The sequence below is a fragment of the Manis javanica genome, chromosome 1 (assembly GCF_040802235.1).
Source record: "Manis javanica isolate MJ-LG chromosome 1, MJ_LKY, whole genome shotgun sequence".
NCBI classification, from domain to species: Eukaryota; Metazoa; Chordata; class Mammalia; order Pholidota; family Manidae; genus Manis; species Manis javanica.
In genome coordinates this window covers 156,485,747-156,629,925 of record NC_133156.1, presented here as the reverse complement: position 1 = coordinate 156,629,925, position 144,179 = coordinate 156,485,747, and the positions used below count along the sequence as shown (strand labels likewise).

The window sequence follows — 144,179 nt, the reverse complement described above, 5'->3', positions numbered from 1 at the left end:
TATTTAACTTCTGATAGGAAAAATAAACAGTGGGACAATATAAACTATAAATATGCCTCACTGCTAGGCACCTAAACCATCCCTCTAGTGAGTAATGGGGACAAAATGGGAAAGGAGTCAAAAGTTCTAATTAGGAATCCCTGTAACTTTAACTTGTCAGCTAGAATCCTGGGCAAGTCCCCAGCATGGGGGTCCCTGTGTAAAATATGGGAAAAGAAATACCATTGTATTATAATAACATCTTACATATGCGTAAATTTCACAGCTAAAAATACTGTCACAAAATTTAGGCCAATGGATTCATTAAAACCCTTGATCCTCTCAACTACAGATTAATATGTTAGAAAACATATGCTTTGCAGATTTTCATGTACATTAGACCCATCAAGGAGTTCTTCTAAAGTAAAAGGAATAATTTAAGAATAAGGTAATGTCTCGCATTTTTATAGCAAAGTTTTTAGACTGTACAAATAGAGAGGTGGATCTAGGCTTCAATGTGGACAAGGATATCACACTGTGGAGTGGCTCCTGAAGTCTTTAATCACAATGTTCAAGCTATTGTTCCTAAAAACTCCCACCCCATTTACATGCTGAATACATAATAGCACTTTACATGCCAGTGTACATTTCTTTCCCAATTTTAAGGCATTTTTACCTTTCCCAACATTAGTTTATGAAACATGACAACATTCGTAAAAAAGAGCAGTCATTTTTCTTCTTCATATTTTGCAGCCTGCAACCAGAAAAATGACGAGAGTTCCTTGAATTTTCAGAGCAAGTTATTGGCAAAGGCAAAAAGGGAAACAGAACAAAACAAAGATCCCTTTCCACCAGAACACATTGCTTCCAACCCTAATAACAACACTGAAATTCCGTTCTGAACTCAAGTTAACATAAAATTAACAATTCTATACTCATGGAGAGCTTTGAAAAGTCAAGACACATTTCTCATTAGATTAAAAAATTTCCTAAATGCAAGGAATTAATGTTAAAAAAAAGTATTTCAGCTCATTTTTCACTCAGTGAATAATAAAAGTACAAGGGTAACAAATTGACATAATCAAGCCATGGACTCAAAAATAAGATTTATCTTGCCTTTCAAGGTCAACAGACATCTTGCATGTGTTCCTTTAATAACCCATCAACATCTAGGTGAGCAAGGCTTAACACAAATAACCATCTTTCTTTCTGATGAAAATAATGTTTACTTGACATCTCAAGCTGTAACACAATATGTTGGTTATGTTTACAGCAATAATCATTCTAGAGATTTTGACTAAAATATTTTTTAGCATTGGAAATGTTTGCAAGAGCAGAGCTACATACTTACCCCTCATTTGCTTGAGGAAGGGCTATCACCTCAGTCAAAGGAAATGCATGCTTTCATTCAGCGATTCCTTCATTCAGATATTGTCTCCAAGTGTTCTTGGTACTAAAGCAGTGGGGGGAAACATCCTGTACATTTACAAGTCTCATGCCCCACATTCAGGCTCACATCCTAATTATCCAGACACAGAGACTGGGCTTTAAGGAGTTCTAAACAGTGAGAAAAAGACCATAGTGAATTCTGAACCAAATTCTTGGTTTCTGATAGCAAAGCCTGTGTGTTTTTCTTTGCACTTTGATACCTTACCAAAAAAAAGAAAAAAAACAGAAAATAGTCATCTGTGTTCATTACTTAGAAAAAGTTTTCTGGGAAAAAGGAGAACTGTACATCCAAAGAATTTAATGTTGCTTAAAGGAAAATGGATAAAGGTCTGTAGTGTTGAATGCATTTTGTTTCCTTCTGGAGAATGTAAGACACCCCTAGAAAAGCCCAAAAAACAGTGGTAGACAAAAGGAGATGTTCAAATACTTAATAACCTCAGCTGGTAAGACTGTAGGGATTTGAACAGTTCCCTTCCAAGATCACTGTGAAGTGTTACTACACTGTAGCCAAAAGAACAAAGTGGACCCTTGCTGTATCTTTTAACAATTTGCACAATTCTGTCATCTACCCAGAGAAACCAGCATGGATTATATTCAGCAGAGTATAGTACCAAAATATAGATAGAATGGGTCAAGTTTCCATCTTCATATTACACCACATTATATTGCTATTTCAGCAACAATGTCAGTGATTATATATTGGCTACATGCCTACATGCTGGTTCGCATCTATAATTTAAAAACACATCATACTAAATAGTGTCATTGTACAAAAGCCAAGAGGTATTCAGTGGTTAGTGTTTTCCCCCTTTCTGAGATACAAAGAAGCTTATTCTGTTTTCCAGTATGCAGGTGTAATGCTGGAAAATGCCTTGAAAATTCCACCCACACATTTGCCTGGGAAAATAACTGATTTTTTAAGTTATAAAAATACACTGGTTTTTCCCTCCAAGTGGGTGGATGGAAATGGGCAGAAATGTATTATTTCCAGCTGATGTGTTTATGTGATTGAAACCTTGAAAACATTTCAAAATAAATAGCCCTAAATAGTTAGGCTAATAAGCTGAAATATTTGTCATTATTTATTGTTTTGCATTGAACCTTCATGAAAATTAGATTAAGACAATTTCAGTACATTTTGGAACTTGTCTTTTCAGAATATCACTTGCTTGTGGATGCAAGGTCAGGATGAACCCAAATATCTTCTTGACTCAAGCACAGTGAATTTGTGGCAACAAAATAATTTCAGAAAAGCATGGATGGGAGATGGCAATCACTCTACATATGCTTCCTCTGTCCACACTGAATGTCAGAATGTATAAAGAAGTCTCAAAGCTCATCATTTAAAAACTCCTTTTAGAAAAAGAGGAAATACATGAGCAAACATCCCACTGAAGAGGAAATACAGAGGACAAATAAGCAAAGAGAAAGCAGTTCAATTTCATTAATCTGGGAAATGAAAATGAAAATCACAACAACATGCCATTACACACCTCTTCGAATGGCTAATATTGAAAAATAGCATTAACAGCAAATGCTGGTGAGTATGCAAAGAACCTGGGTTTCTCATACATTGCTGGTGAGATTGCAAAATGGTGTGGCTGCCCTGGAAAACAGTTCAGCAGTTCCTTATAAAACTACACCTACAGCTACCATACAACCAACAGGCCCACTCCTGAGCATTTATCCCAGAGAAATAAGAATTTACATCCATATAAAAACCTGTAGGCAAATGTCTGTAGTAGTTCTACTCATGAACAGCTGGACACTAGAAACAACCCAGATGACCTTCAGGGGTGGATGGTAAACAATCTGTGGACACCCCTCCACTGAAGGGTTCTTCTTAGCAAGAACAGCAACAAAAAACAAAAATGGACCCACTCAGCCACAAATCTCCAGGAAATTACGCTGATTTTTTAAAATCTCAAAATGTTACATATTGCATCATTCCATTGATTTAAATGTTACATATTGCATCATTCCATTAATTTAACATTCTTAAAATAACAAACTTACAGAAAGAATGCATTGGTGACTGCTAGAGGTTGGGTTGGTAACTAGGAGGGGGATTGGGCTGAGAAGAGATAGCCTGTGATTGTGGACGTGTTCTGCTGCGATGGATGCCTGAATGTACACAGGATCAACTGGATATTACTATACACACACACACACACACACACGCACACACACACACACACACACACACACACACACACACACACACACACACAGGTAGAAGCTGAATAAGCTCTGTGGACTGTCGATTTCCTGGTGTGACCTTGGACTGTAGTTATGCAAGATGTTACCACTGAGAGATACTGCAAGAAGGGTACATGGGGCCTCCAACCACATCTTTGTCAACTTTCTGTGAATGAATAATTATTTCAAAATAAAAAAATTTTAAAAAGAAAACAAAGAAAGGATAGACAGGCAGCACAGCTCACACAGGAAGAGCAAAGATGAGGGCTACTGCCTCCCAGACACACGTTTCTTCAGGATGGATCACGGAGCTGAGGCTGAGCAGGCCTGGGCTGCAGAAGCCTCCATCCGGGCCGTGCGGCTCCCATTCTTCAGTTACTCATAACTCCGTAAGTGATCTCAATGCAGAGGCACAATGCTAGGCTGGTGCCTGGACCAAGGCTGAGTTCTCATTCATCCTGGATCACATGTAGGTATCCTCCTAACAGATTCCTGTGTCAGCATTGGAAGGGCTTTCAGTGATGAGTGAGAACCTCAGGATCCCTAAAGGAAGAAAGAGGAAAGGCCGCGCAACTATCCTGCCGCCTTGTCAAGGCCGCACAGTAACATTAATTGACAGACGCTGAACACCCAGAATCAGGCTGTGCAATGAATTTCGATCTGAATTCTCGAATATATATGAGAATGAGAATCTAGCAAAATGAAAATGATCAATTTTGGGGTCTAAGGAAATCTGCACACCTTATTAATTAAACTGACTCTTGGATGGATTCTTTCTTATTCTAGAAGGAAGAGTGTGTATGTGTGTGTGTACATTTTTGTTGTTCATCAGGGGATACAGAGCATCATCTGAAAAATTTAGAAGGCAAATCTGTTTCAGAAAATGACTACAGAAATCAGAAGAAAGTTAAGTAACAATTCGGCATCCTGATTAAGGTGAAAAAAAATCACGTTCTCAATGACACAAGAAAAAGAAAGTCATAATAATAGGCTATATCAAGATAGGAAGAAAGCTGAGAGAGCCAAAAGTATTCAGGGGAACTGTACAGCCAGCAGCACATTTATAATTTCAAGTGCTTAAATGGTGAAGTAAAGGAGGAGATTGCCCTTCCCCTCCTGAAAAACCGCCCTCATGTATAAAAAGAAGTAAGTACATGAAAGAGTATTTAAAAAATAAGAAACAGAGCAAAACCTATTTGCAATGAAACCACAACCTATGAGGAAGGGCTGGTAAGAACAGGGAAGGTCAATCAGAAGGGTGGAGCTGAGAGAAGGGAGCTGAGAAGGGGTGCTGAGAAGGGGTGCCCCGATCACAGAACACAGGTTCTGAAGGTCTCAGCCTCAAGCTCAGCTGCCTCCTATGAGCTTTGTGCTGCTAGATTCTGCCAGTAAAGGGAGCTAGAGGGAGACCAGAAGGAAAGAAGAGGAAAATGTCCAGGGCTGCAGGTCACCCCAGCAGAGGCAGTTGGTTCCAGAAACAGGGGATTCCAGTTTCTGGTTTTTTCTTCAGTCCCAGGACATCAGCCTCATCCTATCTTCTCTGAAATATCAGCAACCACCTGGCTCTGAAGTCATGTCTCACACCCACCAAACTTCCAGGTTAACATCATTTCCTTTATTCCTTCAGGACTGGGGCAGGAGTCACCTCCTGCTGCGACTGTGTCTGTGGGAAGTCAGTGGTCCCTCTCCACATGTCCTACCTTCCATTTCTGTTTAATCCAGCTCTCCCATTAAATGCCCTCAATTCAGACTACTGGTGCCATTCTGTTTTTCCCAGCTAGACCCTAATAGACTTAGAATCACCATCCTCAGAAGAACACACCAAGGAGCAAAATGAATCACCCTGAGGGCTGGTGACAAAAAGTCCCTGGCCTTGGCATGAGGTGAAGCTTCCAGAAGCAGGAGGGTGATGCTGGATAAACCATCACATAGATCCCAACTGCAGGAGGAGGCATCTTGGTAAAGAAATCTCGGCCTTATGCACATCAAGGGGAAGGTCACAACCAAGAGCACACTCACACAGGGCCTGTCACAGGAATCCCTGCCAGCCTGGAGCATGACCATTCCTGCTCTCTGACAGGCACTCCCATAGACAGCTGGCTTGAGAAGAGCTTATCTCATTCAGAGGGGAGCAACAATACAAAAATGAACTTGAAATCAATTACATGCAGAAACAAACCATGTCCTGTATGAGAAAACAATACCATGAGAATAACCGGAGCTCTAAGAAAAATGTTAGCTCTAAAAAACTCTAAAAAAAATATTATGAGCAAGCAGTACATTTTAAAATGATACAGAATGACTAAATAGGATTTATTTTTGGATTGATACAATGCTTCAGCACTAAAAATTAAGACCTAATAATTAATTAATTAAAACAAAAACCAAATAACTGGTGGTGATTTGATTTTTTTAAGATACAAAATATTTAATAAAATTCTGTATCTGCTTAGAAAAGTATAATAAAATAAAAGAATTCCTCTTACATATTTTAAATTGTCTTTATCATAAATCAGTAGTTAGCAACTCTGAAAACTGAAAGGCATCCTGACTAACGTCAGGAAGAAGACAAGTATGTTGACTCTCTGTATTATTCAAACTAGTTTGGACAGTCTAGTTAACAGAATAAATCTAGAAAACAAAATGGGAAAAATTGAGGAAGAGGTAATATTTACATAAGATATAATTGTATATGTAGAAAAAAGCAAGAGATATAACTTTAAAAATGACCTGAAATTAATATAAAATGTCCATCATATCTCAACAAAAAAGTTGAGAAATAATAAACTTTTTAAAAAGTTAATATCTTATCTTCCAATTAGCCATAACTAGTTAGAAGTGAAATAAAAAATAAAGTCCCTTTCAGAAAAAGGACAACTAAAAACATTCAACAAGAAAAGAAAATAAACATGTAAAGGAAACTATGCAAATGTACTGGCAAACATTAAATGAATCTCCGTTTAATAGGAAAGCGTACCGTGCTCTATATAGGAAGATTCAAACAGTGTAAAGATGTCAGTTTTCCAAAAGTAATATATAAGCATGATGTTTTTCAATCAGAATATCAAAGGAGTTTTGAAGGAACTTAATATATTGATTCTAAATTTCATCTAGAACTACAATTATATAGCAATTGGCCAAGAAATGTTTGAAAAACAGAATAAAGAGGGGTGTCTTATCAGATAGTAAAATGCCCTTAAAAACTATTTCAATTAAAGTAGCATGTTACCATATCAGGATAGACAAATAGTGCATTACAACAGAATATATTCCAGATACAGATATGCATTTAATACATGGAAAATATAACATTTTAAATCAGTAAGTAAACCATGGATTAGTCAATATATGGATATGGAAAACCTGAGTATCCATATTGAGTTAATTAAAGTTAGAGTCCTGCCTTCTGAAATATGTATAAATATAAAGCAGTCATAGTTTATAAAACTATTAGGGAAAAATTTTAAGAAACTTTTAAAAAGACCTTTATTGGAGAATGACCTTCTATGTAAAGTCCAGAAGCCAAAGAAAATTGGACATAATTCCTAGATTTGATTACTAAACATTTTGACTTTTTCTTTGTTGGAAAACTACCATAGACAGAGTTAAAAGGTAGATGATAGGAGAGAATGTTTGCAAACCAGAGAACACAAAGGGGTCAGCAGGACACTGCAACCTGCTTTCAACTTGATGGTGTTTACTGAACCTGGTGAACCTCATCAACAGATTTCAGCAGCTCAGCAAAGTAGGAGGAGAAGAAAAGGCCCAAAGTGGGAGCTATGTAGGACCCTCTTCCCCACCCCCTGAACTGGGATCATCAAAGGGCTACACTCTCACTATAAAGGGAAACTATGAAATTATGCCCCTGCCACAGTGGACTGTAAAGACATTGTCAATCTCCCAACTAGTTGTTAAGTAGAATAATTATAACCCAATCTTCATGTGGCCACACAGCCCAAATTTATCTAACTAGGTGTTTCAAAAAACTCAAGCCAAAAATTTAATCTAGAATGGTGCTGGGCTGGTAGTGTGCCCAGAAATTTGGCAAAAGCAACCCACAAATCATTCCTTAAGACTGCTCTTTAATCCCAGGTCCCAAGCATTTCCCTTCCTCCTCCTAAAAGGAAAATAAAAATCCAAGGAAAATGAGCAGCTTTCAGTCAGAACAAAACAAAACAACAAAACACAAGCACCAGGAGTGACAGCACCAGTAATGGCTAGAAAAAGTGGACCTCTAAGCACTTTAGATCAATGTCCTCAAAATCTGGTCCTAAACAAGCAGCATTTAGCATCACTTGGGAAATTCACTGGAAATACAAATTCCTGGGCTGCACTCCAGACCTACTGAACCATAAATTCTAGGGGTGAGACACAGCCCCCTGTGTTTTAACAAGTTTTTGGGTAATTCCGATGAATACTCAAGTTTAGGAACCATCCTTTTAAGTACTAAATTTAAAAACCCAATATACAGTGTAAATATATTGATATGTTTCTCCAGAGAGAAACATGATAACATGACAGAAGAGCAAGCAATTTTAAATAAAACCAAGCAGAACTTTGGGAAGTGAAAAATCTAACTTGAATTTAAAATCCATGTAGCAACAGTCCAGACGGATGTAGCTGAAGAAAGAATGACTAACCTGAAAGAGAGAAGCAAAGAAATAGCACAGAATGAAGCATAGAGACTTCTTCTTCAGGTAGAGGGGAAGTATGAGAGAGAGGTCAAAAGACATGAAGCATAAAGTGAATATGTATTCTGTATTTCATAACGTAAAGAAAAAATTTTAAATGAGTGATACAACTAGTAAAGCTGAATTAATGTGTACACATTGAACTCAGCACCCCACATACAGTCCAGAGTCATAGGAGCCCTTTCCTGGGCACAGAGCTGGGGAGGTGGGGAGGCCCTGGGAGAACTCTCTCCTTCAGGCCATTGGCACCCAGGGAAGGATGGGAGTCAGAGTACAGGGCAAAGGTAAAGAAGTGGATAGGTGATCCCATGGCAGCATTCCTAAAGAGCAGCAAGGAAGAGCGGCCAGCTGGGAAGGCAGAAGGCTTTTCACCCACACCAGACAAATGGAGAGTCTGAATAGGCTGCTTAAAACATTGGGTTAGACCAAGGTTACTTGGGTGGGAATAATGTTTGATTTGCATTGCCTTTAAGAAATGAATGTGGGAACTATCAAATTTCAGTTAGGCTTAAAGGAAAAAGGCAGACTAAATACGAGTCTTGGCACTTTCCTACAAGAGAATTCAAGACATTGATTTACCAGTAAATTGAAGAGTGTGAATAAAAGCTACTTGTAGCAAGCAATCGGTACCCACAGTACTTACAAATAGCATTAAATGCAGGTTTCATATGTTTTAGAAAGTATATGATTTACAATTACCACCTAATTATAATGGAAAAATAAAAACTCTTAGAAAACCAAAAACAGAATGCTATCTCCTGGACATGATGAAGAATGTCTAACTTAAAACAATAGTCAAAATCATGCTTTTAGAAATTACCCAAGAAATTGTCATTAAAGAATAGGTCAAAGATGACTGTAATCTACAGATTATGGACTTCCATTTGACAGCAAAACAAAGAAAATACACTAAACAACTCTAACCATTGATGTATAGACTTTGAGAATTTAAAATGAGTACAGTAGAATCGGCATGCAAATTTTCTCCTTGTCTTTGAGGTTCTTCAGTTTTACTACCGTGTTCTTAAATATAGGATTTATTACCTATCCTGTGAACTCTTTCAACCTGAGATCATTCACCTTTCTTTCATTCTAGAGAATGGAATATTAAATTCCATTTAACAACAAACAGCTATTTTTAAAAAGTAACCGAGTGGAAATAATCATGGGAAATTACAATTGCTGAAATTAAGAACTGGGTGGATGGCATGAACGTCAGAATGGATTCCAGAAAAACAGAACTTCATCTGCAGAAGATTAAGCCAAGAAATCCTCCCAGAAAGCATGAAGGAGTCATAAAGGGTCAATGTGCTGATAGCAGCAATGCCAAAAGGAGAGGGGAAACCAGTAGAGGGGAGGAAGCATTTGAAAATATTTGTAATTACTGAAAATTCTTAAAACGTGCCGAGGGGAAAAACACATCACATATGTCAGCCATGTCAACAATATCATTGGCATATAGAAGACAGCGATGAGACTCTAAAGAGACCCAAAGAGGATAGCTAAGTGAGTCCATACAATATGGGAAGGAAGTGCTTTTTGCTTCTGAGAGGCAGGAAGAGAAGAGAAAAAATGTGGAGAGAGAAGGTAGTGGTGGAGAGTGACAGGCTCTGAGGCTGAAGATACGGGGAGAGGCAGCTGGAAGACACTGCTCAGTAGGTGGAGTAGCCGAAGAACATTTGAGGACAACAGTGTCCAAGATTCAATGTAAGGTGGTTTACATTGTTTTATGGAAACTACTATCCCATGCTTCCAATTGCTTCAGAAACTTACTCAGAAAAATCTCCTGAATGCTTTTCTGTGTGTGTATGTGTGTGTGTGTGTGTGTATGTGTGTGCACATAAAACTGATTCATAGCAGAGGATGAATGTAATATGTGGATTGATGTGTAATGGATAAGACAGTCTCACTAAAATGAGGAGCTTGGAGATGGAGGTGACTGAAAGGACATAGGCAGGAATTTATAGAAATCTTGGAAGGTGAGAGGGCAAGATTCCACAGTTTTGAGCCATCCCATCTGTAGAGCCAGGGCCTAGGAGACTTCATTCCAGCTGACATCTGGGTTGTGTGATTTCTCCACTTCCAGAACAGCACGGCTTGCTCCACGGAGGAGGCTTCCATGTCTTGGATTCTTTCTGAATGAATCCCCTGAAAAATGTTTTCCTGAATTCTCAGTTCTTAGCTGCCTTGCACTCAGACTTTCATCCTCATTTGCACACCTTTGTTCCCCTCCTTTTGTCGAAACCCCACATTTTCCAGGAGCTCCTCGAGTACATCTCTTCTCATGTTGCCTCAGAAACTGCTGCTCACATAGCTTCATGTTAGCTATACATGAAGTCCCCTGAACTCCATGACTGGGAACAACTGCAAATTCTTCCTGTGTTTGGAAAGAAGGGGTACTTTGTTGTAATAGTCACTTCATTTCAAACTTTTCAAACTTTTTCTGTAAAGTTCATTAACTATTTTGGATTTTACAGACCATATGGCCTTGATGGCAACTTTTCAATTCTGCCGTTTTGCGTGAAAGCAGCTATAGACAATATGTAAACAAATAGTTATGGCTGTGTTCCAGGAACATTTGACTTTCAAAAACAGGCAGTGAGAAGGATTTGGCCCACAGGCCTCAGTTTGCTCTAAATAAGCACTTGCCAAAATGAATACCAGTCCCCTAGGATACTCAATATAGGAAAGGCCTGAGGAAGGCTGGATGTGGATAACATTGGTGTGATCTTCCCATGGCCGTCCAATCCTTCCCCAGCATTTTTACAGATCTCAGGATCTCTCAAGGTGAATTCTAGCTCTAGACTTCTGCTTTTGCATTGGTTGCCTCTGTTCTGTATCTCGTGTGCCCCGACTTATGCATACAAGCCATTCACTGATTTATGTACAAACTAAATCATTCACACTATATTTTGGTGGATGTGTCAGTCTGCTAGGGCTGATGTAACAAAGTACCGCAGACTGGGGGGCTTAGGCAGTGAAACTTATTTTCTTAAAATTCTGGAGATTGGAAGCCCAACATCAAGGTGCTGGCAGGGTTGGCTTCTTCTCCTTCCTGTGTCATCATATGGCCTTCCTTCGGTATATGTCTGTATCCTCATCTCCTCTCCTTACAAGGACACCATTCATATTGGATTACAGCCCACCCTCATGACCCCATTGTAACTTAATTACCTTTTAAAGACTCCATCTACAAATGCAATCACATTCTGAGAAAATGGAAGGTTTGGATTTCAATGCCTACCCCCCATATGAATTTGGGAATAACACAATTCTGCCCTATTTATGAGAATACAAACTTTTGTAAAGTCTTGCAGTTATAGGAAGGAAGGGGTCACTACATGTATTACATAGCATAATTATTAAATTGCTTGTTAACCATTCCTATATTAGAAGTCATTTTTGACCACTCTGCCACTCCCAGTTTTAATCAGTCTCTATATTCCAAGTAGTGTTCCGATTTCCACCATCTAAACAGCATCCCTTTTGTCCACATCCCCCTCTCAAATCTTTACCTCCTTCCTTCTGGACTGTGGTCCCACAGTATCAGTTGACCTGAAGACTGAGATCAACCACATGGGCAATCAATCAATCATGCCTACATAAGGAAGACCTTATATAGACTCTAGATACTGAAGCTCAGGTAAGTGTTCTAAAATTTATTGGACATATAAAACCAAATGTTATTGAGAAAGAAGAACAAAAATGAAGGACTTATACTATCTGTTTTTCAATCTTTATAGCAAAGCCATAGTAGTCAAGAGAGTGTGGTAATGGTGTTAGACAAATAGCTCAATATAATAGAGATTCTAGAAATAGTTTTACACAAATACAGAAAATTTATTTTCAGCATTAGTGCCAAGGCAATTCATCAGGGAAAGGATAGTATTTTCACCAAATAGTTCTAGAATAATTGGATAGGCATATGCAAAAGAAAACCTAAACCTTTAGTTCACACCATATAAAAAATTAACTCCATGTGGATCGTGTATCTTCACATAAGAGCAAAAACTAAAAAGTATGCAGAATAAAAAAATAAGAGAAAACTTGATGACCTTGGAGACAACAATGAGTTCTTAAACATGATACTAAAGGTATGGACTATAAAAAGGAAAATTAAACAATTGGACTTCATCAAAATTGAAAACTTTCTATTCTTCAAAAGACAAAGTTAAGAAATGAAGAGGCAAGCCACATACTAGGAGAAATTATTTACAAAACATACATCCTACAAAAGACATATACATATAATATATAAAGAACTCTTACAACTCAAGAATAAGACAAACCAATTGTTTAAATGGGCAAAGATTTGATAGTTAGCCAAATAAGATATACAGATGGCAAATAAGCACATGAAAAGGGGGTCAGCATCATTAGCATTAGGGAATCGCAAATTAAAACCAGAAGACATACCTTCATACCCACTAGAATGGGTAAACATAAAACGACTGACTGTACTAAATGTTAGCAAGGACCCAAAGTCAGTCTGGCACACTGCTGGTAGAGCTGTCATATTCCACAATTACTGCAGAAGACAGTTTGACAGTTTCCTAAAAAGTAAAACATACATCTATCATATGACCCAGCTGTTTCAATCTTAGGAATTTACCTAATCAGGGGAGTTGAAAGCCCATGTTTGCAGAAGAATTTGCACATGTTCATAGTAGCCTTATTTATAACCCCAAACTGGGAACAGCCCAAGGGCCCATTAACTAGTGAATGGATAAACCCAGTCATCATTAATCTGTCCCAAGGAATATTATTCAGATATAAAAACAAATGAACTATTAATGTAAAAGTATATGGGAGAATTTTAAAATAATTGTCTGAGTTGAAACAACCAGAGCTCTGCCCCCCAAAAAGAGTACATACTGCATAATTCCATTTTTACAACACTCTGGAAAATTCAAACTCATCCATGGAGACAGAAAACAGCTCAGCAGTTGACTAAGGCCAGGGCTGGACAGAAGGATAATAAAGGGGCACAAGGAACCTTGGGGGCATGATGGGTCTATTATCATGATGGTGGTGATGGTTTCACAGATGTGTATCTGTGCCAAAATTTACCAAACTGCACAATTTAAAGAGGTCTAGTTTATGTATGTCAATTGCAATTCAGTGAAGCTGTAAAAAAATAAGAAAATTATAAGTCACTAATATCAGGTAAAAAAAGAACAGGCATCACACACAAAAATAAAAAAGACTATAGCTGATTATGGTTGATGATGATGAGACTACTTCTGCCTGTAAAAAGTCCCCACCCTCTGAGGACAGGGTCATGGTGAGAGAGCTCTTCATGGTCTACAGGGCGAGATGAAGCCAGAGTCAAATCAGTGTGTTAGAGAAGTTCAAAGAGGAGGAAGGGTCAAGGACAAGAATATACACCTAGCCCGGGAATGACAGAAGAGCCCACGAAAGATGCAACATCCATATAAATCCTGAAAATTTCAAATAGAACAGAAAAGAAGGGGTGATATATAGGGACTGAACTGTCTGAACAAACATCCAGATGAGCACATGCTTCAGGGTGGAGCTGAACAGCAGTGTCCCATCCTCTGGGTAGCTTAACTTTTGCTCTATGGATATTCAGTTTTGTAGTCATATTACTAAACAAATATAAGAGTACTTTAATGTGAGCCTATGTTGGAGTCCTCATGCTTTGCAGGACACTAGTCCTTTTATAGGTACCACAATGTTTACATTGCAAACACTGCATTCAGTTATCTATTCGTATACCCAGAGAACCTAGTCCCTGGGGACATTCTTTTTAAACTGAAGGTCTTTCAAGACAGTTAAGAAAGACTCTTGGTCTGCTTGGCTCTGAAAGTATATTTATAGCTTCCTTTAAGTACTCAAAGTATTTTACTATAAAGTTTATTTTTTCAATTACATAAGAATTACATCTTCAAAGAACATATTCACAAAATACAAGAGAAGGAACGATCTCCCTCAGTCATGCCAGACTAAACATCCACTATTAACATCCTGGTGCTCACTTCAGGGATTTTTTTTTTTTGGTATCATTAATGTACAATTACATGAGCAACATTATGAATACTAGACTCCCCCCATTATCAAGTTCCCACAACATACCCCATTACACTCACGGTTCATCCGCGTAGTAAGATGCTATAGAATCACTACTTGTCTTCTCTGTGCTATATGGCCTTCCCTGTACACCCCCTCCCCCACCACTACATTACATAAGCTAATCATAATGGCCCTTATTCCCCTTATCCCTCCCTTCCCACCCATCCTCCCCAGTCCCCTTCCCTTTGGTAACTGTTAATCCATTCTTGGGTTCTGCGAGTCTGCTGCTGTTTTGCTCCTTCAGTTTTTTCTTTGTTCTTATACTCCACAGATGAATGAAATCATTTGATACTTGTCTTTCTCTGCCTGGCTTATTTTACTGAGCATACTACCCTCTAGCTCCATCCATGTTGTTGCAAATGGTATGATTTGTTTTCTTCTTATGGCTGAATAATATTCCATTGTATATATGTACCACATCTTCTTTATCCATTCATCTACTGATGGACACTTAGGTTGCTTCCATTTCTTGGATATTGTGAATAGTGCTATGATAAACATAGGGGTGCATGTGTCTTTTTCAAACTGGGCTGCTGCATTCTTAGGGTAAATTCCTATAAGTGGAATTCCTGAGTCAAATGGTATTTCTATTTTTAGTTTTTTGAGGAACCTCCATACCGCTTTCCACAATGGTTGAACTAATTTACATTCCCACCAGCAGTCTAGGACGGTTCCCTTTCTCTGCATCCTCACCAGCATTTGTTGTTCCTAGTCTTTTTCATGTTGGTGATCCTAACTGGTGTGAGGTGATATCTCATTGTGGTTTTAATTTGCATTTCTCTGATGATTAGCAATGTGGAGCATCTTTTCATGTGCCTGTTGGCCATCTGGATTTCTTCTTTGGAAAAGTGTCTGTTCAGCTCCTTTGCCCATTTTTTAATTGGACTATTGCTTTTCATTTGTTGAGGTGTGTGAGCTCTTTGATGTCAACCCCTTATCAGACATGTCATTTATGAATATATTCTCCAAAACTGTAGGAAGCCTTTTTGTTCTATTGGTGGTGTCCTTTGCTGCACAGAAGCTTTTCACCTTGATATAGTTCCACTTGTTCATTTTTGCTTTTGTTTCCCTTGCCTGTGGAGATACGTTCATGAAGAAGTTGCTCATGTTTATGTTCAAGATATTTTTGTCTGTTTTTTTCTAAGACTTTTATGGTTTCATGACTTACATTCAGGTCTTTGATCCATTTCGAGTTTACTTTTGTGTATGGGGTTAGACAATAATCCAGTTTCATTCTCTTACATGTAGCTGTCCAGTTTTGCCAACACCAGCTGTTGAAGAGGCTGTCATTTCCCCATTGTATATACATGGCACCTTTATCGTATATTAATAGACCATATATGTTTGGGTTAATGTCTGGGGTCTCTATTCTGTTCCACTGGTCTGTGGGTCTCCGCCAATACCAAATTGTCTTGATTACTATGGCTTTGTAGTAGAGCTTGAAGTTAGGAAGTGAGATCCCCCCTGTTTTATTCTTCCTTCTCAGGATTGCTTTGGCTATTCAGTGTCTTTTGTGGTTCCATATGAATTGTAGAATTATTTTTTCTACTTTGCTGAAGAATGCTGTTGGTATTTTGACAGGGATTGCATTGAATGTGTAGATTCCTTTAAGATGGCCTTTTTGACAATATTAATTCTTCCTACCCAACAACATGGGATAAATTTCCATTTATTAGTGTCCTCTTTAATTTCTCTTAAGAGTGTCTTGTATTTTTCAAGGTATAGGTCTTTCACTTCCTTGGTTCGGTTTATTCCTAGGTATTTTATTCTATTTGATGCAATTGTGAATAGAATTGTTTTCCTGATTTATGCTAGGTCATCGTTAGTGTATAGGAATGCAACAGGTTTCTGTGTACTAATTTTGTATTCTGCAACTTTGCTGAATTCAGATAGTTCTAGTAGTTTTGGAGTGGATTCTTTAGGGTTTTTTATGTACAATTGTACAATATCATGTCATATCCAAACAGTGGCAGTTTGACTTCTTCATTACCAATCTGGATGTCTTTTTTTTCTTTGTTTTCTCTGATTGCCATGGCTAGGACTTCCAGTACTATGTTGAATAAAAGCGGGGAGAGTGGGCATCCCTGTCTTCTTCCCAATCTTAGGTGAAAACTTTGCTTGTCTGGGAATTGTTTAATCAATCCCTCCTTCATATTTAAATTATAATTTTTCTTTTAATTTTATTTTGGTATCATTAATCTACAATTACATGAAGGACATTATGTTCACTAGGCTCCCCCTCACAGCAAGTCCCCCCCACATACCCATTCACAGTCACTGTCCATCAACATAGTAAGATGCTGTAAAATCACTACTTGTCTTCTCTGTGTTGCACAGCCCTCCCCGTGCCCCCCACAATATACATGTTAATTGTAATGCCCCCTTTCTTTTTTCCTGCCTTTATCCCTCCCTTCCCACCTGTCCTCCCCAGTCCCCTTCCCTTTGGTAACTGTTAATCCATTCTTGGGTTCTGTGCTTCTGCTGCTGTTTTGTTCCTTCAGTTTTCTTTTGTTCTTATACTCCACATATGAGTGAAATCATTTGGTACTTGTCTTTCTCTGCCTGGCTTATTTCACTGAGCATAATACCCTCTAGCTCCATCCATGTTGTTGCAAATGGTAGGATCTGTTTTTTTCTTATAGCTGAGCAATATTCATTGTGTATATGTATCACATCTTTATCCATTCATCTACTGATGGACACTTAGGTTGCTCCCATACCTTGGCTATTGTAAATAGTGCAGTGATAAACATAGGGGTGCATCTGTCTTTTTCAAACTGGAGTGCTGCATTCTTAGGGTAAATTCCTAGAAATGGAATTCCTGGGTCAAATGGTATTTCTATTTTGAGCATTTTGAGGACACTCCATACTGCTTTCCACAATGGTTGAACTAATTTACCTTCCCACCAGCAGTGTAGGAGGGTTCCCCTTTCTCCACAACCTCACCAACATTTGTTGTTGTTTGTCGTTTGGATGGTAGCCATCCTTACTGGTGTGAGATGATATCTCATTGTGGTTTTAATTTGCATTTCTCTGATGACAAGCGATGTGGAGCATCTTTTCATGTGTCTGTTGGCCATCTGAATTTCTTCTTTAGAGAACTGTCTATTCAGCTCCTCTGCCCATTTTTTAACTGGATGATTTGTTTTTTGTTTGTTGAGGTGCCTGAGTTCGTTATATATTCTGGATGTCAACCCTTTGTCGGATCTGTCATTTATGAATATATTCTCCCATACTGTAGGATACCTTTTTGTTCTATTCATGGTGTCATTTGCCGTACAGAAGCTTTTCAGCTTGATATAGTTCCATTTGTTCATTTTTGCTTTTGTTTCCCTTGCCTGGGGAGATATGTTCAAGAAGAGGTCACTCATGTTTATGTCTAAGGGATTTTTGCCGATGTTTTTTTCTAAGAATTTTATGGTTTCATGACTTACATTCAAATCTTTGATCCATTTTGAATTTACTTTTGTGTATGGGGTTAGTTTCCAGTTTCATTCTCTTACATGTAGCTGTCCAGTTTTGCCAGCACCATCTGTTGAAGAGACTCTCATTTCCCCATTGTATGTCCATGGCCCCTTTATCAAATATTAGTTGACCGTATATGTTTGGGTTAATGTTTGGAGTCTCTATTCTGTTCCATTGGTCTGTGGCTCTGTTCTTGTGCCAGTACCAAATTATTCTTCCTTCTCAGGATTGCTTTAGCTATTCGGGGTCTTTCGTGTTTCCATATGAATTTTTGAACTATTTGTTCCAGTTCATTGAAGAATGCTGTTGTTAGTTTGATAGGGATTGCATCGAATCTGTATATTGCTTTGGGCAGGATGGCCATTTTGATTATATTAATTCTTCCTAGCTAGGAGCATGGGATGAGTTTCCATTTGTTAGTGACCTCTTTAATTTCTCTTAAGAGTATCTTGTAGTTTTCAGGGTATAGGTCTTTCACTTCCTTGGTTAGGTTTATTCCTAGGTATTTTATTCTTTTTGATGCTATTGTGAATGGAATTGTCTTCCTGGTTTCTCTTTCTATTAGTTTATTGTTAGTGTATAGGAAAGCTACAGATTTCTGTGTGTTAATTTTCTATCCTGCAACTTTGCTGAATTCCAATATTAGCTCTAGTAGTTTCGGAGTGGAGTCTTTTGGGTTTTTTATCTACGATATCATGTCATCTGCAAATAGTGACAGTTTAACTTCTTCTTTACCAATCTGGATGCCTTTTATTTCTTTGTTTTGTCTAATTGCCGTGGCTAGGACCTCCAGTACTATGTTGAATAAAAGTGGGGAGAGTGAGCATCCCTGTCTTGTTCCCAATCTTAGGTGAAAAGCTTTCAGCTTCTCGCTGTTAAGTATAATGTTGGCTGTGGGTTTGTCATATATGCCCTTTATTATGTTGAGGTACTTGCCCTCTATGCCCATTTTCTTGAGATTTTTATCATGAATGGATGTTGAATTTTGTTGAATGCTTTTTCAGCATTTATGGAGATGATCATATGGTTTTTGTCCTTCTTTTTCTTGATGTGGTGTATGGTGTTAATGGATTTTCGAATGCTGTACCATCCTTGCATTCCTGAGATGAATTCCACTTGATCATGGTGTATGATCCTCTTGATGTATTTTTGGATTCAGTTTACTAATATTTTGTTGAGTATTTTTGCATCTATATTCATCAGGGATATTTGTCTGTAATTTTCTTATTTTGTGGGGTCTTTGCCTGGTTTTGGTATTAGAGTGATGCTGGATTCATAGAATGAGTTTAGAAGTATTCCCTTCTATTCTATTTTTTGGAAAACTCTATGGAGAATGGGTATTATGTCTTCTCTAAGTGTCTGATAAAATTCAGCGGGGAATCTGTCTGGTCCTGGAATTTGTCCTTTGGTAGTTCTTTGATTACCAATTCAATTTTGTTGCTGGTAATCGGTCTGTTTAGATTTTTTGTTTCTTCCTTGGTCAGTCTTGGAAGGTTGTATTTTTCTAGAAAGTGGTCCATTTCTTCTAGGTTATCCAGTTTGTTAGCATATAGATTTTCAGATTTTCATAGTATTTTCTAATAATTCTTTGTATTTCTATGGTGTCCACCATGATTTTTCCTTTCTCATTTCTGATTCTGTTGATGTGTGTAGATTCTTTTTCTCTTAATAAGTCTAGCTAGGGGTTTATCTTTTTTGTTTACTTTCTCTAAGAACCAGCTCTTAGTTTCATTGATTTTTTTTCTATTGTTTTATTCTTCTCAATTTTATTTATTTCTTCTCTGATCTTTATTATGTCCCTCCTTCTGCTCACTTTGGGCCTCATTTGTTCTTCTTTTTCCAGTTTCAATAATTGTGAATTTAGACTATTCATTTGGGACTGATCTTCCTTCTTTAAATGGGCCTGGATTGCTTTATACTTTCCTTAGAACTGCCTTCACTGCATCCCACAGAAGCTGGGGCATTGTGCTGTTGTTTTCATTTGTCTCCATATATTGCTTGATATCTGTTTAAATTTGGTCATTGATCTACTGATTATTTAGGAGCATGTTGTTAAGCCTCCATGTGTTTGTGAGCCTTTTTGTGTTCTTTGTACAATTTATTTCTAGTTTTATACCTTTGTGATCTGAGAAGTTGGTTGGTAGAATTTCTGTCTTTTTGAATTTACTGAGGCTCTTTTTGAGGCCTAGTTTGTGGTCTATTCTGGAAAATGTTCCATGTGCACTTGAGAAGAATGTGTATCCTGCTGCTTTTGGGTGTAGAGTTCTGTAGATGTCTGTTAGGTCCATCTGTTCTAGTGTGTTGTTCAGTGCCTCTGTGTCCTTACTTATTTTGTGTCTGGTTGATCTGTCCTTTGGAGTGAGTGGTGTGCTAAAGTCTCCTAAAATGAATGCATTGCATTCTATTTCGTCCTTTAATTCTGTTAGTATTTGTTTCACCTATGTAGGTGCTCCTGTGTTGGGTGCATAGATATTTATAATGGTTATATCCTCTTGTTGGACTGACCCCTTTATCATTACATAATGTCCTTCTTTGTCTCTTGTTACTTTCTTTGTTTTGCAGTCTATTTTGTCTGATACAAGTACTGCAACAGCTGCTTTTTTCTCCCTATTGTTTGCATGAAATATCTTTTTCCATCCCTTCACTTTTAGTCTGTGTATGTCTTTGGTTTTGAGGTGAGTCTCTTGTAAGCAGCATACAGATGGGTCTTACTTTTTTATCCATTCTGTTACTCTGTGTCTTTTGATTGGTGCATTCATTTCATTTACATTTATAGTGATTATCAATAGGTATGTACTTACTGCCATGGCAGGCTTTGGATTTATAATTACCAAAGGCTCAAGGGTAGCTTCTTTACTATCTAGTTGTATAACTTAACTCACTTGTTACACTATTATAAACACAGTCTGATGATTCTTCATTTCTCTCCCTTCTTATTCTTCCTTGTCCACTCTTTATATGTTAGGTGTTTTATTCTATACTCTTTTGTGTTTCTCTTGACTGGTTTTGTGGAAAGCTGATTTTATTTTGCATTTAGTTGGTATTTGTTTGGTGTACTTTCTTTGCTGTGGTTTTATTTTCTCTGGTGACATCTATTTAGCCTTAAGAGCACTTCCATCTAGAGCAGTCCCTTTAAAAATACACTGTAGAGATAGTATGTGGGAGAAAAATTCCCTCAACTTTTGCTTATCTGGAAATTGTTTAATCCCTCCTTCAATTTTAAATGATAATCTTGCTGGGGACAGTATTCTTGGTTCGAGGCTCTTCTGTTTCATTGCATTGAATATATCATGCCATTCTCTCCTGGCCTGTAAGGTTTCTGCTGAGAAGTCTGATGATGGCCTGATGGGTTTTCATTTGTAGGTGATCTTTTTTCTCTCTCTGACTGCTTTTAATACTCTGTCCTTGTCTTTGATTTTTGCCATTTTAATTATTATATGTCTTGGTGCTGTCCTCCTTGGGTCCATTGTGTTGGAAGACTTGTGGACTTAGATGGTCTGAGAGACTATTTTCTTCTCCAGACTGGGGAAGTTTTCAGCAATTATTTCCTCCAAGACATTTTCTATCCCTTTGCCTCTCTCTTCTTCTTCTGGTATCCCTATAATGTGAATATTGTTCCGTTTGGATTGGTCACACAATTCTCTTAATATTCTTTCATTCCTAGAGATCCTTTTACCTCTCTCTGCCTCAGCTTCTTTGTATTTATGTTCTCTGATTTCTATTCCATTAACAGTCTCTTGTACCTCATCCAGTCTGCTCTTAGATCCTTCCATTCTTTGTTTTATTTCTGTTATCTCCCTCCAGCTTCATCCCTTAGCTCTTGCGTATTTCTCTGTAGCCTCATCAGCATCCTTATGACTTTTATTTTGCATTCTTTTCCAGGAAAATTGGTGATTTTGGTCTCTCTCTCTGGTGTTTGAGGGATTCTGGACTGAACAAGGTTCTTCTCCCTTTTCGTGGTGATGGAAGTGTTTGCCAGGTAGTGGCACGTGGGTCAGCTGGGAGAACAAAGTCCCTTCCTTCTTGTTGGTCACCTTGCCCATCTCTGCTGCCTGTGCCAGTCAGCCACACACAAGTGCAGTCTCTAGGTTAATCCCTTGAGCTGCTGTGTTCTTGGTAGTCCTTGGGATGGCCCAGGGCACTGGCAGTGATTGTAGGCAAGCAGCGTGTGTTTGCCATGAAAACAGAGCCCCTACATGCTTCCTGGACTCTGTGTCAGTTTTTCTGCATGTGCCATTTAAGCAGGTACAGGTGAGCCTCTGGGTTAATCCCCTGAACTGCCATGGGTGGGGCAGCCCTCGGCATAGCCTAGGACACAGGCGAGGTTTGCAGGTGAGCAGTGTGTGTTCGCTGCAAGAATAAAGCCCCTTTTTGACTTCCGGACTCTGCACCAGACTCTGCTGTCTGTGCCAGTCAACTATGGCCAGGGGGCAGCCTCTGGGTTTGGCCCAGTTAGCTGCATACTAGGAGAAGCCTCTGTGTGGTTGCTGTGGGTGGGGCTGCTCCCTGGCCACTTTGCAGCAATGGCGGGTCAGCCTTTCACTTGCAGTACTGGCAGGGGGTCATGAATGGCAGGCTGCTTATCGCCGTGAGGGGCTTTGGAGCTGTGCTGCCACTCAGGGGGTTAGGGTGCCTGAAGTTCCTTAAGGTTTCTAGCCTGCTGGGCTGAGTGTGCCAGGATGATTTTGTCCACCTGTTAAACCCTTGTCCCTTGAAGACTTTTAAAGAACCTGCTTTTCTTTTGTCCCAGGGCAGCTGGCTATGGGAACTTGTTCGCAATCTTAATCTTGGATTTTGCTTTTCCATTCCTCTAATATTCAGTACACCATGCAATGTGTGTCTGTGCTCCCAGTGCAGATTACTAGGGCTGGTTATTTAGCAGTCCTGTCCTTCCACTCCTTCCCCACCCTGATTCTTTTCCTCCCACCAGTGAACTGGTGTTGGGGGAGTTCTCGGGTCCCACCAGGTCACGGCTTTGTATCTTACCCTTTTTGTGAGATGTTGAGTTCTCGCCGATGTAGATGTATCCTGGCTGGTGTACTGTATCTTCTGGTAACTCTTTTAGGAGTAGTTGTATTTGGTGTATTTTCAAAATATGTATGGTTTTGGGAGGAGATTTCCACCACCCTGCTCATGCCACCATCTTGTGAAATGTCCTCTAAAATATATTTTTATAATTGAAGTATAGTTGATATACAATACTATATTGGTTTCAAGTGTACAACATAGTGATTTGACACTTATATACATTATTAAATTCTCCCCCAACTAGTGTAGTTACTATCTGTCAATAGAGAATGTTACAGAACTATTGACTATATTCTCTACATTGTGCTTTTATCCTGTGACAATATTATGATTAAGATTTTGTGCCTCTTAATCCCCTTCACCTATTTCAGCCCCCCAACCCCTCCTTCAGTGTCTATGAATCTATTTCTGTTTTGTTCATTTTGTTTTGTTTCTAGATTCTACAAGTAAGTGAAATCACATGATATTTGTCTGACTTGTCTGGCTTATTTCACTTAGAGTAATACCCTGTAAGTCCATCCACATTGTCACAAATGGCTGGATTTCTTTCTCTTTTATGGCTGAGTAATATTCCATTGAATATATGTACCACCTGTTCTTTATCCTTTCATCTATTGACAGACACTTTGGTTGCTTCTGTATCTTGGATATTGTAAATAATGCAGCAATAAACATAAGGGTGCATATACCTTTTCAAATCAGAAATTTTGTTTTCCTCAGGTAAATTCCTAGGAGAGGAATTACTGGGTCATATGGTATTTCTATTTTTAGTTTTTGAGGAATCTCCATACTTCCTTACATAATGCCTGCAGCAATTTACATTCCCACGAATAGTAGTAGGGCTCCATTTTCTCCATATCCTCACTAACATTTGTTACTTCTTGTCTTTTGGATAGTGGTCATTCTGACTGGTGTGAGATGATACCTCATTGTGGTTGTGATTTGTATCCCTAATGATCATCTTTTTCATGTGCCTTTTGACCACTTGTATTACTTATTTGGAAAAATGTCTATTTAGGTCCTCTGCCCATTTTTTAATTGGGTTATTTCATGGGTTTTTTTGGTGTTCAGTCATATGAGCTCTTTCTATATTTTAGATGTAAACCCCTTATCAGACATGTCATTTATGAATGTATTTTCCCATACGGTAGGTTGCCTTTTTGTTTTATTGATGGTTTTTTTTTTTTGCTGTACTGAAATTTTTTAGTTTGATGTAGTCTCACTTGTTCATTTTTCTTTTGTTTCCCTTGCCTAGAGAAATGTATCCAGAAAAAAATTGCTCATAGTTATACTCAATAAATTTTTGCTTATGTTTTCTGCTAAGAGTTTTATGGTTTCATGTCTTGTATCTAGGCCTTTAATCCACTTTGAGTTTACTTTTGTGTATGGTGTTAGATAGTAATCCAGTTTCATTCTCTTGCATGTAGCTATTCCATTTTCCCAACACCATTTATTGAAGAGACTGTCTTTTTCACATTGGATATTCTTGTGTCCTTTGTCACATATTAATTGACTATATAATCATGGGTTTATTTCTGGACTCTTTATTCTGTTCCATTGATCTATGTGTCTGTTCTTGTCTGGTATCTAAATTTTGATGCTTAGTTAACTCAGTATAAGACTGGCCATTACAGTAACAGCATGGTTGTCTAATGAGTCTATTTCTATTCTATTTGCAGAAAAGTATTATTGAAGATTTTTACCCCCTCAGGAAATGCCTCCCTTTTAATCTTAGAAAATGTCATCTTAGCTTTTGAAGCAAAGCAAATGTAACATAGTAATCAGAAAATACTGATCATCAAATTGGTTTTCCAAACAGCATGGCTTTGACATGGCTTTGTTTCTTTTGTAGATAACAAGGAAACTTGACAGTTGTTTGGCTAGTGCCATTCTCCCTTGCCATATTCATAATAGGGGTTTTTTTACTTTTTTACATTTATTTTTAAAACCCTGATTTTTCTTTTCTAAAAAAAATAGCTGTTGTTTCATTTTCTGTTCATATATATGTAGAAACTTGCACCTTACTTTGTGTGTAGACCCAGCATCTACATATTTCTATAAATGAATTATTGTAATGATTGTTTAATTGAAGTAACCAAAGTTTAGCACCTTTAAGAGTTGAAGTGAATTTATTGCACATTATACACAATCGCATGTATTATTTTACAAATTTCCACTTTGTGAGACTTGTTTTTTCCAAATTTATATTTATAACCATATCTAGAACAAAACATATACCTTAAATCTACTCAGTAATTTATGGTTTAAAGCATTTTTACATATTTTACCTCATTTGATTCTCACAACAACCTAATTAGATTTAAGCATACCAGAAACAGTGTCAAGTTTGGATACACTGGTTTTCATATTTTAAGTGCTATAAGTACATATTAATAATGGAAGAATGTTATTTTATTTTTAGAAGGAAGAACAACTAGCTGTTAATACCATGAAAATAACACACTTAAAAGGGAAAATAAAACAGTATCTAGGTAGATTGGTTGTGAAAACAAAACTGCCTCTTAATTTTCTTAGCTGTTTTTAATTTTTTCACACACACAGAGTAAATAAAAATTACCCTGAATAATATAAAAAAATCCTTTAGTGATTTTGAAATAAGTATTTGCCCTTGATATTGGTATCCAGGTTTCTGAAATGTTCCTTTGGCCAGGGGTTCAAGCTTATTCTCTAAATTCAAAGTAAGAGTGAGTAAATAAGTGGCTGAGATATTTCCAATAGATACAGATATATCCCAATGGACAGAGATACATAGAAATCTACAGCTAGAGATATCTATCACTTCCTTGCTACTTACCTTTATTGACTTAAAATCCTTTCCATATAAACCTTTTCTCTCTTAGCTTGGTATTGATGTCTATTTTTTTCTTATTGTGTTAAAATACACACCACATAAAATTTACTATCTGAACTACATTAACTGTACAGTTCGGTGGCATTAAGTACATTTATATTCTTGTGCAACCATCACCACCACCATCTCCAGAATTCTTTTCATCTTGCACAACTGAAACTCAGAAACTACAAAACAAGAACTGTCCATTCCCCATTGCTCATAACCCCTACAACCACCATTCCATTTTCTTTCCTTATGAATCTGACTACTTAAGGAAACTTATATAAGTGAACTTTTACAGGATATGTCTTTTGTACCGGTGTATCTCACATAATGTGGTTTATCTCAGCATAATGTCTCCATGGTTAATACATGTTGTGAAATACATCAGAATTTCCTTCCTTTTGAAAATTGAATAGTATTCCACTTTATGAATATACCACATTTCGCTTATCCATTTGTCTGTCAATGGGCACCTGGGTTACTTCCACATTTTAGGTATTCTGCGTAATGCTGCTATGTAGTTGCTGTTTAGATGGAATATCCTTTTCTGTAGTTTCACTTTCAGTGTATTGTGTCACTTGTCAAAAAGCAAGTCTCTTTTGGACAGCATATATTTCGGTCATGTTTTTAAATCCATTCTGCCAGTCTCTGTCTTTTGACCAGATAGTTTAATACATTTACAGTTAAAGTAATTTATGATAAGGAGGGACTTAATCTGTCATTTTGCTATTCATTTTATACCCCTTTTTAGTCCTTCATTTCCCATATGACTGTCTTTTTTGTGTTTAGTTGATTTTTTACAGTGAAATGTTTAATTCCCTTCTCATTTCCTTTTATGTATATTCTATAGGTATTTTCCTTCTGATTATCATGGGGATTAGATTTAGCATCCTAATGTTTTAACATTCTGATTAGAATTTATACCAGCTTAACTTCAGTAACATATAAAAACTCTGTTCCTATACAGCTCCATTCCAACACCCTTCCAGTTAGCAGTGTCATAAAATTATATCTTTAAACATCATGTGTCCCAAAACATAAACCAATAATTGTATTTTAAACATTAGTATCTTAAATTATATAAAAAATATAATACAGCTATGAACAAAAGTTTAAGTAATTCTAGCTTTTAAATGAATACTTTTAAATGTGTTTGTCTCTTTAATCATGTAGAAAACAAAAAGTGGAGCTACAAACTGTAGTTACAATAATACCAAATGTTATAATAGCCCACATATTGACTTTACTGAGATCTGTATTTCTTCATATGGCTTTGACTTACTGTGTAGTGCACATTCATTTCAACTTGCAAGACTCCTTTTAGCATTTCTTGCAGGGAAGTTCTACTGGTAACAAACTCCCTCAGCTTTTGTTTATCTGAGAATGTCTTCATTTCTCCTCACAGTTGAAAGACAGTTTTGCTGACTATAAGATTCTTGATTGAAATTTTTTTCTTTCAGCACTTTGAATATATCAGCCCACTGCCTTGTGGCTCCCAAGTTTCTGATGACTAATCTGATCATTTTACTGAGAACCCATGTGTATGAAGAGTCACTTCTCTCTTAGTGCTTTCAAGAGTCTCTCTTTGTCTGGCTTTCAGCAGCTTGATTATAGTGTATCTTGGTGTGGTACTCTCTGAGTTCACTGAGTTTCTTGGATGTTTATACTCATATATTACATCAAATTTTGGAGTGTGGGGTCAAATGATCTCTCAGCCCCTTCCTCTCTCACTCTTTTTCTGGGACTTCCACAATGTATATATTGCTTTGCCTGATGGCATTCCACCTGTTCACTTTTCTCCAATCTTTTTCTTTCTTCAGACTTAATATTTTCAATGATCCCACATTTAAGTTCTGTTTCTTTCTTCCACCTGCTCAAATCAGCCTTTGAAGGCCTCTAGTAATTTTTAAAATTTCAGTTATTGTACTTTTCAGCTCCATAATTTCTTTTTCTTTTTTCTTTTTAGTTTTTATCTCTATTTTTATTTTCATTTTGTTCATATATCATTTTCTTGATTTTCTCCATGTCTCCTTTTGTTCTTTGAGCATCTTTAAAACAGTTGTCTTAAAGTCCTTGTCTAGTAGGTCTACCATGAAGTCCTTCTCAGGCACAGTTTTTGTTATTGTTTGTTCCCCTTTGAACGGCCCATGCTTTTCTGTTTCATTGTATGCCTTACAACTTTTTTTCTTGAAAACTGGACATTTGAATCTAATAATGTGGTAACTGTGATAATTAGATTCTCCCTTTTCCCCAGGGTTTTCTGATTTTTGTTTTTGTTTTCTGTTGTAGGGTGTGTCTGTGCTGGGGATCAGCCTGAGGTGTAAACTTAAGGTCTTCTCAGGTCTTTTCTGAGCCTGAGCCTTCCCTGGGCATGCACAATGACTTTCTAAATTACCCTGCATATGCAATTGCTTTTGAATGTCTTAGACCTTAAATGAGGAAAATGAGGAGGAAGGGACACAAAAGAAAAATTTAAAGGACACTGATCCTTAGTCCTCTGACAGTCATGTCAACTTAAAGAGGAGAGACTTTTAACAGTAAGGGAGAGTGTATGACAGTGACTGTCTGTGTCTATGTTCTGTGCTTGTATTTCTGTGATCAGAAGCAGCAACCAGCAATAAGCACAGATCCCTGATATTTGGAGGTATTGCCCTTATTATCTACCTTCGCTCCTGTCAGTTGCTTGTAAGGCGCTCCTGAAACATGTTCACAGCTGCCTGTTGAGGTGCGAGGGGATGGAAGATGGGTAGTGGCTACAGTGAAATTGATTGAAATTAAGTACAATTTGCCATATATTGTCCCTGTATTAGTTAAACAATTTAAAACCAATTACCAAATAATATATTAAAGTGGAAAAAGGCTGATGTTTGTGCCAAAAGCAAGACATTTTCCCACTAACATGTTTTTGTATTGGAGCAGAATGTTTTGTTTTACAGATAATGAACAAAACCCATTTTAAGAAAGGCAATTGCATCCTTTTGCAAGTCCCATCAATATTGAAACCATACACTTTGCCATAGGTTCTTAAAATTGGCTACATATTGAAAAAACACTGTTATTTCATCCCAGGCCCAGAGATTCTGACTGAATGGTCTGGTATACAACCTGGCCTTTGGAATTTCTAAAAGCTCTCCAGCTGATTCTAGGGAGCATGGGAGTCTCTGCTCTATGCTTTCTTTAAAGGCAAAGAACATGCTACACAAAATATGACTGTTCAGACATTTTTATATTCTATTAAGACAGACCTCATGACTTCTGAATGAACATTTATCCTCACTTTACAATTCCAGGTATATTGTCTAATGTTCCTACATGTATTGGACACTGTTAGAGCTTCGCAAGGTTCAACTGGGTCTCTTTTATTCTTATGCTCCTCTCTTCTGGCTTTGGTATGCTTTTGCTTCTAACTGTCCACACCTGTTTCTTTTGTTGGAGGTCTGCCCAAGGTCTGCTGAAGCCACTTTGGGCACAGGCACAGAAAGCAAGAAATCCCTGTGAGTTCATGTTTCCTCAGGGCAGCCCTTAGCCAGTGGCTGACTGACATAGCCAATGAAATCCCAGCTCTCTTGCCTCCAGTTGGGATAAATTGAGGCAAAAACTTATAATTCAGTTCCCCTGCTGGATCAGGCTGGTTCTTCTCTCCAGTGAACTTGCTTGCCTTTTCCCCTTCCCTGTCTGCCTTCCCTGTCCTTTATTATTTTTCCTGGGAGCACATTTATCCTTGTCCAGGATCTGCCTTTGGGAACCCAAACTGGGCCATGGCTCCAAGAAAATAAGAGAGTGAAACATTAATTGGAAACAAACAAACACACCCATTCAGCAATGCTTGAGGAAATCTAGAGCCAACAAAAAGGACTTCCTATTTTTAATCTTCATTTGAAAATCAAAGATTATTTTGTGTGTTTTTAAAAACTTCACAGGGATATCATGCCATGACTACTAATGTTTCCATTTATCAGGATGGAAACAGTACCAATAGCAAAATGTTTTCACATATTTGATCATCAACATCAAATTTTAAGAGACACTATGTATATTTGGCCAGCATGACTTAATCATGGAAACTTTTGCAAGTTTACACACATTATTATTTGGCTAGTTGCATGAGACAAAGTATGATATACTCATGTAAGGGCATGGTTACCTGAAAAGTCAGAGCAGATAGGGTTTTTATTCTGTTCTTGCAAAGAAAATATTGAGTTACTTTTAAGAAGGTGGTGGTAATTCAAGAATCATTTTTGTACTACTTGCAGATGGAAAGACATATAGTGGGTTCAACCTAATTTCTGACATGTGAGGATCTGGAAGGCACTGCTACATGGATGCTCATTTTTACATATAAGGCTGCAAACTTAGCAAGAAGCAAATGCTAGATCCAGGTCAAACTTGACCCAAGCCTTCTCTTAAAAAGTTGTCTCTTCAGTGCAGAATTTAGGTCAATTGCAGCACAGAGGCAGTTCTTTTCTCAACACAAAGACTGAATAAAAGCTTCATTTTCCAGGGCTGTCAGTCTGATGCCTTTCTTGACAATTAGATTTACTAAAGAATTTTATGGCAGGAAAAAGAAAGAAATTAAGCAGAATGTCCAGATGTCATCTGTTAAAAATGCTTTATCGAGACAATAAACAAATAACATCAACATGTACTAAAATTGTAATTAAAATATGATTTACAATGTTGCTATACACCACTGGGAGCATTCTTATTGGTGGGAAGTAAGATTTCACTGCTTGTATCCTTAGGACACTCCAGCACTCCATTTGATTTTGTGGGTCTCCTCCCCAAAGTATGCTCTTATAATGTCTTTTTCCATGCCCATGAGCATGAACATTTTCTTCAGTGCTTTAACCACAATGGAGTATCAATCGTTCCCTTTCATTGCTGGCTACATCACTAAATAGATGTATATTATGTTCTCTTGCCTTCTGCTCAGAAAAATCTAACTATTGCATTTCTGTCAATTCACTGATTGAAGAGCTTCTCCCTCAGAATGTTGACAGCTGTTTCAAACATTTGTAAGATAACTTGGATAACAGCTGCAAACAGATTGGCTAAAGAAGATTTGGAACCCTGTCATTAGCATTCATCAAATGCACACATTTCCATTGAAAAACCTCTTCAACCCAAAAGTTGACTACCAAGAAGCTGATGATTCTAGTGAAGTCTCAGAACAGACCTTGTCATTGTTTAACTATACATTAGCTGATTTAAAATGGAGCATGTTAGTATAGTTACTATTGAATAAGTTATGAGCAAATGCTATGTTATCTAATACTGCTTTAATTTTTGTCTTTTATTCATAAGGCAAGCATGTATGTGAGAGTGGTATGATGTCTTTTGATGATATAATGACCTGATAAGTCCCTTGTACCTGAGCAGATGTAATTCTCAATTATAAAGTGAAAATAAACCCAGTCACCTAATTGATCACATTTATGGACATAAAAATATTCTTTGCAAGAAACAATGATGTCTATGCACTGTAGTCACCACCATGTTAAGCAGTGTATTAAAATCCTTGAAGTGGAGAGATTTCTCAAGATGGTGGCATGAGTAGGGCAGCAGAAATCTCCTCCCAAAACCGTGTATGTATGGAAAATACATCAAATACAACATTCTAAAAGAGAGACCAGAAGATACAGAACAAAAGCCAGGCTACATCTACATCTGTGAGAACTCAGCATCTCACGAACAGGGTAAGATACAAAGCCATGGCCTGGTGGGACCCAAGCAGGAGGAAAAGAATCAGAGTGGGGAGGGAGTGGAAGCACAGGACTGCTAAATAACCAGCCTTAGTAATCTGCAGTGGAAGCACAGACACACATTGCATGGTATACTGGATATTGGAGAAATGGAAAAGTAAATCCAAGATGGAGACTGCAAGCGGGTCCCCACAGCTAGCTGCCCTGGGCAAAAGAAAAGCAGGTGATTTAAAAGTATTAAAGGGACAAGGGCTTAACAGGAGGACAAAATCATCCTGGCACACTCAGCCCAGCAGGCTGGGAATTTTAAGGAACTTCAGGTGCCCTAAACCCCCAGGTGGCAACACAGCTCCAAAGCCCCTCATTGCTATAAGCAGTCTGCTGCTCATTCGCCCTCACTGGCACTGCAAGCAAACTGGCTGACCTGCCATTGCTGTGGACCATCCAGGGAGCAGTCCCACCCACAGCAATCACACAGTCTTCTCCCAGTGTGCAGCTAACTGGGCCAGACCCGGAGGCTGCCCCCAGTGCACAGTGCCTGGCACAGGCATAGGAAGCTGGCACAAAGCCTGGAAGGCACAAAGGGGTGTTGTTCTCACAGGAGAACACATGCTGCTCATCTGCGACCCCTGACAGTGCCCTAGGCTATTCAGAGGGCCACCCTGCCCAGCCCACGGCAGCTCAGAGGATTAATCCATAGACTGCTCCCTGTGTGCAGTTAACTGGAACAAGCAGCGGAGAAGGGCAAAGTGACCAGCAAGAAGGAAGGGACTTGGTTCTCCCAGCTGACACACAAACCACTCGCTGGCAATCACTTCTATTGCCATGAAAAGGCAGCAGAAACTCGTCCAGGACAAAATCACTCAAATGCCAGAGAGAGGGCCTGGTGAGATCGATATAACCAATCCTTGTGAAAAGATTTCAAAATAAAGGTCATAACCATGCTGATGGAGCTACAGAGAAATATGCAAGAGCTAAGGGATGAAGCTGGAGGGAGACAACAGAAATGAAATAAACAATAGAAGGACTTAAGAGCAGACTGGATGAGGTACAAGAGACTGTTAATGGAATACAAATCAGAGAACAGGAATGCAGAAAAGCTGAGGCAGAGAGAGATAAAAGAATCTCTAGGAATGAAAGAATATTAAGAGAACTGTGTGACCAAATCAAACGGAACAATATTCACATTATAGGGACACCAGAAGAAGAAGAGAGAGAAAAGGGGATAAAAAGTGTCTTGGAAGAAATAATTGCTGAAAACTTCCCCAATCTGGGGAAAGAAATAGTCTCTCAGACCATGGAAGCCCACAGATCTCCCAACACAAGGGACCCAAAGAGTACAACACCAAGAAATATAATGATTAAAATGGCAAAAATCAAAGACAAGGACAGGTTATTAAAAGCAGTCAGAGAGAGAAAAGATAACCTACAAAGGAAAACCCATCAGGCCATCATAAGACTTCTCAGCAGAAATCTTACAGGCCAGGAGAGAATGGCATGATATATTCAATGCAATGAAACAGAAGAGCCTCGAACCAAGAATACTGTCCCCAGCAAGATTATCATTTAAAATTGAAGGAGGGATTAAACAATTTCCAGATAAGCAAAAGTTGAGGGAATTTTTCTCCCACATACTATCTCTACAGTGTATTTTTAAAGGGACTGCTCTAGATGGAAGTGCTCTTAAGGCTAAATAGATGTCACCAGAGAAAATAAAACCACAGCAAAGAAAGTACACCAAACAAATACCAACTAAATGCAAAATAAAATCAGCTTTCCACAAAACCAGTCAAGAGAAACACAAAAGAGTATAGAATAAAACACCTAACATATAAAGAGTGGACAAGGAAGAATAAGAAGGGAGAGAAATGAAGAATCATCAGACTGTGTTTATAATAGTGTAACAAGTGAGTTAAGTTATACAACTAGATAGTAAAGAAGCTACCCTTGAGCCTTTGGTAATTATAAATCCAAAGCCTGCCATGGCAGTAAGTACATACCTGTTGATAATCACTATAAATGTAAATGAAATGAATGCACCAATCAAAAGACACAGAGTAACAGAATGGATAAAAAAGTAAGACCCATCTGTATGCTGCTTACAAGAGACTCACCTCAAAACCAAAGACATACACAGACTAAAAGTGAAGGGATGGAAAAAGATATTTCATGCAAACAATAGGGAGAAAAAAGCAGCTGTTGCAGTACTTGTATCAGACAAAATAGACTGCAAAACAAAGAAAGTAACAAGAGACAAAGAAGGACATTATGTAATGATAAAGGGGTCAGTCCAACAAGAGGATATAACCATTATAAATATCTATGCACCCAACACAGGAGCACCTACATAGGTGAAACAAATACTAACAGAATTAAAGGACGAAATAGAATGCAATGCATTCATTTTAGGAGACTTTAGCACACCACTCACTCCAAAGGACAGATCAACCAGACACAAAATAAGTAAGGACACAGAGGCACTGAACAACACACTAGAACAGATGGACCTAACAGACATCTACAGAACTCTACACCCAAAAGCAGCAGGATACACATTCTTCTCAAGTGCACATGGAACATTTTCCAGAATAGACCACAAACTAGGCCTCAAAAAGAGCCTCAGTAAATTCAAAAAGACAGAAATTCTACCAACCAACTTCTCAGATCACAAAGGTATAAAACTAGAAATAAATTGTACAAAGAACACAAAAAGGCTCACAAACACATGGAGGCTTAACAACATGCTCCTAAATAATCAGTAGATCAATGACCAAATTTAAACAGATATCAAGCAATATATGGAGACAAATGAAAACAACAGCACAACGCCCCAGCTTCTGTGGGATGCAGTGAAGGCAGTTCTAAGGAAAGTATAAAGCAATCCAGGCCCATTTAAAGAAGGAAGATCAGTCCCAAATGAATAGTCTAAATTCACAATTATTGAAACTGGAAAAAGAAGAACAAATGAGGCCCAAAGTGAGCAGAAGGAGAGACATAATAAAGAACAGAGAAGAAATAAATAAAATTGAGAAGAATAAAACAATAGAAAAAAATCAATGAAACTAAGAGCTGGTTCTTAGAGAAAGTAAACAAAAAAGATAAACCCCTAGCTAGACTTATTAAGAGAAAAAGAATCTACACACATCAACAGAATCAGAAATGAGAAAGGAAAAATCATGGTGGACACCACAGAAATACAAAGAATTATTAGAAAATACTATGAAAATCTGAAAATCTATATGCTAACAAACTGGATAACCTAAAAGAAATGGACCACTTTCTAGAAAAATACAACCTTCCAAGACTGACCAAGGAAGAAACAAAAAATCTAAACAGACCAATTACCAGCAACAAAATTAAATAGGTAATCAAAAAACTACCCAAGAACATAACCCCAGGCCAGATGGATTCACCACTGAATTTTACCAGACATCTAGAGAAGACATAATACCCATTCTCCATAGAGTTTTCCAAAAAATAGAAGAGGAGGGAATACTTCCAAACTCATTCTATGAGGCCAGCATCACTCTAATACCAAAACCAGGCAAAGACCCTACAAAATAAGAAAATTACAGACAAATATCCCTGATGAATATAGATGCAAAAATACTCAACAAAATATTAGTAAATCAAATCCAAAAATACATCAAGAGGATCATACACCATGATCAAGTGGGATTCATCTCAGGGATGCAAGGATGGTACAACATTCAAAAATCCATCAACATCATCCACCACATCAAGAAAAAGAAGGACAAAAACCACATGATCATCTCCACAGATGCTGAAAAAGCATTTGACAAAATTCAACATCCATTCATGATAAAACTCTCAAGAAAATGGGTATAGAGGGCAAGTACCTCAACATAATAAAGACCATATATAACAAACTCACAGCCAACATTATACTTAACAGTGAGAAGTGGAAAGCTTTTCACCTAAGATGGGGATCAAGACAAGGATGCCCACTCTCCCCACTTTTATTCAACATAGTACTGGAGGTCCTAGCCATGGCAATCAAAGAAAACAAAGAAATAAAAGGCATCCAGATTGGTAAGGAAGAAGCCAAGCGGTTACTGTTTGCAGATGACACGATATTGTACATAACCCTAATGAATCCACTCCAAAACAACTAGAACTAATATCTGAATTCAGTAAAGTTTCAGGTTACAAAATTAATACACAGAAATCTGTTGTATTCCTATACACTAATGATGAACTAGCAGAAAGAGAAATAAGGAAAACAATTCAATTCACAAATGCATCAAAAAGGATAAAATATCTGGGAATAAACCTAAACAAGGAAGTGAAAGACTATACCTTGAAAAGTACAAGACACTCTTAAGAGAAATTAAAGAGAACACTAATAAATGGAAATTCATCCATGCTCTTGGGTAGGAAGAATTAATATTGTCAAAATACCCATCCTGCCTAAAGCAATCTATACATTCAATGCTATGCAATCCCTGTAAAAATACCAATAGCATTCTTCAATGAACTGGAAAAAATAGTTCTACAATTCATCTGGAACCACAAAAGATCTTGAATAGCTAAAGCAATCCTGAGAAGGTAGAATAAAGCAGGGGGGATCTCACTTCCCAACTTCAAGCTCTACTACAAAGTCACAGTAATCAAGACAATTTGGTACTGGCACAAGAACAGATCCATAGACCAGTGGAAAAGAATAGAGAATTCAGATATTAATCCAAATATATATATGGATATATGATTATCCATTAATATATGATAAAGTTGCCATGTATATATAATGGGGAAATGACAGCCTTTTCAACAGCTGGTGTTGGCAAAACTGGACAGCTACATGTAAGAGAATGAAACTGCATTATTGTTTAGCCCCACACACAAAAGTAAACTTGAAATGGATCAAAGACCTGAATGTAAGTCATGAAACCATAAAAGTCTTAGAAAAAAACATAGGCAAAATCTCTTGGACATAAACATGAGCAACTTCTTCATGAACATATCTCTCCGGGAAAGGGAAGCAAAAGCAAAAATGAACAAGTGGGACTATATCAAACTAAAAAGGACACCACCAATAGAACAAAAAGGTTTCCTACAGTTTTGGAAAATATATTCATAAATGACATATCTGATAAGGGGTTGACATCCAAAATATATAAAGAGCTCACACACCTCAACAAATGAAAAGCAATAGTCCAATTAAAAAATGGGCAGAGGAGCTGAACAGACACTTTTCCAATGAAGAAATCCAGATGGCCAACAGGCACATGAAAAGATGTTCCACATTGCTGATCATCAGGGAAATGCAAATTAAAACCACAATGTGATATCACCTCACACCAGTTAGGATCACCAACATGGAAAAGACTAGGAACAACAAATGCTGGCGAGGATGCGGAGAAAGGGGAACTTTCCTACACTGCTGGTGGGAATGTAAAGTAGTTCAACCATTGTGGAAAGCAGTATGGAGATTCCTCAAAAAACTAATAATAGAAATACCATGTGATCCAGGAATTCCACTCCTAGGAATTTACCATAAGAATGCAGGAGCCCAGTTTGAAAAAGACATATGCATCCCTGTGTTTATCACAGCACTATTCACAATAGCCAAGAAATGGAAGCAACCGAAGTGTCCATCAGTAGATGAATGGATAAAGAAGATATGGTACATATACACAATGGAATATTATTCAGCCATAGGAGGAAAACAAATCCCACCATTTGGAACAACATGGATGGAGGTTGAGGGTATTATGCTCAGTGAAATAACCCAGGTGGAGAAAGACAAGTATCAAATGATTTCACTCATCTGTGGAGTGTAAGAGCAAAGAAAAAATTGAAGGAGCAAAACAGCAGCAAACTCACAGAACCCAAGAATGGACAAACAGTTACCAAAGGGAAAGGGACTGGGGTGGATGGGTGGGAAGGGAGGTGGGAAGGGGGAAAAAGTGACATTACGATTAGCACACATAATGTAGTTGGGGGTTGCTCGGGAAAGGCAGTATAACACAGAGAAGACAAGTAGTGACTCTATGGCAACTTTCTATGGTGATGGAGAGTGACTGTAATGGGGTATGTGGTGGGGACTTGATAATGGGCAGAGTCTAGTAACCATAATGTTGTTCATGTAATTATGCATTAATGATACCAATATAAAAAAAATATGTATTTTTAAAAGGTAAAAAAAATGTACTGGTACAAAGAGAAGGTGCACATAAATATAATCAGAAATTCTTAGTCTGTATACATCCTTAATTAGGAAAAGAAAATAAAATGATAGAATTACCCAAAATATCTGTATGACATCAAAATAAAAATTGGATAGTCAATAAATGAACCTTGAGAAAAATAGAAGTGAAATACAACATATGCTTTTTGTAGTCATTTATTAAACCAAGAGGCATTTACTGATTGCCTACTATTGTGCCAGGCACAGTCAAGCTGGGAATGCACTACAAACAAAACAGACATGGAACCTACCCTCAAAGAATTTGAAAAGGACTTCAGATTCATCCCATGTAAGGATCTAGTAGATGTTTAGGCACCCTTTGCAATATCCCCATTAAGTGGCTGTTGCAAAAATTGTGGATTGACTTACTTAGCAACCCTTCCAATTTCCTTCAACAAACGTGAGTGTCCCAGGCACTGCGTACTGTTTAGAGAACTGCTAGGAATAGAGCAGTGAGCAAAAAGCAATTTAAAAAATTGCTTCCTTCCTGTACTGCTAAAGCTGGGAAATTAGACTCTCTTGCAGCTTGAGTTCCAGATATGATTTAGCTTCTGCCAATCAGAGCATCCATGCGAGACTGGAAATTAACTGGCTAAGAAGAATAAATGAGCAGGGCATGAGGGATCTCCACTTGGCTGGGGTACCTTGCAGCAGTGGCTGGGTGGTTCTGTGGGAGATGGTCCTCAAAGTTCAGCTACAGCTTGACCCACCTTCCATTCAATTATTTTGTACATTAGTTAATACCTGGTAATAATTCCCTTTCTTTTGAGACCAGTTAGAACTGATTATATTGCCTGCAAGTGAACACAACTGATACAATGTTATTAAGAGAATGCTTGTTTCAATTGTTTAGCAAGAATCCATCCCTGCTGCTAGGAAGGTGTGATTCTACATTACTGATGATGTACATACAAAAGTCAAAAGATGGAAACTAAAACCCCACTTCTTTTCTCAACATTCGCCCTTCTCAATAGGCCAAATATACCAAAAAAAAAAAAAGGAAGTCAAGCTAATCCATACTACAAACTTTATCTCCCCTGCTATAAACTGCATGAGTTATTGAATTCTTAAATTGAACTCTTGATTACGACTACATAAAGAAACACATTGCTCTGATTGAGTAGAAGTTATGCATGACAATGCATGCCCTCAGATCAGCAACCTATATCTAAAAAATGCAGAACACATAAATGACAGGAAATCATGGATTTACCATAAAAGCATAAATATTTCTAAGCTTCAAAGCTCATTAAGAATGTAACTCTGATAGCTTGGTTTGAAAACCAATATGTTTATTTCAGGAATCTGTATTTTCCAGGAACTCAATGTTCCTTTGAGTCTAAAGTAGAAATAACACCCTGCAGGTGTTTACAATCTAATCACAGTGAACTTTATTCATAAAGAGATAAGATAGTATAATCACACATGAGGTTGTGATACACTCATTGAAACTGGACACAATTTCAGATTTCAGGTATGATACTTGATTTTGAAAAACTCTTGGAAAATGGGCCAGGAGTAGTTTAAGGATATTGAAGAATATTTTTTAATCACCTGATTTGATAAATTGAGATAAAAATTTCTTTGTTGTAGATATTATAAAATAAGGTAGGTTACTTGCTTTCAAGAGAGAAGTTAGAAGTGGTTCTGCATAATGGTTAAAAATGAGTTAGATGGTTTCCTTATTTTGATTTGCAGCTCTATAAAACGTTTAGGAAATAAAACCATCTTGATCCATTTGGCAAGGAGTAATGTTTTCCTTCTCAAACTCCCAAATTACTTTGCAATTCTTTCATGACTATATCACAGTCTTCCTAGAATGATCATATTTGTGTACATATCTTTTTCTCCCTATAAGTTTATAAGCTCCTGAAAGACAGGCACTATGTTAATACCCAGATGGTTCCTATCACTAAGCCTTGCAAAGAATGTATCAATAAATATTGGGCGATAAAGATAAAATAGTCTTTGTATGTATTAAATTCTTACTTTAATTCCTAAACTACCAAAATTCCACTTTCCAGCTGGACAGAAAATTCAGCAGAGATGCTGAGCAGGTTTATCCATGTCTTCAAATCAGGGCATATCCAGTCCCCTGTTGGCCTTTTTGGAAGAACCCTTTGGGTGTGAGAGCCCAGCATTCCTACCTATCTTTAAGTGGGCAAAACCTGAATAGTTCTGGGGTTCATGTTTTTATCAGGAAGCATTTATCAAGTGCACATGAGTATCACTCGTGGTGGGTACTGAAGAAAGCAGGCACATAGCATGAATGTGGGAACAGCCCGAAGAAGGACACCAAGAATAGTGGGGACACAGCAAGTGGAGGATGTGTGACCAACCACACACACATACCGCAGTGCAGGCCAAAGAAAATACACCTGAAAGGCAGTCAGTTTTTGACCTCTGAACAGCAGCCTGGACAGATGTAGTCTCATGTCCTCACACAGGAGATAGGATGAGGCCAGTGGACAGAGGTGACTGGGGTTGGGGTCAAAGCCAAAGGACAGATGAACTGGGTCCCTGAAGAGAATGGTAACAGGAGCAGATGCAATGGATAAAAGGCAAGAGCAAGTACCCTAACAACACCCTTGTTAACTCATAGTTCTGTCTAGGACTGGGCGTAACAGGGCAGTGGTTAGGCATGCATCCTCTAGTGCCACGTTGCCTGGCTCCATCCCCTCCTAACTGTGGGACATCAGGCAAGTTATATAACATCCCTATGGCTGAGCTTCCTTATGTCTCATATGAGAATAATAATAGTTTTTCCCTCATAGGGACATAGCTATGGTTAAATGAGATGAAACTTAGAACAGTGCTCAAGTAATGCCATATAATATTTATAATGCCCTTTAAATTTTATGCTTTATGTGCATGTGTGTGTTCAGGTATATGCACATGTAATTGTTTATTCTCTTTTACATTTTTTAGAATTGTATCCCATGATCCATCTAAATCCATACCCTTTCTCTAATAGAAACACCAGAGAAAAGTTTCTCTTACCTTTGCTTCTTCAAAAGAGTAAGAATGAAACTAACACTGGAGAACACTTCTTGTTTTTCAGGTCTGGATCACTACCTTCTTATTTACATTTTCAGGCTACATCACCGTCTTAGGAGCAATGCACTTTTTCAGTTGCCTCCCTGCAGTGTAAAATGATATTCCCTCCATCTCTCCTAAAATAGTCTCTCTTATGCCTCAAGCAGTTCACGTTGGTTCTAGTTTTCTGGAATTTCATTATCAAGTCTGTATTTATATTAGCCAGGCCTTTAGTGATTTTTAATGATTTCAATTGTATCCCTTCTTAACATTCTTCGCTTTAATTTTGAAAGTCCTAGTATCCTGACTATATCCAGTTTATCATCTTGGCTATTTCGTTCCCTTTTTCTAGAGTTTCTTTGCCTCCCCTCAGCATCCACCACAGGAAATCCTGTCGAGTCCAAATCCATGCTCAGGGCATGAGTGAAAGAAATACCCTTAATGTCCTTGAACATTCCCTACATGCTATTTTTTCACATGAAGGAGCCCTTATAATCCTACCACCCTATCAGAATGGCCACTTTCACTCACAGGCACTTAAAAAACTGACTTAATCTATGCAGTCATTACAAATATGGTCAAAAAGTCACTGGCCTTGAGTACACTGCTCCGAACTTGTATATAGCTTGAAGGCATTTTCAGTGCACAGCAAATGGTGTGATTGATCCACCTTTATGCTCCATGTAAATTTATATTTGATAATGAAGCCTGGAGAAATGATTCTTGAAGCATCATAACAGCATTGACTGACAGCCCCTTAAGTACTGTCTCTTTTATAGCAAATATAACTGACAGCTTGTGGGTTAAGAGTCTATGTAGATGGATCGGGCCCACATTGAACACAGTGGGGGAAAAAAACAAAGATATTTGTTCTATTTATTAATTAAAATTCAATTAATATGGTAAAATGTATGTGTCTTGGGAGAATAGATTTACATTTAGGCTGAGACAGATTCAGTTTTCCACTGTTACAGAAGCTTGATATGTAGCAAACTATGTACTAAAATTACCTCTCATAAATATTTTCAGACTTCCATGAATTTTCAGTTGCCTCCCTGCAGTGTAAAATTATATTCCCCCCAAGTATGCATTTGCTTAACCCATGTATACTGTTTCTGTAGCTGGGAGTGATCTAGATAGTTACAGGCTTCTCAAGCTATAGATTTAAATTCCACTCAAGTTATCTTTGGTAGGCACCTGCCTATGTGGATTAAGTTAAAAATCTGGCCACATTAAAAACAAGAATACTGCAATGCTACTTGTAGATATATGCCCAGAAGAATTAATCAGTGACTCAAACATACACCCCTGTTCTTAGCAGCATTATTCAGTCACCAGAAGGTGTAAACAACTCAAGTGTCCCTTGATGGATGGATGGAGAACCAAAATGTGGTCTACCCATACAGTGGAATATTATTTAGCCTTAAAAAGGAATGAAATTCTGAAACATGCTACAACATGGATGAACCCTGAAAAGATTGTGCTAGGTAAAATAAACCAGGCCCAAACAGACAAGTATTTGTATGATTCCACCTTCATATGGTAGTTATAATAGTCAAATTCATAAAGACAATTTATGTAGAGTGATGGTTACAAGAGGCTGGGGAGAGGGAATGGGTGTTATTATTTCATGGGGACAGAGTTTCAGTTTGGGATGACAAACAAGGTCTGGAGATGGATGGTGGTGGTGGTGGTGGTCACACCACAATGTGAATATAGGAACCATATTATGGTTAAAATGGTAAATCTTACATTATGTATTTTTTAACCACACACATGCAGAAGTCATTTAGGAGTCTGCCAGATGATCAAGATGAAAAAGGGCATTAATACTGGATTAAATGTAGTGGAATGTGACTTACTACTCAGTAACAGATTGTCAATGCAAGAGATAAAGAACAAGAATCCTGAATTGTTTTGAGGGCTTCTTCTTGGCCCTCACCTCATGATATAATAACTCTAGATTGAGAACCAAGAATTTGCATTTCTAACAAATTCCCAGGCGTGTTAGTTTTCTATTGCTGCATAGCAAATCACCCCACATTTTAGTGGCTTAAAACAACACACATTCATTATCTCATAATCTCTGAGTTCCAGAAGTCTGAACTCAGTGGCTCTGGCTCAGGATGTCTGATGCTGATGCAGAACCATGCTGTTGATGGAGCCACAGTCACAGGGAGACTTGACTGGGAGGTCCACATCCAGGCTGCCTCCCCCAACGGCTCTTAGCAATGCTGTAGTTCTCAGGACATGGCATCTGAGTTCCCCCAGAGTGGGTGCTGAGAAAAAGAGAGAAAGCAGGAAGCCGCAGCACCTTTTGTGATTAGCACCTGTTTTTCAGAGCTAGGTCATTAAATGCAGCCCATACTCACAGGGGCAGGCTCCACCTCTTAAAGGGAGGAGTATACAAACATTATGAACATTTCAAAAACCAACATGCTGGGTGTATTCCTGGGACTGCTACAAGGAAGTACCATCAACTGGGCAGATGAAACAACAGAAAAGTATTGTGCACAACGCTGGGGCTGCAAGTCCAAGATCAAGGTGTCAGAAGGGCTGGTTTCTTCGGAGGCCTGAGGGAGGATCTCTCTCCTTTCGTCTGGTAGCCTCAGGTGTTCCATGGCCTGTAGATGCCTATCTTTTCCCTGTTTCTTCACAGTGTTTCCTCTCTGTACACATCTGTCCCTACATCAAAATTTCCCTTTCTTAAATAAAATTTTATAGAAAGTGTCATATTGAATTAGGACTCACCCTACTCCATTGTTTTCATCTGATTACCTCTGTAAAGGTCCTATTTCCAAATAAGGTCACACTATGAGGTACTGGGGTTAGGATTTCAACAACTTTTGGACAACACAATTCAACCCACAATCCACCCAGCCAATGCTGATGCTCCTGCTCAGGAGACCACACTGTTGAGAACCACTGGTCTAATCTACCTCCTGGTTGTCTTGATGAGAAATGTAGGTTTTTCATAAAACCATGAACTACCAAGTGTCACAAAGGGAGTATGTGACACGGCTCAGGTGAAAACTCTGATTTCTCAATCCATATTTAATGGACTTTCCATGAACCATATAGTGTTTAGTTATCTTTGACCCAGAGTTCTCTGAAGATCTGTTATCCGTGCAACATTAAGCCTTTGTGCTTTTTCTAGGCTAAGGTTTTTCACAGTGATCCACAAAGTTCCACAGTTCTCTAGGAATCCTTTACTGGGGTGTATACACGTGTGTGTGTGTGTGTGTGTGTGTGTGTATACATTTTCTGGGACTACATAATTCAGTATTTAAGCTGAATACACTAGGTAGGAGAAGAGACAGAGTAGGGCATGAAGAGGAGATAGCAAAGGAGAGAGGAGAAAGGAAATGAGATATGAGGAATATAAGAAAAAGAAATAACAATGGTACCAATTTACACTCTTGCCATAGCCTGCCACATCTTTCAGTGTGAGTTAGGGTGGAGAGACGAAAATCAACTCTTCCTGTTATATGTACCTATTACATATTTTCAAAAATTGAAAAAAAATAACAAAATGAACACCTGTGTGTCCACCAGTCATCTAAACATAAAGAACATTGGCAGGGGAATTGATGTCCTGTGCACCCTGCTCATGGCAGCCTCCCCTCCTCCCCAGAGTATTTACTATGCTGAAGTTTATGTTTATCATTCTCTTGTTTTTATTTATGGTCTTACTACATAGAGTCTTAATATCTTGCTTAGTGTTGCTTGTTTTTGAATTAATGTAAATTGAACCATACTAGGTATGCATATGTAACTTTTTATTTTTCCCTCTACCTGGAGAAACTCATTCACATTCATATGTGTAGTTGTGATTAATCCACTGTCATTGTTATGTGGTGCTCTCTTATCCATCCATCCTCTTGGTAAGCTAGACAGGTTATTTTTGTTAAAATAACCTAAAGAATAGTAATGCTATGAACATTCTTATACATGTCTCCTGGTACATTGTGCAAGAATTTCTGCACTGTGTATATTTAGGAATGTAACTGATGGATTGTGGGGTGTGCTTATTTTAACTTTAGATCATTGATTAGCTGGTTGATTTCAGGAGGCTGTATCAGTTCACTCTCCCATCAGCAGTATCTAATAGTTTGTTATTTCACATCTCAGCAACAAGTTAGCCCAACATTTTGACCCTCCTAAATGTTTATCTTCAGATCTGACTTTAGACCTCACATTGGAGGTGACTCCACCATGTTGGATTTTTGAGACTTTGTAATCCTCATATCTAGAATGCCTGATGCCTCCAACATAATAGGTGCTCAGTAAATGAGGAAAAAATTTAATGAATCTAAGCTTTAGTTGTTTGTTAAAATGTTTTACGTATTCCAAATGTTTATCATCACATTCCTCTTACCAATCTTTCTTTCTGTCTCAAATTATGTACACAGTGTCACTGTATAGTGGTATATTTGTTCCAAACTCAGAGGCTACAGGACAGGTAATGCAGCAGTCCAAGTGTTTCCCCTAAAGGTGGAAATATATTACATTTGCTTTACTTTAATCTAGTAGAAGGTTGTAACATGAATTTTTGAGAAAAAAAAGAAGAAAAAACCTCCACAATTCCTAACCTTAATTTCAGAACTTACTTTTCATATGCTCCAACATGTCATTTTTAAAAATGTGTAAATTCTCTTTTTACATACTTATTTATTTCCTACTTGGTTAAATTTCTACAATTAATTATTCTGTTTTTACAATGTGTAACAACTGCTGCTTAGACATCTATTTTAATGAGTTATAAAGTCTTGGTTCCCAAATGCTAGTTCACAGACCTCTTCCAGTTTCTGATGAAAGTTTCACTAGCCTAAAGTACTAAGAAAAAGCACAACAGAGTAAGCTTTTCATAACTTAACAAGGGAACAATGATACCACGCATTTTATTTAAAAGAACGCTCTTCATTCTGAGATTATGTCGTTTCTACCTCTCAAGTGTTACACTGCTCTGTGTTTTAAGACATGGTGATAGTAGATGGCATTTATTTGCTTTACAACGTTGGCTTCAGATTTTCTGCGCATGTGTGTATGTTTGTTTTAATTTTACTTAATTTAAATTTTACTTAAATTTGATCCGTCAAATCTAAACATTTGGAAACACTTTCAGAGAGACTTCTGCATCATTTAGTATGTATTTTGTAGAAAGCACCCAGGGAGTTACTCTCAGGAGCACCCAAGTCTCGGGAGGCAAGGTGTATGCATCTCTCCAACAACTATGTATATCTCGTCTGATTGGGTTTCAAGTAAGACTTTGAACTAACGCTATGGAGAGTGATGTGCCAAGACGAGTAAGGCAGCATTTGGTCCTCACGGATGTACGCTTTAGCAGGAGCGCCAGGGTATAGAGAGTGGTCTGGCGGTTGCTGGACGGAGATGGAGACCCTGGACCCTGAAAAATGTGTAAAGGTAGAGAGGAAGGGAACTGCGCTAGAAAAGGCAGTCATACAGGAGCCAAGGCTTGGCCTCCACTCCTGCGTGAGCGAGAGGAGCTCACGCGTTGGAGGGCGGTGAAGACAGAACAGAAAGGGCTCTGGGGCGGGCTGCGCGGGGTCCGCTGCAGCGGTGGGAAGGGTTGCTTAAAGAGCCACGGGGAGGTCGTACCAAGGAGACCTGGAGAGCGTCTGAATGCAACAGATGCAAAAGGCACAAGAGGCCCAGACACCTGACCCATACCCTGGAGCTCCAGGTTAGTGAGAACCAGAGCGTGTAATCGGACACGCCCCGCTGGCTCATGCACCCAATCAGCGACGGGCCTCAGGGCACGCCCCGTGCTCCCAACGCCAGGCAATCTATACAAGGGAACTGGCTGTCGTCGCGCCTGCGCAGTCCGCTGGCCCCGCCCCTTTGCGCTCCAGCTCGGATCTTCCACAACCAACATGGCGGCTCCCTGTGTGTTCTGCGGCGCCGCAGTTTCCTACCGGCTCTTTCTCGGGAGTAGGGTTAGCCTCGCCCGGGAACAAAACCTCTGGAAAGCCGCGGCTGCTGAGTTGCAGATAGGTACCGGATCCCAGGTAAGGCCTAGGAGAAGTGGAAACGCTGGCCCTGTAGCTCGAAGATGTGGAGCCGGCGACGCCACCTTCCCCCGGCGTCTCGCGTGCGCAGACGGGGACCTAGGGTCTTAATTGTTAAGTACGGGTCTGAGGTTAGAGAGGAGGAATGGGTGCTGGCCTGCGGCGGCCCCTCGAGGTTGTCTCTGGTTTTCTCGGGGTGCAGTGAGGGGAGGGAGTTCTGTGGGGACGGAACTAGAGCGACCGCCCCCTGCCGTGACGTGGCTGCCGAGCCGACGGGAGCCCGCGCCCAGGTGTGGTGCTGGCTCGGGGCCTCCCCGCGTGCCCCGCGGTCCAGAGGGAGGCGGGCCGCGCCGGAGGAGGTGAACGAGAGACTTGATGGAGGAAGTCACACGGAGAGAATGGTGACTTTTAAAAGTGCCTTGCGTCTGTGCGGTTTCTGTTTTCTTAATTTGCCCGACACTTTACAAATACAGACTAGAACTTGTGCATTTTACTTAATCCTGAGGGAAGTGACTAGCCTCACATCTGGATAGATGATACCATTCTGACATGGTATCTCAGGAGGACGAACAAGATTTGAGAGGGAAGAAAATGAGTTTAGTTTTGGATGAAATTGTATCTATTATGCAATTATTGTTGGGAACTCCAAATGGAGATTTTCACTAGGCCCATAAATGGGCAGGTTTATATAGTTCAAGGAGAAAACTGATTTACAAGTTCTCTGTTACTCTGTGGACTGTAACTGACGCCTTGGAAATCAATTCAAACACCTAGGGAGAGTGTACTGAATAGGAATAAGCAGAGATACTGGTCCCTGAAGGACAACAGTCGAGAAAGAAAAACCACCAAAAGATTTTAATGCTACCAAAAACAGTGGACAGGCAAGACCGTGTGGTGTCTTGGAAAACAGGAGAGTGTTTCAGTTAGGGAGAATAAGCAGTACCAAGTACTGTAAAGAAGTCAAGTACTATGATCTAAAAACACTGTTGATAAAAGGAATGATACCTTTTCTCCTTTCTTTTATATTTTAACCTAAATGCACCAATCCATCCATTCAATTAGCCATCAAACATTTGTTTTATTTTTTTATTGGAAAATGTGTTGGAAGTTTTTATATTTTCATACATCTCTTTTGAGTCTCTCCTTTATACATAGTTATCTATAAAAGGGACTACAGCATATAGAAAGTTTTTATTGGTGACACTTAATGTGTGTATGTTTTGGGGGTAAGGGGAGTCACTTTCCCTCCCTCAAACTCCAGATCCTGTGTATCCTTTTTTTCTTTCTTTATGTTCTTTTAATTATACGCAAGCAGGTATATGCATACTTTACAAAAAATGGTGCCCATTCTACTTTTTGCTTCTCTAACTTACATACATAGAAGAAATCCCTCCAAATCACCTATTAAATACCTAACTGATGCATGACATTCTTTGTGATGAATATATCAAATTAACAGTTGATGGGCATTAGCTTTGTTTCCATTTTCTTTCCACTAATAAAATGTTCAGTAAATACCTTCATACAATTCTTAGATGCTTTTATTTCTGTAAGAGACAGTTCCAGTCATGAGATTATTGCTTCAAAGGATGTGTACATCTTAAATATTTCCACAAAGCTTTCCAAAAAGGCTGTAGCAATTAACATTCTGTCATTGATGCATTAGAGTGCCCCTTTCTGTACCTGCATTAGGTTTGCATGTTTGTTTTTTTCAATAAGATGGGTGTAAAATTATTTCTCCCTGTTACTTTAGTTTTCACCTCCCTGATCAAATTTGAAATAAACCTTTCATTTTCGTATGGCAAATGTTCAGTGAGCACTTTACTTGAGCCTGACACTGTTCAGTAAACAAATTATAGTAAACAAATTAACCTAAGGGTCAGTCAGTCAGCAATGACCCTTAGCACTCTCAAGGGATGGTTCTGAGACAGCTGAATCCCCAGACTCCTGAATTCCACCCCAGCATGTGTTTCACCACATGCAGTACAACTCAGGTGTAACTGAAAGACTTCACTGACCCTCATCAGACTTAATGATTCCATGTATATTCCATAAAGCCTTTTGTATGGCACAGAGCTTGTCTGTCGGAAAGATTAATAGTTCTTCACTTCCATCTACAACATTAATAGTCTGTATCTCTTAATGGCCGTGTTTCATAAAACAACATTTTTAATCACTCCATGAATGGCTAAAATACTCTGCCTGTTTTTTGTTTTTTTAATTTGGGTCATAACCCTTTTGTTATGTAATTTCTTCTTCATTGGCTACAGACGAAGAAGGAACTGGGAAGAACAGAAAAATAATCAGTGCATCTCTTACAGGGTAAATATTTTTGTATTTTTTTAATATGTATAAGTGTATACCAGGTGGTGATAGAAATAATAGGTGTTACTGTAGATCACAGTCAAAAAAGTTTGAGAAACACTGAAGCAGCAAGGAAAAAGCAACAGCTTTTGTTAAGCTGTGATTCCAGGCTGCTCCCAGGCCTGTCCCTAGCAGATGCCCTTCTGCATACCATCCTTGTGGTATACATGTTTCATATTAATTCCTCGGTACAGCTGCAGATATCTCAGTATCCCAGATTTGACGTGGAGGAGGGAATCTTACTCATGATTGGCCAGATTTCTCAGATTATGAGCCCATGATAATCAGGGATCTACGTACAGTATACCACGAATTTCACAGAGGTAAATCCAGAAAAATGCAGAATGGCATGCCTAATTCAGATGAGTCGTCATGGGGAAGGAGGTGGGCAGCTTCTTAGGAGGTGATAGTGGCGTCTTTAATTAGGAGTTATGTGAGGAAAGAAAGGTGTTTGTTCTGGAAGATGTCATAGGTACACAAGGAATGGAGATGTCCAGTCAGGACTTTCTGGTAACAACAAGTGATTGGTGAGAGCAGCTATATTGGTATAATCGTTGGTGAGAGACAGGGTAGTCTGGCAGGGTCCAGATTATGGTCTGTTTTGCTGTCCGGAGGTATTTTGAGTTTTTTGACCTGTCACAAGTAAAAGCATTGGCATTATTAGAAGCAGTTGACTGTTGCGATACACTACAAGGTTACCCTTTTTAAAGGTAGAATTCTCGAATCCTCCATCAATATTAATTTAATGTAGAAATGGTAATTTAGCTTTCTGTAATATTTATGAACTTTATAATAAGAAAAAGCAGAGGACTGGTTTCTACTTTGAAAGATATTACTACAAAATACTGATGATAGTCCTCTTAATTTTGTTTTCTACAAAGCACTAAGAACTTAATTTTAGTTTTTACTAAGTGAGTATGCCCTTGCTGAAATGGACCATCTGCCAGAGAAGGTGGGTAGCATTTGGTGGCTTAGACCTTATATATTTTTGCTTTATTGTAAAAGCATTGCCTTCTTTGTCTTAAGTACCTGTTCTTTTCATCTCTCCTGGGCTCCTGGAGGTTATAGTGTCCTATATTTATCACAGTACCCAGTTGGTACCCCAGTATGGTCTTACTAAAAAACTTTATTACTAAGTTGCTAAAAAAAAAAACTCTTTAAAAAACAGATTTAAAAATTGACTCGCATTTGTATCAAATGTTTTTTGTAGCTCTGTAAATTAGTTATGTTTCCCCCACCTGGCAATTTTTGAGGTTTTTAAAAAAAAATCTCAGTTTATTAGCAATGGAAAAGAGTATCTCTTTGGTGGAATACATTTTTCCCTTTGAGATCTCATCCTGTCTTTTTAGAGATAGATTTAGTGTATTCTCCATTGCTTTAATATGAAAATACTGGGATGTTAAAGTTTGCGTTTTCCTTACATAGCAGTTTACAAGTTTCATATTTAAAGAGAGCTTAATAATAGATGCTACAATCATTCTCTCCTCCTTTTCCTTAAAAACAAGATAAATAAGCTTTCTTATACTATGCTTCATTGTTGTAGTTAGGATGATGGATTTTTTATTTATTGCTGTGTAACAAGTTTCTCCAAAATTTAGCAGCTTAAAACAACAGACATTTATTACATATTATTTTTTGTGGACCAGGATTCCAGGCACAGCTTGACTCGGTCTTCTGCTCAGGTTCTCCTGTTGGACATCATCCTGGTGTTGTCTGTGGCTGCAGTTATATCAGGCTAGAGGGTGGACATCTGTTTCCAGTGTGGATGTTCACAGCATTTGTATCCCTGTAGGCTGTTGTGCTGGTTGTTGGGCACCCTCAGTTCTTGCCCTCTCGGTATGTAGGGCATCTCACCACATCCGACTTCTTCAGGTTGATCAAGAGAGGCTGAAAGAGAGGTAAGACAAGAGTCTTTGTAACTTAATCTCAGAACTGACATTCTGTTACTTTAACAGTATTCTATTCATAAGGACCCAAGTTAAGCAAGTAGCAGAGGCCGGATCTCAAAGAGGGAGAGGGTTGCACAAGGCAGGCATGAATACCAGGTGGCAGAATCCCTGGAAGCAAGTTAGAAGCTACCAACAATTGTAAAAGAAGCATGTACACTTTTTTATTACCCAAATGTCTCATGTAGTTATGTCTTTCCTCTGTAGTTCATTTGCAGACTTCTTGAGAAAAATAACAGAACCTTTGTGTCCCCACTCTGATGCCTAGCACAGTGCCTACAGATACATTGTAGATACTCACTGATTATTTATTGAATTAAACATGTGAAGAGTTCTGTGGGCTCATATGTGTGTGCATACACATTTGTGTACATGTGTGAACACCTGCTACATTTGTGAACACCTACATTTCTTTTTTTTTATTATTAAGGTATCGTTGATATACACCCTTATGAAGGTTTCACATGAAAAACATTGTGGTTACTACATTCACCCATATTATCAAGTCCCCCCGCATACCCCATTGCAGTCGCTGTCCATCAGTGTAGTAAGATGCCACAGAGTCACTACTTGTCTTCTCTGTACTACACTGTCTTCCCTGTGACCCCCACACACACCATGTGTACCAGTCATAATACCCCTTAATCCCCTTCTCCCTTCCTCCCCACCCAGTCTCCCCCACCCATCCTCTTTGGTAACCACTAGTCCCTTCTTGGAGTCTGTGAATCTACTGCTTTTGTTCCTTCAGTTTTGCTTGATTGTTATACTCCACAAATGGGGGAAATCATTTTGTACTTGTCTTTCTCCGCCTGGCCTATTTCACTGAGAATAATACCCTAGCTCCATCAATGTTGTTGCAATTGGTAGGATTTGTTTTCTTCTCATGGCTGAATAATATTCCATTGTATATATGTACTACATTTTCTTTATCCATTCATCTACTGATAGACACTTAGGTTGCTTCCATATCTTGGCTCCTGTAAGTATGCTGCAATAAACATAGAGGTGCATATATCGCTTTGAATCTGAGATCTTGTTTTCTTTGGGTAAATTCCTAGGAGTAGAATTCCTGGGTCAAATGGTATTTCCATTTTTAGTTTTTTGAGGAACTTCCATATTGCTTCCCACAATGGTTGAACTAATTTATATTCCCTCCAGCAGTGTAAGGGGGTTCCCCTTTCTCCACATCCTCACCAGCATTTGTTCCTAGTCTTTTTGATGTTGGCCATCCTAACTTGTGTGGGGTGATAATCTCATTGTGGCTTTAATTTGCATTTTCCCGGTAATGAGTAATGTGGAGCATCATTTCATGTACCTGTTGGCCATCTGAATTTCATCTTTGGAGAAGTGTCTGTGCATATCCTCCACCCATTTTTAAATAGGGTTATTTGCCTTTTGGGTGTTGAGCTGTGTGAGTTCTTTATATATTTTGGATGATAACCCCTTGTCGATATGTCATTTATAAATATATTCTTCTCTTTCATATTCTAAGATGACTTTTTGTTCTACTGATGGTGTCCTTTGCTGTGCAGAAGCTTTTTAGTTGGATGTAGTCCTATTTGTTCATTTTTTGCTTTTGCTTCCCTTGCCTGAGCAGATGTGTTCAGAAAAAAGTTGCTCATGTTTATATTCAAGAGATTTTTGCTTATATTTTCTTTGAAGAGTTTTATGGTTTCATGACTTACATTCAGGTCTTTGATACAGTTCGAGTTTACTTTTGTGTATGGAGTTAGACAATAATCCATGTTCATTCTCTTATATGTAGCTGTCCAGTTTTGTCAACACCAGTTGTTGAAGAGGTTGTCATTTCCCCATTGTATATCCATGGCTCCTTTTCCACATATTAATTGACCATATCTGATTGGGTTTCTATCTGGCCTCTCTATTCTGTCTATGGGTCTGTTCTTGTGCCAGTACCAAATTGTCTTGATTACTGTGGCTTTGTAGTAGAGCTTGAAGTTCGGGAGCGAGATCCCCCTTTTTTTTTTTTGAGAGGGCATCTCTCATATTTATTGATCAAATGGTTGTTAACAACAATAAAATTCTGTATAGGAGGGTCAATGCTCAATGCACAATCATTAATCCATCTCAAGCCTAATTTTCGTCAGTCTCCAATCTTCTGAAGCATAACGAACAGGTTCTTACATGGTGAACGAATTCTTACATAGTGAATAAATTATTACACGGTGAACAGTACAAGGGCATTCATCATAGAAACTTTCGGTTTTGATCACACATTATGAACTATAAACAATCAGGTGAAATATGAATATTCGTTTGATTTTTATACTTGATTTATATGTGGATCCCACATTTCTCCCTTTATTATTATTATTATTATTATTTTTAATAAAATGCTGAAGTGGTACATAGATGCAAGATAAAGGTAGAAAACATAGTTCAGTGCAGTAAGAGGGCAAATGTAGATGATCAGGTGTGTGCCTATGGACTAAGTATTAATCCAAGCTAGACAAGGGCAGCAAAACCTCCACGGATGCAGAAGATTTCTCTCAAAACAGGGGGATGAGGTTCTGAGCCTCACCTCTGTTGATCCCCAATTTCTCACCTGATGGCCCCCCTGTGACTGTGCCTGTCTTAGGTTGTTCCTCCCTTGAGGAATCTTACCCGTCTCTGGCTAACCAGTCATCTTCCGGGGCCATACAGGGAAATGTAAAGTTGGTAAGTGAGAGAGACGCCATATTGTTTGAAAAGGGTAGCTTTTTACTTCTTTGCAGATTTATGCCCTGTGGCTTCTATGCCCAGCACTTGTCTCGAGGTATCTTTACCACCTGGAGGAATTATGATACTCAGTAAATTCGATATGAGGCACAAATTCTATTTAAGGGTTGTAATTAGGAAGGAAGAAGAAAAGCTATAGAGGTAGCATATGGAAGAAAACATGGGAGGATTGATTATTTCTTTGACATATCTTCTTGTAGCGTACCTTAAGCATGTATAGGTTTTAAACTACTAACTAACTTGCGCTCACATATTAACATAATAGGAATACAGTGACATAAACAAAGCAAATCTATAATTACCATCCATCTCCAGTGAAGCCAAGAAAACCATTTAGGCACCCTAGGCATTTGTGAAAATTTGTCTATGATATGATGGATATTGTCCAACTGTACATGAACAGTCTGAGAGAAATCAGACAAATTAAAGCAACCCATTTCTGGGATCTGTTCACATCCCATATGTTCATTTAACCATAGATGGTCTATAGTCATAAGATTTTGGAGTGCTACAACTTGCACCCCCCCCAACTCCTGGTTGAGTTCCAACAATACAGATCCGGTCAAATTCATTGTCTCACTGTATGCACATGCCAGCCTAGACATCTCTCTCCTCATTCCAATGGCAAGTCCAGGAAACGGTGGGGTGGATGCAGCCACAACCGCAGCATCGCCCAGATCCCTGTGGAGGCTTTTTGATGATCATCCCCCGGCACAAGTCCTCCAGAGAGTGCTGATGCCGGAAGCTCCTCCTCATATCATATCTTAGTTCATTTTCTGGGTAGCCAAGCTAGGCCTTGATCTTCTGCATAGAAACAAACAGACCCTTTGCCCACACTTTGACATGCCCTCTATACCACTGTGTGGAACTCATTGGAGGTCAGCACACAGGAACTGCTTTTTTTTTTTTTTTATTAAGAGAAAGGAATATTATCAGAATAGAGTACCTCCATAGCTGATCATCTGACACCCTTTAAGTGATCAACATTAAGGATATTTAAAGCATGCGTTGATCTTTGATTTACCAATAGTTTTATCCTATCAAGGAGTAATCCCCCTTTTCTTTCTTTCTTTTTTTTTTTCTTAATCTTTAATCTACACTTACATGAAGAATACTATGTTTACTATGCTCTCCCCTATATCAGGTCCACCCTAAAAACCACATTACGGTTACTGTCCATCAGCTTAGCAATATGTGTAGAATCACTACTTGTCCTCTCTGTGTTGTACAGCCCACCCTCCCCTTTCTCCCTCTCCCCCCATACATGCTAATCTTAATACCTCCTTCTTCTTCCCCCCCCTTATCCCTCCCTGCCCACCCATCCTCCCCAGTTCCATGCCCTTTGGTACCTGTTAGTCCATTTTTGGGTTCTATAATTCCGCTGCTGTTTTGTTCCTTCAGTTTTTCCTTTGTTCTTATACTCCTCAGATGAGTGAAATCATTTGGTATTTCTCTTTCTCCGCTTGGCTTATTTCACTGAGCATAATACTCTCCAGCTCCATCCATGTTGCTGCAAATGGTTGGATTTTTCCACTTCTTATGCCTGAGTAGTATTCCATTGTGTATATGTACCACATCTTCTTTATCCATTCATCTACCGATGGACATTTAGGTTGCTTCCAGTTCTTGGCTATTGTAAATAGTGCTGCAATAAACATAGGGGTGCATCTGTCTTTCTCAAACTTGATTGCTGCGTTCTTAGGGTAAATTCCTAGGAGTGGAATTCCTGGGTATAATGGTAGGTCTGTTTTGAGCATTTTAATGAACCTCCATACTGCTTTCCACAATGGTTGAACTAATTTACATTCCCACCAGCAGTGTAGGAGGGTTCCCCTTTCTCCACAGCCTCGCCAACATTTGTTGTTGTTTGTCTTTTGGATGGCAGCTATCCTTACTGGTGTGAGGTGATACCTCATTGTAGTTTTAATTTGCATTTCTCTGATAATTAGCGATGTGGAGCATCTTTTCATGTGTCTGTTGGCCATCTGTATTTCTTTTTTGGGGAACTGTCAGTTCAGTTCCTCTGCCCATTTTTTAATTGGGTTATTTGTTTTTTATTTGTTGAGGCGTGTGAGCTCTTTATATATTCTGGACATCAAGCCTTTATCGGATCTGTCATTTTCAAATACATTCTCCCATACTGTAGGGTTCCTTTTTGTTCTTTTGATGGTGTCTTTCGCTGTACAGAAGCTTTTCAGCTTAATGTAGTCCCACTTGCTCATTTTTGTTGTTTTCCTTGCCCGGGGAGATATGTTCAAGAAGAGGTCACTCATGTTTATGTCTAAGAGGTTTTTGCCTATGTTTTTTTCCCAGAGTTTAATGGTTTCATGACTTACATTCAGGTCTTTGATCCATTTTGAGTTTACCTTTGTATATGGGGTTAGACAATGGTCCAGTTTCATTCTCCTACATGTAGCTGTCCAGTTTTGCCAGCACCATCTGTTGAAGAGACTGTCATTTTGCCATTGTATGTCCATGGCTCCTTTATCAAATATTAATTGACCATATATGTTTGGGTTAATTTCTGGAGTCTCTAATCTGTTCCACTGGTCTGTGGCTCTGTTCTTGTGCCAGTACCAAATTGTCTTGATTACTATGGCTTTGTAGTAGAGCTTGAAGTTGGGGAGTGAGATCCCCCCTACTTTATTCTTCTTTCTCAGGATTGCTTTGGCTATTCGGGGTCTTTGGTGTTTCCTTATGAATTTTTGAATTATTTGTTCCAATTCATTGAAGAATGTTGCTGGTAATTTGAGAGGGATTGCATCAAATCTGTATATTGCTTTGGGCCGGATGGCCATTTTGACGATATTAATTCTTCCTAGCCATGAGCATGGGATGAGTTTCCATTTGTTACTGTCCCCTTTAATTTCTCTTAAGAGTGACTTGTAGTTTTCAGAGTATAAGTCTTTCACTTCTTTGGTTAGGTTTATTCCTAGGTATTTTATACTTTTTGATGCAATGGTGAATGGAATTGTTTTCCTGATTTCTCTTTATATTGGTTCATTGTTAGTGTATAGGAAAGCTACAGATTTCTGTGTGTTAATTTTGTATCCTGCAACTTTGCTGTATTCCGATATCAGTTCTAGTAGTTTTGGAGTGGAGTCTTTAGGGTTTTTTATGTACAGTATCATATCATCTGCAAATAGTGACAGTTTAACTTCTTCTTTACCAACCTGGATTCCTTGTATTTCTTTGTTTTGTCTGCCGTGGCTAGGACCTCCAGTACTATGTTAAATAACAGTGGGGAGAGTGGGCATCCCTGTCTGGTTCCCGATCTCAGAGGAAATGCTTTCAGCTTCTCGCTGTTAAGTATAATGCTGGCTGTGGGTTTATCATATATGGCCTTTATTATGTTGAGGTACTTGCCCTCTATTCCCATTTTGCTGAGAGTTTTTATCATGAATGGATGTTGAATTTTGTCAAATGCTTTTTCAGCATCTATGGAGATTATCATGTGGTTTTTGTCTTTCTTTTTGTTGATGTGGTGGATGATGTTGATGGATTTTCGAATGTTGTACCATTCTTGCATCCCTGGGATGAATCTCACTTGGTCATGGTGTATGATCCTTTTGATATACTGTTAAATTCTGTTTGCTAATATTTTACTCAGTATTTTTGCATCTACATTCATCAGGGATATTGGTCTGTAATTTTCTTTTTTGGTGGGGTCTTTGCCTGGTTTTGGTATTAGGGTGATGTTGACTTCATAGAATGAGTTTGGGAGTATTCCCTCTTCTTCTATTTTTTGGAACGCTTTAAGGAGAATGGGTATTATGTCTTCTCTGTGTGTCTGATAAAATTCTGAGGTAAATCCATCCGGCCCCGGGGTTTTGTTCTTGGGTAGTTTTTTGATTACCACTTCAATTTCTTTGCTCGTAATTGGTTTGTTTAACTTTTGTGTTTCTTCCTTGGTCAGTCTTGGGAGGTTGTATTTTTCTAGGAAGTTGTCCATTTCTTCTAGGTTTTCCAGCTTGTTGGCATATAGGTTTTCATAGTAGTCTTTAATAATTCTTTGTATTTCTGTGGAGTCTGTCGTGATTTTTCCATTCTCATTTCTGATTATGTTGATTTGTGTTGATTCTCTTTTTCTCTTAATAAGTTTGGCTAGAGGCTTATCTATTTTGTTTATTTTCTCAAAGAACCAGCTCTTGGTTTCATTGATTTTTGCTATTGTTTTATTCTTCTCCATTTTGTTTATTTCTTCTCTGATCTTTATTATGTCCCTCCTTCTGCTGACTTTAGGCCTCATTTGTTCTTCTTTTTCCAGTTTCGATAATTGTGATGTTAGACTATTCATTTGGGATTGTTCTTCCTTCTTCAAGTGTGCCTGGATTGCTATATACTTTCCTCTTAAGACTGCTTTCGCTGTGTCCCACAGAAGTTGGGGCTTTGTGTTGTTGTTGTCATTTGTTTCTATATATTCCTTGATCTCTATTTTGATTTGTTCATTGATCCATTGATTATTTAGTAGCATGTTGTTAAGCCTCCATGTGTTTGTGAGCCTTTTTGTTTTCTTTGTAGAATTTATTTCTACTTTTATACCTTTGTGGTCTGAAAAATTGGTTGGTAGAATTTCAGTATTTTGGAATTTACTGAGGCTCTTTTTGTGAGCTAGTATGTGGTCTATTCTGGAGAATGTTCCATGTGCACTTGAGAAGAATGTATATCCTGTTGCTTTTGGATGTAGAGTTCTATAGATGTCTATTAGGTCCATCTGTTCTAGTGTGTTGTTCAGTGCCTGTGTGTCCTTACTTATTTTCTGCCCGGTGGATCTATCCTTTGGAGTGAGTGGTGTGTTGAAGTCTCCTAAAATGAATGCATTGCAGTCTATTTCCCTCTTTAGTTCTGTTAGTATTTGTTTCACATATGCTGGTGCTCCTGTATTGGGTGCATATATATTTAGAATGGTTATATCCTCTTGTTGGACTGAGCCCTTTATCATTATGTAGTGTCCTTCTTTATCTCTTGTTACTTTCTTTGTTTTGAAGTCTGTTTTGTCTGATATTAGTACTGCAACCCCTGCTTTCTTATCACTGTTGTTTGCCTGAAATATGTTTTTCCATCCCTTGACTTTTAGTCTGTGCTTGTCTTTGGGTTTAAGGTGAGTTTCTTGTAAGCAGCATATAGATGGGTCTTGCTTTTTTATCCATTCTATTACTCTGTGTCTTTTGATTGGTGCATTAAGTCCATTTACATTTAGGGTGACTATTGAGAGATATGTACTTATTGCCATTGCAGGCTTTAGATTCGTGGTTACCAAAGGTTCAAGGTTAGCTTCTTTAGTATCTTACTGCCTAACTTAGCTCACTTACTGAGCTGTTATATACACTGTCTGGAGATTCTTTTCTCCTCTCCCTTCTCATTCCTCCTCCTCCATTCTTCATATGTTGTGTGTTTTGTTATGTGCTCTTTTTAGGAGTGCTCCTATCTAGAGCAGTCCCTGTAGGACGCCCTGTAGAGGTGGTTTGTGGGAAGCAAATTCCCTCAGCTTTTGCTTGTCTGGGAATTGTTTAATCCCTCCATCATATTTAAATGATAGTCGTGCTGGATACAGTATCCTTGGTTCAAGGCCCTTCTGTTTCATTGCATTAAGTATATCATGCCATTCTCTTCTGGCCTGTAGGGTTTCTGTCGAGCAGTCTGTTGTTAGCCTGATGGGTTTTCCTATATAGGTGACCTTTTTCTCTCTAGCTGCCTTTAAAACTCTTTCCTTGTCCTTGATCCTTGCCATTTTAATTACTATGTTTCTTGGTGTTGTCCTCCTTGGATCCTTTCTGTTGGGGGTTCTGTGTAATTCCGTGGTCTGTTCGATTATTTCCTCCCCCAGTTTGGGGAAGTTTTCAGCAATTATTTCTTCAAAGAGACTTTCTATCCCTTTTCCTCTTCTTCTTCTGGTACCCCTATAAAACGAATATTATTCCTTTTGGATTGGTCACATAGTTCTCTTAGTGTTGTTTCATTCCTGGAGATCCTTTTATCTCTCTCTATGTGAGCTTCTATACGTTCCTGTTCTCTCGTTTCTATTCCTTCAATGGCCTCTTGCATCTTATCCATTCTGCTTATAAATCCTTCCAGGGATTGTTTCACTTCTGTGATATCCTTCCTGACATCTGTGATCTCCCTCCGGACTTCATCCCATTGCTCTTGAATTTTTCTCTGCATCTCATCCCATTGCTCTTGCTTTTTTCTCTGCATCTCTGTCAGCATGTTCATGATTTTTATTTTGAATTCTTTTTCAGGAGGACTGGTTAGGTCTGTCTCCTTCTCGGGTGTTGTCTCTGTGATCTTTGTCTGCCTGTAGTTTTGCCTTTTCATGGTGATAGAGATAGTTTGCAGAGCTGGTACGAGTGACCGCTGGAAGAGCTTCTCTTCTTGTTGGTTTGTGGCCTTCCTCTCCTGGGAGAATAGCGACCTCTAGTGGCTTATGCTTGTCAGCTGTGCGCAGACAGGGCTTCTGCTACCTGCCCGTTTGCTATGGAGTTTATCTTTGCTGTTGCTGTGGGTGTGGCCTGGCTTGGGCTGCTCCTCCAAAGTGGTGGAGCCCGGTTGGAGGGGGAGTAGCCGGGAGGCTATTTATCTCTGTAAGGGGCCTCTGTGCTCCCTTTTGCCCAGGGGGTTAGATTGCCCAGAGATCCCCAGATTCCCTGCCTCTGGTCTAAGTGTCCTGTTCTGCCCCTTTAAGACTTCCAAAAAGCACTCTCCAAACCAAAACAACAACAGCAACAATGAAAGAGGAAAAAGAAAAAAGGAAAAAACACGCGATTTTCTTTGTCCTCAGGTGCCGGTCGCAGGCACCCGCCCACTGGTCCTGCTGCCCTGCCTCCCTAGCACCGGGGTCCCTGTCCCTTCAAGGCTTCCAAAAAGCACCCACCAAAAAAAGAAAGGGAAAAACGCACGATATTGTTTGTCCTCAGGCGCTGGTCCCAGGCACCCGCCCACTGGTCCTGCCGCCCTGCCTCCCTAGCACTGGGGTCCCCGTCCCTCCAAGGCCTCCAAAAAACACTCACCAATAAAAAAGAGAAAAACGCCCGACCCTCTCCGTCCCCAGGCGCCGGTCCCAGGCACCCGCTCACCTGCCCTGCTGCCCTGCCTCCCTGGCACTGGAGTCCCTGTCCCCCTAAGGCCTCCAAAAAGCACTCGCCAAAAAGAAAAAAAAAGGGAGAAACGTGCGATTTTCTTTGTCCTCAAGCGCAGGTCCCAGGCACCTGCCCACTGGTCTTGCTGCCCTGCCTCCCTGGGATTGGGGTCCCCGTCCCTCCAAGGCTTCCAAAAAGCACTGGCCAAAAAAAAAAAAAAAGGGAAAAACCTGCGATTTTCTTTGTCCTCAGGTGCCAGCCCCAGGCTCCCACCCACCGGTCCCGCCGCCGTGCCTCCCTAGTATTGGGAAAAACGAGCAATTTTCTTTGTCCCCAGGCGCTGGTCTCAGGCACTCTCTCACCAGTCTTGCTGCCCTGTTTCGCTGGTATTGGGGTCTCTGTCCCTTTAAGGCTTCCAAAAAGCACTCGCCAAAAAGAAAAAAAAAGTGGGAAAAATGCACTATTTTCTCCGTCCTCAGGTGCTGGTCTCAGGCACCTGCCCACCGGTCCCGCCGCCCTGCCTCCCTGGCATCCGGGTCCCCGTCCCTTTAAGGCTTCAAAAAAAAAAAAGGGAAAAATGCGCGATATTCTTTGTCCTCAGGCGCCAGTCCCAGGCACCCGCTCACTGGTCCTGCTGCCCTGCCTCCCTAGCACCAGGGTCCCTGTCCCTTTAAGGCTTCCAAAAAGCACTCACCAAAAAAAAAATAACCGCTCCAGTTTCTTTCCACCCACCGGGAGCCGGGGGGAGGGGCGCTTGGGTCCCGCCGGGCCGGAGCTTGTGTCTTACCCCCTTTGCAAGGCGCTGGGTTGTTGCAGGTATGGGTGTGGTCTGGATATTGTCCTGTGTCCTTTGGTCTCTATTTTAGGTAGAGTTTTCTTTGTTGTATTTTCATAGATCTATGTGTTTTGGGGAGGAGATTTCCACTGCTCTACTCATGCCGCCATTTTGGCTCCTCCTCTCCCGTGCTTTTTTTTTTCCTTCTCAGGATTGCTTTGGCTATTTGGGGTCTTTTGTGGCACCATATGAATTTTAGAATTATTTGCTCTACTTTGTTGAAGAATGTGATTGGTATTTTGATAAGGATTGCATTGAATCTGTGGATTGCTTTAGGCAGAATGGCCATTTTGACAATATTAATTCTTCCTATCCATGAGCATGGGATGTGTTCCCATTTATTGGTGTCTTTAATTTTTCTCAAGACTGTCTTATAGTACTCAGGGTATAGCTCTTTCACATCCTTGTTTAGGTTTATTCCTAGGTATTTTATTCTTTTTAATGCAATTGTGAATAGAATTGTTTTCCTGATTTCCCTTTCTGCTAGTTCATCATTAGCGTATAGGAATGCCACAGATTTCTGTGTATTGATTTTGTATCCTGCAGCTTTCTTGAATTCACTTATTAATTCTAGTAGTTTTGGGGTGGATTCTTGAGGGTTTTTTATGAACAATATCATGTCATCTGCAAATAGTGACAGTTTAACTTCTTCCTTAACAATGTGGATGCCTTTTATTTCTTTGTGTTGTCTGATTGCCATGATTGCCATGGCTAGGACCTCCAGAACTATGTTGAAAAAAAGTGGGGAGAGCGGGTATCCTTGTCTTGTTCCCGATCTTAAAGGAAAAGCTTTCAGCTTCTCGCTGTTAAGTATGATGTTGGCTGTGGGTTTGTCATATATGGCCTTTATTATGTGGAGATGCTTGCCTTCTGTGCCCACTTTGTTGAGAGTTTTTATCATGAATGGATATTGAATTTTGTTGAATGCTTTTTTAGCATCTATGGAGATGTTCATGTGGTTTTTGTCCTTTTTGTTGATGTGGTATATGATGTTGATGGATTTTTGAATATTGTAGCATCTTTGCATCCCTGGAATAAATCCTGCTTGATCATGATGTGTGATCTTTTTGATGTAGTTTTGAATTCAATTTGCTAATATTTTGTTGAGTATTTTTGCATGTATGTTCATCAGGGATATTGGTCTGTAATTTTCTTTTTTTGTGGTGTTTTTGCCTGGTTTTGGTATTAGAGTGATTATGGCTTATAGAATGAGTTTGAAAGTATTCCCTCTTCTTCTACTCTTTGGAAAACTTTAAGGAGGATGGGTATTAGGTCTTCACTAAATGTTTGATAAGATTCAGCGGTGAAGCCATCTGGACCAGGCGTTTTGTTCTTAGGTAGTTTTTTTATTACCAGTTCAATTCCGTTGCTGGTGATTGGTCTGTTCAGATTTTCTGTTTCTTTCTGGGTCAGCCTTGGAAGGTTGTATTTTTCTAAAAAGTTGTCCTTTTTTTCTAGGTTATCCAGTTTGTTACCATATAATTTTTCATAGTGTTCCTTCATAATTCTCTGTATTTCTGTGGTGTCTGTAATGATTTTTCCTTTCTCATTTCTGATTCTGTTTATGTGTGTAGACTCTCTTTTTTTCTTGATAAGTCTGGCTAGGGGATTATCTATTTTGTTTATTTTCTCAAAGAACCAGCTCCTGTTTTCATTGATTCTTTCTATTGTTTTAGTCTTCTCAACTTCATTTATTTCTGTTTTAATCCTTATTATGTCCCTCCTTCTGCTGACTTTTTGTCTCATTTGTTCTTCTTTTTCTAGTTTGATTGTTAGTTTACACTGTTCATATGGGATTGTTCTTCTTTCCTAAGGTAAGCCTGTATTGCAGTTTACTTCCCTCGTAGCATGGCCTTTGCTGCATCCCACAGAGTTTGCGGTGTTGAATTATTGTTGTCATTTATCTCCATATATTGCTTGATCTCTGTTTTTATTTGGTCATTGATCCATTGATTATTTAGCAGCATATTATTAAGCCTCCATGTATATGTGGGCTTTTTCATTTTCTTTCTGTAATTTATTTCTGGTTTCATACCTTTGTGATCTGAGAAGCTGGTTGGTACAATTTGAATCTTTTTTAATTTACTGAGGCTCTTTTTGTGGCCTAGCATATGATCTATTCTTGTAAATGTTCATGTGCACTTGAGAAGAATGTGTATCCTGCTGCTTTTGGGTGAAGTGTTGTGTAGATGTCTGTTAGGTCCATCAGTGCCTCTGTCTCCTTATTTATTTTCTGTCTGGTTGATCTGTCCTTTGGAGTGAGTGGTGTTTTGATGTCTCCTAAAATGAATGCATTGCATTCTATTTCCTCCTTTAATTCTGTTAGTATTTGTTTCACATATGTGCTCCTATGTTGGCTGCATAGATATTTGTAATGGTTATATCTCTTGTTGGACTGACCGATCTGTGCACCTCCATGGCCTGAGAGACTATCTCCTTCCCCAGATTGGGGAAGTTTTCAGCAATTACCTCCTCAAAGACAGTTTCTATCCCTTTCTCTCTCCTCTTCTTCTGGAACCCCATAATGCAAATATTGTTCCATTTGGATTGGTCACACAATTTTCTTAATATTCTTTCATTCCTAGTGATCCTTTTTTCTCTCTGTTCCTCAGCTTCTTTTTATTCCTGTTCTCTAATTTCTGTTTCATTTACTGTCTCCTCTACCTCATCTAATCTGCTTTTATATCCCTCTATTGTATGTTTCATTTCAGATACTGAATTCTTCAACATTTGTATTTTATTCCTGAATTCCTCCCTGAGTTCTTGAATATTTTTCTGTAGCGCCATGAGCATGTTTATGATTTTTATTTTGAAATCTCTTTCAGGAAGATTGATGAGTTCCGTTTCACTTGGCCCTTTCTGGTGTTCGTATGATTTGGTTTGAACCAGGTTCCTTTGACATTTTGAATTTGTAGGTGGCACCCTGTAGTGTCCAGAAGCCCTCCCTACACTCTGGAGCTCCTCAGTCCCTGGAGCTGTGGTAGGGTTTGGAGGCGAGCAGCGCTGGTGCCTGTTGGGAGGAAGGATCTCTTTCCTACTTCCTGGTTACAGTGCCTGTCTCCACTGCCAGGGCCAGTGGGCCCAGTGTGCAGGGAGAAGCCTCTATGCTTTGTATTTGTAGCTGCCATCGGCGGGGCTGCCCTCTAGCTGGCCTGGGTGCAGTGGCCGGGGCGGCCGGTTTGTGAGCTGGTGCCTGTGGAAGGAATGTTCAATAGGCTGCATATCATGGTGGGGGACCTCCTAGCTGCATACCCAGCCAGGGGGGTGGAGTGCCTGAAGCTCCTGAAAGTTCCCAACCTGCTGGACAGAGTGCACCCAGACAATTTTGTCCACCTGTCCTTTCTCCTGAGCCGCAAGCTCAGTGCAATCCTTGCCCCTTTAGCAACCCTCTCCCTGTTAGGAAGTCTCTCAGACTGCCTGCCTTTCTTCTGTCCCAGAGCGACCAGTTGTGAACACGTGTTTTCCACAAGTGGCTGAAATCTTAGTCTTTCAAAGTATTCAACCTGTCTTAGCCTCCCAACCCCACTAATCTCCAGAGCACCATGTAATATAGGTTTATGCCCCCAGAGCAAATTTCCAGGGTGGGTGTTCAGCAGTCCTAGGTTTCCACCCACTCCCTGCTCCCTTCTCTTCCTCCGTCCTTTGAGCTGGGGTAGGTGAAGGGCTTGGGTCCCTCCAGATCACTGCTTTGGTACATTACCCTATTCCATGATATCTGCTCTTTTCCTCAGGTGTAGGCAGTCTGTTGCAGCCTTGTTTGCTGTTGTATTTGCTATATTTTCAAATTATATGTGGTTCTGGGAAGAGGTTTCTGTCTCACCTCTCATGCCTCCATCATTAAGCCTCTTCCCTGCTACATTTTTTTTTTTACCCAATAGGATTAGTGACTTATAAGAAAACTGAGTCTTTACTGTGCTTCATACTTCCTTATTTCAGTATAGCAACCTTCTCATTTTAACACTGAATTCTGCTTTACAGTTATTTCTGTTAAACTTCAGTATATAGCCTTGCCTATCGTTGTTGCTCATATTTGTTAAATGAACTTATAAAATAGTTCACTTTTTAGAATATTATCATGAGAAATAAAGCACATTCAAGCATATTAAAAAATGGAATAACATGAACCTCACATATGTCAACTGGTTTTAGCAGTTATTAATGTTTTGCCAAACTTGTTTGATGTCTCCCCTTTTTTTAAGTTAAGTATCAGACTTTCTGTTCTTTACTTACAGATAGTTGCATGTGTATCTCTAGCAGGTTAAAATATTTTTAAACGTAGTTTCAATGACACCATGAAATATCTAACAGAATGAACAATTTCTTGATACTGTCTATTATCCATTTCATGTCCAAATTTCCCTGATTGACCCAACAATGATTTTTTATAGTTGGTTTGTTTAAATCAGTATTCAAATAAGGTCTGTATATCTTATTTGCTAGGCAAGTATGTTAAGTCTCTTAATTTACAACAGTTTGTAGAATGAATATGAATGGTGAATTTTGCTTATGTATTATAGTAAATTTTCCTGTTCGTTTAACCCAGTGTCCATTTCCCTTTCATAATGGCACCCTAGTTTTCTCAGGAGGAATGAGTTCTTCCCGTTGCTTATAGTCCAGAAGAACTGTACTCTGGGACACCTGAACCAAGGCAGTCCATTAAAATTATTCCCACCCTGGACATCTAAGCAGAGAGACCAGACTGTTGGAATACCATTTTATCTTATTCTGACTTCATTGAATGCTGTGTATTGTTGAAGTTTCTACTTTTTAGCTTACCAAAGATGCTTTGGACCCTGTTTGTTTCAAGTATAGGTTTGTGGGCCATGTTAGCCTTACAAGAAATTTAAGTAAAGCAAAGTCAGTTTCTTTAGCTTGCATCCAGAGACCTCTAGTTGATAAAAATATAAATGTATTCAAAAGGGTTACTATGATCTCTGTCTTAGAGTTCTTATATTGTTTCTTTCTATCCACATTTCTCTAATCTTACTTTAGCCTTTACCTTCTATTCCTCACAGTATTTTTGTTTTTTGCCTTTTCTATTCAGATTAGCAGCAGATTTTTCTTTGTTCCATTTTTATCCAATTGAACAAAAAGGAAACTCCTTAATACCCTTGTAATACCATTGAAGTAGTGTGTAACACTGGCATCTGGCCAAATTTGGGACTTCACTTCTCTGTCAGGATGTGTTTGCTTCTTTGGCAACCTGCTTGATTGAAATTATAGTTGTCTGACCCACTGATTATCTTTAAAAAGAAACAAATCTGTCAAGTTGTATCTACACTATTCCATAAAAACAATGTCTGAGGAAAATTCTCTTTCATAGCTTTTTAGTTGGAAATAGAAGCTGTAGAAAATTTTTTTGGGAATTGTATTTATCTGTGGCAAAGCACATTCTTTTCAGGAATTCTTAGTGTTCTTAGCTAAAGGTCTGGTCATTCACACTAGGCCTCATCTCACTTAATGGATTGCATTAAAGAATAATGGACTCATTTGAATGTAAATATTTTTGTGTGAATTCATTGCTGGAATACTTCAGAACTTTAAAAAAATGTATTCAATTCTAGTGGTATTTTGGTACTAATGCTGTGATGTTTTGTAACTTCAATATGAATTTCCAGAATGTCATAGCTTTAGGCAGTATATACATGTGTCTTTGAAAATATCTTAGAGACCCTTAAAATTTCTAAATGAACAATAAGAATTTTTACAAGTATTTTTTAAGCTTCATTTGTGTTACAACTAAGAAACTGCCACCTCGTGTCACAAACTCCAGAGAATATAAACAGAGACAAGATAATTTTGCTTGATGAGACAAGATAATTTTAAATGAAGGGAAGAAATTAGTCTTTGAGCCAATAATCAATTCTTGCTTTTGAGACAATGCTAAAATGTTGTAGGAACAAAAGTATTAAAGGAACAATGTGGGAGAGAGAGATGAAGAAGATAAAGGCATACTTACTTAACAAAGTGGAAGAAGTATTTACTGTCACTAGCTCTGTCAAGACCATTTAAAAAGTGGTTAGGTGAGGAAAGGAGTTATATAAAACAGGATAAAACAAGCAGATATGATTAAAAGAAACTGTTAAGGAAAGAATTTTGAAGATAAACTAATGATATAAGGAGCTAAAAATTCAGAGTGGTTACAGAAGTAACTGCAGTGCCCAAAAATAGGGAAATGGGGTGAGGAGGAAAAAATCTCATAGAATGCAAGAAAGGACATGAAATAAGACTAAGAAGCTGATAGACATGGAGGACAGAATAACATAATTACTGTGATTGAAGAAGAGTTTGTTGAATTTGCTTATTTGTTTTATTTGAAGTTGATGGAAATACACTTAAGCATTTTATTCAGTGATATACAGATAATCACTAGTAAAATAAAAGCAGGCTGTATATTGTCCAAACTGCCAGATCAAAAGACAAACGTTTTAAACTGCAGACCATATAGCAAAAGAAAAAAATCAGGAACAAAAGCATAGAAAATATAAGATAAAAAATAAGACTGAATATCTATCAAAATTCATTTAAATGGGATAGTCTTATGAATTAAAAAACTCAGATTGGGTAGAAAAAACAAAACCTAAAATGACTCAGAATTAAAATAAAAGATATGAACAGTGATATTCCAGGGAAATGCAAATAGGAGTTTGAAAGTTGTAGTATTACAATCTAACAATTGAACTCAAGATGAAAGTATTGCATTCAGTTTGCCCTAACATGGGACTCTCCTGCACTAACAGTGCTTTGCATATACCAGTGAAACATACACAGGAAATATATAGGAAGTGAAAAGATAATTGACAAGGGAAATGTTACAGATATGGTGTAGATATAGATTCCTACCTGATTCTTTAGTATTAATCTTCTGGCTCACATCCAGTATAAATGGATACTTAAGCTTTTGTCTTCTAATTTTTTTCCTTTAATTTTCTGTCTGCCTTTTACAACCACTGTATCGTTGCTCTTCAAATATGAAGTATTCAGTCTGTCAGCCTATGAACCCTTACTCTGTAGACTGTGTTATATCCTTTTTGACACAGAAGTGGTGGCCTTAGACCTAAGTAACCTTACCTTTCTGTCTGCTTTACCTCACAAACTTTTGTTTGCATAGTGGAAGAGATGTTGCTCATTCTAACAAATACCTGTCATTTCCCCTACTCTGAAGGCGTAAACATCGTGTCCCATGCTGCTTCCTGTGTACACACCTCCAGAGCCAGCCGCTTCTGGACACCATTCTCTCTGGAGACCCCCATTAAGCAGCTCAATTTGTCATGCTCCCAGTTAAACTCCACTTTCCTCCCTTGTCTTGCTCTTTCTCTAGAATTTGTTATTTCAGTGAGGGAAAGTCTCCCATTTTCACTGGGAGACCCATTTCTCTTGAGGCTGTGGCTGGTGACTGGTTTGAGGTGTGGTGGGCTCACCTGTACTATGAATGGGTTGTTTTAGTTGTGGGCACAAGCACTTTGCCATGTGATCTGCGAAACCTGCATTGTCGTCATTCTTTTGGCAATGGGACATTTGGGAGAGTAAACTCTACTTCATGCTGCTACTTTTCTCCCCCAAATCATACCTTTGCCATTATTGTTAGAGCAGAAAACATTTCTCCTCACTTCGATTATGAAAGAAGCATTCTCCATTCTTCAAGGATGATAGATAGGGAATCATAAAATAAAACAAAACCCCGGAGAAAATAAACCTAAGATTGTACAACTGCGGATATGGGGCGTTGGTGCTGGTGGCCCTTGGCTCCGGGGAGAGCCACGGGCTGTACAAACTGGCCATGAAAGGGCAGGCTAACCAAGATGACTAGATGTGGGCCTTTTCTTACTTGAAACGCAGTATCTTTAGAAAGCCTCTTAAGGAAATGTAATTGTCCTTTAAGAATATAAAGAGAGAAACTTCTTTGCACTCCTGAGGAAAAATAAACTATAAAATTTCATGGAATTTTGTTTTATTATTTTTTTTAACACTTACTATGGGAAACAACCACAGTTATGCCTCCAAGAATTGTGTATACTTATATTTTGGCTTGATTAATAACATGTATGCAGAGATGCTTAAAAGGAGAGTTAAATTGAAAGCATGGTGGGTTACAATGTATACTTCACTTAGAAGTCCTGAAGTCAAACCTCTCATGACCAGTATTTCTCTCTCAGCCCTTCCATTTCCAGTGGAATTACGTCAACCCCTAAGGAGACACTTCACATTGTTTTATTTATCTAATTGACTTTCCACCATGGAATTATAATACCATATATATTTTGTATGTTAGCTAAGGTACATAGGTTTATCTCTGATTGTACGGTAAAATGAGATTTTTTAATCTCCTGAAAACAAATTTTTACTCCTGTGGGGGAGACATCCCTACCCCCCTACATTGCCTGTCATATAGTCACACAACAAATGTTTGATGTCAAACATGTTTAGAAGAGAGTTACTGAATATGATGTCCACTGAAACTTTACTGAGTGCTGGGTAGGCCCACCAAGATCATATGGGAAAATTTGGTTCATCAGGAATTCTTCTGAGGACAAAGTTCACACCTTTCTCTGTATTCTCAAATTGTTCCTTAAGAAATTAAGAGGTACTAATTTTGCAGTATTTGGAATGGCCTAAATATCTACAAGAGTGGAGGTGTTTTAAAGTCATTAATTGAGTTAATGCATTCTATATAATAGTTCCTATTTGCCTTTGTTGTAATAACTACAATTTAAATCACCTTGACTTTGTGAAAATGCCTGTGGTATGTATAAAGTAGAACACTACTTTTTTTCTTTTTCTTTCTTTATTATTACTTTTTAGTTACTACTGTATTTTATTATAGTTGATGTACACAGTAGTACATTGATTTCAAGTATACAACAGTGATTCAACGGTTACCACATTGTTAAATGCTCACCCCAAATATTGTAGTTGTCAACCTAGAAAGATGTTACAGAACCATTGACTATATTCTCTATGCTCTACTTTCATCCCTGTGACTGATGTATAGTATGATTGAGATTTTGTGCCTCTTTATCCCCTTTGCCTATTTTCATCCGTCCACCCTCACCCCTTTTCTATGGTAACCACAAGTCCTTCTCAGTGTCTTGAGTTTCTTGGAATTTTTTATTGCTCTTTCTTTCTTATTAGAGTCACAAGAAACTGTCCAATCACCATTTTAATTTGTTAAGAGTTCAAGAACATAATTCTTTTTTTTTTTTGTGAACAATTCTTGATCATATTTATTGATCAAATGGTTGTTAACAACAATAAAATTCTGTATAGGGGACTCAATGCACAATCATTCATCAACCCCAAGCCTAATTCTCAACAGTCTCCAATCTTCTGAAGCATAACGAACAAGTTCTTACATGGTGAACAAGTTCTTACATAGTGAATAAGTTCTTACATGGTGAACAGTGCAAGGGCAGTCATATCACAGAAACTTTCGGTTTTGATCACACATCATGAACTATAAACAATCAAGTCAGATGTGATTATTTGTTTGATTTTTATACTTGATTTATATGTGAATCCCACATTTCTCCCTTATCATTATTATTGTTTTTTTAATAAAATGCTGAAGTGGTAGGTAGATGCAAGATAAAGGTAGAAAACATAATTTAGTGCTGTAAGAGGGCAAATGTAGATGATCAGGTCTGTGCCTGTAGACTAAGTATTAATCCAAGCTAGGCAAGGGCAACAAAACATCCACGATGCAGAAGATTTCTCTCAAAACAGGGGGGGTGAGGTTCTAAGCCTCACCTCTGTTGATCCCCAATTTCTCACCTGATGGCCCCCCTGTGACTGTGCCTGTCTTAGGTTGTTCCTCCCTTGAGGAATCTTACCCGTCCCTGGCTATCCAGTCATCTTCCGGGGCCACATAGGGAAATGTAAAGTTGGTAAGTGAGAGAGAAGCAATATTCTTTGAAAAGGTTAACTTTCTACTTCTTTGCAGATTTATACCCTGTGGCTTCTATGCCCAGCATTTGTCTTGAGGTATCTTTACCACTTGGAAGAATTATGATACTCAGTAATTTTGTATATGAGGCACGAATTCTACTAAAGGGTTGTAATTAGAAAGGAAGAAGAAAAGGTATAGAAGTAGCAGATGGAAGAAAACATGGGAAGATTGGTTATTTCTTTGACCTATCTTCTTGTAGAGTAACATAAGCATGTATAGGTTTTAATTAAGAACATAATTCTTACTATTAATTGGATATTGTAATATTTGTCTTGTATCTATTCTACTTTCTCTTGTAACTGTAGTAACATTTGAGTTGCTTGACTTTCTGGTTCTCAAAAGGGTGGGGGATGGATGAAGGAGGGATGGTGCTGGTGGTGGTGTGTGTGTGAGACATTTTTATGTTTATGGAAAGGGGAATGAGTTTCTAGGAAGCGCAGCTTTAAAGTCTGAATATTGCTTTAAGAGTGTTTAAAATTGTTTAGGCTAGGATGAAGGTTGAGAGCTTTAGATTTAAGATTTTGAGACAAGCCAGAACCAGAAAGATCGGATATAGTTACATCCAGTTACTGGGTGCAGCTGACGGATGATTTGAGAATTTTTCTGATTTTTAGAACCCTTCATTACAGGTGAAATATTAATGCCTTGGGGAAAATAAATTCCTAAGGCCACAGTATGAAAGGATCATTCATCATCCAGTACTAATAGTTTAAAAGGATATGAAAGCCCTTATTTGTATAATTAGCATGTTGAACCAAATTAGTATGGTATCTCGATGTTTAGTGAACTTTCTTCACTGTGTCAGCTTAAAATGAGGACCATAGACTAGTCACAAGCTAAGCCAAACTACTGTATTAAGGCACGTAAACATAGGCTGTTCTGTGCCTTCGAACAAGGTGAGTTCCTATGGCCTAAGTGTTCCCAGGTACATGTCCCTGCACTCCTGTGTCTTCTGCTTGCTAGTTTCTGTCTGCAGGTGCATTTCCCTCTTTTTAAGGGAGTGGCATTTTACTCTTCATCCCCTGTTTGTCAGAAAATCACAACTTGCTGACATTGACCCATCAGTATCAAATATGGATATTTGTAGTAGATAAGGAAGTAGCATATCATGTACAGGTATTTTTATTTTCAATGTGTTGAAATGCTATTAGTTTACTTTGTAAGCACGGCTTTTAAAAGCAAGCTTTTGGACAGGGGACAATTTCTAATGGCTTTAGCAGGCCTTTTACCTGGTTTCCAGACTCTGTCAACTGAGTACCGTAATAAAAAAAAACAGCTGTTTGAATATTCTGTTTATTTAGCAACAGTGGTTTACAAGAACATTAATTTAAACTCTTTTCTTTCCATTTCTATTTTCTGCTAGATATTAAGGCTAAGACACACCATGGGTGTAACAACAAAGAAAAATATTGCAGCCTTAAGACGTGGAACTTACACAGTGGATTTTATTAAAAAGCAGATTGAAGAGTTCAACATAGGAAAGAGACATTTAGCCAACATGATGGGAGAAGATCCAGAAACTTTTACTGAAGAGGATATTGACGTAAGTACAGCTACTCTGTTGGAAAAGTAATTGCTGTAGGATTTGGGAAATTGAAAGCATTATTTTCATCCTGAGCCCATTAACTCTGTGTAAATTTTAATCAAACTGTCAGAATAGGGTAAAATGCCAGTATCCATTGCAAGCTGGAACTGTGATTTCAAAGACAGATGCTACTCTGCATTTGATGCATTATAAAGTGAGTTTTAGGTTTTACCTAGAAATGGATAATTTCCCTGATTCAAGGTCATAGGAGCTACTATGAATGCTTAAATATAATTTGGTACCATTTGTCTTGTGTAGTCTTAAACTCAGCTTTCTTACAAAATGATTAAAACAAGTGGTAATAGAAATATAGTCAAGTTTATAGGAACTCTCACAAGTAAACCTAAATCCAGTGTTTTTATCAACTTAACTATCTATTTGAATTTTCAGTAAGGATGTGTTCTAAGTGATTTGAGAATTAGGATTAGAGCTCTGTTCCTGTTCCACTCTTGAATTATTATAATCCTGTAAAAGTACCAATCAGTAATACTTTGATTAGCCATCTCACAATCGTTTTAAGCAAAGGAACTTAATTTAATGACTTCGAAGCTTGTTCTGATTTTTAAAAAGTAACACATACTATGCCATGTCCCATATTTAACCAAAGAATAACATCTTTGTGTAGATTAACATTTTATATGACTTTAAATACATTACTTTAATCACTTTATGATTTTTGTGCATTTTAGTTTAATTCCCATATTTTTATATACCTTTCCCAGTTATTTGTACATGAAACTTCAGTATTCTTTAAGGCCCTAGATGAACATTTTTGAGTCAACCAGAAGGATTTCTTATAGCCCTTCTAAGCGTAGGTGATTTAGAGTTATGGACCTCATAGCTGCCATCCTGTGTTTGAATCTTAACAGTGACCTGAACAGTATTTGGGAATATGGAGGAAACTCTATTTGTATAACACTAATTTTTATCACAGGTAGTCTAGGTATTCTTTTTAGAGGAGACTGAGGCACTGAAAGGATAAACATCATGTTTAAATATGTAAGTGTGACAAAAGGGAAGTGCTCTGAGATTTTACATTTTGAACTTAGTGTTCTTTCTTTATATCTGCCTCATTTCATAGATAATAGATGCCTGACAGTATCCAGAATGTATTACAGAACTTTTAGCTCGATAGCTGCATACTCAAAAAGATTATTATCTTTCAAGAAGAATTAAAGAAAAGGACAAAAAGTAACTAGTGTTTACATATTCAAAAAGTTAAGATTTTTTAAAGAAGTGAAGAAGGGAACCAAAACCAAAATAAGATCTTATCCTTTCCATCTTATAACATGTATCCTTTTAAAATATAGGAGGGGAAGGGGATTAAGGGGTGTTATGTTTAATACACATGATGTAGCGGGTCACAGGGAAGACAGTGTAGCCCAGAGAAGGCAAAAAGCGAATCTGTAGCATTTTACTACACTGATGGACAGTGACTGCAATGGGGTATGGGGAGACTTGATAATATAGGTGAAGGAACGTGGAACATTCATAAGAGTGTATATCAATAATACTTTAATAAATTAAATAAACAATAAAATAAAAGATAGGGGAATAATGAGCATCTTGACACATACAGTCATAATACAGATTTTTCTTTTCCAAATAGGAACATAATCTCTGCTCCCCTAACTCTCTTGAGACAACTTTGCTGTTTCTTTTTTTTTTCTCCTTTGGTAGGTGTTTTTTTTTTTTTAAGGTATCATTGATATACACTCTTATGAAGTTTTCAAAAGAAAAACAATGTGGTTATTACATTCACCCTTATTATCAAGTCCCCCCCTCACCATACCCCATTGCAGTCACTGTCCATTAGTGTGGTAAGATGCCACAGAGTCCCTGTTTGCCTTCTCTGAATTACACTGTCTTCTCCATGAACCCACATGCATCATGTGCACCAATCATAATACCCCACAGTCCCCTTCTCCCTCCTTTCCCACCCACCCTCCCCCACTTCTCCCCTTTAGTAACCACCAGTCCCTTCTTGGAGTCTGTGAGTCTGCTGCTATTTTGTTCCTTCAGTTTTGCTTCATTGTTATACTCCACAAATGAGGGAAATCATTTGGCATTTGTCTTTCTCTGCCTGATTTATTTCACTAAACATAATACCCTCTAGCTCCATGCATGTTGTTGCAAATGGTAGGATTTGTTTTTTTCTTATGGCTCAATAATATTCCATTGTGTATATATACCACAGCTTTTTTATCCATTCATCTACTGATGGACTCTTAGGTTGCTACTTTGGTAGCTGTTTTATTGAGACATAATTCACATACCATCTAAGGAGCACAGTTTACTGGATTTTAGTCTATTCACAGAGTTGTATGCAGCCTCCATCATCATCTAATTTTAGAACATTGTCTTCATCCCATAACGCAACTTGAATTATCAGTCACTCTTCACTTCCCCCATCCCTCCCAGCTGTAGGCAACTGTTTTCTACTTTCTCTCTCTAAAGATGTGCCTGGTCTGGACATTTCATATAAACAGAATCATACCATATGTGGTAATTTGTGACTGGCTTCTCATATTTAGCATATTGTTTGCAAGATTCATCCATACTGTAACATATATGAGTAGTTCATTCCTTTTTGTTGTAAAATGATTTTCCATTGTGTGGATATATCATATTTCTTTTTGATTCATTCATCAATTTATAGGTATTTGGATTGTTTCCATTCTTGGCTGATACAAATAAAGCTGCTATGAGTGTACATGTGAAAGTTTTTGTGTGGTCATATGTTTCTGCTTCTCTTGGTATATAACTAAGAAACCATTGCTAATCCAAAATCATGAAGATGTACCATTAAGTTTTCCTCCAAGAGTTTTATAATTTTAGTTTTGACATTTTTGGATCCTTGATCCATTCTGAGGTAAATTTTGTATGTGGTGTGAATAGGGGTCCAGCTTCTTTCTTTTACATTTTTTATCCAGTTGTCCTAGCACCATTTGTTGAAAAGACTTGTTTCCCCACTGAACTGTTTTGTCACCCTTACTAGAAATCAATGAGCTATAAACATGAGTATTTTTTCTGAAATGTCAGTTATATTCCATTGGTCTGTATGTTTATCTTTATGCCAGGATAACCCCATCTTGATTACTCTAGCTTTGTAGTGAATTTTGCAGTTGGAAGGTGCTGCTACTCCTACTTTGTTCTTTTTCAAGATCACTTTGGCTGTTGTGGGCCCCTTGAATTTCATATGAATTTAAGGATGAACTTGTCAATTTTTGCATCATCAGCTAGGATTTTGATAGGGATTGTGTTGAGTCTCTAGATCAGTTTTGGGAATATTGCCATCTTAATGTAAGTCTTCTGATCTGTGAATATGAAATGTCTTTTTATTTATTTAGATTTTAAAAAATTTCTTTCAGTAATGTTTTTAGTTTTCAGAGGTTAAGTTTGGCATTTAAGTTTATTCCTAAGCATTAGTTTCTTTTTTTATTCTGTAAATAGAATTCTTTTCTTAATTTTTGGATTCTTCATTGCAAATGATAAAAATACAATTAGTTTTCATGTATTGATCTTGAATCCTATAGTCTCGCTGAACTCATTTATTATTTCTTTTAGTTTTATAGTGAATTCCGTAGGATTTTCTGTGGGCAGAATATTTTCACTTGCAAATAGAAATTGTTTTACTTCTTTCTTTTCAGTCTGGCTGCCTCTTACTTCTTTTTTTGCCTCATTGCCCTGGCTGGAACCTCCAGCAGAAATGGTGAGAGTGAATATCCTCATCTTGTTCCTGGTCTTAGGGGAAATCATTCAGTCTTTATCTATAAATATGATTCAGCCATGGGTGTTTTTATAGATGTTCTTTAAGTTTAGGAAGTTCCTTCCCATACCTAGTTTGTTCAGTGTTTCTGTTACAAAGAGGTGTTGGATATTATCAGATGCCTTTTTTTTTTAAATTAAGAAGTCATATCTTTTACTGGTATGGTATATGTTAATTTTTTGTTTTCTTTATCTTTATTAAATTAAAATAGTAACAACTACTTGCATGTTGTTGTAGGACTAAAGAGACAAACACAAGCAAAAAATTTAAACAGATATGATATAAAATCAATCATAAAGGGCAGTCTCATTTTATTTAGAGATTTGTTCTGAAAGTGATAGAAGCAAATGCAGATTTTGTTTTTTAACATTGTTCAATGAAACATAACTTATTAATAGTAAAGCCTTTATTGTTACCTTGAGCTGACATAAAGTATTAGATGCCAGTTAAGACTCACAAAAATCAGAGATTTTATCCTGTATCAAAGTTAGTTAATACTTTAAGAGATACAAATTGTTTGTTTGTTTTTACATGGATTGATTTGGATATTAAGCCAGCATTGTGTTCCTGGAATAGATCCTCACTTTGTCATTGTGAATAATCTTGATTATGTGCTTCTGGATTTGGTTGCTAGCATTTTGTTGAGGGTTTGTGTCTAATTGATATTGATCTGTAGTTTTCTTATAATATCTTTTTCATATCAAGGTGATACTGCCCTCATAGAATAAGCTGGGAAGTGTTCTCTTCTATTTTGGAGAGTTTGAAGAATTGGTATTTTTCTTTAAATGTTTGGTTGAATTTATCAGTAAAGCCATTGGGGTCTGGACTTTGTTCGTGGGTAGTTTTTTTGTCTGGTATTACTCTTTGCTTGGAATGGTCCTCTGCTCTCCCCCTGTGACCTGTGTATCCCTGAGTAACTGTTCTGAGCAAGAGTATCCCACTACCCAACTGCATTTACCACTGAGACATTTTAGCATCTCTTTACTATCTTTTTGGGTGTACCAGGGGCATATTTAGCTTATTGAGAGAAATAAAATTACTGAACAGTTTTATGATTGTGTATGAAGGTATAAACATTCTCACAACATAAGTATTAATAATTATGTTGTTTGGAGTGGTTAGTTCATTGTTTGGATATCTAATCAGAATATTAGTTTAGGACGTCAAAATTATTTTCATGAGGATTTAATTTATATAAAGTAGACATGGCCTATAATTCAGTCACTTAGTTAAAAATCTAGGCTCACTGTATAATATTCATATAGGTAAATTTGGTGCCACTGAATTCACAGTAAATCATTTGTTACTTTATATATTTTGGAAATTGGTTTTTCCATACAGCTTATTCAGTTGCTAAAAGAGTGGTAGCTGAAACCATCTATGTAATATATTTAAGCAAAAATATTCAATATAAAATGCCTTTTTTCATATATTAAAATAACTAAAAAAAATTTTTTTAAGCTGTTTACAACAGACAAACATTTGGTGGCGCCATCTAGAATGTCCTTATTACAGTATTTAGATAAGTCTAAAAAGATTCCATCATTCAGTCAGGAAGAAACAATGTTTAGTTCTGGTTCTTAAAATATAGAATTGTTTTCCAAAGCAGAGATGTTTTTCATCAGTATGTAAATGTGAGAGGTAACAGCTTTTCTGTACTTGTAAAACTGCATTTGTGTAGATATGGTGAAAATAATTTCATGTTATTTTTTGTCATTGTGCTAATAGGGTATAATAAAAATACCCCTTAGATTTAGCCAATAAAGTAACAAAATCATGAATTAATATGAAAAAATATCATTGCTTCTTAAAATATGTAAGAATCCTCTAAAGAGAAGCTGAGTTTCTTGTGTTATAAGAATTACGTATGGATGCAGAAATGTAGAACTTTGTTGTTAAATGGATCTTTTCTTAAAAAGCATAAATCTGCATTATCGTTGAAGTGATGTAGAAAGATGCAGAACCTGAGATTAGGTGATTCTTTATAGTGTCACTAACTAGTGATGTAATGTTTAGTGAGTCACAGCACTCTGTCACTGGCTTTTTCTCATCTCTAAAATAATACTGTTTACCTACCTCCCTATTTAAGGAGCATGAGATTAATGCAATACCTATTGTTTCATTACTACTGAGTATATAATAGATAAAATCTACCATAATTTGAATCATTCACTCATTCTTTAATTGCCTTTGTCACACAAATCTTCCTTGCCACCTGAGCCTGAATATTGGGGGAAATTATCTGAAATGCTGTGGAGCACACTGAAGTGTCACAGTGATGTAAGCTGGAGGTTGCACACTATGCACAGGTTGGTGTTTTGCTTCAGCAGCACACTAAGTCTGCATGGAAGTGAGTGTTAGCCATTTTCCTTGGTGCTGGTGACAAAGTTCTGCCATGCTGTCCTTTCCTGCAAGTGACTGATGCTTCACTGAGTCTCATTTTACATCAGTTAATTTAGTGGACTCTCTGAGGCATCTAAGTAGATGTAAAAGCAAAAGAGGACAATAATAACCAACTGTTATGAAAACATTAAAATTATATACTAATTATAGTTCCAGTTTTCATTTATGGTTTTGAAACCACTATTTTGTTAAACATTCAGCTGTGTATATAATGTGAAGAGAGTATAGCTGATAAGCCTTACTTAACAGTTCCAAACTGACAGAATGCTGTTGTTTGTAAAGACAAAAATAATTTGATATCCAAAAATCAGGAAAATGTTTAAGCTTCCAGATAATCTTTGGAAGAATACTGTAATTGCTGTTATATATTTAGAAGTTATAATGCTTTTTATAATGTGTTTGGCTTTTCATATATAAATTAATACTAGGTGCAGTACTTTTTCTCTTTTATGACCAGGAAATTAGATATTTCATGAAAGTGAATTTTCCAAATAAAGGAAACCTATTTTTAATTGTTATTTGTAATGAAAAATGCCTCCACTTACTAAAAATCTCCTGTATTATATATGTTCAAGATGCTCTCTGGGTGCCTAATACACATTACCACAGTCAATCTTTACGAAAACATTCTGAGGTAGGTCTTTTTTGTGAAGGAATCTGAGGCTGTACAAGGCTTTTTTGTGCATCCAAAGTCTGTTTTTTCCACACTTTCAAAGATGAATTATTTTGGTAACATTTTCCAAAATAAACTGTGGTCTCTCCCACCTTATTTAGCAGAGTATAGTGAGTATCATTTAATCGTAGAGTGCCTCACGTTTTGCCTTTTTTAGTGGGTTTGTTAAACTGTGGTTCCCTGCCTGTGCCCATAGTGCACATTCATCCCTGTTCTAAGTGGCCTGGCTGCTGTATTACTGATTCCTGCCATCTCCCTTCCTGTCAGCTTGTCTATGTCTGTGTGTCGGCCTCCAGCTACTCTCCTGCCTTCCAACCTCCTGGCATTACTAACCTTGTTAGGCATGTGAATTAAAACTAAGTGCCACTAGTCTTGGCATGGGGACCTGTGTGCCCTTCCTACTAAGTACATTCATGGATTTATGTCAGTGGTTCAGCTCTTCCAGGCTTTTTGTTGGTGCCTAGGTTTACAGCTTTATTCAAGAAGGTTGAACTTGAAGAGAAATCTGGCCTCTGCCCTCAGTGAGTGTAGCACACCAATTTAGGTGTGGAAATTATACCTACCTAATTTTATATGGTAGTGTTTCCTTAATAAGGTTTTATTGAGACAGGTGTGGGTTGGTAAAATAAAAGGAAATATGACAGATAAAATTTTATAATAAAAATAATTCTGCTTGTCACTGTTGGTATTTGAAGTTATGTTATTTATTAGTTTTTTATTATTAAAGCTACAGTATTGTATACCTGCTAGAATTTTTTTTTCAAAATTGCTGTATTTAATGCTCAATCTTGGTATTAAATTTATATGAAAAATATGGTTGTTTTTAGTTTGTGAAATAGCAAGTTAACTAAAAATAAATTAGTCATGTACAGCTAATTTTCTCTATTTCAAGATAGTTTGGTTCTTGCTTAATTTCTGAAGTTCTGTTGAAAAGAAAGAAACCACCTCTTATCCTTCCCCACTGAACCACTGTGGTGCCACTGAAAACCTTCAGCAGAGCTAACAGGAGGAAAAATGGGTCCCCTCTGACAAAGCAGTAGTGTATATGGTGTCTTGCTGAAAGTACCTAAATGTGTGCTAAGTATTTTGAACATGTAATTTAATGCTGGGTTTGGGCTGTGGCAATATATGTTACCATGAGGATTAATCTGATAGATTGAACACTGAGCTGAGTGGGTTTCATAATTCCATGTAAAGTAGAGTTTGGTCAAAAGAAGATTCCATGTGTCTGGAGACTGGAAAGAAATAAGCCCCATAGTATGTAACAGAGGTGGGGCAGAAAGGGTTTGCCTCAGTGACCCAAGACTGAAGGCTGGCCAGGTGACATTATAACGCATTGTCATGCCAGAGAGGACATTGAGATGAGGTTTGCTCATCTCTGGTATTGTTGGGTCTTTTCATCCTTTCTCACGTACCATCAAATACTCTTTTTCCCCTAAGTCATGCTGTAAACACATAAAGGACCACTGGTTTGCATTTTCCTTTTTGAGTGAAGCAGTATCAGTTATAAATTTTAAGTTGGAGACATTTCAGTTATATTAAATATTATGAATACAGAGTTGCACTTGCATTTACTAATGTCTTTATTTGGGAATTAAAAGTTCAGTTCTACATTACTATAGAATTTCAGGAAAAATGCCAGCAAATTGATATATAACACTGCTGAAGTCTACCAATTACTTTTTAATTGGTATTATAGACCTCATTCTGAAACCAGAATGTTTTATTCTCCTAAGTGTGAATATGCTTTATGAAGTTTCTCTAATTGATTTGCTGTGCCCATTCCATTTGATGTATCATTTTTCACAATATTTCATAATTTGTGCTCACTTCTAATGAACAGAGTCATTAGGACAGGCATATCTAAGTACAACTGACAGCTAACATTAGGTGCCAGATGCAGTTTATAAAGCTATGTAGAACTGTAGAGAACAGTTTAAATAAATTAGCACCTGTACATTAGTCTCACTTGCTGGTAATTTATAAGCGAATCAGTAGAGATGACATTTAGGTAAGTCATTGATCAAGTTAACAGCTGCAAACCCACTGCCCAGCTGGGATACCTAATTAATAGAGATTGCATTCCTGACCCAGTGCTTCTTCTGGGTTGAGTCTGCAATCCCTTTATACTTTGACTTACACCAAAGAGTATAGTTAAATATTTTGTCTTCATTTTAGGAACCCTTGAATTACCAATGTTTTAGTAAAATCTAAGAAAGCAAGAAATGTGTTTACAAGTGAGAATTACCTTACTCCATTACTTGGATTAATTTTTTAATTTATATTCTCTATTTCTGTCTGCCCTTTTTTTTGTTTTAAACTCAGGTAAGCCATGCTGTTTTCCAATAAATTTCTAAAGGAGTCTATAGTTATCATTAAGTGTATACTCCACTTTCTTTTTTGCCAAAAGAAGCAAGGTCCTTTTCTTTGTTTTTTCTTTTTGTGACACCAACCATTGAACCTATACCATATATGTAACAATTTTTTCAAATGTGACATTAGTTTAAATAAAGCATGTTAAGAACTTTATCAAGTTGAATTCTTCACAAGTTCCAGAACTTAATATAGGAAAATGCCCTTTGTTTTTCATCCCTGAAGCTCATATTTTTGTCCCAGTGAATTTGTGGCTGGCAGGTGAAGGCACCAACAGCCTTACGTCAGTATGTGGCAGTGGTGCTGCTCTGTTTCAGGTGTGCTCCGGGTGCTGATAAGGTTGAGCATCCATGTTAACTGTAGCCACATCCAAAGTCGAGTCCTTAGGCTGAGGAAAGGCCTCCTATAACAAACGCTAAGCCTAAGACAAATACAAATCTTGGGCTAGTAATTTTTCTTTAGGCTTCTTGAATTACTGACTCCCAATTGATACATATTTTTGTTTTCTGTTTTTGTGGAAGGTTTGGGTGTTTCTTAGTTTAAATAATAGTTTTTCGTGTTTTTAGAGGATTTAGAAATAAAAAATGCTTATTTCACATAATTACAAAATTTCTGTTAATTCTTTCATGGTTGATAAGCTTGGTCCAAGTGGGCCAAACCACAGCTTAGGTGTGATGTGAAATGCCGATTTCCTGAGTTTAAGGTATTTGTGGGCCTTGTCCATTTCCTGCTGGCATTTTTTCTCTGTTGCCTGGTAAGTGCCGTACATACGCCAGGGACCACAGGGTATCTGACAGGTCAACATCAGCAGGGTGTAAGGTATTTCCTCACCACCTTCCTCCACTGGTTTGCTGGCTGACTTAATTTCACCTATCATAATATTTAAATTCTGCAATCTTTATCATGCTAATATAGATATTTATGAATAACATATTAGGAAAACTAAAAAAAGATGAGATATTTTAACACTTTCTTTGCTTTCATGTTTCTCATTTTTCTTGTGCTTCTGAACCTTTTCCAACCAAATCTTTACCTTAATTCAGATTTTTATGTGAAATAGCCCCCTGCCTCCAATTGTCTTGTTACTTATTTTTTATTATCTTATTTGAAATTCCCTTCTTAGTTTTATGTTGAATTAGGAAACTGCACTTTAGTTATTGGGTATTCAGGGAAAGCCCAAGGACTCAAGAGATCAGCCATGGAAGACTTTATCTGCCATGAATTGTTTTCCCAGTGAGGGGCAGAAATGTCAAGTGTAAGGAGTGAGGGTAGAGTTACCTGCTGTCTGCAAGGAGGGCTTGGGGAAGTATTTTGAGCCTGTGGCTTTTGAGAGAAACTGAGAGGCCAGTAGGGCAGATGAGTGGGGGTAAAGGAAGAGATGGAGAGTTAAATATGAGTTAAATATTGTATGTAGAAGGGCTTGTGCAAATGCCTTTCTATTAAAATAACATCAAATCACCATTTTCCAACTGATCAACTTAGGGATGTAGAATGTGCATACCATAGAGTTTATTTCTCCTAACCTGGCCTTGTATTAGAAACTGGTAATCATAGTCAAGGAAGATAATATCTTCACATTGGGGCTTGCAGGTTAGGAAGACAGTCTGAAGCAGCAAGCTGTTGTGCTACGAGAGTAGGTAACATGGGCTGGCACCCTCATAGCTGATGTGGGGCTTCCCATAGCAAGGGACAGCAGCAGCTTCTGCAAGGTCAAATTGCTGAGGTCGGTGCTGGGACATCCGACTGCAGCCTGCTTTTCTTTGCCTTGCAGACATATAGAATTTCCTAGTGGCCACATCACTACTTAGCTGCAGACTTTGGAGAGAGTGATTCACCCTGCCTCCCCTCAGCATTCCTGCGTTTAAGAGAGTGGTGGGGAGGGGTACTCTGCACCTGGACAGAAAGCCCTGGAGAGCCAGGGCAGTGCTCCCTGGATGCAAGGGGTAAATAAGGCCCTGTCCCCCGACCTCAACAGACGCTTGGAACTTTTGTCATTGTTATGTTTGGTGGTTTATTCTTACACTTTGTTTCTAGGAGAAAGGAGTTGCAAAATAAGCAGTTTTCAGTATTTGTCGGAAGCTGATGTTTTTATCATTTTCTTTCTAGTAGCAAGCTAAGATTTTAGAAAAGAACAACAGAGGGGTGGGGTGCAACTGGAGCTGTGCCAGCAGGACTCCTGAATTAATAAAAACTGTAAGAAGACTAATTGGAAATCTGGAGTCTTCTGATATTCTCATTGTCACCCCATGTGCATGTTATGTGGGTACAGACACTTACGTTTTACTGCCACTTGCTGTATATAAATGTTTCCCCTCCTCCCACAACACTGAAATCCAAGCTGAAACAGAGCATATAACCAAGTTCTCTGGCCTTAGACATGCTAAGGTAAAGCCTTTCTGGTTAGTAGCAGAGGGCCTCAGTAGTTCCGAAAAGACATCAGGAAATTCGCCTTTCCGTGTGGTTTCTGTAGTACTCAGTTCCCCATTAGGACTCAGGTCATAGATCTGAGGTATTAAAGTGCTCTGTCAATCCTCTCACCCAACAGAAAAGAAAATTTGGAGTGGTCTCATGACCAGCTTTGTCATAGAACTCTAGTCAAAGACCATCTGCTTGTTAATACTTTCTTGTGATAGTGGCCATTTGTTTGTTAATTTAGACCAGTAAAATTGGATTACAGACTTTGTAACTTTGTAACAGTTTAATGAAGCTTAAAAACCTTGCTGAGACCCACATCAATAACATCAGTGCTGTGCTGTCTAAACTGCATGAAGACGGGTTAAAACAGTCCAGAATGCACGGTTGCCACAATTGTGTGATTATTTATAGTTGGTATGAAATAAAATTTACTTTCACAGCTATACTAGTCTCATATCAAGTGTACAATAGTCACATGGGCTGCTGACTGCCCTGTTGGACAGCACAGATGACAGAATGTTCCTCTCATTGGAGGAGGGTCTGTTGGGTAGTGTTGGCTAGAGGATTGCCATCCTAAATGAGATTTGTATTCTTTTTGCCTTATGTTGTTGAAAAGAAGAGCACACTTTGGAAGTATAAGTGATAATCATTCTGCAATTTCGCCTTTATTGTCTTTTCATTGAAAGTATCCAAAAATCTCTGAAGAAACTGGTTTTGAAAACAGTTCAAAGATACTATGAAAAAATAAATAGAAGTTCAGAAGTATAGAGAATTACTGCTTTTATCCAAATGAAAAAAGAGGTTTACTAAAACAAATTCAAATTGTAGAATAGCAAAAGATTCGTGACTCATATGTGTGTATGTATATATATGCTGTGTGTGTGTGCATATACATGTATGTACTTACATATGTATAACATGGGGATAGGAACCAGAATTGAGAGAGCAAAATATTGTAAGCTAATAGCAGTAGCAGTAAAAATTTATATCATTTTCCTTATGAAAATTTCCATTATACAGAACAGTAGTTGTACACTGCATATCCATGTGACCATCACCTAGTTTAAATAACTTTTAACATTTTGGCATATTTGCTTCAACTGTTTATTTTTTTTAATTATTGTATTTTAAAGTAAATTACAAACATCTTGTGATTCTTTTCCTATATAACCCACAATCCTATTACCACAGCTAACAAAATTAATTTGGATATAGTCTATAGCAAGGAGTGAGAATGTTACATATTAATCTGTACTTAAATTTCCCAGTTGTCTATAAAATGTCATAATTTATAGCTGATTCGCTCAAGAACTCTGCAGTCAGTTTGGTTCTTAATCTATCCTTTGAGTACAGTAGTCCCACCCCTTACCCATGGCTTCAGTTGCCTGCAGTCAGCCACAGTCGGAAGCAGATGATCCTCCTGATGTATCATCAGAAGGTCAGTAGTAGCCTCACATGGCATCACAATGCCTGCATCACTCACCTCACGTCATCTCATCACATAGGCATTTTATCATCTCACATCATCACACCAAGAAGATGTGTGCATACAGTACAATGTTTTGAGAAAGAGACCACATTGATATAACTTTTATTACAGTATATGGTTATAATTGTTTCATTTTATTATTGTTTTTGGTCTCTTACTAACAACTTTTTTATAAACTTTATCGTAGGTGTGTATGTATAGGAAAAACAGTATATATAAGGTTTGGTACTATCTGTGGTTTCAAGTATCCACTCGAGGTCTTGGACTGTCCCCTGTGGATAAGGGGGGGACTGCTGTACCTGCTGATGGGAGTGGGAGCTCAGTGACTAAAACACTAAGCTGCTTTTGCCTTTGAGGGCACACCTCTAGACGTGATCAAGGGAAAATGAAAAGATTTGGTAATGGCGTGAGAGACAGAACTGGTAAAAAAATGAAGAAAGTTATTTGAGGAACAACTTTGGATGTGCTATTAGGATACGTAAGTGGAAAAAATCTTAAAGACAATTGACAGGTGGGAATTGTTTGGACCTAGAGAAATAGATTTAGTCTCTACATTAATGTTTTTGAAAGGAAGAGGACCAAAGATGTCACTCTGAGGGAGCCAGCATTTAAGGGAGGAGCAGAGATGTATTTAGTGGAGACCACGAAGGAGCTTGCTGAGAGGCAAGAGGGAAACATGGCTGTGGAGAGAGGCGGGCAGACAGTACCCTCACAGGGAAGAGGCCTGAAAATAGGTCATGAGATTTGCAAAGAAACCTTGGTAACCCTGACAGCAATTGCAGGTCAGAACTGCAGTGAGGCCTGATTGAAATCTGTAGGGTGAAGGACGGAATTTCAGAAAGTGAGTGTGCGCTTCTAAGACAGGAATGGCACTGAGAATTGGGGTGGTTTTGGCCTGGACGACAGCAGTAGTTGTGTTTAGATGGCTCCTTCACATGAGCATTGTGTTGCTCACAAATATGACAGCAGTCGGACTGTAAAGGAGAAGCAGGCCTCAGCCCTTTGTGATTGCTGCACATGCAGAAGTTAAAGCATTCCAGGGTGGGGGAGAATGGGCACTTCAGCACGTGTGGGGCCTGAAAGTCCTGACTGATCTGTCTCCTGGGTGAAGAAGTGGCAGGGCAGTAGAAGGGCTTGAAGAGCACTCTAGTGGGGCGGTAAACAAAGAAGAGAAATAACTGAGCCCCGGGGCAGTCAGGGAAGCCTTCACAGAAGAGGCTGCATTTGATGAAGGTCTCAGAAGATAAATAGGAACTTGTTAAATGGAGAGATAGAATAGGGGTATTCCAGACAGAGAAGACAGTCTATAATGAAACTTTTTAGAAAGAAAGAAAAGAAATGACTGCTAAGAAAAGCTAGAGGAACAGTGACTGAGAACATTAATTGACCATCCTCCTTAGTACCCTCTGTATAATCTATAAACAGCTGCATTACATGTCCTGGGTATATTTTTATTCTGTATTATTTCATGTATAATATTGCAACAGCCCCTCTGAGACTTTGGGAGCATCTGTCTTCACTGCCAGAATGAAATCAGGAGCCTTATCTTTCCACACTAGCAGAGAGCCTAAACTTAGGTGGGATAATGTTTGTTGGATAAATTTATCAAAGTAAATGGTCAGTTTGTTTTCCTTTGAGCACATTTGGGTTTTTCTCCTAATTTTACCACCAAATAACTGAATGTCCCTGATATTAGTGAAGAAGTAAATTTGTTTTCGGAGACACCTATGTTGGTTCTCTGGTCTAGGCAAGGAAATACACATTTAGAAATTAAATTTCAGAAGGTTCAGGTTCTAGCTTTGCTGTTTATTTTCAGTGTGATCTTGGGGTAGCTGCTGAACTGCTCCATCTTTGTCTGTAAAGTAGAGCTAATGAATGCGTACTATTTAAAAGCCTTCAAAATGAGGTAGGGAAGTGCCTCTCACAGACCTAACGTGTCTGTATAGCTGACATTTATTGCTGTGTGCTATGCTTTTAAAAATACCTTCTTTAACCCTCACACCAACTAGGTAAAGTTGATGTCCATACAAATCAGAATCACAGGGAATGATGGTACATGAGTACTATTGTTATGGTTATGAAGATACAGTAAGAATTATATGTTACTTAGATGTTTGTCCCACTTTCATGTTTATTGCTCCCTCTCTTCTGAATTCTAAAATGCAATGAGAATAAGGGTTATGTAGCATGTAATGCTCTGCCCAAAACATCGATAGCTGTTCAACTTAATATTAACACTCAAAATTCTCTTGTTCTTATAATATTTACTATTTATTTCAAAAGGGTATTCACCTACTTGAGTTTTAACAACTGTGTATGTTAACTGGGAGTTTAGCAGACACAAAAAACAACAAAATTATTTTTTCATAAAATTCAGGTAGTCCTTTGTTTCAAAGTTTATAAGAAACCTGTTTATAATGCAGGTAGGAAATAAATGGAAGTGACAGGTTAAGTCATGTTCATACTATTCCATGCATACTGAACAGATGACAGAGCATGCTGGGAATCTTTTCTATTTGGTATATTTTGTTATTTGGTTGGAAAATAACTGGTTTGTGCTATTTACTGTTCCTTTTTCCATCCTTTTTCTTATTTTTTTTTTTTTACTGAATTTGTAATTTTGCGGTTTATCTGACATGATAGCTTGCTCTGTAAACAGGCTTCACAGTACTTGGTACAAAACCTAATATAGGTTGGTACAAATATATAATACAGTTAGTATAACAAAGTATAGTATATTGCATATACTGTATTTGTAATTACTAGTATAGTGTGTTGTATAGTGTAGTATAATAGATTTGGTGCAGTGTAGTATAGTTGGTTATATTATTATTGCAACTTAAAAACAAAGAGAAATTATGAATTAGCAGATATGTGCTAATATACTTTTAGCTGAGTTTTTTTAAACAAAGCCACTTTTCCTGATGCAGAATACTTGCAGCAAGTTTTTATTAGCGTGTTTCCATTTTTTAAAATTGCCTGTAAAACAGACATCCTTTGCCAGTTTTATTTTCAGGTTCTGCCAATTAACTTTTCTGTGACACTTCTAAGTCTTAGTTTTCACGAATCCAACTGTGCGGCAGAATTCTTTACATTTTCATTTCCCTTTAGGACTCTCTTTGATAGATGATCATTTCCATATTTGAAAATGATGCCAGTGGTAGCTTAAAACTGATTTGAAAGTAGGTTGGATTGTCCCCCTTGTAATTATGGGAATTCACTTCAAGCTGAATAGTAGTACCTGTCTTCCATGCTCTCCAATATTCAGATATTCTCACTGAGGCCTTGGATTCAGAGCCCCTTCTCTAAGATTCTGGACTGACCTTGGGGCTGCTGTGTGACTGCGAGAACCAAACCTGAAGGCCAGCCGGCCCACAGCGCACAGATGCTGTAGGCCCTTGGTGGCCCTGCTGAGACAGGTTGGCTTTGGGAAGAACTTACCTACTTAATTTAAAATATTTATTATCTTTTCCCAACTTTTTGTTTTGAAAGTTTTCAAGTTTTCAGAAAATCTGAATGTTCAGTGAATACACACACACACACACACACATACACACAGACACACACACATATATACCCTTCATAGAGATTTGCTGATTAGCATTTTGCCATATTTCCTTTATCTCCCTGTATATGTAAAGTTTTTTCCTGCAAACCTTTGAAAGTGCAGATATCGTAACACTAAACTTCTGGATATATCATCAGCTTTTACTTACCCCCTAAATAACATCCTTTATTATCTCAGACAATTACAATAATTATATTGTCATGTATTACATAGTCTACATTAAGTTTCCCCAGTTTTCCCCCAGATGTCTTCATAGCTTGCTAGTTATTTTGCAGAATTCAGACCAGTTGTCTTGTACTGTTGTTCCACATTCTGGCTCATGGTTAGATTTAGAATGGCTAACTGATAAAACTTAAAGTATACTGTATCCTTCTCATTGCCTAACACAAGGCGGTACATAGTCATTTTGTCCCACAAGTGATTCTCTGATCCCTTGGTTGAAGTGGTGACCACGAGTCCTCTTTATTGAGAAAGCAGCTTTTCTCCTTGGAAACGAGTAAGTAGGCTAGAGGGTGATATTTTGAGTCCATGTGAATATTCTATTCCCCAGTAACATTTTAGCCGGTGACTTTGGCATCTATTGACAATCCTTGCCTGAAACTGTATAGTATAATACCTTGAAGGTTGTAAAATAATGATTTTCTGCTTCTGTCATTCCTTCTGCTTTTGTTAGCTGGTATTGTTTTATTCAGAGGCTTTCATTTTCCTTTTCTCTTGTCCCTTCCCAGCCTTGAGAGAGAGAGAGAGAAAGAATGCGTGTGTGTGCATGTGTGTGTGTATACGCACACTTTTAAACATGTACATGCCCACATCTTGAGTGGATTATAAGGCATTGTCATTGTTCTTTTTAATATTCAAATTGTCCCAAGTTTGTCCAATGTGAGCCCCTTAACGCTGCGACCTTTTGAGCACTTCTGTTTTCTGGCACAAGAAAATGTTTCAGGCTCATTTTGTACTTTCCCTGCCTTAGGCCTAGAATTAGCAATTTCTCCAAGATACTATTTTCCTTAAGCTGGGAAATTGTATTGCAAAACCAAGATTTGGATGCTAGAGGCCACCCAGCATCCTGGAGTTCTTTTGCTTCTGTGCTCGTTCAGGGGATAGAACTAAAAAATGGTGTTTTTAAAATATTATAGGAATAATACAGGAAACAATATTTTTTAAAGATCATGAGTTTATATTGATTAGTCTAATTCAAACTAAACTTTACATTCTTTTATATTTGTATCTCTTCCATAAAATTTTGGGTATCAAAATTAATATACATACTTGTTTTATGCTGCTTTAGTTGATTTATTTGCTTTATACTGCAATATAAACAAAGTATTTCAGGATTATGATACTGATATTACTACTACTAATAAGCTTACCAAGTAAAGAAGATTTCTTTGCGATTATTTCTTGTCATTAGAAATTAGGTTTACTCCTTTCTGTCTCTATTAATTAGAGTTTCTTTTGAAAATTTTAGTCATTAATATACAAAACATTTACATACTTCAACTGTGTAGAAAAGTATATGCAGTTACTCTTATCCCTTCGTCCCTCCCCTGCTCCCACTGATCCCTTAACAGATGACTTTTATTAGTTTCTACTTTTTCCTTACTGTGTTTATAAAAAGAAACCTATGTATATTTTTCCCTATTTCTACATGTATTTTCTTAATTTTTGTTTCTCAATCTTTTTTTATAGCTATATATATAGAAAGAGGACTTGATTGCATAGATGTACCATCATTTACTTAACCAACCTCTTCAGTGTGGGGATTTAGTTATTTTGTTATTATAATCAATGATATTTTGTTCTTATAAATCAGTGAATAACATGTGCTTATATTGTTTTGTATTTGTGGGGTGTATCATTTGGCTAAATTCATAGAAGTAGGGTATGCAGTTTTTGTTAAGATAGTACCAGACTTCTAGCTGCAGAAGCTGTACATACGGCACTGCCACCAGCAAGGAGGCAGAGGTGTCTCCTTACTAACAGTGTACTGTCAAGCTTTGGGATTTTTGCTAGTCCTGTTAGATGAAAAGTGTAATCTCGGTAGTTTTGATTGCAGTTTTCCTATGAGTACATTTGAGCTATATTTTTTCCTTTTTTAAATATAGTTTAATTGGTTCAATCTGTGTGTGTGTATGTCTTAATTTTGAGTTATAGTTAAGGAAGACTGCCCCGTACTGAGCTTATAAAGGAATTCACCGAATTTGCCTTTTAGTACTTGTTTGTTTTCATTTTCTGTATTTAGTTCCCTGACTCATTTGACGTTTATCCTGGTGTATGGTGTGAAGTTTGGTTCCAGTGTATTCTTTTCCAAATGGCAATCAGTTGTCTCAACATCATTTATTAAAAAGTCTACCTTTTCTCCTCAGAGAAGGAAAGGAGAGGAAGCCCTGGTTTTAAAAGGAACAAAATTCACAGAATTATCACTCTGATCTTTTTTTTTTTAGTGTCAATTTTATTGTCAGAAGCCTGAATGAGAGAATGAAGCTTGACCCAGAGACAAACCTGGGCTCCCTAACATAATTGAATTTATACCGCCCCCCCCCCCCCGAATTACAGGTCCCTACTTTCAGGGACAGAATCTGATCAAGCACTTTGACTATGTGGTTGAGCAGAGAAGGGCCGTCCTGAGAAAAGACTTCCTAAAAAGAGCAGCAGCCCTGTATTTACAGGAGCCACCAGGCCGCTTAGAGCTCAGGTAGGGCACTGACAGTGAAAGCTGCAGGCTCCGTGTGACACCGTGAACAGAAAGGAAAGCACACTGGTTTGTAATTGTGGGGAGAGGTATTGGAGACGACACCAGAATGGCTTAAGCAGTGGTTCTCACGTTGGTGGCAGTACTGCTCCCTTGGAGGTGAGATTTGTCACAGTCACTGGGAAAAGGGCCAGGGATGTTGAATAACCTGCAATATATGTAAGGGAAGGTTGCCTATATTTTGTCACATTCAGAATGCCAGCAGCATCCCCACTGAGACATTTAAGAGAATGTGTTTGGAAAAATGTAGTTTAAAAACCTCCTACAATTTCTAGGAGAAGTTTAAAGAGCATCCTGAACTTAACAGTGGGTGACGCTTAGAACCTGTGCTTTTCTTTGCTCTGTCAGATAGTAGTGCTCCCAGTGGGAGTTAGAGGTACTGCCCCAAGCACGTTACCACAGGAGCTCCTCTAGTTCTCCTTTAAAAAAAGAGTTTGAGGTATCGCATTCATGTTTGAAGCTGACACTTGGAAATTGCTAATAACAAGCTTAATCATTAAAAATTATTATTCTTTTGGGGAAACGTATATGTAGTAATTTTATCCCATTTGAAAGATGATGAAGTGATGTAATGTATATGTATGAAACCCTTAGCTCAGTGTCTGGCACACATAGTAAGCACTCAATAACTATTAGTCATACATTAACTTGTTTTTATAACAGTTGTTAATTAACCTTTCTGTATATTTTCAGAGAGCTATTGCTTACCTTTTCCCAAGTGGTTTGTTTGAGAAACGAGCCAGGCCAATAATGAAGGTAGTTATCTTAATTAATATTTTTAAATTTTTCACTTAGATTTATGTTACAGTAATTTTCTAATGCACTTTTAATTTATTTTACAGCATCCTGAACAGATTTTTCCAAAACAAAGAGGTACGTTTCTTCGAGAATGAATGAACAGTTCGTTCTTTAGCAGGGTATTCTGTTGGGTATCAGCAGTTACTCATATATTGTGGAGATATACTCCTATACCACAGTAGTTGGGAAGTATTTTGTAGCTAATAGTGCATAACTGGAGCTCACACATTTTTTTAAATTAAAGAATGTTAACCTTAGATCAGGTCAGATATGCCTCTACTAATGTCACTAATTTTTTATTAAGGTATTATTGATATACACTCTTATGGTTTCACATGAAAAAACAATGTGGTTACTGCATTTACCCATATTATCAAGTCCCAACCCATACCCCATTGCAGTCACTGTCCATCAGTGTAGTAAGATGCCACAGATTGACTATTTGCCTTCTCTGTGCTACACTGTTTTCCCCGTGATCCCACACACCATGTGTACTAGACATAAGACCCCTCCATCCCCTTCTCCCTCCCTCCCCACCCGCCCTCCCACACTCCTCCCCTTTGGTAACCACTGGTCCCTTCTTGGAGTCTGTAAGTCTGCTGCTATTTTGTTCCTTCAGTTTTGCTTGATTGGTATACTCCAGAAATGAGGGAAATCATTTGGCACTTGTCTTTCTCCACCTGGATTATTTCACTGAGCATAATGTCCTCCAGCCCCATCCATGTTGTTGCAAATGGTAGGATTTGTTTCTTTCTTATGGCTAAGTAGTATTCCATTGTGTATATGTACCACATCTTCTTTATCCATTCATCTACTGATGGACACTTAGGTTGCTTCCATATCTTGGCAATTATAAAAAGTGCTGTGATAAACATAGGGGAGCATATGTCCTTTTGCATCTGAGAAGTTGTATTCTTTGGGTAAATTCCAAGGAGTGGGATTCCCAGGTCAAATAGTATTTCTGTTTTTAGCTTTTTGAGGAACTTCCATATTGCTTTCCACAATGGTTGAACTAGCTTACATTCCCACCAGCAGTGTAGGAGGGTTCCCCTTTCTCCACATCCTCGCCAGCATTTGTTGTTCTTAGTCTTTTCGATATGGGCCCTCCTTACTAGTGTAAGGTGATATCTCATTGTGGTTTTAATTGCATTTCCCTGATGTTTAGTGATACTGAGCATCTTTTCATGTGTCTGTTGGCCATCTGAATTTCTTCTTTGGAGAATGGTCTCTTCATATCCTCTGCCCATTTGTTAGTTGAGTTATTTGCTTTTGGGTGTTGAGGTGTGTAAGTTCTTTATATATTTTGGATGTTAATCACTTGTCGGATATGTCATTTACAAATATATTCTCCATTACTGTAGGATGCCTTTTCTGTTGATGGTGTCCTTTGCCATACAGAAACTCTTTAGTTTGATGTAGTCCCATGAATTCATTTTTGCTTTTGCTTCCCGTCTTCGAGGAGATGCGTTCAAGAAGTTGCTCATGCTTATATTCATATTTTTGCCTATGTTGTCTACTAAGAGTTTTATGGTTTCATGACTTACATTCAGGTCTTTGGTTCATTTTGAGTTTACTTTGTGTAAAGGGTTAAACAGTAATCCAGTTTCATTCTCTTGCCTGTAGCTGTCCAGTTTGTCAACACCAGCTGTTGAAGAGGCTGTCATTTCCCCATTGTATGTCCATGGCTCCTTTATCTTATATTAATTTACCATATATGGTTGGGTTTATATCAGGGCTCTCTAGTCTGTTCCATTGCTCTATGGGTCTGTTCTTGTGCCAGTACCAAATTGTCTTGATTACTGTGGCTTTGTAGTAGAGCTTGAAATTGGGGAGCATAATTCCCCCAGCTTTATTCTTCCTTCTCAAGATTACTTTGACTATTTGGGGTCTTTTGTGGTTCCATATGAATTTTAGAATGATTTTCTCTGGTTCATTGAAGAATGCTGTTGATATTTTCATAGGAATTGCATTGACTCTGTAGATTGCTTTAAGCAGGATGGCCATTTTGACAATATTAAGTCTTCCTATCCATGAGCACAGGATGTGTTTCCATTTATTGGTATTTTCTTCAATTTCTCTCATGAGTGTCTTGTAATTTTCAGAGTATAGGTCTTTCACTTCCTTGGTTAGGTTTATTCCTAGGTATTTTATTCTTTTTGATGCAGCTGTGAATGGAATTGTTTTTCTGATTTCTCTCTCTGCCATTGCATTGTTAGTGTATAGGAATGCCACAGATTTCTGCGTGTTGATTTTGTATCCTGCAACTTTGCTGAATTCAGATATTAGATCTACTAGTTTTGGAGTGGATTCCTTAGGTTTTCTATGTACAATATCATGTCATCTGCAAACAGGGACAGTTTAACTTCTTCCTTGCCAATCTGGATACCTTTTATTATTTGTGTTATCTGATTGCTGTGGCTAGGACCTCCAGTACTATGTTGAATAGAAGTGGGGAGAGTGGGCATCCTTGTCTTGTTCCCGATCTTAAAGGAAAAGCTTTCAGCTTCTCGCTATTAAGTATAATGTTGGCTGTGGGTTTGTCATATATTCATTCAGGTCTTTGATCTATTTCGAGCCTTTATTATGTACTTGCCCTCTATGCCCATTCTGTTGAGAGTTTTTATCATGAATGGATGTTGAATTTTGTCAAATGCTTTTTCAGCATCTATGGAGATGATCATGTGGTTTTTGTTCTTTTTGTTGATGTGGTGGATGATATTGATGGATTTTCGATTGTTGTACCATCTTTGCAACCTTGTAATAAATCCTCCTTCATCATGATGGATGATCTTTTTGATGTATTTTTGAATTTGGTTTGCTAATATTTGTTGAGTATTTTTGCATGTATGTTCATCAGGGATATTAGTCTGTAATTTTCTTTTTTTGTGGTGTTTTTGCCTGGTTTTGGTATTAGAGTGATTCTGCCTTATAGAATGAGTTTGAAAGTATTCCCTCTTCTTCTACTCTTTGGAAAACTTTAAGGAGGATGGGTATTAGGTCTTCACTAAATGTTTCTTTGATAATATTCAGCAGTGAAGCCATCTGGTCCAGGAATTTTGTTCTTAGGTAGGTTTTTGTTACCAGTTTGATTTCGTTGCTGGTAATTGGTCTATTCAGGTTTTTTGTTTCTGGGTCAGCCTTGAAAGTTTGTATTTTTCTAGAAAGTTGTCCATTTCTTCTAGGTTATCCAGTTTGTTAGCATATAATTTTTCATTGTATTCTCTAATAATTCTTTGTATTTCTGTGATGTCTGTAGTGATTTTTCCTTTCTCATTTCTAATTTTGTTTATGTAAGTAGACTTTTTTTTTCTTGGTGAGTCTGGCTAGGGGTTCATCTATTTTGTTTATTTTCTCGAAGAACCAGCTCTTGCTTTCATTGATTCTTTTTATTATTTTATTTTTCTTGATTTTGTTTATTTCTGCCCTAATCTTTATTATGTCCCTCCTTCTACTGACTTTGGGCCTCATTTGTTCTTCTTTTTCTAGTTTCATTAATTGTGAGTTTAGACTGCTCATATGGGATTGTTCTTCTTTCCTGAGGCAGGCCTGTATTGCAGTATACTTTCCTCTTAGCACGGCCTTGACTGCATCCCACAGATTTTGTGTTGTTGAATTAATGTTGTCATTTGTCTCCATATATTGCTTGATCTCTGTTTTTATTTGGTTGCATTGATCCATTAGTTATTTAGGAGCATGTTGTGAAGCCTACATGTGTTTATGGAATTTTCCGTTTTCTTTGCATAATTTATTTCTAGTTTCATACCTTTGTGGTCTGAGAAACTGGTTGGTACAATTCCAATCTTTTTGAATTTACTGAGGCTCTTTTTGTGGCCTAGTATATGGTCTATTCTTGAAAATATTCCATGTGCACTTGAGAAGAATGTTTATTCTGCTGCTTTTGAGTGTAGGGTTCTGTAGATGTCTGTTAGGTCCATCTGTTCTAATGTGTTGTTCAGTGCCTCTGTGTCCTTACTTTCTGTCTGGTTGATCTGGCCTTCAGAGTTAGTGGGGTGTTGAAGTCTCCTAGAATGAATGCATTACATTCTATTTCCCCTTTTAATTCTGTTAGTATTTGTTTCACCTATGTAGGTGCTCCTTTGTTGGGTGCATAGATACTTACAACGTTTATATCTTCTTGTTGGATTGACCCTTTTATCATTATGTAATGTTCTTCTTTGTCTCTTGTGACTTTCTTTGTTTTGAAGTCTATTTTGTCTGATACAGTACTGCAACTCCTGCTCTTTTCTCCCTATTAGTTGCATGATATAACTTTTTCCATCCCTTCACTTTTAGTCTGTGTATGTCTTTGCGTTTAAAGTGAGTCTCTTGTAGGCAGCATATAGATGGGTCCTGTTTTTAATCCATTCAGTGACTCTGTGTCTTTTGATTGGTGCGTTCAGTCCATTTACATTTAGGGTGATTATCTATAGGTATGTATTCATTGCCATTGCAGGCTTTAGATTCGTCGTTACCAAAGGTTCAAGGTTAATTTCTTTACTATCTAAGAGTCTAACTTAACTCACTTAATATGCTATTACAAACATAATCAAATGTTCTTTTTTTTTCTTCTCCTTTTTCTTCCTCCTCCATTCTTTATAAGGCATCATATTCTGTACTCTTTGTTTATCCCTTGATTGACTTTGGGGATAGTTAATTTAATTTTGCATTTGCTTAGTAATTAGCTGTTCTACTTATTTACTGTGTTTTTATTACCTCTGTTGACAGCTATTAAACCTTAAGAACACTTCCATCTATAGCAGTCCCTCCAAAATTGACTGTAGAGATGGTTTGTGGGAGGTAAATTCTCTCAGCTTTTGCTTATCTGGAAATTGTTTAATCTCTCCTTCAAATATAAATGATAATCTTACTGGATAAAGTAATCGTGATTCGAGGCCCTTCTGCTTCATTGCATTAAATACATCATGCCAGTCCCTTCTGGCTTGTAAGGTTTCTGCTGAGAAGTCTGATGATAGCCTGTGGGCTTTCCTTTGTATGTGATCTTATTTCTGTCTCTGGCTGCTTTTAATAGTCTGTCCTTATCCTTGATCTTTGCCATTTTAATTACTGTAGGTCTTGGTGTTGTCTTCCTTGGGTCCCTTGTGTTGGGAGATCTGTGTACCTCCATGGCCTGAGAGACTCTCTCCCTTCCCAGACTGGGGAAGTTTTCAGCTATTACCTCCTCAAAGACACTTTCTATCCCTTTTTCTCTCTTCTTCTTCTGGGGTACCCCTATAATGCGAATATTGTTCCGTTTGGATTGGTCACACAGTTCTCTCAATATTCTTTAATTCTTAGAGATTCTTTTTTCTCTCTGTGCCTCAGCTTCTTTGTATTCCTCTTCCCTAGTTTCTATTTCATTTATCATCTCCTCCACTGTACCTAATCTGCATTTAATACCCTCCATTTTGCTCTTCAATGATTGGATCTCCGACCGGAATTCTTTCCTGAGTTCTTGAATATCTTTCCATACCTCCATGAACATGTTAATGATTTTTATTTTGAACTTCCTTTCAGGAAAATTCATGAGGTCGATGTCATTTAAAATCTTTCTCAGGATTTGTATTAATAATTTTACTTTGAACCAGGTTCCTTTGGCATTTCATATATGTATATGGTGCCCTCTAGTACCCAGAATCTCTATTCTGTGGAGCTACTCAGCCCCTGAGGCAATGTCAGGGGTCACAGGCAATAATATTGGTGCCTGGGGGGAGAAAAGATCTGTTTCCTGCTTCTGGCTGCTATGTGTGTCTCTACTGCCTGAACCAGTGGGCAGAGCACACAGGTATAAGCCTTTATGCTTTGCGTTTGTAGTTGCTGTAGACAGATCTTCCCTCTGGCTGGCCCAACGCCAGAGTAGGGTTTGCAGGTTTGCAAGCCAGGTGGGGCTGGTCGAGAGAAAGGCACAGTAGGCTCCATATCACGGAGGGGGTCCTTGGAGCTGTGTAGCCAGCCAGGGAGATGGCGCACCTGAAGATCGTGTAAGCTCCCAATCTGCTGGGCAGAGTGCACCCAGACGATTTTGTCTACCTGTCCTTTTCCCTGAGCAGTGAGCTCTGTGCAGTCCTTGCCCCTTAGCAGCCCTCTTGCTAAGGGCTTCCTTATTATGAAGTCTCACAGACTGCCCGCCTTTCTTTTGTCCAAGAGCAGCTGGATATGGATCCCTGATTTCCACAAGTGGCTGGACTCTCAGTCTCTCCAGGAATTCTGCCTGTCTTAGCTTTCCAACCCCCTAATCACGAGAGTACCATGCAAGCACCATGAAATGTAGGTTTGTGCTCCTAGAGCAGATCTCCGGAATTAGATATTCAGCAGTTCCAGGCCTCCACTCCCTCCCTGCTCCGTTTCTTTTCCTCTGACCAGTGAGCTTGGGGGTGGGGCTTGGGTCTGGCCAGACCACAGCTGTGGTAGTTACCCTGTTCTGTGAGGTCTGCTCTTATCTCCAGGTGTATGCAGGCTGGTGCAGTTCTCTTTCCTGTTGCTCTTTTAGGATTATTTGTATTAATTATATTTTCGTATTGTATGTGGTTTTAGGAGGAAGCCTCTATATAACCTCTCACGCTTCCATCTTTCTAATGTCACACTAATTTATTTGCATTCTAATACAGCTTTTTGAGGAGTTTACTGCAGATCTGTTGGAGAACAATTAAACTTTTTTTATATGAAAATTTAAGATTTTTCTTTTGTAGGCACATTTTTCACGGGGGACACATTTTTCACCTTTTCTTGGTCTTTCATCACTTTATGGACATGGTTCCAGTGGCTTTTACTTTGCCCTATTTATAGAACACTTAGCCATCATTCTTTATTCCCCTGCCCCCACCTTTCTTCTGGCTTCTTTTAAGATTCTTCTCTTTATGTTTTAAATGTATAAAATATATCTTGAGGAAAATGTAAATGCATTAAGGTTGCCAGAAAACAATGTATTTACTATTTTCTAATTTATATTAAAAGCCTCTTATCCACTTTAGACTATTTGTCAGTTAAATTAGAAAGTATTAAACTAGAGATCATTCCTTAAAAACACTCAAAATGTAAATTTATTTTTATTCATCAGTGTTTTGCTCTAACCCTAGAGGTTTTTTCCTTTGTTCCTCCTCATTTCTTCTGCATGACCTGCCACTGCTGCTTCACCAAGTTTTTAGCTTTGATTTCCTTAGTGGAGGAGAGAACTTAAACTTCCTATGAAATCTGAGTACAGAATGTTTCTGTATTTCTATAGATTTTTCTCCCTAACCTCATTGATGTTAAAGAAACTCTTTTTTTTAGTAACTTGCCTTTGAGTCTTTCTAAAGTGTTCAACATAATTTTCATGGAAGCAGCAGCTGTCTTTTCTGTTTTCACTCATATTTCATCTATTTATATAATATTTAGTTCATGTAATTACAGAGTTAAGTACAATTGTAATAAACAGGTTTGGGAATAAAAACTGACTCTTAGCAAGCATTTAACTAAACAGCAAAAATGTGTGGGTAAACTTGACAATAGCCTGGTAGCCACAAATGCTCAGTTCTCAGGCAGCTTTAGTCAGCATGTGTAGAGTTGATTAGAGGTTGGTAAGAGAGAGTATTTCTATAAGATATTTGTTTTGCATTGATTTTTCTTCTATATCATACCTGTGTTCAGAGCTAGGCATTTCATTGTTCAGCTGCTCCACTTTACTCTCTGAAATGATAAATTTTATTTTGAATCTTCTTATAATTATTTGGAGTCTATAAATATGTTCTCTCATATTTCCTCAAGTCTCAGACATGGTTGATTATAAACTATGACAACAATTTAATTAATAGCTTTTGGGGAAATAATGAAGGCTATATTAAAAGTACACAGTTATTTTCGCTGATGGACAGTGACTGTAATGGGGTTTGTGGAGGGGACTTGGTGAAGGGGGGAGCCTAGTAAACACAATGTTCTTCATGTAATTGTAGATTAATGATAACAAAAAAAAAGTACACAGTAATTTTAAGATACAGCTCAAGTTTTACAGAAATACAACTGTGAGCAACAGGTGTAGTAACTTACACTTAGTGGCTTTTCTGTAAACATCATGAGAGTGATTCTCCCCCCTTTTTTAGTGATTCCTCTGCTTTTCAGCCTCTTAGGCTCCTCACTATGTCTCTTCCTCTCTTTGCGTGGTATATTTCTCCTAGTTGTATCTCTTCTTATACATCTGCATCTCTGGGATTGGTTCTTTCTTTTAAATCATACCAGCTTCTCAGTAGTAAAAGTTTCTTATCACCACAGCTGGAAAGTAACACCTGAAACATCTGTTTGTCCCTGTAAAATGCCCATGTGTTGTTTTCGAAGTATAGTCAATATTGGTAGGATTTGTTACATTGCAGCTAACTGTATTTAAACAATATTTCTTTAGAATTAGCAAAGTATTTTTTATTACCTACCTACCTACCAATCTTGCTGCACTTTGTAAATATAGGACAAACTGATTTAAATAGCAATGAATTTTAGATTTGAATACATTGTGCCACATGTACCATCACTTCCCTCATAAAAAGATGGAGGCTTCCAGATTGAGTTTACATAAAATTGCTTCTCTTTTGAAATGTGTAATAAAAATATTGGGAAAAACAAAAATATATATGGGATTAATGACAGAAGCAAGGAGTAAGTAACACCTAGTAGTAGACAAAATGGAATTCAAGGAAGTGGGGAGTGGTTCAGTTAGACAAGAATATTAATGTATATTGATAAAATATCCATTAAATGGATTTGATGACCATGAACCTTTTTGCACCAAGCATTTAACATTAAAATGTGTATTGCAAACTCTGTTAACAAAGGCTCTGAAGAATTTGAATAACACAGTGTGACTTTATATCTACAAGTACAAAGAATACATTTTCAATGCAGATGCCAATGGAATATTAATAAAATCGTGATATAACCAGTCATAGAGAAAAACTTAACAAATTCCAAAAAGTAGAAATTATATAGGATAGGTTTTCTGTCTTAAAATCAATAGAACCATTAAACTATTGGATTAAACAGTAAACCAAAATTATAAGCTATATAGAAATGTAGGACAGTGAGAACAGTTCCTATCAGACCCTATGGGATAGGGACAGTGCGTTAGCAGAGACAAACAAACTAGGAGTAAATGAGCTAAGTGTTCAGTTCAGGAAGGAAGAAAAAGAACTAAATAGATGAGTGAAGTAAAGAAATTTAAAAAGAGGGGTAGGATAAATAAATGCAACTAGTCTTTTGAAAAAGCCAATGAAATTGATAAACTTCCTGACAAGTCTGGTCGAGGAAAAAGGAAAGAAGATGTAAAAGGACAATATCGATGATTTTAAATAATACTATTCAGAAGATATCTTTAAAGGATGGTATTGTTATGGGTAACTTTATTCTAGTTAATTTGAAAAATTAACTAGTATTTATTGAAACTTAGAGTGGAATAGGCACAGTTTTAAGTGGTTTGCATGTATTAATTCATTATCCTCATAACAGTTTTATTAAGTAGATACTATTGTTCTTCCCATTTTACAGATGTGGGAATTAAAGCACACTGAGATTAATTAGCAAGGACACACAGCTAGCAGGTGGCTGGGTCAAGATATAGGTCGGCTCCAGAGTCATGACTCAAAACACTGTCACACTGCACTGACTGTCAGGTCATTTAAATAAAACTTTAATTCCCCAAATGTCTTTGTCAGGAGAATGCTAGTTAGGTTAAAAGCAGGAGACAATGTCAAGGGTAATCAAAGGTCTAACTAAACAGGCACAAGGCCCAGGTTTTGTCAGTGGGGTCTGTCATACCTTGAAAAAGCTTGTAACTTTTATAATATGTCAACTGTTGCAGAGCAGAAAAATGAAAGCTTCCAAACTCACTTTAAAGGCTAACACAGTTATCACATCTGGACACGAATTGCATAAAAAAATAAACCTACAGTTTATTCTAAAGCCTCATATTAACAGACTATACCAAAGGATCTTTATCCCCCCAATTCGAATAAAAAGGTGGTTTTAACATTAATAATTATTAATGTAATTCTTTGTGTTAATGGAGTCAGGGCAAATATATTTCCATAGATGAGAAAAAGTTATTTAACAAATTAAGCATTTTTTTAATAAAAACTTTTAAACTATATATAAAAATAAACTTTCTTCATTTGAATAAGACTATCACGGGAAACAGACACCATCAAATTAAAGAACATCATTGAATTCCTTTACATTAAGTTCAGGAGTAAGATAAGTATGCCTACACTTGCCTCTGGTATTCAGTATTGTTTTATAAAATAAAAAAATAACCTGTGTGATTAAAAAAGACAAAAAAAACAGGAATTAAATCAGTTATAATTGATAGTTGTCCTCCCTCTTAGAAAATACAAAACCATAAACTAAAAACTATATTTGTATTATGGTAGAATATCATTTGGTTATCTGAATATTGGAAACATTGAAACTATAAATTGTTCTGAGATTTTTTTTTAATGATGCTTTTTATAAAACACGCCAAACAGTATAGGTGAAGGGTTATGTGGTAACTGCAGAGATTGTATAAGTGTCCTACCAGCTGATGATAACATGGTGGCCAAATCCACACAAATCATTGTGGAATGGGGTGTAATGATACAACAATTAGCATGGTGATCTCATGGGTGGCAAATAAATTGTGATCTTTCTCTGCCTTTATGTATTTTGTGTGTTAATGTGTATATCTGCTATTCTTTTTCAACATGTTATTCTTTATATTTCTTACTCATCTTTGTTCTTATCTTGTATCTACAATTAAATTATTAAGAGCTGTTCAAACTCCTTTTGCTTAAGTTTCATCTCTTGGTTGAATAGAGTTCATTTTCTAATAGATTTTTCAAAACTGGCTCGTGGATACAAAATTCTCCAAGCTCCTGTGTGTTTTAAATTGTTTTTCTATAGCCTTGATACTTGAAGGACAGCTTGGCTGGAGGAAGAAATCATTGGTTCATGTTTTCTTTTTTGAGTTTCTTGAAAATGTTGCTCCATTGTTGCGTTGCTTTGTTTGTTGTTTTTGAGAAGTCTCATCCAGTGTAGTTATCCTTCCTTTTACATTTTTTAATCTTTTCCCCTGGTTGTCCTAAGCAGTCTTTATCTTTGTTTAGTAGCTTAAGAAAATGTGACATTGAGTTGATTACTAAAGGTTAGTTTATAGTGGTGCTGGTAAGACCTTTTAATATGTAGATTCAAGTCCTTTACTTTCAGTAAGGTTTTTTTTATAGTTATAAATATTAATTATGTTCTACTTTCTGTTTTCGTCTAGGACTCCAGTTATATAAATGTTTCTTCTTTGGTTGTCTTCCAAATCAATCACTGTCTGATTCATTTTATTTCTTCCTTTATCTCATTTTCATTTTTTGTGGTGGTTTTCCTACTTTTTTCCAATGTCCTTTATTATGTTTTTAATATATTCTTCTTTGGGTGACCTGTAAGTTAAATCTGCACGTTTGATGATTCTAACTTTTTCTTTTATTCTGAGTTTAGTCAAGTTGTTTCATTTCTTTGGGTTTTTGCTCATTATGTTCTCAGTTTTTAAATATTTGATTCACAGTGTTTTCTAATAAACCCAAATGCTTGTTGTGGGGTATTTGAGTTTAGAGTGCTGCATTTCAGTTCCTCTGTTTTGACATTGATTTTGGTAAGGATGAATTTTCATCAGCTGAGCATTTAGATGATTCTCATTTTCTATTTTATTTTTGTGGCAACCTTTTAAAAATATGTATATGAAAACATTCCTGAGGACAGAAATCTATTTGATTCACTTAATAAAAATTTTTTTTATTAGATTATATCTAGAAGATGACAGGAGTTACATCAAGACTTAAAAGTTCATTATGATTTCGGAACTCTAGGATAGAATTAAATAAAGTGGCTAGTTGAATATATAACTATCAATATCTTTTAAATAACAGATAATATTTGTCCTTAAGCTACAAAAAAAAAGTAAAAGGCAAAGATTGATAAATTAATCTATTTCAAAATTTAAAACTTCTCCTTGGAAAAAAAGATACTGTAAATTTACAAAACAGAATGGAGAAAATTTGAGACGTAACAGAGGTCTGGTATTTGGAAGAAATTACTGTTGAAATTGATAAGAAAAATAGCCTAATAGAAAAAAAAGCAAAGGGGAATGAAGGTAATTCATAAATGAAAAAAAAGAACCCAGTAAACAGGAAAAGACCAGAGTGGAAATAATATTCTATAAAACAGTGACAAGAGATCACTGTCACTCATCAGATTGGAGATTTTAAGTATTACATGTCAGCAAAAAATTAGAAACAATCTAAATGACCATCAGTATCAGTAGGGTAGCTACATCAGCTGTCAGAGAATCCTATGTGGAGTTAGTTACATGTAGACATTCAAAGAGGGAGTAGCTCAAGTTGTATAGGTACAGATGAGACATTGTTGGGTGAAAAACCCAAGTAAAAATGCTGTGGTAGTCTTAGTCTGATCAAGTCACCACAGACTGGGTGGCTTAAAACAACAGAAGTTTGTTTCTCATAGTTCTGGGGGCTGGAAGTCCAAGGTGAAGACACTGGCAGATTCAGTGTTGGGTGAGGGCCCCACTGCCTCGTTCATAGCTAGCTGCCTTCCCCTGTGTCCTCATGTGATAGAAGGGAGCAAGGATATATTCCTGAGGTTCCTTTTATGAGGGCATTAATCCTATTTTCCTCCCAAAGATACCACATCCAAATACCAACTCACTGGGGATTCGCTTTCAACATGTAATTATGGGGGCGGGAGACACATATTTTCATTCTGTGGCAAGTGTATAGTATAAATACAGCTTAATACCATTTGTGCTTTTAAGGCACATGTAAGTAACCCTCTTTATTTCAGTAGGTATACATGTGTAAATGCACCAAGAGTGTGAAAAAAATAAACACGTAACCTTGCCTCTGGCAAGGGAATTCTAATATTTAATCTTTATAATCTTTATAAGAAGAGTGAACAGAAGCAATGCTTAGAGGGAAACTTACAGCATTTAATGCATATGTTAGAAAGATTTACTATAGAAGAAAGATTTAAAATCAATTATCTAAGCTTTCATCTCAGGAGAAAGCTAATTAAATCCAAGGTAACCAGAAGAAAAGGATAAAAGTCAAGCAGAAATCAATGAAGCCAAAAACAGGAAATCAGTGAAGAAAATCAATAATACCAAAAGCTGATTCTTTGAAAAGATCAATAAAATCAGTAGCCTTTAGCTAGGCTAACTGAAGAAAAGGAGAGAGGACTATAAATTACTACTATCAGAAATGGAAGAGGGGACACTACTACAGATCCCATGGACAGAAAAGGATAATCAAAGAATACTGTGAACAACTCCTTGCCAACAAATTTGATGGCCTTGATGAAATGGACCCATTTCTTGAAGGACACAATCTCCCACACTTACACAAGAAGTAGCAGACTGAGTAGGCTTATATATATATATTTAAGAAAATGGATCAATAATGACGCTGGGCTCAGTCTTGGCTTTTTGAGATACAGCACCAAAGGCATGAGACATGAAAGAAAGAATTGATAAGCTGGATTTTATTAAAGGTAAAAATTTCTGCTCTGAGAAATATACTGTGAAATGAATGAAAAGACAAGCTGCAGATTGATGGCAGAAAATGTTTGAAAAAGATCCATCTGTTAAAGGACCATTATCCAGAATATACAAAGATACAAAGAACTCTTAAACTCAGCAAGAGGAAAACAACCTGATTTAAAAATGGGCAAAAGACTTTAACAGACACCTCACCAGAAAAGATACACAGATGTCAAATAAGCATATGAAAAGGTACTCCACATCAGGGAAATACAAATTACAGCAACAATTAGATACCACTGCACACTTGTAGAGCAGCACAGATCCAGAACACTGATACAACCAAATGCTGCCGAGGTGAAGCAGCAGGAACCCATTCATTGCCACTGGAATGCAGCAGGATGCTGCCACTTTGGTAGGTAGGTGGACGGTTCCTTACAAATTGATTCCACATGATCCAGTAGTCGCACTTGGTGTTTGCTGTTTACCCAGAAGAGTTGAAAACTTAATGTCTACACAGGAACTTGCATACGTATTTTTAAATAGATTTATTCATAATTGCCAAAACTTGGAAACAACCGAGACATCCTTTAGTTGGTGAATGGATAATGAAATGGTACATCAGCCAGTGATGAGTATCATTCAGCACCAAAAAGAAAGATGCTATCAAGCCATAAAGAGACATGGAGGAAACTCCAATCTGAAAGGCTGCACACTGGGTGATTACTACTATATGATATTATGGAAAAGGCAAAACTCTACAGACAATAAAAAGGTTGGTCGTCATGAGGGGGAAGGGGAGAGGGAGGAATGAAAAGGTAGAGCACAGATAATACGGCAGTGAAACTACACCATATGTTACTATTATGGTAGCTATATGTCATTATAAATTGGTCCTAACCGATAGACTGTATAGCACCAAGAGTGACTGTGATGCACAGTATAGACTTTTGGTGACAGTGACCTATCAGGGTAGGTTCCTCAATTGTAACAAATGTCCCAGCTGGTGGGGGGTGTTGGTAATGGCAGAGGCTGTGCGTGTATGGGGCCAGGGGTGTGTGGGACTCTGTACCTTCCTCTCAATTTCACTGTGAACCTAAACTACTCTAAAAAATAAAGTCTATTAAAAAATAATAGAAGACTAATAACTTGTGCAGTTAATTTTACAGAGAACAGGTAACTGAGGGGGCAGTATAAAGAGCAACAAAAAGTAAACTACAGTAAAACTTAGAAAAATATGTAAGATTTATATAGCAAATTATAAAACTTCAAGATCATAAGTGAAAATATAAATAGCTTGAAAAATAACTAAATGTTCCTGTAAGGAAAGATTGAGGAAAGTTGCTACTTTAAAAATTATTAATTATTTCAGTCAGTCTTGGTAGGACTTTTGGGAGAAACAGAGTAAATGTGAAAGAAGCAGCAAGAAGTTTTTGAAAGAAATAAGAATAATGAAGGAAGCTTATTCTACGAAATATCAAAATGCAGCAAAAAGCTGATTTTAATTAAATGGTGGTCGTGGTGCAGAATAGACAGGCCACTGACCAGATTAGCATATTCAGCGTTAATATCTGTTTGCTTAATGCCATATTTTGTGAATCCTAAAACACAGGTTTTCAGATTATAACATCTTTGACAACAGGAATCACTTTACAATTAATGTAAACTATGATATGTTCCAAAAGCCTTTTCTGTCTTTGTATGAGATATATGATAAGACATCTTAAAATCTGTGACATCTTAGATTGAGTGAAGTCACTTACACACATATATACACACACTCACACTCTCACATGTGGAAAAACCTGGCTCAAAAATCCCTTCGAGCTTTACAGTAATTAGACTCTTACCTGCAACCACTTTCTAACTGGCTACTTTACACTGAAAATTGATTGTGTGGTACGGTTATAAATACAGGAAAATATGCAGGACTTAATGAAGTTATGATTCATCCATAAGCAAATAAGAATCTGGTTTTATTTTTCAAACTAAACTTCCTGTCAAGACTCTTTCACCATTTATTATGTAATTTTCGTCTTCATGTTAACATTCAACTAAAGTGGCCCGTGTGTAATGCCAGTTATCCTCAGAAGAGGATAACCTACATACTGTACAAGAGGTAGTTCAGCAGAAAAGAAGATAGTATCAGAAAACTTAATGGGATAATGAATGTTAGGCAAAATGATACTTGGTTTTCTGTCTCAGCAACATAAATTCTATATAGATTATAATTCCGAGCATGAAAACTAATAAAAATCCTGAAGAAAATACAAGAAAATAGTTTTTAGAAAGCCCTAAATCTTAAGGAATGCTTTCTCACTGGAAGTGGTGTTTTGCCCCCAAGGGAGTATAAATTGTTTCAAAGGAGGTGAAAAATTCTTAGCTTTTACAGTGTTTGTGGCCCTCCAAAGTGCCACATTATACATTAACAGATAGGCAGTGTGTCTGTGGTATTAAAAGTTCATGGCAAGGGAGGCAATTAGGGAAAAATGCCAAAAGTCTCCTTAGCAGGGTAAGAAATGCTACCATTGGGGAATATGTACTACTGTGTACATATATTTTAAACTTCTTATTTATGAATATACTAGAAACAAAACTAAGAGGCAAGTGACAGATTAGGAGACAGGAGTTTACAACTTATGTAATGGACAGAGGAGTATAATTTTTAATGGAGTCCGTACAAGTCAGTAACAGAAAGAACTTGGTAGAAATATGTGTGAAGGATGTGACATTAGTGTTTGGTTTATTTACTGCAGTGACTCCAGTTCTGAATCTGTTGGGTGTTTATTGGATGTGAATGACCATTTGTATTTCAAAAGGAATTATATATAACACCTTTTTGGGGCCCCTACTGTTTTAGATGTTTTAAACTCTCAAAGGTATGTCACTGCAGAATTGAAACAAATTATGTGGCATGGAAGATCCATTTGCTTTTTTTCTTTGTTATATTACTCCTGTTTCAAATTTCCTAAATGTGCTTACTAAATTATTGACTGTCCTTTTTCCTTTTTAAGGAGGTAGGAGTTCATTGTGTTAGAGTCAAACCTAAATTGTTTGTTCTGACAAGATGATTTTGGCTCTTTCATGTGTGTCTTATTTAAAACAAATAATAGAAATTCTCCTGGAAACATTTAGGGATATTTTATCAAATACAAATTGTTTTGTGTTAATAGGTATGAGATATTAAATATATGAAATATTTACATGTTAAATGTGCTAAACTATTAAAATTCTAAATATCAATTCTTTTTTATTACATTAAAAGTTAGAATTATAAGCATGTCTTAGAACTGCAGTTAAATGCAGCTGTTTGGTCTCTATCTGTGCATATTTTTATTTTTGTTTATTTGTTTTCACCTGGCTTTTTATTAGCAATCCAGTGGGGAGAAGATGGCCGTCCATTTCATTTTCTCTTTTATACCGGCAAACAATCATATTATTCATTAATGCATGTAAGTATGTTACCTTCATGACAAGTAATATGAAATGTAAGCTAAGTAATTATACCAGAGATTTTGCTCAGCTTCAGAATTTGCCAAGTACGTTTCATAATGGACAAAAATAAGACTTCCAGAGGTAGATAGTCTGTTGAAAGTCTTTACATTTTATTAATTCATTTTATTAAAGGTAAATGTAATAGAATTTATATCAGAATAGTTTGTCCTTAAAGTGCTTTTTACATACCGATTGAGGTCCTGTTGGGTTATGTTCAACCCAAAGGTGGTCCATGTATGTGCATGCAAGGGAGAGGGGACTGCGTGTCTAATGCCGTCAGAGGCTGTTTACTTTGGGAAAAAGTTAAGTAGTTATCTGCACTTTTTATTCTTCATGTACAGCGCTTCTCATAGCACAATGTAGTATGAGAGCCTCAAATTTGGGCCCCCCAAAAAGACCCAGGAGATTATTTTATTTCACTTGGACTTCCACCAATATATTTGAGTGCTGGGAATAGTTTTTATTTTGTTTCAGAGCTGTGTTTGTTAAGCATACAAATTTGGGGAGTTCGCCAAAGTAAAAAAAAAGGCTGGATGCTGCTGCCCAGCTTTAAACAGAACCCATTTTATTTTAAGAACATGATGTCTAGTTTCATTTTATTCATTATATGATTTTTTAAAGTTACAGAAATATTCATTGGGCTTCCCCCACCCACAGTCAGATTTCAGGTTGCTTGAATCCCATGCATACATTTACCCTGGTTTTTAGAACTATCTGGTGTTTATTTGTGCTCCACAAACCCAAAGGATAAAATCCCCACTTGTCAGGTACATTTATTTCTCAGGGAAAAAAAAAAAAAAGAAAACCTTCTTTTCGCTTTCTGTTGACCTTGGGCAAATGAGCTTCTTGCCCTGGCAGCGATGAAATGAATGATAAATGTAGAGTGTGTCTTTGCTGAGTAATGGAGCTGTGGCTCGCCTCTCCGCAGAGGTTCTCCGCACAGCCCGAGGCTGCCCGGGGACCCCTGCTGTTCATTTAAATAGGTATGTCAAATCTGCCTCTGAACGCCGCTGGTGTGATCGGTGGTAATATTTGTGAAGGTTCCATATGGACTTGAGCCCCCTGCAGTGCTAAGAAATAATGTACAACGCTTCATGGTGCAGACGCAAATTTTCTCTGGAAAGGGATGCAGTGCTGCGTTTTAGCTGTCGGAGGGGATGATGGAGCTGACGCGCTAGGCCTGTCAACTTGTTACACGGATGGGTTGCACGCAGTGAAGCTGTGGAAAATCTGTGCCTTTTAACTTTTCTACTTAATCACGGTTGTAGCATTGCCTTTAGACTGTATGCTACATTAATTCTCTTCCTGCCTTCTGCTTTTCATCCGAAGTTTCACGGGAAAAAGTAAAGCATGCAGGTCTTGTAGAGGAGCCTTATCAACCAGCTGTCATCTGACAAGCCATTTGCATTTGTTTGGGCTGAAACTGAGCAACCCAAGGGCAAGATATTCTGTTGCATTCCACCATAATGAAGAAATTACACATTGTATAAGAGAGCTAACTTTATTTTTAGTCTGTTTCTGTGTTTTAAAAGGTATTGCTCAAAAAGGGGTCTATTCTCAGTGCATAGAATACTGTCTGACTAAAATGTCAAGTTATATTTGATTAATAAACATTCCTTCTTTTTGAATAATACAGTTTCTATTACATAGAGGAGAGTTCTTTAGGTTTTTATGTTTTAGTTGAATTCAGTAACTTAGGTCAGTTTATTTTGTGGCATGTTTTGACTCCCCAAACAGTGTGGGTCTTAGCATTTGTCTTAATGTTCATCAGAACAATTTACACGAATGAATTACAGGTATTTTGGTTTACCTTAAGCGTTTGCTTCAGTAGTTAATAAAACCTTGTATTTTCAAAAATGCTTTTTCTACAGTTTTAAAGTAAATACATGTATGGAGAAAAAGATAAGTGTTTTCCTAAAAGTTTGCCAGTTACTTCAGCATTGGGTGTAGCAAATCTAATAATTACAGCTCTAGTCCTTCCTGTCTCCTTTGCTAGAGGGCACAACAAACTTCATCCTGGATGTTGGCTGGTACTTTGAGATGTTGTGTGACCAGAGAGTCACTGTTCAATTTACAAAACGGGCGTCATTGTGAGTCAAGGTGCTGCATATCCAGTACAACTTGAAACTGCTTCACATGTTGGCATTCTCCTTTGTTCTGTCTTCTCTTGGTCAGGGGAGGAAATGCCTTTCCATCTGTGTGACAGTGATTCCCCACTGCCATCCCACTGCAACAAGGGTCGACCCAAAGACCGGGTGGGCATTCAGTACTTGGAAAGGAACCATTGTTATTACCATTTCTTTTTCTTGTAATTTCTCCCATGTGACAGAGTAAAAGACACTAAGCCAAACAGTTTTTCCCAAGTCATTGACCAGCTGTCATTGTATGAGGCATGGCAGTCAGCAGCCATGCTTTTTGACACAGATCACAGATCTAGAGCATGTGTGCAGTTCTGCCAGGAGACCTTGCTGATGTCAGTTAACCTTTTTATCTTCTGTAATAGTGCCAAATCTCCTTTATAGAATTTGGTCTCTGTTTGCATAGTAATAAGCACATGTATTCCGTTAGAGCAGCCAATAAGGTAGCCCCGATGCAGCTCACAGTTAAGGGGACTGTATAATGCTTTCGTAAACATTACCTCCAGTTGGCCTATGGTTAGTTCATCTAGTTTTTGTGGAGAAATGGGGAGGTTTATGAGGGAAGATGAAGATGAGAAGAAAGAAGCAATTTTATTGTTTATGCCCAGAAATGAAGCATGATAGGAAAGTGTAAAGTAATGAAAAATTTGCTAATCTGGGGGATATCAGACTTCATTAATTGTAAAGATTCATTAGAAGTTAGTTAGAATTCCCATTTTCCTATGGATACAGTACTACTTGTCTCCAGGTTCCTGGGAAAGCCATTAAAACCCGCTTATTGTACAGTATGGTGAATATGCTGTACACATGTAACCAAAAAGGCATAAAGTAGTACTAATAAGTACTCTTAAGCAGTGAGAAGGAGTTTAAGAGGAAATAGGAGACCTAAGGAGTTTCTCAGAGGATCGCTGGTTACTGGAAAGGGAGCTCTGTGCGTGATCACACCCGTCCAATCTGTCTTTCGCCCAAAATGGATGGCTTTCCTTCTTTAGCGGCCACTTAACCTGCAGGATTTGTATACTTTTCAGACATGATTTAGAGTTTCAGTGTAGAGTTTTAGGAGCAGAAATGAAGAAATACAGAAAGAATAAGAGAAGTTCCCTGAAACACCTGAGCAAAAGGGAAGAATATTTAAAGAGAATATATGTGTCGGTGCAACAAAGAAAATACCATAGGGCAGCTGAGTTGTGAGGAGCATAAGTTTAGGTGAGGTTGGAAACCCAGAAGGCAGTGTGCTCGCAGCAGCTGGACCCTGTCCAGGCCCACCAAGTTGGAGGTGAAGGGAGGAGTGGGCTGTATCCACAAGACATTTGTAGTCTGGGTAGTTCATGGTTGAGTCTATATGGGTCTTTTAATTTAAGGAAAATGTTAATTCATGTTTAGTCATTAATACATGTTTCTGAAAATTTTTAAACTCACTCACTGAAAGTGAATTGAAAATTACTTAAAACTCATTATAATTATGGAGTGATTCACTCTGAAATGGGAATCCTTTTGTAAAATATGATCCATTAAGTCAAGGCATGTCTATAATGCAGCCTTTCCCAAAGTATTTTCTGAGGAACATAGATTGTAAAACATTCTTCAAGAGAGAGTCTCTGAAATTAAGTTCATTTGGGAATATTGCTTATTGGGTACTAGGAAACTAATGAAGACATACTTAAGAGCATGATAAAAGCTGTGTTGAAGTTCTTCAGTAAAGAAATCTGTTGCATTAACCCACTGCTGCTTAAGCATTGGATCATGGAACCCTTTCTACCCAGAAAACTTTTTAATTTCTCCTGAAACCAGTGCTTGGGAAAGGCTACAGTGACGTTGAAAATACTGTAAGTTGTCAAGTACATTTAAGCATTTATCGAAATTTTTACATAAGCTCTCCCCACTGTATAATCATTTAAGATATGGTTGTGCATCTCTACAAACTGCTCTGGGAAAAGCCCATCTTATAGAAACCTCATTTACATTTTTAGGACTGTTTTACATAAAGCAATGGAGTTTTTTCAAAATATTTCTGTAAACTGAAGGAATTACAAGCCAATGATGAAATTTTTACTGAAAAAAATGTGTAAAATAAAGGAATAAGTAGATCATTATATATTTAAATTCTGTTAAATTAGAAAAGTGTTTAAAATAAAGAAAACCAAGTAATTCTAATCCTGATAACATATATATAAGCAGGATTTGTTTGCCTTTTGAAACAAGCTCCTGGCTTATTTAGAAATCCTTCAATTTATTTTCAATGACTGAAGTAACCTTCCATGTTCATAAAACATGAGAACAACAGCCCCAGGAGAAGCGTGTGGCTTCATTACAAGATTCCATACTCAGTAAGCACAAGTCCTGGAGATTTAGGACTATGGAATTCTTATTTAGTTTCTCTCTCCTTTATAACCTATGGTAAATATTTGAAACTCTTAAAATAGTACCCTTATCTTTAAAAATGGAGTTAAAATAGTGACTCTTCTTACAGTGAGGTACTGTGAGGTAACTACTTTGAAACTATGTAAAATGCTTGTTTTTTTTTTGAACAGCTACAGACTGGTGCTGACTTACATCTACATGCTGTTCTAAAACTTTTTGACAGCAGGAGTTAATTCAGTGATAAATTTTGTAACAAGTTGCTGTTCTAGAAGTATCTTTACTACTTTTTACTCATAAATGATTATCATTGTATATCTTGTATATTTTAAGTATAATAATTAGGAAAATTCATTTTTAAAAACAGATTTGACTTACTGTCTCTGTTGATTTGATCAAATTGTTTTAAGAAAAAGGATTGTTATAATAGATGGTGGAGCTCTAATTTGAGTAGTAAAAGTATATGGCATCTGAGTTATGAGCACTTTCATGTAATTACTCCTGATTATGTGCTTCCCCAGAGTACTTTTCTATAACACCTATACGAGGCTATTTCCTTTTTATATTGAATAGTGTTATTTCACACTATATAAACCATACATAAGCATATTGTATTTACAAAGTTACAGCAAGGGTCAGTCACTTGGTGATAAAAGTACATTACTTGGTAATTTAGGTAAGTAGCAGAAACCATGATAAATGACTTATATTTATTTCACCTTATTTTGTATATGCCAATAGCCAAAAAATTGAGATTGTTTTTAGAAATTTGATTTTCTGTGATTTTTGAATACATATTTCAAGTTAGTTACTTTTCTGTTACTGAACTAGTATCTCACATGATAATTAGTTTATCATTGTATATTTTGTGTATCAAAATACAGTTGATTTTTTCTGTTCACACTCCCACAAGAAAAATCATTTGTTTATCCTTCCTAAAATTGGAATTTCTACATAATAATCAAAACAGATTTTAGAAGGGTACTAAAAATCATATTGCTCATGCTTTTGGAAGGCTTTAGCTTAAGCATCTCTTTTCTGCAACCTGAGCATCTGGTATTTTCAAATTAGGCACCTTCTAAATTTGACTCATACATTATGGAAATCTGATGACACAAGGGATGGATAGGCTTGCTTTGATTTGATGAAATATTAATCATAGCTGTGATTAATGATTCAGCATTTCACATCTGGGTTATTCCTGTCATATTTGAAAATTCTACTGTTAAATACAGTATATAAACAGCGTAGGTGGGGTCATACTAATTCTCTGGTGTCCTTTAAAAATTAAGTGGAAACTGAACAATATACCATAAACTACTGGTGATAATCTGTGATGTTGGCAGTTCCTGGCATATTTTATACCCTCAACAATTTTTTTATGGAAGTTAGGGATTTGAAACTATAGAATCTACTTTCCAGGAATGGTGCACCAATAAAGTTGTTTTGAATATTTGGCTCTTGAATAACATACCTCACCCTTGCTATCATTTCTGGACTATTACTATAGGTTAGGCACTGGGCTAAGCACCTTACCTATACTGCCCTTTTTAAAGAAGAATATGAGTTGGCTTACTAAAAACTGTATTTGTTTAAGTATTTGTTGTGAGTGAATAGAATTTATCTTGTTTGAAATTTGACAAGTACTTTTCATGGGTTTCCTCATACTATTTTTTCCGATTATTTTACATGGACTATTTATAAGTTATTATGGAGCTAAATGTAATACTGGAAGGTAATAGCATAGTGAAGAATATTTTAAGAAAAATACGAATTTAAAGTAAAAATTGCCCAGAAGTCATTGGAAAGTGGTGGTGAAGACAGCAGTCCAAAGTTTGGCCTGAAACTTCCCTAGAAGGCAGGTCGTTCATTTTTGTTTTAGTTGTTTTGGTCATCCCAGAAAATGACCAAACTTATAAGTCAATGAGGGCTGTTTGTTACTGTGCTTGGTGTTCTCTTGGATCCATTTTTTTTATCTGGGTTTGAAAGCTACAATGTGTCAGAACCTCAAGACTGAAGCAGACCATCTGAGATGAGAGATACCAGGCCTTTACCCCAGCCCCCAGATGTGGTGGTCCTGCTGGGGTCCAGCCTGCTGACAGGCTGGCGCTGGGTACATGGGGAGGTGCTCTTTGCATTGTGTCTGTCTGCTTCGTACATGCAGCAGGGGATTCGTTCTGTGGATTTTTTCCCTTATTTTACCTGTCCAGAGTACTTGGGAATATTTTCTAGAAACAGAGCGTCATAGAAACTTTTCTGGTACAGCAGTTGGGTCACAGTCCAGCATCTCATTCTTTAAAAATAAATTGGAAGTACCCAACCACAACCCGTCAGATGAGTTCCTGGCAACAGTAAAGCAGGAACATGCTCTGTGTGGGGATGGCTCTCGTTAGTTCTTGCTTTCTGCAGGGTAAGTGCTTGTTCACTCTTAAATTGTCACATACATTCCTGTGCTGCAGCTGATGATAGACTTGTACTCAGGATGTAGTTGTAGAAATTGTACTTAATATGGACACTAGGATTGAACTGACTTAGTATGTTCCTTGGCTGTTGTGTTGAACTAGACCTTCCCTAGTTCTAGTGTTTACATTCATATTTGCTGTGCATCACTCAGGGTCATCATTAGAACAGATCACTGGGCCCCACCCCAGAGGCTTTCTTCAGAAAGTCTGGGGCAGGCTGAGAATTTGCGTTTGCTGCCAGTTCTAGGCTGGGCTGCTGCTGCCTGGGAACCTACCTTTAGAACTGTTGACTGAGGGGTTTTTTCACTTACAGTTGGAGAATCATGCACACTGTCAATGAAGGCCCTGCGAAATAGGAAGACAGTGGAAAAGGAACACTTCTTTTTCTTAGAACAAACTCTTTATCAGCAATGTATTGTGATATAATACAGCAGTCTAAGCCCACAAGAAATTGCCCCCCGAATATGAAAATATTAATTAAGACTATTGGAGATATAGAGGGACATCTCCATCAGTAGTAAGTTATGTCTTCTGACATTAGCTGAGGATGTTGGAAGATGCCATGATTAGCAAGAGAAAAATCTCATTTATATCAAATCTAGCCCATCCTTTGAAAATGACTGTCATGTGCAAGTTACAAAGGAGTAGACACATATTGGATGTGAATCCTCAAGTAGTTCAGTTTGCTCAATCAAAAACACTGGAAGACAATTGCATTATTCTACTTGTTATAAACTCATTTCCAGAAAATGTATTTCATTGGTAACCTTTATTGCCAGTTACCGCTTTTTACAAGTTATACAAAATGGCAAAATTTCCCCCGTTTATATTACAATTTAACAAGTGACATATACTCACCAGAGACTTTCTTAGAAAATAAATTAGTAGAAGGAAATCAAAGAATGAAAAAAAATATAATAGAAAACTTTTTTAAGATATAAACTATATGGTGAGGACTTAAATATTATATAAATATTAAATATTAGATAAATTCCACAGTAAATACAGTAACTTTACTGGTTAATTTTCCAAGTTTGAAGTGCATAGTGCTATATAAGTTGTGATTTTTTAAAGGAAAATGTTGGTCCTATTTACGGAACTGTAAGAAAAATATGGTTTGTAGCTTTTTTTTTTTTTTTAACCAATCTCACTGGGTATTTTTTATAGAGCTTTTTATGAAGTAAATTTTTTATAGAATTATTTAAAAATCAGTTAAGAGTTAAGTGGGCTACTATGTAGGATGCTAAGTGCTCATTGAAATTACTCTACCATCCTTTAGTTTGAATGAGTAATAGTTTTTAAAAAGCATTTGCAGTATTATTTGCTGTACAGCTAGATTATTTGAGGAGGTCACTTTCAGAATGAGGGGTACTCAGGGAAAAAATAAAGGGGAAATGATAATGTACCATATCTCTCACTAAAGCGTGTATGTTTTATTTGCCACAGGAAGCATATGGAAAGCTATTAGATGTAGAAAAACACCGAAATAAGTTGCAAGACAAAGATCTATTTTCAGAAAAAACTAAAACCATGTAAGTTCTTTTCTTGCATTAAAATATATGACTGATTTAAACTAGAAACACAGTGTTTACCATTGGTATTTTTTAAGCATCCCTAAAGCTTAAAAGTCTCTTGCATATTTCAGCAATAATTATTAATGTTAGAGATCAAAATAATAGGTGTTTTTTTATTTGAGAGGAAGTAAATGTAAGTTTAGTCTTACACTATTTTATTCCAGATTTATATATTAAATGGCACTTAGTTACTGTATGTGAATATGATGTCCTCCAAATGTTTTTGTATATAGCTGCGTATTAACATTTACGTGCTTTAGTCTTTTTTGTTTTGTTTTTGGTGTTTCAAGGTTTGTGCTTGCATTTGGCAAACAGGGACTAATTAGATCTTTCAACTTGAGCAACCAGTTTTAAATTTTGGCCTGGCTATTGACATATTTCTTCCTGTGCAAAAGATGTAAGTCTTTGCGCACACCTTGTTTAGGTTGTAAATACTACCTCTATCTAGCCCTTTATTTAGACTTTATTACTACTTAAGTCCATTAACAGGTTAACTCTGTGTCCATAACATCCCCTTTGAAGTAAATTATGAAAAGCCAGCACAATTTTAATTTTTAAGGAAATCTGGTGACTTTTAATATTAAATGAGCTACACAATGACATGTTTAACTCTTCAAACAAAACATTTGCCAGACTGGATGTCTTTTCTAAAGTAGAATGAGGAAATGAAATAATATTTCTCAAAGATAGTTAACTTGGATGAAATTTTACTGCTGTATAATATGGAAATTTGTTTCTCAATCAGGAATCGCTACCTCACATGGGATCTTTTGTGATATAATTCTAATTGCATGGTTCATTTAAAAGAGAATGTATGTGATGTTTTAACAGAAACCCGATTGGCAGCAGATGGCTGATCAAGGAAGAACTAGAAGAAATGTTAGTGGAAAGACTGTCCGATCAAGATGTGAGTGGTTCATCTTGGATTTAAGGGCACCTGTGCCCTAAGAAGGCAGATAATTACAGTAGTTAGGCTCCCAAGAGTCACACTTCTCAGAAGCTGGTGCCCCTAAGACAATTTTCCTTTTTAAAACATATTTGTATAAGTTGATTTCTCCTGTGTCACGGCGTCATCTGTGGTCAGGAAGGGCACATGCCTGGTCTCCAAACCCTCCTTATGTACACGCCCTGTGTCCTCTGCTAGTTGTTCTAGGGGCATGTGGCAGATGTCATTTTTCATCTCCTTTAGGAAAGTGATAGCCAACTTTGCAAGCTGATTTTAAGTGTAAGAAGCCATTACAGGTTGAGTACAGAAGGAATGAAGCATGTGGTTGTTTCCCTCATGCAGCATGCTGCTTCCTGGCTTTCCTGTGTGCAGCTCTGTAGGGCCAGCATTTTTCACCTAAGAATCTGCAAAACCTCCCATATCACAATCACTTGGAATGCTGGTGATAAAGTGCCACTCCCTAAGATTCAGAACCAGCATAGAAATTCTAGGGGTGTCGCCCAGAATCCATACTAACATGTTCCCCAGGTGAGTGTTACATGCTGTAAAGTTGGTGACCCATGCTTTGGGTCTTAATTAGATTCATAACAGTGTATGTCAATATTATCAGAGGAAATTTCACTGTTTTAATAAATACTTCGATATTGTGAATTTAGATTATTTCTGGAAGATTTGAGTTTAGAGAAATTTCATTAGTGACATTATTCCAAGAAGGGTTTTCTCCTTGCATGCAGTGCTAACGTTGTCAGGTTAACTTGCCACCATATAGATTTTAAGTCATGTACATAAATTGCTTTTCTTCTCATTTAACATACTGGAGAAAGTCATGATTTTGGAAAAGCTAAGCAATGTGCTTAACTGGGATGTCAGGCATTTGGTGAGGGGTAGATCTGGAGTTACTTCCACTGTCCTGACTGCCCAGCCAGTGTTGCTGCACTCGGATCTAACTGAAAAATCTATCTTTGCTTCTTCATTGAATGCAGCATTTCATTGTTTCCTCTGTTTTCTGGCTGATTGGATTTTTATAATACAGGTGTATGGTGTTTTATGTGGCTTTTTTTTTTTTTTTTTTTTTTTTCTTTGCTTTTTTTTTTTTTTTTTTTTTTTTTTGAGAGGGCATCTCTCATATTTATTGATCAAATGGTTGTTAACAACAATAAAATTCAGTATAGGGGGGTCAATGCTCAATGTACAATCATTAATCCATCTCAAGCCTAATTCTCGTCAGTCTCCAATCTTCTGAAGCATAACGAACAAGTTCTTACATGGTGAACGAATTCTTACAGAGTGAATAAATTCTTACATGGTGAACAGTACAAGGGCAGTCATCACAGAAACTTTCGGTTTTGATCATGCAATATGACCTATAAACCATCAGGTCAAATACGAATATTCATTTGATTTTTGTACTTGATTTATATGTTGATCCCACATTTCTCCTATTATAATAATATTATTTTTATTTTTAATAAAATGCTGAAGTGGTAGGTAGATGCAAGATAAAGGTAGAAAACATAGTTTAGTGCTGTAAGAAGGCAAATGTAGATGATCAGATGATCAGGTGTGTGCCTATGGACTAAGTATTAATCCAGGCTAGACAAGGGCAGCAAGACATCCACGGATGCAGAAGATTTCTCTCAAAGCAGGGGGGGTGAGGTTCTGAGCCTCACCTCTGTTGATCCCCAAATTCTCACCTGATGGCCCCCCTGCGACTGTGCCTGTCTTAGGTTGTTCCTCCCTTGAGGAATCTTACCCGTCTCTGGCTAACCAGTCATCTTCCGGGGCCATACAGGGAAATGTAAAGTTGGTAAGTGAGAGAGAAGCCATATTGTTTGCAAAGGTTAGCTTTTTACTTCTTTGCAGATTTATGCCCTGTGGCTTCTATGCCCAGCACTTGTCTCGAGGTATCTTTACCACCTGGAGGAATTATGATACTCGGTAAATTCGATATGAGGCACGAATTCTATTTAAAGTTTGTAATTAGGAAGGAAGAAGAAAAGCTATAGATGTAGCATATGAAGGAAACTTGGGAGGATTGATTATTTCTTTGACATATCTTCTTGTATAGTACCTTAAGTATGTATAGGTTTTAAACTACTAACTAATTTGCACACACATATTGACATAATAGGAATACGGTGACATAAACAAAGCAAATCTATAATTACCAGCCATCTCCAGTGAAGCCAAGAAAACCATTTAGGCACCCTAGGCATTTGTGAAAATTTATCTATGATATGATGGATATTTTCCAACTGTACTTGAACCATCAGACAAATTAAAGCAGCCCATTTCTGGGATCTGTTCACATCCCATATGTTCTTTTAACCATAGATAGTCTATAGTCATGAGATTTTGGGGTGCTACAACTTGCACCCCTCCCAACTCCTGGTTGAGTTCCAACAGTACAGATCCAGTCAAATTCGTTGTCTCACTGTATGCACATGCCAGCCTAGACATCTCCCTCCTCCTTCTTATGGCAAGTCCAGGAGATGGTGGGCTGGATGCAGCCACAACCGCAGCATCGTCCGGATCCCTGTGGAGGCTTTTTGATGATCATCCCCCGGCACGAGTCCTCCAGAGAGTGCTGATGCCGGAAGCTCCTCCTCATATCGTATCTTAGTTCATTTTCTGGGTATCCAAGCTAGGCCTTGATCTTCTGTGTAGAAACAAACAGACCCTTTGCCCACACTTTGACATGCCCTCTATACCACTGTGCAGAACTCATTGGAGGTCAGCACACAGTAACTGCTTTTTTTTTTTTTTTTTAATTAAGAGAAAGGAATATTATCAGAAAAGAGTACCTCCATAGCTGATCATCTGACACCCTTTAAGTGATCAACATTAAGGATATTTAAAGCATGCGTTGATCTTTGATTTACCAATAGTTTTATCCTGTTAAGGAGTAATCCCCCTTTTCTTTCTTTCTTTCTTTTTTTTTTTTTAAATTTTTAATCTACACTTACCTGAAGAATACTATGTTTACTATGCTCTCCCCTATATCAGGTCCCCCCTAACAACCACATTACGGTTACTGTCCATCAGCTTAGCAAAATGTTGTAGAGTCACTACTTGTCCTCTCTGTGTTGTGCAGCCCACCCTCCCCTTTCTCCCTCCCCCCCATGCATGCTAATCTTAATACCCGCCTTCTTCTTCACCCGTCTTATCCCTCCCTGCCCACCCATCCTCCACAGTTCCTTTCCCTTTGGTACCTGTTAGTCCATTTTTGGGTTCTGTAATTCTGCTGCTGTTTTGTTCCTTCAGTTTTTCCTTTGTTCCTATACTCCTCAGATGAGTGAAATCATTTGGTATTTCTCTTTCTCCGCTTGGCTTATTTCACTGAGCATAATACTCTCCAGCTCCATCCATGTTGCTGCAAATGGTTGGATTTTTCCACTTCTTATGGCTGAGTAGTATTCCATTGTGTATATGTACCACATCTTCTTTATCCATTCATCTACAGATGGACATTTAGGTTGCTTCCAATTCTTGGCTATTGTAAATAGTGCTGCGATAAACATAGGAGTGCATCTGTCTTTCTCAAACTTGATTGCTGCGTTCTTAGGGTAAATTCCTAGGAGTGGAATTCCTGGGTCAAATGGTAGGTCTGTTTTGAGCATTTTGATGCACCTCCATACTGCTTTCCACAATGGTTGAACTAATTTACATTCCCACCAGCAGTGTAGGAGGGTTCCCCTTTCTCCACAGCCTCGCCAACATTTGTTGTTGTTTGTCTTTTGGATGGCAGCTATCCTTACTGGTGTGAGGTGATACCTCATTGTAGTTTTAATTTGCATTTCTCTGATAATTAGCGATGTGGAGCATCTTTTCATGTGTCTCTTGGCCATCTGTATTTCTTTTTTGGAGAACTGTCTGTTCAGTTCCTCTGCCCATTTTTTAATTGGGTTATTTGTTTTTTGTTTGTTGAGGCGTGTGAGCTCTTTATATATTCTGGACGTCAAGCCTTTATCAGATCTGTCATTTTCAAATATATTCTCCCATACTGTAGGGTTCCTTTTTGTTCTATTGATGGTGTCTTTCGCTGTACAGAAGCTTTTCAGCTTAATGTAGTCCCACTTGCTCATTTTTGCTGTTGTTTTCCTTGCCCGGGGAGATATGTTCAAGAAGAGATCACTCATGTTTATGTCTAAGAGGTTTTTGCCTATGTTTTTTTCCAAGAGTTTAATGGTTTCGTGACTTACATTCAGGTCTTTGATCCATTTTGAGTTTACCTTTGTATATGGGGTTAGACAATGGTCCAGTTTCATTCTCCTACATGTAGCTGTCCAGTTTTGCCAGCACCATCTGTTGAAGAGACTGTCATTTTGCCATTGTATGTCCATGGCTCCTTTATCAAATATTAATTGACCATATATGTTTGGGTTAATTTCTGGGGTCTCTAATCTGTTCCACTGGTCTGTGGCTCTGTTCTTGTGCCAGTACCAAATTGTCTTGATTACTATGGCTTTGTAGTAGAGCTTGAAGTTGGGGAGTGAGATCCCCCCTACTTTATTCTTCTTTTTCAGGATTGCTTTGGCTATTCGGGGTCTTTGGTGTTTCCATATGAATTTTTGAATTATTTGTTCCAATTCATTGAAGAATGTTGCTGGTAATTTGAGAGGGATTGCATCAAATCTGTATATTGCTTTCGGCAGGATGGCCATTTTGACGATATTAATTCTTCCTAGCCATGAGCATGGGATGAGTTTCCATTTATTAGTGTCCCCTTTAATTTCTCTTAAGAGTGACTTGTAGTTTTCAGAGTATAAGTCTTTCACTTCCTTGGTTAGGTTTATTCCTAGGTATTTTATTCTTTTTGATGCAATGGTGAATGGAATTGTTTTCCTGATTTCTCTTTCTATTGATTCGTTGTTAGTGTATAGGAAAGCTACAGATTTCTGTGTGTTGATTTTGTATCCTGCAACTTTGCTGTATTCCGATATCAGTTCTAGTAGTTTTGGAGTGGAGTCTTTAGGGTTTTTTATGTACAGTATCATATCATCTGCAAATAGTGACAGTTTAACTTCTTCTTTACCAATCTGGATTCCTTGTATTTCTTTGTTTTGTCTGATTGCCGTGGCTAGGACCTCCAGTACTATGTTAAATAACAGTGGGGAGAGTGGGCATCCCTGTCTGGTTCCCGATCTCAGTGGAAATGCTTTCAGCTTCTCGCTGTTCAGTATAATGCTGGCTGTGGGTTTATCATATATGGCCTTTATTATGTTGAAGTACTTGCCCTCTATTCCCATTTTGCTGAGAGTTTTTATCATGAATGGATGTTGAATTTTGTCAAATGCTTTTTCAGCATCTATGGAGATGATCATGTGGTTTTTGTCTTTCTTTTTGTTGATGTGGTGGATGATGTTGATGGATTTTCGAATGTTGTACCATCCTTGCATCCCTGGGATGAACCCCACTTGGTCATGGTGTATGATCCTTTTGATATACTGTTGAATTCTGTTTGCTAATATTTTATTGAGTATTTTTGCATCTACGTTCATCAGGGATATTGGTCTGTAATTTTCTTTTTTGGTGGGGTCTTTGCCTGGTTTTGGTATTAGGGTGATGTTGGCTTCATAGAATGAGTTTGGGAGTATTCCCTCTTCTTCTATTTTGTGGAACACTTTAAGGAGAATGGGTATTATGTCTTCTCTGTGTGTCTGATAAAATTCCGAGGTAAATCCGTCCGGCCCCGGGGTTTTGTTCTTGGGTAGTTTTTTGATTACTGTTTCAATTTCTTTGCTTGTAATTGGTTTGTTTAACTTTTGTGTTTCTTCCTTGGTCAGTCTTGGGAGGTTGTATTTTTCTAGGAAGTTGTCCATTTCTTCTAGGTTTTCCAGCTTGTTGGCATATAGGTTTTCATAGTAGTCTTTAATAATTCTTTGTATTTCTGTGGAGTCTGTCGTGATTTTTCCATTCTCATTTCTGATTATGTTGATTTGTGTTGACTCTCTTTTTCTCTTAATAAGTTGGGCTAGAGGCTTATCTATTTTGTTTATTTTCTCAAAGAACCAGCTCTTGGTTTCGTTGATTTTTGCTATTGTTTTATTCTTCTCAATTTTGTTTATTTCTTCTCTGATCTTTATTATGTCCCTCCTTCTGCTGACTTTAGGCCTCATTTGTTCTTCTTTTTCCAGTTTTAATAATTGTGATGTTAGACTATTCATTTGGGATTGTTCTTCCTTCTTCAAGTGTGCCTGGATTGCTATATACTTTCCTCTTAAGACTGCTTTCGCTGCATCCCACAGAAGTTGGGGCTTAGTGTTGTTGTTGTCATTTGTTTCTATATATTCCTTGATCTCTATTTTGATTTGTTCATTGATCCATTGATTATTTAGTAGCATGTTGTTAAGCCTCCATGTGTTTGTGAGCCTTTTTGTTTTCTTTGTAGAATTTATTTCTACTTTCATACCTTTGTGGTCTGAAAAATTGGTTGGTAGAATTTCAATATTGTGGAATTTACTGAGGCTCTTTTTGTGAGCTAGTATGTGGTCTATTCTGGAGAATGTTCCATGTGCACTTGAGAAGAATGTATATCCTGTTGCTTTTGGATGTAAAGTTCTATAGATGTCTATTAGGTCCATCTGTTCTAGTGTGTTGTTCAGTGCCTGTGTGTCTTTACTTATTTTCTGCCCGGTGGATCTATCCTTTGGGGTGAGTGGTGTGTTGAAGTCTCCTACAATGAATGCATTGCAGTCTATTTCCCTCTTTAGTTCTGTTAGTATTTGCTTCACATATGCTGGTGCTCCTGTATTGGGTGCATATATATTTAGAATGGTTATATCCTCTTGTTGGACTAAGCCCTTTATCATTATGTAGTGGCCTTCTTTATCTCTTGTTACTTTCTTTGTTTTGAAGTCTATTTTGTCTGATATTAGTACTGCAACCCCTGCTTTCTTCTCACTGTTGTTTGCCTGAAATATGTTTTTCCATCCCTTGACTTTTAGTCTATGCTTATCTTTGGGTTTAAGGTGAGTTTCTTGTAAGCAGCATATAGATGGGTCTTGCTTTTTTATCCATTCTATTACTCTATGTCTTTTGATTGGTGCATTAAGTCCATTTACATTTAGGGTGACTATTGAAAGATATGTACTTATTGCCATTGCAGGCTTTAGATTCGTGGTTACCAAAGGTTCAAGGTTAGCTTCTTTAGTATCTTACTGCCTAACTTAGCTCGCTTATTGAGCTGTTATATACACTGTCTGGAGAGTCTTTTCTTCTCTCCCTTCTTATTCCTCCTCCTCCCTTCTTCATATGTTGTGTGTTTTGTTCTGTGCTCTTTTTAGGGGTGCTCCCATCTAGAGCAGTCCCTGTAGGATGCCCTGTAGAGGTGGTTTGTGGGAAGCAAATTCCCTCAGCTTTTGCTTGTCTGGGAATTGTTTGATCCCACCATCATATTTAAATGATAGTCGTGCTGGATACAGTATCCTTGGTTCAAGGCCCTTCTGTTTCATTGCATTAAGTATATCATGCCATTCTCTTCTGGCCTGTAGGGTTTCTGTTGAGAAGTCTGATGTTAGCCTGATTGGTTTTCCTTTATAGGTGACCTTTTTCTCTCTAGCTGCCTTTAAAACTCTTTCCTTGTCCTTGATCCTTGCCATTTTAATTATTATGTGTCTTGGTGTTGTCCTCCTTGGATCCTTTCTGTTGGGGGTTCTGTATAATTCCATGGTCTGTTCGATTATTTCCTCCCCCAGTTTGGGGAAGTTTTCAGCAATTATTTCTTCAAAGACACTTTCTATCCCTTTTCCTCTTTCTTCCTCTTCTGGTATCCCTATAATACGAATGTTTTTCCTTTTGTATTGGTCACATATTTCTCTTAGTGTTGTTTCATTCCTGGAGATCCTTTTATCTCTCTCTATGTCAGCTTCTATACGTTCCTGTTCTCTGGCTTCTATTCCTTCAATGGCCTCTTGCATCTTATCCATTCTGCTTATAAATCCTTCCAGGGATTGTTTCACTTCTGTGATCTCTTTCCTGACATCTGTGATCTCCTTCCGGACTTCATCCCACTGCTCTTGCATTTTTCTCTGCATCTCATCCCACTGCTCTTGCATTTTTTTCTGCATCTCTGTCAGCATGTTCATGATTTTTATTTTGAATTCTTTTTCAGGAGGACTAGTTAGGTCTGTCTCCTTCTCAGGTGTTGTCTCTGTGATCTTTGTCTGCCTGTAGTTTTGCCTTTTCTTGGTGATAGAGATAGTCTGCAGAGCTGGTACAAGTGACCGCTGGAAGAGCTTCCCTTCTTGTTGGTTTGTAGCCTTTTCCTGGGAGAATAGCGACCTCTAGTGGCTTGTGCTGGGCAGCTGTGCGCAGACAGGGCTTCTGCTTCCTGCCCAGTTGCTTTGGGGTTTATCTCCACTGTTGCTGTGGGCTTGGCCTGGCTGGGGCTGTTCCTCCAAAATGGTGGAGCCCCGTTAGAGGGGGAGCAGCCAGGAGACTATTTATCTCCGTAAGGGGCCTCTGTGCTCCCTGCTGCCCAGGGGGTTAGAGTGCCCAGAGATCCCCAGATTCCCTGCTTCTGGTCTAAGTGACCTGTCCTGCCCCTTTAAGATTTCCAAAAAGCACTCTCCAAACCAAAACAACAACCGCAACAATGAGAGAGGGAACAGAAAGGAAAAAAAAAAGAAAAAACACGCGATTTTTTTTTTTTTTTTTCCTCAGGTGCCGGTCCCAGGCACCCGCGCACTGGTCCTGCTGCCCTGTCTCCCTAGCACCAGGGTCCCTGTCCTTTCAAGGCTTCCAAAAAGCACCCACCCACCGGTCCCGCAGGGAAGGAACGCTCAATATTCTTGGTCCTCAGGCACTGGTCCCACGCACCCGCTCACCAGTCCCGCCGCCCTGCCTCCCTAGCACCGGGGTCCCTGTCCCTTCAAGGCTTCCAAAAAGCACTTGGCAAAAAGAGAGAAAAAAAAGGGGAAAAACGCGCGATTTCTTCCGTCCTCAGGTGCTGGTCTCAGGCACCCACCCACCGGTCCCACAGGGAAAAATGCGGGATATTCTTTGTCCTCAGGTGCCGGTCCCAGGCACCCGCTCACCAGTCCCGCCGCCCTGCCTCCCTAGCACCGGGGTCCCTGTCCCTTTTAGGCTTCCAAAAAGCACTCGCAGAAAAGAGAAAAAAAAAAGGGGAAAAACGCGCGATTTCCTCTGTCCTCAAGTGCCGGTCTCAGGCACCCGCCCACCGGTCCCGCAGGGAAAAACGGGGGATATTCTTTGTCCTCAGGCGCCGGTCCCAGCCACCCGCTCACCAGTCCCGCCACCGTGCCTCCCTAGCACTGGGGTCCCCGTCCCTTCAAGGCTTCCAAAAAGCGCTTGCCAAAAAGAGAAAAAAAAAAAAAGGGGAAAAACGCGCGACCTCCTCCGTCCTCAGGCACCGGTCTCAGGCACCCGCCCCCAGGTCTCGCAGGGAGAAACGCGGGATATTCTTTGTCCTCCGGCGCCGTTCCCAGGCACCTCCTCACCGGTCCCGCCACCCCGCCTCCCCAGCAACGGGGGCCCGTCCCTCTAAGGCTTCCAAAAAGCGCTCGCCAAAAAAAAAAAACTGCTCCGGTTTCTCTCCACCCGCCGGGAGCCGGGGGGAGGGGCGCTCGGGTCCCGCCGGGCTGGGGCTTGTATCTTACCCCCTTCACAAGGCGCTGGGTTCTTGCAGGTGTGGATGTGGTCTGGATGTTGTCCTGTGTCCTGTGGTCTCTATTTTAGGAAGATTTTTCTTTGTTATATTTTCATAGCTCTATGTGTTTTTGGGAGGAGATTTCCACTGCTCTACTCACGCCGCCATCTTGGCTCCCGCCCCTTATGTGGCTTTTTGTCCTTCTATTTTGTCTTTTCATTTTGAAAGCATCCCAAGAACTTTATTACAGGTGTGCAGCTATGAGGATAAAGCAACCATCTGTATGTGTATTTATGATCATCTTTTGTCCTTTTGGAATGCTGGATAGCAGGAGAAATCCCAATCCTGGGGGCAGCATCCAGACGAGGCGGCAGGGTGGGCAGTGACTTCTTAAACCTTATCCTGGTTCATGAGCAAAGCTGTAGGCACCCCTGGTTGGTCCAGTCACATCACAGTGTGTGAGATGGGCTTAAGAAGAGTAGCTGAGAACAGAGGACGCAGGCCTGCCAGTGAAGGAAGAAGGGAGCTTTTATCAGGCCAGGTATCAGAGGTGGCCAAGTGTTTCACCCTTATTTAGAAAATTACCTTCTCTTTCATTATAACATCACAGGAAGCAGTAATGAAAGCAGTCCTTTTAATCTTACTGGGCAGATTTTTGGATATTTCAAATTATTAATGGCAGATTTTCACTATAAAGTCAGTGACAAAGATGACTATCATTTTTAGGGTCGGCAGACATATAAATAAGGTTATCAAAAATTGGGTTTCACGTTCCATATTAACTAAGGATCTCAAGTATTAGTTGTTTCCTTCTGCATAAACACTTTAGAGTGATTATCCTGGCTTCTAATTTTAAGGGGTTAATACCAAGTTGTTTACTTTCTAATCACATGTTGAAGAACTATTTAAAAAAATGTACAGAGTAGCAAGGATAATTTATTTCAAGAGGTTGCCCTTTAAGTCAAGTATCTCTTGAATTTTTAAATAGCTTGATTGTTCAGTTTTAAAGGAAATCATAAACATTAAAGTAACACAGCTTGAACAGCTAAAGATATATTTGCCAAATGTATTATGAAATGTAATTTAAGAGGTACATTTTCTCAAAATCAAACTCTTCCCATTTTACTATACTTACTGGAAATTATTTATGAACCTCCTTTGATAACAGTTCTAATAAAAGAGTAGAAATCACACTTGAAGATCATCTAAATATTTTTTGGAAATGAATTTAGATCTCAATTTCAAGTAATCACAGCACGGAGAAATTGATTTTTCTTTGAATGATAAATCTCTTTTGTTTTTCAAAAGAAAAGATGGAACACTAGAGATACACAGGGAAAGTGTGCTGCATCTGTGTGCTGTTTTAGAAGCATCACGGAGGTGCAGAAGTGTCATCCTGTCACAATTCATCAAGAAAAGTGACATTGGAAAGATCAAATGTATAAAAATAGAAAAAATTTGGCAAATGCAATTACACTTGCATCTTCTAATGAATTTTTATTGTCTGCAGTACGCACAGTTCATTCGGCTGCTACAGAAGCTGTTGGCATGGCAGTGTGGGGCCGCTGAGGAAGAGTTCGTGCAGAGGTTTCGTAGGAGTGTGACTATTCAGTCAAAAAAGCAGCTGATTGAGCCCTTGCAGTATGATGAGCAAGGAATGGCCTTCAGCACAAGTGAAGGTAATGGCATCTGCTGAAAGAAAATGAATTTGGTGAAGACTGAGAAACTGTAATTATTTTTATTTGCTGTTGCTCTCTGGTATTCAATTTCTTTTGGCTACTGCTATTTCCTCATTTTTAAGGTTCTGCTGAAGTTTTAAAAACATATCTGCATAATCACATGAACACTTTCTGTTTTCATAGATTTATAGTGAACCTTTTTATTTTCCCATTTTCAACTGGTAGAAACAGTAAGATATTTATAATAAAGGTTTCTTATATAAAATGAAAATATTTGGTGAACCTGCATTTCAGATGCTGAAACTGAAACAGGTGAAAACTTTAGGTCCTCAGCTCACATTTTCCTTGTAGATACACAAAGACGTCCTGCTGTAACTTTCAGGAACTGATCTTATTAAACAGTGTGTCTGTAACTCTTAAAATTTAACATCATTCCTTTATCTTTTTCAATGAATCTTTTCAGAGAAATAGAGCCTTTCCTGAGGATTCCTTTTATTTCTACTAGTTATATTTTATCATACTTTTCATATATTAAAAACATTTTGTGATTAAATACCTTCTTACTGGCTATAAAAGGAGGACACTATGTAAATTGAGTGTTTTTTAAAGTAACATGAATAAACATGAATTATTTTGTTGCTGTGGAAACTAATTTACAATCATTGTGTTCCTAAAATGGAATTGAAGAACAAAGTTACCCATAAGCTTTATTACATTGATTATGATGTAGTTTATCTGTTTGTTTTTGTTTGACTTGTAACAGTTAAACTGTCCTATATAGAAGGCTATAGTTATTTGGGGGAAAATTTCAGTGTACTTGTACCTACCTCAAAGTATTGGTCTTGAAGATGTTCACTAGTAGAAATGTTACATTTCTAAAGGTAAAAGGAAGAGTGCCAAAGCAACAGCCGTTGTCTATGAGCGTGGAAGTGGGAGAATACAGATAAACGGACTCGATTATTTGCTCTACTTTCCGGTGCTACAGGACAGGTCAGCTCTTGGTTTTGCTTTTGCTTTTTGTTATTAAAGAAAGTGTACTTGGTAATACATCGTGATCAATTAAGAAGGCTGATTCTCTTTGTCTGAATGATTACTTCTCTTCACCAATATAACTTGCAAACCAGCTAGAGGGAAGCAGTCACTGTTTTTACATAGTTTTTCAGACTTGTAAAAAGCATCTCTAGGTTTTCTCATTCATTGGAGCTCCTTTTTTATCAGATACTATCGGAACTTGAGTATCTGAGATGTTTCTGGCATTGTGAAATACAAATTATGCCAAATGTGAGGAAAGAGATTTCTACCTTCCATTTCCCTAATTTGGGGGTGGGCATGCACAGAACTAAACAGCAACAAAGGCCTTGGTGCTCACCATCATAGCATTAGAAGAAGTCTGCTTTATCACCCTGGAGCTTTCTCCTGTTTCTAGAAAATTGATTTTATGTGTGTATTGAGCCAGCAAATAAACTTGGCATTTCTGTGTTAAAATAAGAGTTGTCCAGCTTTTCTAGTCCCAGTGCTAAATGTGGCAGTGGCATTTTTTGAACTTTGTATCCTATTGAGAAATACACATTAATAATAAATAGGTATTATACTTCAAATCCTCTAGGTATACTCATGTAGATATCTCTGTGAGTCACTATGTAAAGACCTCTTCTTGAGGTGGTTATTGTGTTTCCAGTAGCAACTGTCATTATCCACAAGTAACACAAGTTCTGCGTGATTAGCTCCTCCTGTCCTAGTCCTTCTGTTTCCCGAATGTGTAGTGGTCTTTAAGGTCAAATGGGGTAAAGCTCTTACGATGCCAATGCTTATGTAAGGAAAAGAGGACCCAGCTAATGCAGTAGAAGCTTCTGGACTGAATAATTACCCCGGATAATGTATGTTTATTTTATTTGTGTGTCTGTGTTATCTGTGGCAGGAGATAGCCCCCTGACTCTATCTAATAGGAATTAAACAAATCATTCTCACAGAGAAATGGGTGGAAGAAGTTCTTATTTCCCTTACAACAGCCAAAGAGAAACCCATAACTTCAGCATTGGGGGCTGCTAAGAGGAATGGCATTTGACCAATAATTGGAGCTCCTTTTTTATCAGATACTATTGGAAACTATTTTATTTGGAAACTGTTCATTTGTTTTCAGATGTAACTCCTACTGCTTTAACAACAAATCCTAATTATAGCTTGATCTCACAATTAAATTATATCTGTAGAACTTATTTTTCAATTTGAATTGAAACAGGCATTTACTAAGGATTGTCTATGTGCATCGTCCTGTTCTAGGCATTATGAGACCATCAGAGCAATTCAAGATAAGATTTCTGTCAAGAAATTTCCTATCTGTTTGGGAAGCCTGCAGCCAGACTTGGTGGGAATGGGCCCCCAAACTGTCTCATCATCTTTAAGTCATTGTAGGGGCATAGAACAGCCATGCAAGCTGTAGACTGGCCTTTCCCCATGCAGGAGCTGCTCAGGAGCTTACAAATTCACCAGGGAGGTGACCATTGACCAATAGGAAGACGACTGAACCAAGAATCAAGTGATCTTGAGTCTAGTTCTGTTTCCAAGCTCTGTGACCTTAGCTAAGATGCTTAAAGGTGACTTTCCTAATTGGTAGGAAGGAGTTGATTGAATGTGAGGATGTCTAAGATGTTTGCCTGAAGGTCAGTTGAACTGCTTACTCATCTTTCCAGGGCCTTTCTTTAGGCTGTTTTTACACAAACGTAACAAACAGATCATTGGGAATATTGACTGTGTTGCCTCCACAGTGTCACTAGAAATTTGTATTCATTCATTAACTTATACAACAAACATTTATTACTATGTGCCCAGTACTGTGGTGTACAGAGATTGATAATATTTCAGAAAAGGCCTTTGCTCTTTATGTCCATAGAGTAACTCGTAGCTGATCATCTGTACAAATGAAATACATTCTCTCTCAGCACTAACCATGTAAGATTAGCAATGTAAGCAATTACAGAAAAATAAAAGAGGGTATGCAATTATGCACATACTGAGTTACATGCTATAGAGTTGGTGCCATAGGCCTAGACAGACATGAGGAAATTTTTTTTTTCGAAACAACTTTGATTATATCACAAAGAACAAAGTAAATTTGATTCTTTCAACTCAGGATTTCATCTGAGATCCTTGAGAGGAGAGATGAAATGTGAAATATTTTCATGCCATATGATTGTTTTGCATGTTCTAGTTTTTAGTCCAGGTTAATTAAAATCGATAGCTATATAGTCATTTTCTGTTGTTAGTTTCCCTTTGGGTATTTCTTCATCTGTCTGTAAACTTAGTATTGTACCTAAGTGAACACCAGCTTTCCAACTGTCCAGACTCTTCTTAATGGTTCTTTCTTACCTTGGATCCTCTGGCTCAATTATTCTTATATATCTTGAGTAAATTATGAAATATATTTTTTTCTAAATTGTCATCTAAGCTTCTTTATTTATATAAGCATTTTATATAAATTGAGGAAGCTTAAAACATTAGGAATTAATACAGGTAAGTATTTAAGCTCCCAAGCAAGTGGGTGACCAGAGCATCCCTTAGTAATGGTATTTATGTCACTAACCCACTTAATTGTGGTAGGTCGTGCAGAGACCTCCTGTGACATGTGCCCTTGGCAATCCCATAGATTCTTTTTCCTCTCTTTCCTTGCTGAAAAAGTGAAATGGTGGAAGTAGATAATCAGTCTCTACATTTTCTTTAGTTATTATGATATGGCTGTGACTTAAAATAGTGCTCTTCGTATAACATTCCTATTTTTGGTTTGGTTGCTTTGAAACATTTGTTCAAAAGGGCAGTCTGTAGATTTATGTTGTTTCATACCACTGTTTTTTGTTATTAGAGTCATTTCATGCCTGTCAAAACAACATCCCTATTGAAACACTACCCTCACAAATTCCATCTAGTAAACTATGCTCTTTGAAGTCCCTTTCTGTCCATCTGTCTACATGCCTGAGGAGTAACACTTGAATGTTGTAGCTGTAACCATCTTACAGCTTCACTGTACAATAAGCTTTATTTTAAGTCAAGAAAGCTACACTGTCAGACAACATAAATCAACTTTTCTAAATAAAAACTCAGCAGTGATGTTAAGACAAAATAGCAAAATCCAAGTACTTGGCACCTGTGATGGTAAACATTGTACCTGGCACGTAACAGATACTTGTTCCATCGAGCAAGAGAAGGCCCAGGGCCATGATCTGTGTTCTGTACTCTAATCGTGTGGTGCCCTCCCGGTAATGTGTGGCTGCTCACTGGCTGTGAGGGAAGCACTGTGCAGTGTGTCGCTTGGCACCAAGCAGGTAGCAGGACCCTGCAACTTAGAGACCCGTGAACAGGAATATACATTTCAGTGAGGGAAGAAAAGTCAAATGTGGGTTTAGTAACTTTTACAACTAACCATGTCAAGATGAGCATTACACAAACACATAAGTTCACTATGTTTAGTGAACTTAACTGGCATTTGATGAGTTATTGGAAAGGCCTTTTAATATTTTAGCTGACCATTGAATTCAGAGAGGTTAGATTCAGTTGATGAAAGGAGTTTCCCACTCTGAGGCTTCTTTACAAGGTTATTTTCAAGCATCGGAAAGTTCTTGTGAGATACACGAGATCCAAAGTGAGATGGAGTGTATTGCTGTATCCAAGTAAAAGAGAAATGCACCTCAATCTCAGCAAAGCATTCTAAGTATCAGAAATATACCAGTGTTTCTCCGTAACGGGCTGATTGAGAAGTATGGATGCTGGCGTGCCTTATCTGGTTTTGGAGACTGTCCAGAATGTGGAGTTTATGAAGTCCTGTGTTTTTACAGTGATTAACTGCATTTCCTTGTTATAGAGAACAGTTGATGTTCCCTTTTCACTTCCTTGACCGGCTTGGAAAGCACGATGTGACCTGCACAGTCTCAGGGGGCGGGCGGTCGGCACAGGCCGGAGCAATACGCTTGGCGATGGCCAGAGCCTTGTGCACTTTTGTCACCGAGGAAGAGGTCGAATGGATGAGACAAGGTATGAGTTGAGGTGGGAGGGGCCCGGTTGTCCCCATATTATCTGTAAGTGTTTATTGGATTCTCGTACAGTCACCTGAAATCAGAAGACACTTGGTTTATTATGCAGTTTACTGACTTCTCTTTTCATACTTTAGACCCATAACAATAGTTTCCAAATTTTTTCTACAAAGTGAACTTAAATTAGAAAAGAAAAGGGGGCACTCGCAGCATCAGGGAAGTTTATTCTGGGCTTTAAGGCATAACTGTTTACCCAGTTTAATAAGTGCTGCTAAATCGTGTCTAACAGATGAGTTGGTTGTTTTGATGTTGTCACAGAAATTTGTAGTATGTATTTGATTTAATGATGAAGCCCTTAAGGTATTTCTTTCCAAAATTATTGGAGATTTCCATTTTTCCATTGTGATGTTAGTTCTAATTCTTTGTTGTCTTATTCACTCTGTGTGACTTCCTCACCTGATTGTGAATATGAGAGTCTCTTCACAGTTTAAGAAAGAATATGCTGTCACTTTGTTAGGACACTGCTTTAGCATTTATAGTAAATAAGAACTATTTGTGAAGGGAAGAAAGCACTGTGGGTGCTCCACACCAGAGGTGCTCCACACCTCTGGGCCCCAGCTCCTCTTCAGCAAGCAGATGGCCTTCGCATGCCTGTCCTGCCGTGAGAGCCCCTGGGGTTCCAATAATATGCTGCAGGTAAGCCTGCAGCTGTGGCTTCGGCTTTAAACCTCTTAAAAGTCTACTTGCTTATAGACAATTCACCATTTTATAGAATTCATATCTAGTCATTAAAATAATTTGGTAGGACCTTAAAATTTCAGCTAAGTTGAGTTACTGGGCATGTTGAAAAGTAATAAAGCATTATTAATCACAATTTAAATTGGAAGTTAGAAAAGTCTTGTCTGCATTTTTTTCAAAATATTGTTGTTTCATCCCATTCCCTTTAAGGACCAGTAAATGTAAAAACTTAGGGATTTATTAAATGTTTGAAGTTTGCTTTTGTTCTTTGCCCATTTAAAAGACTCCAATAAAACCTCTATACCTATATACAATCAGAAGAAGTGCTAGTATTGGGAGAGTAAAAAAGACAGTGAGAAACTGTGGTCTGTTTACATACTTAAAAGCATTTAAAGAACTTTGTCATCACTGGTGTTCTTGAAATCCGTGGTCTTTACTAACATATTTTGGCTCCAGCCACTGTGGGGGGGGCATCATTTGGGCCGTATGTTGAGAGCAACTCATTAATTACTATTGCCTGAATCACTGTTACTCCTGATGATTAAGAGAGTGGAAGCTTCCAGTTCATCCTGACTTTATTCTTACACAGAAAACTGCTTATGCTGAGAATACAACTGTAAAGCTTATTTTTTAGATTCTGAAACAAATACCAAGAGACACTATTCTTACACAGATTAGAATAATAGTTCTTTTCTCAAATATGTTGATTTTGTATGTGTGTATTCATGTATGCTATTAATATTTGATGTCTGTATCCTTCCTCATACGTGACCTTACAATAAGTTTTTCTTTTCTCCTTGTCTCCATTAAAACTTTCACGTCTGTAGTATTGAACACGCAGAGTTAGCTCCATAGCAGTGAGTGGTGACTGTCTAGCCACGAGCAGCCTTATCGTAAAGGGAACAAGTTTAAAAACCAAAAAGGAATCCTAGCTCTCTCAGGATAAGGAAGGCAGACTCAAATAATGTACTGGTGCTTGTCTCAGGAGCTGGGAAAATACCCTAAAAGAATGAAAGCAGTCTGCTTAGTGTCATGAGATTTATACTAGCTGATAAATTATTACAGGGCTGGTTGCTGTCCTCTAGTTTTTCTTTTTTATCTGACAACAGTGACTTAAAACTCACGCTGTTCATCCCCTTTCCTGCTGGGCAGCACACACTTTCCATGGCTCTTAACAGCTTCCCTTTCTATGCTGCAGCTGGACTCCTGACCACGGATCCCCGCGTCAGGGAACGGAAGAAGCCGGGCCAGGAGGGAGCCCGCAGGAAGTTTACCTGGAAGAAGCGCTAGGCCCTGCTCCGCAGCAGAGATGACGCACTGTGTGCATGCCTGGCATGTGGCCGCCGGGAGTGTTCACTGGCCAATGTGAGGGCACCACTGCCCTGCGTTTGCGTTGTGACGTTTATTTTTAAGTGCTACTCTGTAAAGATTACCTATAAATATCATTTTTAAAAAACTGCTTTATTCATTCTTCATTCTGCTGCTTTATTTTTTAAACTTTTCCAGAAGATAATCTTAGCATAATTCATAGAATCTTGTCATGTTAGATCTGAAGGAACATTCAGCGTCATCTAGTCCAGTGACCTCACTTTGCAGACAAGAAGGCCCAGCCCCAAGATTAAGTGATCTGCCAGAACTACATGGCTAATTTAAAGCTGGAGCTACGCTTGAACTTACTTCTCCTGAATCTGTTGTTTTCCCATAGGGCAGCTGTTACAACATAATTTCCAACATTCAGAGATAAGAGTGTTTGTTCAGAAGATTGAATGAAGGTGAGTGTCTGTCAGGAGCTTGGGGAGCTGGCGAGGCCTGAGCTGCTGGGGTCTAAGTAGCTGATTGAAACAGTAAGCCGGGTTCTCCGTCCCACAGCCTCTGTTTCTATGAGTTCCACTTTTTTCAGGTTCCACATGTAAGTGATACCAGGCAGTATTTGTCCTCTGTCTGGCTTATTTTACTTAGCATAATGCCCTCCACATTGGGTACAAACTTTCAGTTGTAAGATGGATTAGTTCTGAGGATCTCCTGTACAGCCTGGTGACTCTGGTTGCTGATACTGTATTGTGTACTGAAGTTTGCTGAGAGACTGGATCTTGTGTTCTTACCAAAAGGGGGAAAAGGTACTAACTACTGAGGTGCCAGATATGTTCTCTAACTCAGTGGTGGGCATCCTTTGTGATGCACAGGTATAGCAGTTCCCTGTCCGCAGGGGAGGCGCCCCAGGGCCCCCAGTGAATGCCTGAAACCGCACCTGCAGTACTAAACCCTGCGTGTGCCTGCACACCTGTGATGAAGTTTAACTTGCACATTAGGCACAGGAGATCACAATAACAACACAGAGCAGTTGTAACAATGTGCAGTAGAGAAGTTATGTGAATGAGGTCTCGCCCTCTCGCTCTCCCTCTCAAAATATCTTATTGAGCCTCACTCCCACTCCTTGTGATGTGAGATGATAAATGATCACGTGACCAGGTGATGTGCGGTAAAGGACGCAGGCACTGTGACTGACCTAATGATTTGTGAGGAGGAGGATCTCTGCTTCTGGAGGAGGCTGAGGCAGGGAACTAGAACCCGCACTCAGGGGCTCAGGCTCTACCGTTGGGGGAGAGTGGGAGCGCCTGGAGCAGGGAGGCCTCTGGGACTGGCTGGGACTGGCTGGCAGTGGGGCTTGGGGAGCAGATGAAGGGCAGGCTCAGGAGCTTTGCAGCGCAGGGCTGACTGGGGAGCTGATGGGCGGGTGCTGGCCCCAGACCCAGCGGGCACACTGGAGGAGGTTGGGGAGGGGGAGAGTGATCCCTGTGGGGCCAACGGGGTTCTGGTCTGGGTGTTTGGGAACCCCCTCCATGGAGGCAGGTTGCACAGCTGGAGGCTGTTGCGTGGCTGGGATCCAGAGCGCACAGCAGAAAGAAGACTAAGGCTCAACTCAGACGCCACCCGCCAGGCATGAAGTCAGGGAATCAAGGCCTTGGTCGCAGGCCCCACGTGGTCCAGGGCTGGGGAGATGCAGGAACCCCCGGGCTGAGGAGTGGGCTTTGCCACCTGGCGGGCAGCCCTCCCTGCACCAGACCACAGCCCTTTGGGCAGATCGTCTAGGCGGTCGGCAGACCTGGGTGCCCAGAGGCTGGAAGCAGGTGCTACTCTTGAGTACACCCACTGTGTGTACAGCATTGAAGGGCTTATAGGAGCTATGTCTTTAAACGAGAATTTGGCCAAATTACCACCTTGAGGTAACAGTAAGAGCTAAGGCTCCTTTAACTCTTACTTGGTGCCAAATACTACTTTAAATACTCTACAAATATGAACTTATTTAATCCTCACAGCAACTTTATGAGGTACATACTGAGAAAAATCAGTGTCCAGGGAGGTTAAGTAACTTGCTCACGTGACACAGCTAGTGAGTGGCCAAGCCAGGTTGAAATCTGGAATCTGCAGTGTGTGCTCTGAACCGTACAGAACACCAGGCATGTGATGGTAAAAACAGGTGGTTTCCTCAAAAATGAATGACAAAGTCGCTGAGGGGACAGAACAGGACAGGGCAGGAGCACAGCAGTGAGCCTCAGACCACCAGCTACATACACTTTGGTACAGTTAGAAGACTTGACAGAGGAGACGGAATTTCTGGCAAATCCTAATGGACAGGTAAGTATTGATTAATCAGCATTTATATTAGGCTCTACAACCATCCTAGACCCCTCATCACATTCAGGAAGGGGAGTCAGCTGGCCATCGAGATGGGATTATCACAAGCACAATGAGTGGGCTTTGTGAGAAGGGTCCAGGTGACGGGACAGCTATGGGAGTCCAGGAATTAAGGCAGAGTAAGGCACTCAACCACCCATTTGCCCAGGACAGCCCCAGCTTACACCTGTTATCTCAGTATAACTACTAAATAGTTCCCCCTTCTACTCTCCAAAGTGTCCTGGTCTAAATGATAAGTCCTGTGGTGACTCTAGCTTTAGGAAATCCATGAAACCTTGACATACTGCCCAAAGTTTTATGTATATGTCACTTTCTGGGCATAGGCCATCTCATTAAAAATGCCCAAAGGCATTGGTCCCCAGGATATGAAGAACCACTGACAGAAGGGCTTTTTTGTTTTTTTAAGTAAGTTTGGGCTTTGTGTGCAACAGTGAACCCAATGGGTGACAGAAATGTCGGTAGGACAAGGGAGAGGGGCCTGCGCCAGGTGGGTGCAGGGGGTGTCAGCTTTACCTTAAACTGGGAGGTGAGTACACAGGTGCCCACTTTATTATACCTTCCAATGGTGGTACATGCAATTTTTACTATGGACTATTTTATGGTTAAAGACTACCCTGACTATGTGGAAGTTTCTGAACACAGTCTTGAGTTCATGTGACCCTGGGCAAGCTGATCTGGTTACACCCTGATTGCTCATTTGTGGGCTGGGGAGACCAGCAGCACCTCTCCAAAGAGATTACAGGGATTCAGTTACCTCCACGTAAGCCACACAGCCCATAGGAAGTACTCTGTACAGGTCGGTTAGGATTCTCATCAAAAGGCCCTCCATAACCTGTCATTCTGTTAAACAGAAGTATGCAGTGACCCGGTCCTGGAAGAAGGGAGAATAGACGTGATGCTAAAAACAAGTGGTTTCCTCAAAAATGAATGACAAAGTCGCCTGGTACATTTTTTCCTCTTTTAGCACCAAGTTCATTGACTACTTGGGAAAAACAAAATGTGATGATACAAATGGTGGAGTAAGTTGGTGTTGTAGACCAAGTGTTTCCATGTCTGTTAAAATATGTAGGCTAGACTCCATTCAGGACGCCCACAGACACGGGTGCTCAGGCATCTCAAAGCCTGAGAACCGCAGTAGGTAGCAGCAGTGAGCACTACGCAGATAATCATAAGGAAGGGTCCATGTGTTGTATTTGACAAGTAGTGAAATCAAGGGCCCTTAATGGGGAAGCTGGTAACACACTCCCCAGAATTAATAGGCAAAGAACCATAGACCTAAAGCTTATTGTCATTGTCACCTCACAAGAATTACTGCCACCTCACCTTTGGGGAGCAACTATGGGCTGCAGGAGTTTTTCTTGTTCCTAGCCTTGGCTAATACACACAACAAACACTACTAAAAATTGAAAATAGCTTTGAATGCTAAACTATAAAAACTACTGTTGAGCAAAAAAATCTCACCAAAGAATTTTTTCTCTCACTTCACAGAAAGTGAACGAAAAATTATTACTGAGGTGCAAAATGTGAAAAAAAAATTTTTTTAAAGAAGAGTTCAAGTCATCGCTGTTTTCATTCAACACAGACCAGTAGCTTTTTAAACTAATCAATATAATTAATGTTACATCAAAAAAAAAAAAACCCTGGATTGAATTAAGTCTTTCATTAGAATTAAAAGAAAAGTAAAGGTCATGGTTTATGGAGGAAATGCCTGTATTAACCATGTGTTTCTCCTGCTCTGACACCTCGGGGTCTTGCTGACTCCCAGGGCCCACCAGTTCTAGAGGTGGATGTGCCTGGGGTGCACCTTCTTGTGCAAACCCACCTGTGCAGAGCACATGCCTCCCAACCACCTCCTCCCTGGGCCTGCCTGTAGCCACCTGCTCTCATCACTGCAGGGCCAGGACTGCACGACCGGGGACAGCCCCTGCGCCCCAGAGCCACCAACGCTGCCCAAACTACCCAGCCCCAAGCCTCACTGCCTGTCATCGATTCCTCCTCGGAAACCACAGTAGAGGCTCTCCCATGTTTCTCTGGTGCCCCCCTCCATCCCTGACCCACCCGGTGCTTCCCTGTGTGGCCCTGCGTGCCGTGCCCCCCTCTTGGGAGCTGCGAGTAGCTGTCTTCAGTGGCCTCCCATCTCCTGTTGGCCTCGCCACAGCTGGTAACACTAAGGCCTTCAGTTTGGACAAGGCCTCAGCCTGTCCGGTGCTGTTACAAGGCGGAACAGGTCAGAGTGTAACTTCTATGTTAGTGCCTTTGTCGTTGGCTTTCTATTCATTTGCTTGTCAGGTTATAAACGTCAACCAGACAAGTTCCTTCTACAAAGTTTTTCTGAAGGAAGGGAGGAGGCCCCTTAGGAGGGTGACAAGTTCACACTACTTTTTCAGCAAATCACTGCCACTTAAGCTTTAAGTAGTCAGGCGCATTTTGGATCCTCTGTGAGAACTGTCCACGAGAACTCCGCATGTATTCCTGCCCCGTTTCCCAGGACTTGACTGTACTTCTCCTCCTAAAAAGATTGGCATCTCTCCAGGGGAGGCAGCCTCCCAGCGTGAGGCCTTTCTCCTGATGTCAGGAATGAAGGATTCCTATGTAACCCCTCTCCAGGACTATCGGAGCTGACGGAGGACTCTGCCTGTGGAGGCAGCACCATCAGGACGAGTGAACCGCCCCACAGAGGCCCCCACGTGTACCCAGGGCCTCTCTCTCCCATGTAATTGCAGAATACATATTGCTTCTCTAAAGGGAGGGGAGGAAATGGTGGAAGAAAGGCCTGTTTCCATGGCGGTGGTGACCGGTTCAAGCCGAGGAAGCTGGGTTCTGCATATCCGCTGGGGGTGATATTCGGGAATGTTAGGACTGTTGGGTGCAGGTTGCAGATGCCCCAAACTTGGACTTCCTTTAAACTGAACGGGAATGTCTTGGGAGGTGTCAGGCCTGCCTGCGGGAAGAGGTGAACAGCCGCCCTGCCAGGAGGAGGCCCCTCGGCTCTGGGTGGCATGCCCCTCCTGGCCCTCTGCTTCCGCCCTTTGCATACAGCAAGAAAGGCCCATAAACTCCCAAATTAATGCCTCACCCACTTCTCAGGGATCTTGCAAAACACACCAGGAAGTCACTCACAAGCCCATTGTGAACTGGCTCTGAGAGGCTGGGCATGGACTGGGAGAAGGGACAGTTCCTGGAAGAGAGCAGGTCTTGGCTTATTCCCAGAAGGTGGTAGTTTGCACAGAGAAAAGGACTCAGCCCAGCCTTGGCCCTGGGCTGCCGTAAAGTGAAGTTGTCATTGCAGGTCTGTGGAATTCAGTCTGAAGCCTCTCTCTGCCCCAGAACTGTTGGGGGCCCCTCACCATTAAAAAAACATCGGTCTCTACCCACCTTTCCAGGCTTATTTCCTCCTCCTTACAACACCCTGCCACTGGCCACCCAGGTCCCACCATGTCACTGGAGCCACACTGCCCAAG

The 144,179-nt window shown here is 38.4% G+C and overlaps 1 protein-coding gene across 2 annotated transcripts; it reads left to right on the top strand.

Moving 5' to 3' along the window:
• The first annotated feature begins 46,564 nt into the window (after positions 1-46,564).
• On the top strand, positions 46,565-138,493 carry MRPS9 (mitochondrial ribosomal protein S9). 2 transcript variants are annotated; one of them, XM_037020027.2, is made up of 12 exons: positions 46,609-46,739; positions 49,010-49,061; positions 73,009-73,188; positions 93,366-93,428; positions 93,515-93,545; positions 110,374-110,453; positions 118,901-118,986; positions 119,860-119,935; positions 131,095-131,263; positions 132,145-132,253; positions 136,116-136,285; positions 138,221-138,493. In XM_037020027.2, the coding sequence occupies exons 3-12, from the start codon at positions 73,030-73,032 to the stop codon at positions 138,310-138,312; spliced, it is 1,035 nt and encodes a 344-aa protein (XP_036875922.1). In that variant the 5' UTR covers positions 46,609-46,739; positions 49,010-49,061; positions 73,009-73,029; the 3' UTR covers positions 138,313-138,493. The 2 variants fall into 2 exon arrangements, with proteins under 2 accessions (XP_036875920.2, XP_036875922.1); XM_037020025.2 differs by lacking the exon at positions 49,010-49,061 and having other exon boundaries at positions 46,565-46,739; positions 138,221-138,492.
• The last annotated feature ends 5,686 nt before the right edge of the window (positions 138,494-144,179 follow it).

Excerpts from the sequence above, each read along its gene's own strand:
- MRPS9 (XM_037020025.2), top strand. The coding sequence starts at position 46,605 with ATGGCGGCTCCCTGTGTGTTCTGCGGCGCCGCAGTTTCCTACCGGCTC. Across the intron at positions 73,189-93,365 it reads TTACTGAAGAGGATATTGAC|AGAGCTATTGCTTACCTTTT; the intron begins GTAAGTACAGCT and ends GTATATTTTCAG. Across the intron at positions 131,264-132,144 it reads GGCCTTCAGCACAAGTGAAG|GTAAAAGGAAGAGTGCCAAA; the intron begins GTAATGGCATCT and ends ACATTTCTAAAG.